The 144179-nt window shown below is 37.4% G+C and overlaps 6 protein-coding genes across 11 annotated transcripts in view; 3 read left to right on the plus strand and 3 right to left on the minus strand.

Annotated features, from left to right (window-relative positions):
• Positions 1-4206: 4206 nt before the first annotated feature.
• chrna10a (cholinergic receptor, nicotinic, alpha 10a) lies at positions 4207-8944 on the minus strand. The gene is made up of 3 exons (XM_079886401.1): positions 8791-8944; positions 5027-5172; positions 4207-4532 (listed from the first exon to the last, which is right to left on the minus strand). The coding sequence occupies exons 1-3, from the start codon at positions 8855-8857 to the stop codon at positions 4374-4376; spliced, it is 372 nt and encodes a 123-aa protein (XP_079742527.1). The 5' UTR covers positions 8858-8944; the 3' UTR covers positions 4207-4373.
• Positions 8945-11330: 2386 nt separating this feature from the next.
• On the minus strand, positions 11331-17921 carry rhoga (ras homolog family member Ga). The gene is made up of 2 exons (XM_079886399.1): positions 17791-17921; positions 11331-12732 (listed from the first exon to the last, which is right to left on the minus strand). Exon 2 carries the CDS (start codon positions 12703-12705, stop codon positions 12130-12132), a length of 576 nt encoding a protein of 191 aa, XP_079742525.1. The 5' UTR covers positions 12706-12732; positions 17791-17921; the 3' UTR covers positions 11331-12129.
• Positions 17922-20978: 3057 nt separating this feature from the next.
• stim1a (stromal interaction molecule 1a) lies at positions 20979-69943 on the plus strand. Of its 3 annotated transcripts, XM_079886362.1 has the most exons (14): positions 20995-21301; positions 23089-23219; positions 32306-32436; positions 39434-39548; positions 43447-43558; positions 45854-45969; positions 52744-52921; positions 61127-61304; positions 63267-63434; positions 63835-63935; positions 64041-64270; positions 65096-65176; positions 66145-66529; positions 67500-69943. In XM_079886362.1, the coding sequence occupies exons 2-14, from the start codon at positions 23099-23101 to the stop codon at positions 68011-68013; spliced, it is 2430 nt and encodes an 809-aa protein (XP_079742488.1). In that variant the 5' UTR covers positions 20995-21301; positions 23089-23098; the 3' UTR covers positions 68014-69943. The 3 variants fall into 3 exon arrangements, with proteins under 3 accessions (XP_079742487.1, XP_079742488.1, XP_079742486.1); XM_079886361.1 differs by lacking the exon at positions 65096-65176 and having other exon boundaries at positions 20979-21301; positions 66145-66208; XM_079886360.1 differs by lacking the exon at positions 65096-65176 and having other exon boundaries at positions 20997-21301.
• Positions 69944-71282: 1339 nt separating this feature from the next.
• On the plus strand, positions 71283-87410 carry LOC307167708 (protein sel-1 homolog 3). Its single transcript, XM_079886978.1, has 23 exons — positions 71283-71458; positions 71554-72049; positions 72299-72425; positions 72524-72645; positions 72730-72845; positions 73061-73125; positions 73210-73342; positions 73551-73680; positions 73773-73916; positions 77438-77637; positions 77790-77969; positions 79650-79769; positions 79847-79987; positions 80195-80257; positions 80658-80831; positions 80933-81060; positions 81393-81476; positions 81635-81725; positions 81811-81895; positions 82830-82939; positions 85397-85524; positions 85912-86014; positions 86586-87410. The coding sequence occupies exons 1-23, from the start codon at positions 71408-71410 to the stop codon at positions 86718-86720; spliced, it is 3126 nt and encodes a 1041-aa protein (XP_079743104.1). The 5' UTR covers positions 71283-71407; the 3' UTR covers positions 86721-87410.
• A 2519-nt stretch (positions 87411-89929) lies between these two features.
• On the minus strand, positions 89930-99467 carry trpc2a (transient receptor potential cation channel subfamily C member 2a; the record flags this gene model as incomplete). The annotated part of the gene is made up of 13 exons (XM_079886080.1): positions 89930-90292; positions 92332-92464; positions 92553-92622; positions 92752-92879; positions 93422-93614; positions 93701-93793; positions 93887-94049; positions 94635-94835; positions 95093-95267; positions 95391-95555; positions 97217-97426; positions 97913-98605; positions 99453-99467. The coding sequence occupies 13 exons, from the start codon at positions 99465-99467 to the stop codon at positions 89943-89945; spliced, it is 2589 nt and encodes an 862-aa protein (XP_079742206.1). The 3' UTR covers positions 89930-89942.
• Positions 99468-105984: 6517 nt separating this feature from the next.
• Positions 105985-144179, plus strand: part of robo2 (roundabout, axon guidance receptor, homolog 2) — a 452373-nt gene continuing 414178 nt past the window's right edge. For 2 of the 4 annotated variants that reach the window (XM_079886425.1, XM_079886426.1), the window contains exons 1-2: positions 105986-106114; positions 116485-116616. In XM_079886425.1, coding sequence (XP_079742551.1) covers positions 116499-116616 — 118 coding nt within the window. In that variant the 5' untranslated portion in view covers positions 105986-106114; positions 116485-116498. Of the gene's footprint in view, positions 106115-116484; positions 116617-144179 lie in introns of all 4 variants that reach the window. The other 2 variants (XM_079886421.1, XM_079886422.1) reach the window with 2 other exon arrangements.

A 144179-nucleotide genomic window follows, 5' to 3' on the forward strand; every position in this document is an offset into this window, starting at 1 on the left:
CTGTCGGTTTTGGTTCAGCTACCAAATATAGACATCAAGAGACTACATTGTACAGTCAGGACGTCTGAGAGGATTATTGGTTCCCCTTGCAAGATCTTTACACTTCCAGAGTGAGAAAAAGGGCTAAGAAAATCACTTTGGACCCCACACACCCAAACCCACTCTCTCTTTGAACTGTTGCATCAGAACAGCCATACTCGTTTACACTGGCTTTGCCTTTTTTACTAATTTCGCATTCAAACGTTGTATTTTCACAAACTCTAACCATAACTATAACTTGTCAAGCAGGTGTGATTCACCTATAAGAGGTACATTCTCCGAGGGAGGCATGATCTCAGCCACCAGCAGCTGAAACACGGTGAGCGCCAGCATCACAGTAACCCCCAGTGACACTTTCTCCCCAGAGTCTGCAGGCAGATAGAAGCCCAGCGGAGCCAAGAATGAGATCATCACGCAGGGAATGAGCAAGTTGAAGACGTAAAACGAGGCTCTTCTCTTCAGTTCCAGAGTGTATGTCACGTCCGGATAAGGATCTGCACAGCACCCATACAGAATGACGCTTCTCTTGGCTGGCATTCCCAGCACCTCCCATTCCACATTGTCGACCAAGTCGGCGAGATCCGCGCTCTCCATTGCGTTCAAAATGTCAAGCTGGTTGCCATTGTAAGTCCAAGACCCGTAGGTCAGTCGGCACTGCTGGGCGTCAAAGGGGAAGAATGAGACATCCACTTTACAGGAGCTTTTGGTAATGGCTGGAGCATCCCACATGATCTGGCCGTCATGGCGTATCACCACATTGGTGTCCATAGTGCTGGTGAAGTGATCATCAGCGCTACAAGAAACAGAATATGCTATTAGTGTAAACCAGAGGTCTTCAATCCTGCTCCTGGAGGGCCACTGTCCTGCAAAGTTTAGTTCCAACCCTAATCAAACACACCTGAATCAGCTCATCAAGCTCTTCAGAATCGCTTGAATATTCAAAGGCATGTGTGCTGAAGCAGGTTGGAACTAAACTCTGCAGGACAGTGGCCCTCCAGGAGCAGGATTGAAGACCTCTGGTGTAAACAGTTAAGTAATTGGGGTCATTATAAAAAAGGGCTTTTCACACTTGAAATAGTTAACCCTGCCTGGGTCATACTAAACCCTGAGTAATCCTGGGTTATCTTGCTTCCCGTTCGCATTGCTCATAATTTAGCCAGGGTTAACAATTAATCCTGGGTATTTACAAACTGACGTTTCACACTGCACTTTCCTAAACCCTGGGTTAACGTTCTTATTTACATATGTGCAGAGTCAGTGTCCCTGGATGAATGCAGCGCGTGACCCGTTTACATCTAACATTTCCATCCTCATATTCTACATCGCCGACTTAACTATCAAGTTCATCCTGAATGAAGGTAAGAATGAAACGGTTTCTTCTTCACTCCGGTTATAGCGCTTTCTGTCACCATTTAACATTTTCCCACTCAACCGCTGAAACAACTGTTTAGCCTAAACAACGCGCTGTGTTTGCATGACGGTCCAATGCACATAAATATGAGGAACAGGATTGGCTGTCTGGCCGTAACATTCTAACAATGTCGTTTTTACACTAGACATGTTTGGCATTCGCAATGCGGGATTAACACACGGCAAAAGCGAAACATTCAGGGCTAAAAGCGGTGCTGGAACGAGGATAACCCGGGTTTAAGCGCAGTTTGAAAAGCCCTAATAATGTCCACACACCCCTGTAAAAAATGTCTGATCTTTTTCCACTTTTAATGCAATATTAAAACCAATAAAATTCTAATAACAATCTACTTTTAAAGAAAAACCAGGCCCGGAGTGGGTAATCGGGAGAATCGGGAGAAATCCCGGTGGGCCGCTTCACTTTTGGGCCGGTCGAGGAATTTTTTTTTTTTTTTCCACATTTCAATGTCACGTTAGTTAGGCTACATTACACGTTCCGCATTCTGACACCGCAGCGCGCAGCCTCTGCATGGGTTGTACCATGTGAGGGAGTTCTCCCCTCCCCTCCTATAGAGTTGGTTGGGTCCATAGCCCGTCTTTTCCAAAACGTTTTCTCAGGTACATATTGGGCTACCGCGGCACCGCCGGCGCCTAACGTAACTGTACGCGTCAGGGAGGATGGATGGGAGGAAGAGGCCAGGAGGTATGGAAGCTTGTTTCCGCCACAGAATAAAACATTTTAAAAGATAATTGCGACTTTTTATCTCACAATTGCGATTTTACAGAATTCTTTCTCAGAATTGCGAGATATAAAGTCAGAATTGCGTGAAATAAAGTCTCAATTGCGTGTTATAAAGTCAGAATTGCCTGAAATAAAGTTGCAATTGCGTGTTATAAAGTCAGCATTGCGAGATATGGTCAGAATTGCGTGATATAAAGTCGCAATTGCTTCTTATAGTCAGAAATTGCAAGATATAAAGTCAGAACTGCGTGAAATAAAGTTGCAATTGCTTCTTTTAAAGTCAGAATTGCGAGATAGTCAGAATTGTGTGACATAAAGTCGCAATTGCGTGTTATAAAGTCAGAATTGCGACATAAAAAGTCAGAATTGTGTGAAATAAAGTCGCAATTGCTTCTTATAGTCAGAAATTGCAAGATATAAAGTCAGAACTGCGTGAAATAAAGTTGCAATTGCTTCTTTTAAAGTCAGAATTGCAAGATAGTCAGAATTGTGTGATATAAAGTCGCAATTGCGTGTTATAAAGTCAGAATTGCGAAATATAAAGTCAGAATTGTGTGAAACAAAGTCGCAATTGCTTCTTATAAAGTCTAAGTGAATTATTATTTAACCTTTACATTATTTGTTGAACCATTACAAACTACACAATAGTAAGAGCTGAACTGTTACTTCATTCATCCAATTTGGAAAAAGTGCTAATTTGGAATTCCACCATGGAAAAAGTGGGCTGGTCTTGGGCCTGAAACTCCCGGGCTGAAAAGTGGCCCCACTCCGGCCCTGAGAAAAACTAATATATATATATATATATATATATATATATATATATATAGCCTGGTTGCACAAGTGCACGAGTACTTCGTTGAAACATATTTTGCTTTTAATACATTCTTTTTTAATAGTATATCAACAACTTCCAATCTTAATTTGTCAATTTTTCCAAGTCCTTATTTATTATTTGATTTTGGATTGGATTTAAGACGGGCCATTTTAAAACCTTCTCATTCTCCTTTGTTGACTTAGATTTGTGTTTGAGGTTCTTATCATGAAGAATTATTTTTATTATTAATAATAATAAACATCCTACTCATCTTCAGATTTTAATGGTTATTTCCAAAGAACATCTATGAATTTACTTGGATTAAATTTTACATCAAAAAATCTGCCGTCTTAACAGGTGTGTGTGGAGTTTTTATAGCCACTGTAGAGTCATTAGGTTTCCCTAAAATGGCAAATAAAAGTGGTCAAGAAAGAATCTGAAGGCACAAGATTAGAGTAATTTTTTCTGTGTTTTATGTTTTTTTTTTCTATAACACATTAACCTTTAAGAAACTTTCTGTCAATATGTATTCATCCTGTTGTTCCAGACCTGTTTGGCTTTCTCTCTTCCATGAAAAACAAAATAAACTCTTTCATACAATTACTATGAATATAGCTAAGATTTAAAGCTTTACAAAGAATGCAAAAGCATCATAATAGCGGTTCATACAACTCATGCACTATAGGCTAAGTCACCTGAAGCCATATGTTAGCTTTGTGTGAAGAATTTCCTGAAAATTCATGTGGAAATAAAAAATGTTGCAGTGTTTATGAACAAATCCGTCTTTCGAGTTGGATATTTTCAATGAATCAGTTGATTTTGTTCACCAAACTGATTTGGTTAATGAATGAATCATTCAGACCAGTTTGGTGACCAGAATTAATTGATTCATTGAAAATGGTCAACTGGTCAATGGTCAAATGGTCAACAATGGTTAAATGTGAGTCTGTTTGTGAGTTAATTCATTTTTGGGTGAACTGTTCTTGTTTCGGTTTGTTCAGGGGTGAGTATCTTTGAAATAGATGCCACAAAAAAGAACAACCATTGGAAAAAATGGTGCTGTAGTCTATAAGGCTAAGACTATACTGCAATATTGACCAATACATTCAAGTTAGAGGTGCTCCAAATTCACTACAGGAGCAGCTGTATCATACTTGAATATTAATGTTTGCTCCATTTTTTTTTTTTTTTCTTCAAATTTGGAATAAATTATTTGCCTATCAATATACCATAGAGCCATAAAAAACAGAAACAGAAGATTTCCTAAACACTTAACCATAAATGCATTTATTAAGTGTTCAGCTTGTGCCTCCATGTGGAGAAAGAAGAAAGAGTAAAAAAAACCCTCAAACCCGATACCAATCCGACCTACTTGTTATATAGGACTATATCAGGTCTCCATACATAACTACCAGGTATACGGATGGTATCAAGTCCGTCATAGTTATCTTTATTCCAGGTGAGATACTTGTCAACCCACACCTGCCGTATCCACAAATACGCCGTCAGAATCTGGTTACGCTCGTCCTGGAACAGAAGCGTATCAGTCATGCAGTGATTTTAGTCCAGTGAAACATTACAAATCATTCAAAATGCTATTTCTTGCCTTAGAGAAAATAAAACATCATAAGTGAATAATGTGTTTCAAAGTCAATTTATGGGCAAATAAAATTCCCTAAAGCTTTTGTTTGGCCAGTTTACAATCTAAATTCAATGGCAGGCATCCTATACAGCATAGATGTTATTTAAAATCTTCACTTCACTAGTTGATTTAATAAACTCGGCATCCCTAACTCAACAAATGGGCTACTAAACTTAAAAAAAAAATATTGCAATATATTCATAATTCCAAATATCATATCAAATATACAGTATTTTGGCATTATTTTGGAAATTATAATTCCTTTATTTCCTTGCTGAATAACTTATTGCTCAGCATTCATGACGCTTATGTTTGCAGCTACATGTTCTCTACAGTGCCCTCATGTTCTGTCAGGCTGTGGTTTTATGGGGCAGATTACCATGTCAATGATTTGAGAGAGGGTGATCTGAAGCGTGACATTAAGGATGTCTTCTGTGTCCTCCACTGGCCTCAGCGCACTCGTGTAGTTGCTAAATAAATCACTGAGCAGTTTCTGGGCGTATATCCCACTGGCACTCCAGCAAACTGGAATGAAAGAAAGACATTTCTTTTACAGATTCAGTGATGACATACTACCAGTTAAAAGTTAGGAATCATTAAGATTTTTAAATGTTTTTTGAAAGAAATCTCTTATGCTCAGTAAGGCTGCATTTATTTGATCAAAAATGCAGTAAAAGCAGTAATATTGTGAAATATTGGTACAATTTAAAAGAACTGTCTACTATTCAAATATATTTTTAAAATGTAATTTATGTGATGGCAAAGCTGAATACATTTGTTCAACAAGGATGCATTAAATTGATCAAACGTAACATTTATAATGTGTTACTAAAGATATATATTTAAAAAAAAAAAAAAAAAATATATATATATATATGAAATGCTGCTATTTTGAACTCTTTTGATTAATCAAAAAATGATGAATATTAAGCAGCACAACTGTTTTCAACAATGATGATAATAAATGTTTCTGAAAGATCATGTGACACTGAAGACTGGAGTAATAATGCTGAAAATACAGCTTTATCATCACAGGAATAAAGTACATTTTAAAATATATAAAAATAGAAAGCAGTTATTTTAAAAATATTTTACAATATTACTTATTTTTATAATTTATTTTTACTGTATTTTATGGTCAAATAAATGCAGCCTTAGCAGTGTTGGGAAAAGTTATTTTTAAAAGTAATGCATTACAATATTGCGTTATTCCCTAAAAAAGTAACGTTTGCTTTACTTTTTTCTCATCTGGGCTGGACTTGCTTGTTTGTTTTTAATTAACAAAATATTTCTATTTCACGCCTGTACAGTAGAGGTCGCAGCTCAAACAAACCTTTCAGCTGTGCTGCCATTCTGCATTGAAGAAAAATAAAATTTAGGAGAAAGAAGTTCAACTCTCTTTAGATTATACATAAAGTATATTTGTGTAATCTAACATGTAATTATTGCAGGTAGGTGTAATATTCTGAGTTTGCATCTGACTGTTTTTATTGATTTTGAAGAATACTGAATGTGTTTTTGTGCAAGTGAGTAAATGAGTAAATGCATCACATTTTAAATCACATTTAGTCCAGAATATATATATATATATATATATATATATATATATATATATATATATATATATATATATATATATATATATATATATATATATATATATATATATATAATTGTATACATGCATAATTCTAAATCGAGTCTAAATGTTATGTAGCAAGTTTGTTTACAGTGCATTTATTCAGTTGAATGCTTATAGGAGAAGAGAAAACGATTAATTGTAAGGTAAACCAAATTATAATCAGTTTTATCACATATTTGACATGGTTTTGTACTGTTGAACAGGAATAAATCAGAGCCACATGACAGCAGTTGTGTGACGGATAACACATGTCCACATGACAGATGGCTTAATCAGGAGGAGTGGAGCGAAGAGATCTCCCGCTAGATTACCCATCTGAAACTATACAACATCAGAAGAGATTGAGTAAATCTGCCATTAAGCAGTTGGTCTATACTATTGAATATTTACGCCGTTATTTGCCAGGGAAAAAAAGTGTATAGTTCATGAAACACACTTTGACCCTCTGTGACAACATGCCCCATAAGCATACAGTGGTGGTCAGAATTGATGGCACCCCTGGTAAATATGAACAAAAATGGTTGTAAAAAAATAAATCTGCATTGTTTATCCTTTTGATCTTTCCTTCAAAAAATTCACAAAAATCTAACCTTTCATTGAAGTAAAAGAATTGAAATTGGGGGGTAAATCACATTATGAAATAAATGTTTTTCTCCACGTCGGCCACAATTATTGGCACCCCTAGAATTTTTTATGAGAAAAATATCTCTGAAGTATTTTCCCATTAATATTTACCTTTTTAAGCACACCAGGGTGACTAGGAACATGAAATTGTCCAGCTATGACTTCTTGTTTCACAGGAGTTTAAATATGAGGAAACACAAAGGCCAAATTCCCTTAATCATCTATCACAATGAGTAAAACCACAGAATACAGTTCTGATGCGTAGCAAAAGATTGTTGAGCATCATAAAACAGAAAGTGGCTGTAAGAAAATAGCTAAAGAATTGAAAATCCCTATTTTGACCATCAGGGCAAAAATTAAGAAGTCATAATCAACTAAAGATGTTACGAATCTGCCAGGAAGAGGACGTGTGTCTATATTGTCTTAATGGACGGTGAGGAGGATGGTTTGAGTGGCCAAAGACTCTCCAAGGATCACAGATGGAGAATTGCAGAGATTAGTTGAGTCTTGGGGGTCAGAAAGCCTAAAAAAAATTATCAAACAACCCCTACATCCCCACATGTTGTTTGGGAGGGTTTCAAGAAAAATCCTCCTCGCTCCTCCAAAAACAAACTCCAGCATATTCAGTTGTCAGACACGGCTGGATCTTCAAAAGGGACCGGATTCTGTGGTCAGATGAAACAAAAAAAGGGCTTTTTGGCAGCAAACCCACCAGATGTGTTTGGTGCAAACAGGGATAAAAAGTCCCCCATGCCTACGGTTAAATATACTGCTGAATCTTATATGTTGTGGGCCTATTTATTTGCTGGAGGTCCTGGACATCTTGTTCAGATACATGGTATTATGGATTCTAGAAAATACCAACAGATAAAAAATCAAAACCTGACGGCCTCTGCTAGAAATCTTATAATGGGCCGTGGTTGGATCTTCCATCAGGACAACAGTCTAAAACAAACATCAAAATCAACACAAAAATGGGTAACTGAGCACAAAATTAAGCTTCTGCCATGACCGTCCCAGTCCCCTAAACTGAACACTATAGAAAATGAGTGGGCTGAACTGAAGAGGAGAAGCACCAACATGAACTTGTGAATCTGAAGGATCTGGAGAGATCCTGTATGGAGGAATGGTCTCTGATCTCTTGTCAGGTGTTCTCCAAACTCATCAGGCATTATTAGGAGAAAACTCAGAGCTGTTATCTTGGCAAAAGGAGGTTGCAAAAAGTATTTAATAACAGGGTGCCAACAATTATGGCCAGCGTGTTTTGGAGAAAACCATTTATTTTATAATGTGATTTACCCCCCACTTTCAATTATTTTACTTCAATGAAAGGTTAGATTTTTGTGAATTTTTTGAATGAAAGATCAAAAGGATAAACAACGCAGATTTATTTTTTACAGCCATTTTTTATCATATTTATCAGGGGTGCCATCAATTCTGACCACCACTGTATAACATGGTCTCTCACTATAATGCAGTGTTAAATTCCTTAAAGAGTTAGTGAAACCATGAGAACATTAGACACACACAGATATGGACTTTGCCAGATGTTTGCAACTGCTTTGTCATTTCAATAAAGCTCTAAAAGAGATTTACAGAAAGGATTATCATGTTGGACTGACAATGAGTTGAAAAACACACAGAAATAGATATATAAAAATCATTAGGTGTCGGGAAGCAATACATACAGTAAATGGAAAATGATGCATCAGCCTTTTGACCAAACATCAGACACATAGACGCCTATTTGAACTAAAAAATGAATTTGCTTATAATTTTAAGAAGATTTAAGACCTAATGGCTAAAAATGCCACAACAGATGTGAACAGAAACTGACAACAGAAAAAACGACAGATTGATATGTAAGAATGTATTACCTGGTGTGAGCATCAAGCAGAAGACAAACAAGGCAAAACATTGAACATTCTTGACAGTCATCTTCATTGGCTATCGGCCATAAAATGACAGGCGAATAGATATCTGATTCATTGAAGATCTAGTCCTGTCAACTTCAGAGGACAGCTGCTGTATGAAAGTCTATAAAACACAGACGCTAAACCGTTTAATCCTCCAAACAGAGCACATGTGTAATCCAGGCTCTGTGCATCTCTGTGTTTGATACCGTATACAGTATAAAGTATATACCCACTTTTTGCTGAAATTGAGTTATATATATAAATACAAATATATATATATATATATATATATATATATATATATATATATATATATATATATATATATACTGCAGAAGACAATATTGTTATTATTCAGCTAAAATAGCCATTGCTTCAGAACCCTAACTATAGATAAATAAAATATTTCTAACTTTTTTGAGATGGTCTCACAACAGCTCACTAATTTTACGGTTTATTTTGATTGTAGATTTGTGAGGGCCAGACTTGAATAAAACAAGCTGTTATATCAAGCAGTTTAAGCAGGTTTGGGCTGCATGAGGTGTTTTTCCAAATATATCCACGGGATGGCAGTATGTGCTCATATTTAAACTGGAGAACCTTGTATTACCACAACAAACTAAAGCTTTTTTATCATCGTGTCGTGTTTACGTTAGAAGGAAGGAAGCGTATTTTACCCGATCAGATATATTTGAACAAATGTAGGCTATTTGTAAATGGTCGAATTGGAAATCGTATTTGTATTAATCAAAAAAAAAAAAAAAAAGTCACAGCACAATGTCCAAACAAAGACAGGCGTGTTTTTTGTGTTTGCCGGGGGCCATAACACTAATTTCACTGTCAAATTCACTGGCTTGTGGTCAGGATTTAAGTGAATGAAGAGCAGTGTTGGCTTGAGAGTAAAACTGTAGAAGTCTCGTACGAGTCTAGTTCATTTTACTTTCAAATCACACTGAGGCAAATGCAATACCATGTAACTCTGAGATATGGAGGATCAGAGCTGTTCCTCTCTCTCACACACACACAGAGAGAGAGAGAGAGAGACTTGACAGTTTTTGTTGTTGTTCTTGTTTCTGATCTGCAAACCTAAGATTTTATTTCATTTAATTTATTGTTTTATTTATTTTATTTTATTCATTTTATTCTTTCTTTTTTCTTTTATTATTATTTTTCCAGCTAGAAAGTTTCTGATCTGACCTAAGATTTAATTTTATTTAATTTTATTTCTTTCATTTCATTTTCTTTATGTTGTTTTATTTTATTTTGTTTTATTTGTTTAATTTATTTCTTTATTTCTTTGTTTGTTTTATTTTTTATTGTATTTTTTACAGCTAGAAAGTTTCTGGTCTGCAACCCTGAGATTTCATTTAATTGTATTTTCATTATTTTCGCCGTTTCGTTCTCCTGTCAAGATGTCTCTCCAGACATTTACAACAACATCGAAACTGCTGCTAACTGTGCCTGAAATAGCTGAGGATTTACAGGAGGGAAGTGAACATTTCTCGTTTCTCCTGCTCTCACTAACAAGAGAATGGAAAATCAGCACAAAAGAAAGTAAATGGAAAGAATGAAAATCGCTTCATAAGCAGCCAGAAACTCATCTCCCAAACGTGCAAAAAGAAAAGAAAAAAAGAACCTGAAACTAATGAGTTTCATGTTTTGTAATCGTGAGGTAAGTGTATAAAGCACAGGTTTGCATAAACGGTTCCTCATTTTATTAATGTGTGTCGAAAAGTACCACAGTCAGCATTTTATGTAAAATCTTTAATATTGAGGCAGTGTATGTGAAATTGATCTGAAGTGACAGAGAATGTCTTTCATGTGTTTAACTTCAACATAGGCCTATATGATTTAAACACTAAATTCTGCAGTGAGGTTGCAACTGCAAGCAAGTCTCAAGATTAAATATGCAAATTAACATCCAAATAAAAAGCAGGCTTTGTTGGACTGAACAGTCTAAGATCTTTATATATGTCATGCTGTGCTTTCTTGATCCAGAATATTTGGATTGTTTATCATGAATGGACTGATTCACAAACTGATTAATCAATATAGTTTGAATCATTGGCAACTTACATTTGTTGGTTATTTTACCTTTGAGTAACAAAGAAAAAACAATTAAAGTCCTCTTGTAGTCAGTAATTTTAACACTTAAAACTCATCTTTGATCACCAAAATTACACATTTAAACGTTTTTTTTTTTTTTTCCTTAAAAATTATTGCCTTAAAATAGCTTGAATGTAGCTCTACACCCTTACCTCATTTAGTAAACGCGGTTCTATGAATATGCAAATTAGCCCCGCCTCCACTCACTCGCACCAGCTCAGAGATCCACTCGTTGACGATCATGCATTGACGTGATTGGTTATAAGGTAGTTTGTGACGTCAGAAACACCAGCGATTTCAAACTGCGTTTTTGAGACTGTCTTTGCTTTGCACATGGTTAGTCTTAAGCATATTAAAAACACCAAATAGACATATTAACAACTTTAAAAGCTTGATTTTCACCACAGGGGGACTTTAAATAAGTAAGAAGTAGGGAACATTTAAAGGAGAAGTTCACTTTTAAAATGAAAATTCTGTCATCATATACTCACCCTCATGTTGTTTCAAAGCTGTATGAATTTCTTTCTTCTGCTGAACAGAAAGGAAGATATTTAGAAGAATATCAGTAACCAGACAGTTTTTGGGTCCCAATGACTTCCATAGTATATTTTTTTCCTACTATGGAAGTCATTGGGACCCAAAAACTGTCTGGTTACTGATATTCTTCTAAATATCTTCCTTTCTGTTCAGCAGAAGAAAGAAATTCATACAGCTTTGAAACAACATGAGGGTGAGTATATGATGACAGAATTTTCATTTTAAAAGTGAACTTCTCCTTTAAAGATAGAGACACAGAAAGCGATTTGAAACTGAAAGCAAATGGTCAACATTATCCATTTTGCATTGAACACTGAATCAAATATTTACATTTATTGTAACAAATTTATTTTAAAAAAGGTAAGTTCATTATGTAGGCCAAACAAAATATAAAACTAACATCTGAAAAAAAAGGAAAATAAAAATAATTAAGAAACAATGCTTGAACTTGTTCCAATAGGTTTTCCACTCAGACTGTGTCCAAATACTGTACTTATTAATTTTATTATTTTGCATAGTATTTTTTATTATTTGAAACCTAACTTTCATATTAATATTCTTCAATATTAATTTTGAAAGTGTGATTATCATTTACAGTACATGTTATAAAGCAAATACCCCATGAAACAATATACATATGTTTAGGTCCCATCAGCTTTATAGCAGCACGCACGATTTCTTGGAGGCCTGTGCCTTGGGGTGGAGGAAGGCGCGAACCGCTTCTGTAAACACCTCCTTCACCCCGTCCTGGTTGAGCGCTGAGCACTCCATGTATTTACTGGCCTGGATTTGTTTGGCCAGAGCCGCCCCCTGCTGCTGGGACACCGCGGACAGGTTCTTCTCTTTCAGCTTCTTCAGCACCTCTGCATCATCTCTCAGATCTTTTTTAGTCCCCACCAGCAGGATGGGCACGTGAGGACAGTGTTCTGACACCTCGGGGTACCACTTTAGCTTGACGTTCTCGTAGGACGAGGGGCTGGTGACGCAAAAGCAGATGACGAAGACGTTGGTCTGTGGGTAAGAGAGGGTCCGGAGACGGTCGTATTCCTCCTGTCCCGCGGTATCCCACAGGTTCAGACTGATGACTTTAGAGTCTACCGCCAGCTGTGCGCTGTAGTTGTCAAATACAGTGGGAATGTATTCTTTGGGAAAGGCGTTGGTGGTGAAGGAAATCAGGAGGCAGGTTTTCCCAACGGCACCGTCTCCCACCACGACACACTTGATGTTCTGCATTGTTGTTCTGCCTTCAGCTTCCAATAACTGAAATGCACACAAGGACTAGTTTACCATTTGCCACATTGTTCCAAACGTTCTCTGATTTGGAAGCTCCCACATAAATCATGCTTTAGTAAATCTTAATTATGACATAAGTCATGATTATGACATATCATGCCAAGTCATAGCTATGGCAGACTAAATCATATTAAAAAGGAGAAATTTTTACATATAAAGTCAAAAATCTTACTTAAAAAGTTATAATTACAACATTAAAAAATCTAAATTATGACATAAAAAGTCAAAATTATGACACTCAAAATCATAACATAAAACGTCAATATTTTGAAGGAAAAGTCAAAATTATGACATACTAAGTGGAAATTATTACTTAAAAAGTCAACATATTTACATGAACAGTAATAATTATGAGATAAAAAAGTCTTATAAAAAGTCAAAGTTAGGAGATTGGGTGAAATTATGACAAAGTCAAAACACGCTAAGTTTAAATGATTACTTCTAAAAGTCATTATTACGACATTTAAAAGTAAAAGGTAAGACATAAAAAGTCATGATTATGAGATAAAAGGTCTAAATAATGACATATTGGGCTCTATCTTATACCCGGCACAATGCAGCGCCAAGTGCGATGCTAGTGTTTTTGCTAGCTTCAGCCCGACGCAGTTATCATTTTCACGTCCTGCGCCACGTTGTTTAAATATCAAATGCATTTGCACCCATTTGTGCGCACATGGGCGTGCTGGTGTGAAAACGAGGTGTGTTCAGGTGCATTGCTATTTTTAGGCAACAGACTGCGCAATTTTTTTCTGTTATTTAAAGAGCATGTTAGTAATGTGTGCCTATAGGCGGGTCCACAACGCGCGTACACTCTGCTTATTAAACACACAGGGACGCACAGCAGCACACAAACATGCCAAATATTAAAAATAAAAGGATTACAATGTAAAAGATTATTATTGTGTACATAAAGATATGGTTTACCCGTAGATGGTCTGCTTGCGCACTTTTACCTCGCACACGAGCAGTTCCGTTTGTGCTCTGGAGACGCGTTCGGTCTTTCCACTATCAAATTCCGTCATGTAAATAGCGAATCTGCCATGGCATGAGCGCAACTGGCATTTAAAGGGAATGGGAGATGAGACTGGTTTAACGCACGTAAATCCCAAAACACACTCATTACTCATTAAGAGAATTGGGACAACCCTTTTAGGCCATTTTTCCCATCGTTAAACTAGCATAAGTGGATTCGGACACGCCCTAAGTGAACTTGCGCCCTGCGCTTTAGACTATGCGCTTAGATCGTTAAAATAGGGCTCATTAAGTCATTATGTAAAAAAAAAAGAAAGAAAAAGAAAAGGTGAAATTATGATTTAAAAGCGCAGTAAACTATTTTTGAAAAACGCTTATGAAAGTGGATCAGACTGAGTACCACAACACACTAATAGCCAATCAGCAACAGGGGGCGTGTCGACTCATTATGCGGGAGTAGAGAGAGTGAGAAAGAGGGAGATTTGAAGAAAGACTGTAGAAAGAGAGATGTCTAGGAGATATTACAAAAGAAAAAAGGTCAGAGGAATATCACTGGAAAAAGAAGGGTTATGATCAAAAGCTTTAGGACCCGTGTTATAAAAGATTTCCAGAGCTGGAGAGATCCAAGCGGGAAGGCCTGAAAATGGACACCGGGGTTTCATTGTTTCTCCTCCATACATGTAGCCTAGAAATCTAGACGCACCCTAGCGGCAGCAAAATGTATTTTGCAGCCAGGGCAGTCTAGCTGCAAAAACCTAAATTGGGTCAGGCCAATCACATCGTGTATAGAGTAGGCGGGGCGGGCTTAACATAATGACGACAGAGTTGCGACGGTTCCCTGCTACTTGAAAACAAAGAATGGCGGCTGCTGGAGAACAGTCTTTCGAATCGGCTTTGGCTGCGACTCTGGAGGACTTGGAGTTAAGTTTTTCTTTGAGAAAAGAGCAAAGAACGGCATGAAAGTCATTCTTAAAAAAGGAAGATGTGTTCGTAGTTTTACAGGTGTTGTACCGAAATCCGACTCCCCGGACAAATCGCACTCACCTTCGCGTGCACGCGCAAGCGAGTTTAAATGCACTTCCTTTGCCATATATCCGTTTATCGATCGATTTTTCACACAACAAGCACCCAGATCCTGCATGGAAGCTTTGTCTACAGTTAAATAAATTAGGAGTTAAGTTTTTCTTTGAGAAAAGAGCATAGAATGGCACTTAAGTCATTCTTAAAAAAAGGAAGATGTGTTCGTAGTTTTGCCGGCCAGATATGGCAAAAGTTGAATCTATCAACTAGCTCCGCTGTTGGGAAAACGCTCTGGTTGGTTGAAGCGCTGTCCTATTGCGTGCCGAGGGAGTTTGAAAGACAGCCGTTTATCCGCCCCTCAGATTGAGCCGTGTCTATGGTGAGTTGCCAGACCCAATATCTTGATGTAGGTCTGGCTTGCCAGGCTACCATACATGAGTATCATTGGCGACTTACAATGAACTATTGCTTACTATACTCATGTGTACTGTATGTTAATTTTTTATACTTCCTTGTCGTTTGTTCATCATCTTTGCTTTTTTTTGTGAATATTTTTTCTTACTTCTGCTATGATTAAAGAGACACTCTTGCATTGCGTGTTCATGCATTTTGGGGGTGGAGCAATGAAGGGAGGGGTGTGCTTGTTTGGGTTGATTTCAAATGCCAACACTGTTTCAACAACGATTTAGAAAAATTGCACACTGCACCTTTAATGTCACAACAATCTCAATTTAGTATGTCATAATTTTGACTTTTATGTAATAATAATTATATTTTAAGTCAGAATGTCTCTTTTTAAGTCATAATTTTGACTCAGTTTTTCATAATTTCATCTTTAAATGTCATAACTATGACTTTTTCAGTCTTACTATTGACTTTCCATGTCATAATAATGATTTAGGATGTCAAAATTTCGAAAATTTCAAAAACTTTTTATGTCATAGAAATTTAGAAACTGCAATGTTGTGTTCCATGCGGGATTTGAAAAAACATACAGAACTGTGAATATATCAAACTTGAGTCGTCAGTAATAGAAAAAAACAGTCATACCCATGCTAGAAGACCATCATGGTTGTGTAAATTATGCTTGAGTCAGATTATCACGTGCATTTGAGGTCAAATGACCTCCCTTAATACCCAGTACCCACAAAACATTACATTGTTGTCAATGACCTTTATTTATATCTTTCTGAGAAGAACAGTTGCGCAGAGCTGATGGGGAAGTAATTCATCTCACAATGGTGCCTGTTAGCCTCTTCAGAAACAGTACAGTAAGGTAATAATCTTGCAATATTCATCATAACATAGATGTGCATTCTCATTAGCTTGAAAAAAATGTATAATACCACAGAGTAACCATTTTAGTTTCCTCAAAAGTGGAGTGGTTGAGTAGTGAGTTTGACGTGATTAAACTCGAGGTTCTGTGGGGTTCGGACTGGATGGATCCCATTCCTAGAGCTTCCGAACAAATGGGTTTTTGGGGTGCGGACTGATGAGGCAGTGAACCCGAGGTTACTCCGTGAGTCAGTCCTAGAGCTCCTCCTGTCTGATTTTAGGGTAAAATCGGGTCCATCGGAGACATTCAATAGATTTCTTAGTCACAGACACAGTGTAATCACCATGGGAAAATCTCAGAGTAAAACTGGGAGTTGTTAAAAATATGACACACTGATGTTTTGCATGTATGTATCATCTTTTTACTCTTTTAATTAATTAACTGTTTAATTTTTCTTTCTTTTATTTTGTGATTATTTTAATTCCTTTCTGTAAAGCACTTTGAATTGCCATAGTGTATGAAATGTGCTATATAAATAAACTTTCCTTGCCTTGCCAAATAACTTTTCATTGAATAGTTCTTAAAAGAACCATTTTTTCCTAGTATGAAGAACATTTTAATGTAATGTTGTATGGGTATCAAGGGAGGTCTTGGAATGTCAGTTTATGGCTTTTTACTGTAAATTATAAGATGATTTTGTATTTTTTTTTTTTTTTACATTTAACAGTATTTTACTGTAAAATTGCACAAAATGTAAGGTTACAGTTTTTATCTGTATATAGTACAGAAACAGGTTTTTACTGTCGCATTGTTACAGTAAAAATTACCGTAATTTTTTAGAGTAGGCCTATATATCATATAACAGGTTTAGGGGTCTGAAATAACTTTGCTGCCAAGAAGACAGTTCCTTTTTTAAAGAAACTAGACGAACTTAAAACTGTACTGCTCACTGTTGTAGGGGTCACGGACCGCCCACAGTCCATTCACCTATCGTTTGATTCAGACTGCACAACTGGAAAGCGTTAGTGTGAAAATCTTAGCTCAAATCAAATCGACTGCAATGCAAATTCCGGGAGTCGGAGTGCATTTGTTTCATAATTAGTCAAATTGGAAGTTTTCCAGATGCATGTTCAACTTTTTTTTGATATTCACTCCATATACCAGTATAGGCCTGAATTCTTTGAGTCAGTGTATGAGGCACTTTATAGCAATCATAATAGCTATTCACAAAGATATTCGCTGAATGCCACATAGAAAGAAACTGTGGTCATCGACTCATCGCTTTACAGTCTCTGTCTAAGAATAAACTGCAAAGTGTTTCAATGTGCCACAGTCATCTTATATCGTCGGATCTTATATTGTAATTTATTATCTAATAAATAAAATAATGTCTGTTTGTTTATACAAATGCTACTGTATCTACACTGTAGGCTTCACATAATGTAGCTTATAGTAGCACAAGTAATGTGTGTGATTTCATTAAAGTTTTCTTTTATTATTAATTGCATTTAAAACATATAAAATGTGAAATACCATTACATAAATATTATTCGGTCAGAAAACTCTATTTTAAAACCGCACTGAGCGCCATTTGAATATAGCAGAACAAAAAAGACCTAACTGTTTCCAAATGACATCATTGCATTCTTATCACTTATCAAATGTTCAAAGCAGAGATTAAATCTGGTCCCTTAAGAATGAAGGTTGACAGTAAGTTTGGGACAGATCATCAAGGGCAAATACGAAATAAAACTCACCGTTCATCATCCAACAGAGCGTCCAGTAAACTGTCTATAGTAGTCTGAATGAAACTGTCCCTAAAAACAGTGGCACGGGGACTATAGGAGGAAGTGAGTATAGCCTAGTGCACTGAGAGGAAGTCAGTGACACAAAAAGGCAAAGAGCCAGTGGAGAAGTTCAGAGATGATGTAGGCCATAAATTAATGGGGTGTGTTTAAAAAAGACACTTGTACACTGTAAAAAAAAAAAAAAAAATACAACTTAAAATGTAGTGTTTTTTTGTTGAGATAACTCAAATATCCAATTTGAAGGCAACACAAATATTTTAAGTTGAAACAACACATTATTAGTTATTCTAACGTTGAATTTGAAATGTTACAACTAATTGCAATTGCAGCAGTATTTTGTTACAAAAATTTACAAAATATCTTCATGGAACATGATCTTTACTCAATATCTTAATGATTTTTGGCATAAAAGAAAAATCGATAATTTTGACCCATACAATGTATTGTTGGCTATTGCCACAAATATACCCGTGCAACATGTGACTGGTTTTGTGGTCCAGGGTCACATATATATATACAGTGTATACAGTATATATATATATATATATATATAGAGAGAGAGAGAGAGAGAGAGAGAGAGAGAGAGAGAGAGATGTCAAACTGAAACTGTAAAATGTGAACACCCATTAGAATAACATTTTGCAGTGTCATTAAAAGGTCACTAGGGGACAGTGTAATCTTTTTTACAGACACAAACACACTGCAGTCCCTTTACACAAAGAGGAGAGTAGAAAAAAGAAAAGTGTCAGGAAAGCACAATCACAGCAGATGTCGATGTTCAACCAAACAGTCAGTGCACTTATTTCTTTGGCAGCAGTCAAAGGACCGCTTCCATATGTCCTTCTGTGCACTACTGAAAAATGTATTCAAGCTGTGTAATTATTGACTATTTATTGTTGATGATTAGGCAGAGTGATAGTGACTAGGCAGATTGTTATATGGTGATTATTAAAGGGCCACTGAAGTGCCTTGAAAAGCGAAACCCCTATCACCTATATAGTGCACCATGTGCCATTCACCATGTAGATAATAGTAAATGTGTGAATAAGAGACTAATTTCAGCCGCAGCTTCAGCGTCTATGTATGTAGGGGGCGTGACGCTTCATTTTCTAGAGAGCATTTGATTGGACAGAAAATTTATTTTATTTTATTGCATAACAGAACAATAACAACATACACATACAGAGGATCAAAATGTATTCAACTATTATCTATTACATTCATAATAGCGATTGCACAGAAAATCTGATCAGAAACTGAAGTGCAGTTATGTCATCAATTGCTTATATCATCGAAATGCAAATTTTGTCACTGTTTTGGGGCACACTAGCTAATTTATAAGGCTAACATATTCATACTAAAAGCCAAAAAAATGGGTACTTTCATGGGTACTTTAACGTTAATCAAAGAAGAAAAGACAAAGAGAAAATCGCTCATTGCAAGTAGATTTATTAGTAATAGGCCTATATTCAATTTATACAGTGAAGGATTTTTGAGGCCGGAATATTCCATTCCCTCTCTCTATAGAGGTGATTATACAACTTTGAGCTTTTTTAAATAAATAATAAATATTAAAAAACAGAACTTTATCAACTGAAAGCAATTCGATGTAAAACATAGTCTTCACTGTATAATATAAATATAGATTAATTATATTAAATCTGCTAAAGAGCAATTAGTGAATTTCTCTTTTTTCTTTTCTTGTTTGATTAACAAGTCCCCATGAAATCAAAATGGAAGTTTTTTTGGCTGCTAGTGTCTGTGGAATTTTTTTTTTTTTTTTTTTTTTTTTTCCCTGTACTGAGTTTGTGGGAAATCTGCAGATTACAGTTATTGAAACAAACTGAATCAACTCTAAACTGACTTCATCTGAATGTTGACACTATTGTCTTTTTAGAGCTGCTTTGCATCACTGAATCATTATTTCCCTGTTTAACCCTGCAAGCTACTTTGCAACAATCCGTATTGTATAAAGCGCTAAATAAATAAAGGCGACTTGACTTGACTTTATGCAGAAATCAGTGTAAAAAATGCAAGCCCCCATAAAAGAAGGTTATAATGAGGTTAGCAAATGATTTTCTATGATTTAGTTATTAGCACAAACAGCAGAACACCAACACCAAGGTCATGGTTTGAATCCCAGGGAACGCAGCAACTGATAAAATGCATAATTTGTAAGTTGCTTTGGATGAAATTGTCTCTTAATGCATTAACTCTTAGAAGAATAGTAAATAAAAAGTTAGCACATGCAGTTTTTAAAGAAAAATATTTGATATTAATAAAACAAATATGCCTAATATTAATAAATGTAGCCTATTTTTGATAAAAAAAATAAGTTATATAGTCTCATATTAAAAGTATTAAAATATTAACTAAATTAGACCATTATATCATCAGCTTGCACCAACGCTATATTTTCTAAATGTCATGATCATTTGTTAACAAACAAGTATTCATTACTTCAATGAGCTCATTATATATGCATTAAATTATTACATTGTTTAAATTAATAAAGTTTTAGCTAACTGTGACTTTGTATTTACATTTCTGAAATACTTAACTAAGACAGTTACAGATTACTCTAAATTGTAATGTGGACTCATGCACTTTCTGTAAAGCTGCTTTGAAATTAGCGCTATACAAATAAACGTGAATTGAATATCATAATACTAATAAATGTATAATGCATGTGCAAATATTTGATAAAAATGTTATACAGACTAGTCTCATATTAAAAATATTAAAATATTATAACTAAATTAGACCATTATATAATTAAAACTATAAAAATAATTTATATATATATATATATATATATATATATATATATATATATATATATATATATATATATATATATATATATATAATAACAAATATATGTAACAACCTCCACAGTAGATTGTGGTAAATGGCTAAATAAACATACTAAATAATGAAAAATATCTACTTAATGAAAAACTACAATAACTTTAATAAACAACAAAGTTTACATGGTCAGGAGATACAAAATATAATGAACTACATTATAATATAACTAGCTACATATAATATAATACATAATATAAAAACAATAGAAGTCAATGTAAAGTCGACACCATTAAATAAGCGTGTGTGTGTGTGTGTGTGATTATGATAGTGAGGTGGCAGGCAGAGTGTGATTAGCAGGGAGTGAGTGAGTGACTGCGCATGCGCCGCGCCGCAGATCGTGAGCCCGGCTTGAAACGAAGAGGAAGCGCAGCTCTTTCGGCCTCTCTCTGCTTCTGTCACTGACAGAGGACGAGCAAACCTCCCTCCACCTGCCGTATTCTCTCACCGGCGGGACGGGGAACCGTGCAGAACCGTGTGGTCGTGTGTTTTTGGAGTGTTTCAATACAAAGCCTCCATGGAGTCTGATGGGAGGAGAGAGCAACTGAAGACGAACCTCAAACACTAGGACGGTCTAGCACGAGGACCCGAGGTAACACAGCTCATTTTAAACGCTTTAACATTATGGATTTCCTGTGTTTTACATTAAATATTTTTTTCAGCAATTGACTTGGGTGTTTATAAAGGGGGAAATGTGGGTGTCAGTGGCCTCGTGCCGCTACGAAGCCAGCTGCGCAATTCAGCCGCATGAAAATAAAGATAATACAGTGTGCCGTTGGTTATGAATCAGCTATTTATGACTGATTTTGTTAAGCAAATGTAGGTAATGCAACTCATACTAGTTCAGATCTGCTTCCATTTAAACCCATACCTGGCTATGTACTAGCCTACATGGGTTAATGTGTTAATTATTCAGATTATTATTGTGTTAGGTTTATGCTAACCTTAATATTGTGCATATAAAGCTATACATTCAGACCTTTCAGATGTACAGTATAGTCAAGGAAGGGTTGGTTTACATAGTTTCAACTTATAAGTGTTTACTAGTTGGCAGGTGAGTTGATGAGTAACTTGATGACATTTATTACATGTCATTGTGAAAAAGCATTGCATGCCTTAGCCTATGTCTGTGGAGTCCCCAGATGAAAACATGAATACAATAATAATAAATTTTTTGTTTGGTGTCTATTTTGATTTGTGTTTTTGTTTTACTGTGGATCAAATTAACCCTAAACCAAAAGAGCAATACTAAATCAGCATGTAGCCTAAGTTATACATTAAGATCAGTAGGTCAGAAGAATGTGATAATTTGAAGGCAATATCACTTTTCAGGTTACAGAAAGTGACTTATAACAAAGTATCTCAACTAATTGCCTCAAATGACTTGCGTCATTGATTTAATACTTTCAACACTCTTTCTTACCCGTTTTCACCTTTATATTGTTCTAATTCTGTTACCTGTCAGAAATGTGTTTAAAGCAAAAGTTTAGGTGGGGCCAGCCTACATTATTAATATATTACAATATATTAATATACTTTTATTATACATTATAGAGATAAAAATTTATAGGCACCATAGTTGAATACTGAGCAATAAAAAATAGGGACTTTTATCAGTATCTAAAGAACTCTACTGAGCGTGTGCAGAATAAGTGTCATAACTAGTGATTGAAGAGGAATAAGGTGCATCCCAATTTGCATACTTATGCACTTTTCTATGCTGCTTTTTAGTATCAATCAAAAGTGCAAGTTGTGTGTTCACACTGAAAAGTCAGAAAAGTGCACTTAAAACTACGTGTGCGCTCAACTGTCACAGCTTTCTTTACATAGCGGAGGAGAAGAGGCTTTTAGTCTCTAACTTTGAATGACAAAATAACCTTATAAATGAGAATTCATACTCCGTGTACAGGCCTTATTCAGAGCAGCGGTATGACAGGTATGAAAGAGAGGCTGTGAGGGATAGACTTGCTGTGTTTTCAGTGGCATCCGCTGTAAAAAAGCTGTATAAAGCTCTTAGATCACTTATAATTTTCCACTGCTCATGGCTCTCTGGGTTTTTTCGTGTACTGAAATTTCTCTGAAAGATATGTTTTCGTCAGCAGAACAATCCAGAAACACTGTAAAAAGCAGTACAACCCACTGAAGAGATGTAGCCTATGTCTATCCCTCACAGCCTTGATTCCCGATGGCGCTGCTGTGAATAAGGTCTAAAGTGCGTCATTTTTGGACAACACTGTGTAAACCGTGTGTTCCAGTTGCTAGCATTCTCCTCTATATTATCTCAGGGTTAGGTTAATACTTGACTTGACATGCAGGGTTGGATTGTTGATTTGGTGTGTTGGAGTTGACAAGATTTCTCTCTCTCTTATCTAAAACCAGCTCTCCCACTATGGAGCTCAGCAGACTGGTGACGTACTGGACTGTATGCATATGCTTCTTGTTGGAATGTCGAGCGGACAAACCCAGTCAAGTAATCCCAGACCCTTTACCAGCGGACAACGGTGTCTCCGGTGAGTATATCCGGGAATTACGCTCTTATATTGGGGAAAAGTAGCTGTGTCATCATAGATGAGAGCTGACGGCCATTTCTACAAACAAGATACACTTCAAAAGGTTCTGTGCTTTGCAGCCCCCTTTGCCAGTGCCGTATAGACTTATTTAGAAATTGTATGGGGGTCTAAATGTGGCCCGGCTGAGAATAGGAAGGGAATGCATTCTCTGTTAAGCGCTGTGCTCACTTGAGCTGTGTCAAATAAAGGTGCCTAGAGCATCATAGCGTGTACAATTTCTTCCGTAATGTGTTTTAGGCCCTAAAAAGGTAGTCCTTCCTTAAAAGTTCCATCTGGGTTTAACTTGAGAGAAGATTGGGATCTGTTGCTTCTTGCCCGGATGCCTGATCTATGAAACAAACCAGTGAAGAACTAACGACATTTCTCATAGCTTTCCTGTTATAATTGAACTGTGTTCTGATTTTAGCGTGACGTTTATGTTAAATCATGGATAACCAGGAAACCAGTCTTTTTTTAATTGTGTTTTTTTAGGCCTTTACAATCATGAAATAGTGAAAATATTTACTCGCAGCTTCTAGATAGATAGATAGATAGATAGATAATGTATAGATGTGTGTGTATACACACGCACACACACACACACATATATAATATATATATATGTGTGTGTGTGTATATGCAGGGCTTGACGTTAACACTTGTCTGGACAAGTGGATTTCTTTTTTAAGGGGCAAGTGAAAGAGAATTTTACTTGCCCAACCTGACAAGTAGCCTGAATAAAAGTCAACAACCACAAAAACTAGGGAACCACCAAAAATGCGAGAATGATTCTGATTTTATTTCATTTATTGTTAGTGGCGACTGAAAGTAAATAAGTATAATGTACTGACGGTAACAAAGTTGCGCTGTTGAGGCTTGCGCAGCCTCTCAAGGAGCAATCAAAACAAATGAGCGCAGCACAAAGAAACTCGGTTAACATACTGCGGTAAATTAAGTCACTTACATTTTAGACGCAGTATTGATTGTTTTTGTTCTGTTTCAGCAGTGAAAGTAGTTCCAAACAAAGATCACAGCAGAAGACCATAGCACATCTCACAGCAGCACACCATGTTTCATTACTGAATGATTCAACGTTTTGAACGAATAGGTTGAGTCAAAGATTCAGTGACCCATTCATAAACAACTGCCTCTTGCTTCTGAATGAATCAGCCGTTTGAACAAACATGACTCGCTCATTTAGACAGTCGGTCACCTGCCGTCACCTGCCAGCAGTTTAGTTTCTTCATGTTTAAAAGTATCATTTCCAACATTTCTTATTTTTATATTTAAAAAATATTTCAAACCATCTCATAACCTTATTTAATGCATTTGTGTTTTTTCAGTGTAATTGATTTAATTTGATTGATAACAGCCCTATAGTGTCTTATTATTCTAATTGAATTTATTGATCAAATTGAAGAATTTAAAATGAAAGATGAAGCGTACATTTAATAAGATTAAGAAAAAAAAATCCATTTATGAAGGTAAAAAAAAAAAAAAAAGCCCTTGGGATAAACATCACGAATATGCAGATTTAAATATGTGGAAAATATGTTGATTTCTGAAGGGTCCCGAAACTAAAGTTTTTGGATGTCTTTGTGTGAGGTCCCCTGAGACAGCATGCACATGTTTGGGGCTAACTCAACATTGCCAAATATTATTGGTAATTTGGTATGCATTAAGAAATGTCAGGGAAGTAGCGAATCACTGGATCGGTTAAAATAATGAGCAGCATAAAATATTATTTGAGTTGAAAGTGGGCTTAATGAGTACACATACAACAAGTAGCGCTGTCCCACTTTTGGTGCGTTTAAGGTTTCTCATACGCAACAGAAATGGCAGCTTATAAATCATCAAATTATCACACACAGTTTACTGTGCTGTCACCTTGTGTTGACATTGTGAAACTGCATGATTTGTAAAATATTTGTGGCATGACACATAATATATTTTAATGCCCGTGGGCCTAACTTTGGACACCCCTGTTTTATAGAACAACACAAATGTTAAGTGGACAATTTTCTTAATGCAGTTACTGTTTACATAGCTAGTATTATTACATGTGAACCTGCTGATGTTAGCGTTGGGTTTGTGTATTATCAGTCATGTTCTGGCTGAATGGCTCTTGCGTAATTCAACTTGAAGATGTAAAAGTTGTGCTTTACAATGAATAGCGATAGCCTTCTGGTGGTCTTGCTTTTTCCGTGTTATGTTAACGAATCAAACCATCTGATCTTGATGGCAGCATAATGACATAAGAGCCCTTTTGGAAAACTGCCTAAAGTCCACAGTGTGTTTCAAAGCTTTTGTTGAGCTGGAATAGATCCCAGTCATGAGGTGATACTACACCATTCGGCTACTGGCTGAACGAGTTGTACTGTATGTGCTCACTCTTTTTCACACTAAATTTTGTGCTGAATTGACCTGTAGAGAGTTGCATGTAACTTTGCAAAGTAGTTTCTAGGGCTGTCCTTACTAATTTTGGTAGTTGAGTAATCGGGCGATTATTTTGGCGATTAATCGAGTTATCAGATTTTTTTTTGTAGTAATAAAAACAGACCTAAGCAAACAATAGCCTTTAACATTACTTAAATACATAAATAAATAATAACATTGAGGCAATAATAAGTGTTTCAAATAAAATATCAAAATCAAGTAATTATATTATAGTTTTATAGAAAACACTGTTAAAATACATAATATAACATACATAATATAGACAATCAACTTATGTGCATTAGGCTATGTATTATAACAAATGCCTGCAGAAGGGGGCCAACATTCTGGTGAACACTTTACAGTAGATCAAATCCTGGTTTAATATTGGCCAAACGATATTTAATTCAAATGTTAACTAAAATCTTTAATATTTGGCAACTTCTTTAAAATAGAAATGCTACAGCCACTGTCATTTTCTTTTTAATAAGAAAATGTGGACATAAAAACATGCAATCTCAGAGCGAGGGTTTAGACTTTTATTTTGAAATCGCATTGAACAGTTTGCATATTTAGAAACATGATGTATTCTCTTGGGTTTAAAAATTCACCTTACAAATCTGGTGAAATGGCGCACATTGCGTTCCCAGATGAACGTTATTAAGCAATCCAAACTCAGCATATGCAGAGAGGGAGTTTAAGACGCGCTCCACGCACGTAAATGATGTGAACGGAGCCGCTCTTGAGACGCATGTAAATAATTAAACCACTTAATTGCATTATCTATGCTGTAGTATGTTTTAAAAATGGTTTTAATACATGTGCAGCCTTAGAAAATGGTCTAATAATGCGGTTCATGGATTCTCGTCAATGGAATCAGCACCTTCCGGTATTTTGCCGGTTACTCGACACGGGTAAATTGCAATCGAGGATTTTTTTTAAAATTGAGTATTCGAATTTAATCGTGATTAATTCCCGTGATTAATATCAAATTAATTCCATGTGGTGTCTTGAGATTGTTATTTTGTATCTTTTAATACATTTTTGTGTTATCATACTTAAGTGATAAAGATATTTAAAATTGCAGTTGGTGTTACTTCCACTTCATTCATCACACTGGGAATGAAAGTTCAAGTCGAGTGCATTGCATTGTGGGATAGAGTTACTTGCACTCACAGTGTGCACTGTTCTATACTGCACAATCTGGTAAAGGTAGTAGATAATCTGGGTATCCCATACAGAGAATTTGCATACTTTGCACACAGTTAGAGTAGCAAATTTGCATGTTTTTTCAAATTCGAACATAGCCCTGTTCTGTGTCCAGTCCAATCGGGGTAAAGTACTTCACATGAAACTGGTTAATGTAAATATTTCATAAGGGTAAGAAGTTTGCAAAGCAAATTATCATGTACGCAGTGAGTCTCCTTCCTGGCGGTTTATAATGTATATTTTGTGGTTATGGCATATTAAAGGTGAACTATGCATAATTTCAGTCACTCTGAGTAAAAACGTGTGTTGGTTAGATCTGTCCGATTACATTTTTTTTGTTTAAAATAGTTCACAATTCTTAATAGACAACGAAACAAAATAACATAACATGTTCTGACTAAATGTTAATTGCTGCAGTCTATTTAAAAATATTTAAATTGATCTGAAATCAAATAAAAAAAATTGGTTTGAATGCATGATTCTGTGACTCACTCATAAATAATTTTACTTAAGTCAGCATTTTTGAATGAATCCTTTGAATGATTGATTCAATGATGAATACATTTAAATCACTTGTCGCCACCTACTGGTGTAACTATGTAATTGACAGTCTTTTGAAGCAAATACAGTTATTTATAGCAAAAGGTGATTTACTCTATTTTGATCTACTGTAGACATCAGTGTTTATATCCGAGCTATAAACTTTTATCCCGGTACTTCTGTGATATGAATTATTCTAAGCCAGAAATAACAATACTGTGTGGTTTAAAAGACTGTTTGTGAATCTGTTTCATACATATACAGCACACATATACACAGTAATTGTTAATCAAATGAATGCTGAAATATTATTTGGGGTGATTTTCGACTGACCTCAGAATCATGTATGGGTGTTTTACAATGCTTTAATAGCTGTATTCATTAAGATGTTGTTACTGTTTTTCTTATTCTTTGCATCAGGAACATTTTATTTGTCACTGAGTATTTAAAAATTTTCAAGCACGCTGAATTTGACCGCATTAAAATACCAGGCCGAGTTGCATGATCATTTAGAAAGATTTTTTTTTTTTTTTTTGAGTGGCTATTATACTAGACAGGAAGAAGACATAAGTATTAAGAAGTAACTGAAATTAGCCTTAGATAATAGTGTTGTTCTAGCTTTCCCAGCATTTAATAGGCACATGGGAAATGTGGCAACTTTGCCCTTTTTCAAATTTGTTCACAAGCGTTTTAGGAAGTTTGGGGTTGCAAGATTTCCTGTTCTTTTTTTCCTCTCACCATAATGTGGCTTCAGACTCATGACAAAATTAACATAAATTCATGAACAACCATTTGAATTGTAATCTACTGACACCATCAATTATATCTGGAAGAAGCCATACATTGTGTTGTCTATGAGCAAAATGTTTGGGCAGCAGGTTTTGTTTAAAAATAAATAAATAAATAAATTCTGCAAGTGATCAAAAGTGGTAAATATATTTATAATATGCTACAAAAATGTTCTATTTCAAATAATGTAATGTAAATAGTAAATGTAATCCCATCAAAGAATTCAGAAATGTATCAGTTTGCACAAAAACATTAAGCAGTTTCAACATTAATAAGAAATTCTTGAGCATCGTTCTTGAGTAATGATGCTGAAAAATCAGCTTTGCCATCACAGGAATAAAAATAGCATTTTAAAATAAATTGAAATAGAAACAGTTACAATGAAGTGTAATAATATTTCACAATATTACTGATATTTTTGCTCAAATAGATGCAGCCTTGGTGAGCATAAGAATTCTTTAAAAAACATATTAGCCTCAAACTTTCATACAGTTGTGTATTTCCTAAAACTGCAGCCCTTATCCAGCCCTTATTAAACATCCTCCCTATGACCAAAAACTCAAGGTTCAGCAGAGAGCACCTGTACCCGCCACGCCTCGATCACGGGCCTTGATCTTTGGAACGCCCTGTCTGTGTCAGGTCTGATAGAACCGCACCGCTAGAGCTCAGTGTCTCCTGAGGCTGCTGGTCGCGCTCCACAGAGCAAACAACACTGATGCCACTGGCCTGCTTTTGTTTGCAGCCCTGTTGGAGAAGACAATGTACCATTTGGTGCACTAGTTGTCATACTCCCCCCAAAGGTCTGTTATATAACAGCAGATTGACAGAAAATAACTTGTGGTTTGCTGTCCTCTCTCTTTCTTTCTTTTAGAGATGCATACGTTTAGGTAATCTGTTATATGAAGTTTGTGATGCAGGTTTATAATGACTATCCATTCTGTAATAAAGGGGACTGAAGCATTACATAACACTGTATTCACTGAACCCTGATTTGATAGAGCGAGCCATGTTTCATACAAAGGCGCTGTCTATGGCTTTGACCAGTGCTTTTGATATAAAGCACACTTTATATAGCTAGGACATCAGATTGTAACCAAAAGCCAGGAAGATGCTCTACACAACAGTATGCAAACGCATTGCAAGTGCTCTGTCCCATTGTATGTTCTTGACAAGCATTCTTATGATGCTGTGTGACTTTACTCAGGGAGGCGATAGTTACCTGGCTGTTATTCTGGTAGCTAGCTATAAACATGTCAACACTTTATAAACTGTTGCTCGCCATGACTGTATTAGACCTAAAATGCAGAACTGACAATTTCCACTATTTTCTGTTGTGGCAATTTGGCGAATGCAATGCATACTTCCTATGATTTGCGTTGATGATGTATCATGATGGAATGCAATCAAGCTTTTGATTTCTTTTACTAGTGTAGAGTATGATTTGGACCTAAAACTTAAAATGATATAGTGATGATAATCATTTGTATTAGCTGTAAACTTGTCATTTATTTCAATTTCTGCATCAGCCGATCAGTGTTTCTGTTTGGAAGAGGGGATTTTATTTTGATAGCGCTGAGAACACCAGCACCTGAACACACAGCACTGTTTAACAGTTCGGTCGGTCGGTCGGTCTGTGCTTATTAACTGCAGAGAGGAGAGTTCTGCTGTCACTGAACGTGCACAGTTGACAAACTTTAAAGGTGCAGTGAGCGATTTCTGAGAATCATTGTTGAACACTGTTGATATTTGTAATCCCCCAAACACACCCCTCCCCTTCATTGCTCCGCCCCCAAAATGCATGAAATGCAAGAGTGGATGTCTCTTTATAATAGCAGAAGCAAAGCAAATAAAGGAACATAGGCTATAAGGAACACAAAATGAACGTACAGTACACAATGTTACTCGCGTATGGAGCAGAAACAATGCAACCTCTACGTCCATTTTCTTGCCTTCCATAAGAAAAACTTTTCTAATATTAATGCGGGTCCTAAAGCTTTTGTCTGATCATAGCACTTATTTTCCCACTGATATTCCTCTGACCTTTTCTCTTTTTGTAATGTCTCTCAACCATCCCTCTTTCTACAGTATTTCTTCAAATCTCCCTCTTGCTCACTCTCTCTCCTTCCGCATCATGAGTCGACACGCCCCCTGTTGCTGATTGGCTATTAGTGTGTTTTGGTACTCAGTCTGATCCACTTTCAACAGCGTTTTTCAGAAATCACTTACTACTCCTTTAAACCCTTGATTTCAAACTATACTGCACTAAATCCGGTTGGCCACTGTCATATTCATGTCATTTTCACAATGTGCTGTACGTAAAATCAGTGTTACCTGGTCTTCATTTACAAAAAAAATATGATTCCCAGTGTGCACAAACTTACCAGATTACTGGTAACAGAGTGCTCTGTTGGTGACAGTGCTTACATCCTTTTTATTCACTTTTTTTTTTTTTATACAAATTTCTTTATATGTGAAAAATACTGTAATTGAATTGCAGAATCAAGTTGCCATAATCTATTTATTTCTAGTTTATTAAATACCAAGTAAACAAAATGCCATCATGGGAATAAATCACATTTTAAAATGTATATTTGACAATATTACTGTTTTTACTGTATTTTTACTCTATTCAAATAAACGAAGCCTTGGTGAACTTAAGAAGCTTCTTTCAAAAATGTGTAAAAAAATAAATAAAAATGATCAACTCCATTTTGTTTTGCAATTGTTAAAAGCAATTGAGAAATGTATAGGTATTGCTCAGTTTCTTATAGTTTGCTCAATTTTTGTTGAGTAAAGCATGTTATAGCCTATAAGATGATGCATTTAATATCCTCAAAGGTTCTAGTTCATTATACTTGATAAGTGATACATTTCAGAAACCAGATATGATTCTCTTCATGTCCCTTTACCATCTACCAAGCCTTCAAGGTGACTTTGATAGACTTTATCTTGCCCAGTCCCAATTCTCTGTCTTACCCCTTCCCCTTAGTTTTGCACGTTCATGTGAATAGCCCTTACTCTCACGTGAACGTGCAAAACTAAGGGGAAGTGGGAAGTGGGAAGGGGAAGGGGTAAGAGAGAGAATTGGGATTGAGCCTTAGACTTCTCTGTGTTTTTGGAGCGCTTTAAGAGAAGTCTTCTCTTAGGTTTCGAAATGGCATGCTTGTGTTATGAAAAGACAAACGCCAAGGTTTATTTTTGGAGCTCATGGGTCTCTTGGACAGGTGCCTTTGAGTTATAATCCTCTGATATACACAAACACAACCGGATATATCACAGCCTACATCAGACTCCCTAGTACCACACACTCTGATCTGATGAAGTTCCCACTTGTGAATGTTCACACAAACTACTTCAGGTTCTCTCACTGCTTTGTGCAGCACACACCATAGCTTTCTTAGCCCTCAGAACCTCGAGTGTGGTAACACAACAGCTGTACAGATTTGTATCCTAAAAATAGTTGCTTGCTAGTTTTAGTTAATACCACAGCCAGGTCTATTTTTAGCCCCCCCTCAAAGTTTGAGCTGGAAACCTCTGCGGACACAGTGGGATTTTAGGACAGCTGTTTGGAAGCACCTCTGAATTCTAAAATTGGATCTGGTGCTATCATTTTGAACACAGACAGTCTTCATTAGCACACAATGTTCTCATTAAAGAGTGCTTTGTGACCCCTGGACAGTTAAATTAACTATCACTACAGCAACAGTTCATATTGGGTCTTTATCTCACCTTTATTTCCAAAGATTGCTTTCTCTGTTTAATGTGATCCTCGATTTGAATGCGCTAGTCCTCAATTTAACGCCAATAAAGCCTCTAGGATTGTGTGATGGCCAACTGATTGTTGGTTTGACCACTAAAAACAATGACTAAATAGCTAGTGGTTATCATTATCCAATAGCCTGCATGGCCTTGGTTACATCATAGGAAAGGACGTTGCTTCAAAGAAAGAGTAAATGATTATAGTTTGATTAAAGATCACGAAGATCAGGAACATGCGTTATAAGAATAAATGAGGTGTTTATATCCTGGTTTGTTTTAGTATTTTGCTAACTGTGACTGTTTCTTTTCTTCAGAGCTTTGCCGCATCGACGAGCTGCTATGCCTGGACGAGATCGCCATCCTCAGTTTTGAGGCCATCCGCAGCATTCACAAGCAAATGGATGACGATGCCAATGGAAATGTGGATGTTTCTGAGACTGATGGGGTCAGTGAATTACTTTTAAAGCTGATTCTTAAGTGGCTAACATTTGGTTAACTAGGCAGTTGATATACCTTTGTTCTCTTTTAAAGTCAAGTGTTTGATTAATTTTCCTCATAGCATTAACATTCAAGTCAGCATGACGGTAAATGAGTAATCTGCAGCAGGTTAATAGAACTCTAATACTTGTCACCGCTTGTGACTTGTGTGTCATTTTACATGTTGTCTGTTCATTTACCCTAGAGGCTGCAAGAGTGACTGCCTTGATTTTGGAAGTATTTTTAAAATATATTTTCTCCATAGGCATTCAAGTCATGAACCAAGACAACTATCACTGAGATTAATCAGAAAATTACAAACTTTGTTTTAAAGCATAAATATATATATAATATAGCTTAGCGCTGCACGATTAATCATAGCGCAATCGCAATGTCAAGCCAATGCGATTATATGACGCAAAATGCTGCGATTTTATTAAATTAATAAATGCATGTGTGGACATGACAACCCATTCTTTCTGAGAGCTGTTTGCCCATTTTCTACACCACTAATAAAAAGAAGACCAGTCAGTTTCAGTTTAGGCAGTGGCACGTGTGGCGCGTATGGTCACGTCATGACTTTTTCCGGTGTGCAGCGCGGAGAATGGGTGATGCCGAGCAGATGGACACTGAACTAGTGGCCAGAAAAAATTCTACCTGTTATATAGCGATATTTTGGCTATAAGATAACCGACACTGAGCAGAGAGAGCAGGGCTGCCAACTCTCACTCATTCAGCGTGAGACTCGCGCAATTGACACTTTTCACACGCTCTCACGCCACTCATCCATTTTCTCACGCAGAGAAAAATCGCGAAGCAAAGAGGACACCGACAGACTAGACAGAGCAGGTTACTTATGATAGGAAACAAATTCTCAGCTCTTAGATTCTGTCAATTTTATTACAAAATTCAAACAATAGCGTTTTGGCGCTTGTATGTGATGTGACAGATCGTGGTTGTGAACTGAACATTTCTTACTCTAGTTAATAGTAAATAAACACGAATGAATAGGTGTGTTGAAAGATGCAGTACAACTTACCGAAATGTTTATGCCTCATACAAAATATCGATCAATCAGTGTTTTTCAACCGCGGAAAGAGGTCAATAAAAAAGCTGGAGACATAATGTTACATTTACCTCAGGAAAGCCATTTGATTGCATGTTAGTTGGCTAGACAAATTATATAGAGAGAGTATTTTGCTAAATATGTGCACTATATTAAATATTTATTATATATGTACTTATCATTAAAATATTGGAATGTTGTTATTATAGCCTAGTAAAAACCACATTATATTTAATTTGAGTTGTTATTTCTAACCTTTAATAATAACACCAGCTGACAGGGTTCTCTGTATGTTTACAGCATTAGGCGAAATATATTTTTTTTCTTGAGAAAAAAGAACATGTATCTACTGTTAGGCTACCTAATATTTATCCGAATGAATCGATATTGAATCAAGATCGGAATCAAATCACAAGATTTGAATTGAAATCGTGAAATTTGTGTCAAGCAATAATAAAAACGGTAGCCAACAAGTCATTGTACCATGTAAACATTGTAACATGTTGTCAATAAACTTAACAAAATTCTGTTTTAGTTACCAAATGTTTTTGACAATCAGACAATACACTTACACCAAAAATGCTCCACAGACTGAGTTTAGACAAAGCATATATGTTACATCCTGCTTTGACAGAATGTTCAAAATAACTTATTTTCATGAGCATACAAATGTTCTTATTTATTGTTCTATTTATTTTTGTACTATTGAGACAATAACAAGTTTGCAGAAATGCAAAGATGTCATTATTTAATTTTGTAAAAAAAATAGTATTTTAATTTAATTAAAAATGTTGCTAGTTTGAGTTGAGAAATACACATTTCAGCATTATCACTAATCTGTGTGTGCATTTTCCTTGAGAACCAAGCAAGTTGACTCATGAAACCATTTGTTTATTTTATTGTAATCGCATATCGCAATTGCAATATTGACCTCAATAATCGCAATGACATTTTCCCCAAATCGTGCAGCCCTAATATAGCTGTATAAAATATAAAAACTATATATATATATATATATATGAATAAACTGATTTTTTATTTTTATTAGGGAATTAAATACCCCATGATGTATTGCGTAATGTAAAGGAGAGTACAATAATACTATTGTCTTGAATTGTTTATTTTTACTCTTATAATGACGATTATAGATTTATTATCTAAGCTCTCGGCCCACCCTGCTTCATACCACTGTAACGTTAATAAAACTTGAATACATTAGCTCATCCATGAACACGATTTCTTTTAAAAAATGATTTTACATATAGAAAATAAATGGGATTTTTAGAGCAAACAGTCATAGCCTCAAACAATCTCTCTTGCACGACACTATTTCCCAATCAAACTATGACGAAACAAACAAAGGTGACGAGAAACGCAATCAATCAGGATGAAAGTGAAGCACAATGGCATAAAGCACGAAGTCAACGAGGCACGAAGGCAGTGGATGAGTGTTTGGGGTGGTCCTTATATAGCAGATTAGCAGAGGTAACGCCCATCTGGAACACATGAGGATAGTTGTATAAACACGAAATATCTCATGGTCTTAGCACAAGAGTATCGTGCTCAAGTCAACTGCATCCTTCCTTCCTCCTCTAAGGATGTCTGTAAATAATAAGATTTGGCTAATTCATCCTGTCTAATGCTCTTTCCAATGGTCTGGGCTTGTTAAAGCATTAGTACACGATGGGTTTTATCAGCCTGTGTGACATAGTTCAGCAATGTGTGTCATGGTTGGTGTTATCTTGCTATTTGTGCTGCAAGATGCAGGAAACCAGAAACTCACTATGGTATTCTGAATCAGGTGGTCTGAAGAGGCCAAAACCGCTAGTGTAGACCCATGTGGAGGTGTCTCGCAGAAATAATGCTCACAGAGGCAGCCTAACCTGTTACTAAATAAAACCACTGATTATAAGGGATAAAAAGAGAGGAATTTCTAGTCAAATCTACACTTGTGCAAGCTTAGAAAATCGTCATGTTTTTATCCCTCATCTTAAAGAACTTTGCCCGACTGGTTCTGAGGTAATGCAGTTGTAAGCATTCTACCGCCTAAGGAGATGACTTGCAGAATAGTCTTATGACTGGACATAATTGTGCTACTAATTTTCTTTACAGTTATCCTCAGTCACATCTCAGATGTCATTGATCCATTCCCAGGAGGCTTTCAGTAACAAATAAATGTGAAGCAGTGGTTTCACAACTATTTAGGAGAAATAATAAGTCAGGATGGTTATGATACTAGTCCAAGAACCAAATTATCGATTCGTTTATTTAGATGTTTTCTTGCAATAGTTTAGATGCATTCATTTAGCTTGCTATGTAATTTCTATTGGACCATTTGCATCGTATTCACATTATTTTTACCATAAAAATGGGGGCAACCATTTTTAACTTGAATGTGCAAGGCTTCCATTATCAGCTGGTACTTTATTTCAGCTCTGCTGCTTGATGCTGCAAACCTGTATTTATGTTTCAATCCTTTATCATAATCGTAATCGCACGGGTTTATAGTTTTACTGTTTACTTCCACTTGTAATTCTTCTTGTTATTTACCTAATGAATTGAAAAACCCTGTCAGCATATTTGTTTTATTTAAATTTCTTTTGAAGCGACATTTTTTATAATTGTTAAATTACATTGCATCTTGTGATGTTTTTGAGCATCGTGCCATTAGCACTTTAAAGCCTACTGTATCATATTTGAGCCATGAAATTAAGGCCTCTAAATTATGCACATGATCAAAACTTTGCTGAAATATTTGTTGTACACAATCTTCTACATGCCTTCTGGCCCCTTATTGATATGTCATACTTAGTCAGTAAAATGCCTTTTAATAAACTAAATGAATAACTTTTATATTTTTAGTAAGGCTGCTCTTTTATTTTAAAAATCATAATCATGATTATTTTGGTCAATATTGAAATCAAGCTAATTTAACACGATTATTGGTGGGAGATATGATCTAAGTCATGACATGATATGAGTATTTCATGATATGAGTAATTTAGATATCAGTAAAATTTCACAATTATCGATAGGCTTTTTCAGTGATAATTAATTGGCACAATAATCGTTTTGCTTCTATTGTCTAGTTTTCATAATCTTTGGAAGCCAAAATTTAAATCGAAAATCAATTACGATTAATCGCACAGCCCTAATAGTTAGTTATATTTCAAGATTAACATTTACTGGACTGAAGCAATTTAGGTTTACGTGATTATCCATACATTACTTTTTAACAAGATTTTTCAAAATAAAATGTCAAATATGATACAACGAGCTTTTGAGAAGCATTTATTTGTACATCTCGTAATCATTATTGTATTGCATTGCATTGCATTATATGTTTAGCGCCCCACCCCATAATTAAAACTACAGAGCTTTGTTAAACTCAGCATCTAAATGTCTCAATAATGATATTTATATATGTATTGAGACATTTATATATGTATTTTAATTACATAAAATACATATATAAATGTCTCAATAATGATATTTATATATGTATTTTATGTAATTATTTTATGCTGTTTTAAAAAGATCATTGATTTACAAGTTATCAGAATTTAATCTTACTTTCTGGCCATATAAATAAAATCTGCACCAAATTGAATATTTTTATTTTTACTCCATATTTTACTATCATAGCCTACTATATGAGCTGTAAAAGCCTGATGTATCAAATATGATACAAACATAAAATACGTATGTACTTTAACAAAAAGGTTAAATATTTTGTCTAAAGGTTAAATAAACGGCACCATCTCAAATTAGATTATTTCATATGTTAGTCTTTACAGGGTTAAGTTTGTCAGGTACCATTTGTTTATTATAATTTTTTTTTTTCAATTATGTTTCACCCACATCGAGTTAGCTTAGCCACTACAAATTTGAATTACCCCACCAGTTAATGTTGAGCAACATTAGCCAGCTCAAAACCGCAAAGAAATTCCCAACAGACCAGGCCTGTTCATTCTCGCAGCAATAAACTCACACATTTGCCTTTTGTACCATCTCTCTTTTATGAATGATGTCCAACATGATACTGCTTGTGATTGTGAACCGGTGGCTGTTTGCCCAAGGAAAGCCAGTCACCGTGTTCGTTGGGTGTCGTTTTGGAAGCATACGCAGCGGAGCAGAGCCTGCCCCTTCCTGGCATCCTTTCAGTCGAGCGATATGTTGTGTAGGCGTTCTGTCCTGCCGCCTCCAACCTTCCCGAAGCAGCATCAAGGCAAATCTGATGGAATGGCAACCACAGATTTGCAAAGATCCTGGTATTCTTGTGAGAGTCCATAATTTTAAAACTATGATTTGATGGCATACGATGCAGTTTGCAATCGCAGAATTAAACCGTTAGATTAGGTTGCGCTACTTGCTGTGTTTGTTTCCACACCGCATAGACTGATATGAGTGCTCGACACTTGTCTTTGAGTGGGCATGTCGAGGAATATCTTGGCCTGTGTCTGAAAACCATGACTCATTTGCATTTATAAAGGCATGGGAAAGTGACAGCGTTTTCAGTGATATTATGTCAATAATTATTGCTGCTGTGACGTGTTGTGGGGGGAAAAAAGCCAGTCGTCTGTACATGTCTTGATGTGTCAGTTGTAACAATGCGGTTGACAAATTTGATTTCTAGAAAGCAGGTGTGATTGGTCTCCATCTAAATATTTACACATTTATGACAAATCTCTCGCAGTGGTTGCAGTTTAACCACAGTTTGAAGCTCTTTACCATCTTAAATATCCCTTGAACTGCTCTCTAACCTTCTGTTGCGTTATGTTGTGTAATCAATGTTGCCATCTGCTGTGTCTGAGCAAACTGAGCCTTTGCTCCGCTAGATGTTCACAGCACTCGACGGCATTAATACACCCAGAATATCTTAAAACATTACGTCTATAAGATAGACTTTGGTTTGGCTCTTAAATGTTCCCTAGGGTAAACAGTTTATTGTCATTTGAATTAAGTTCTGGTCATTTGCTCATAATGGGCAAACAAACTGTCATTTTCAGTCCAGTGAGTTTTGGGTAGGGCTTTCCGCCATGGAAACCAAGTGACCGATAAAGTGCAGAATTGCTTGTAATAGCCGGTTACGATCTTGGTCCATAACTAATGTCTGTTAAGGCTGTAAAGGCTTTCTATCATTCATTAGCAAAAACATGTTTTTTTTTCTTTTTATTTATATTTTTTTTTATAAATTTATAAATTTTATACATTTTTATTTTAGTATTTATTTTATTCATTGTGTGTGTGGATGGATGGATGGATGGATGGATGGATGGATGGATGGATGGATGGATGGATGGATGGATGGATGGATGGATGGATTGACGGATGGACGGATGGACGGATGGATGGATGGATGGACGGACGGATTGACAGAACAATATATATATTTTCATTTATTATTTTTTTATTTTGAATTGTATATTTTTATTTTTGTATTTATTTTATTCAATTACTTAATACAAAATACATGGATGGATGGATGGATGGATGGACAGAACGATGGATAGACACGTGTGTGTGTGTGTGTGTGTGTGTATATGTATGTATATACTGTATGTATGTGTGTGTATAATATATAATAAATTAATATAAATATAGTTTATAAAATATATAGTTTATAAAATATATAAAAAATCTTTTTTTGTCATTTTGTATTTTATTTGTTATTGTTTCATTAATTATCATTTTTTAGATTTTTACTTTTTATATATATATATATATATATATACACACTTTATTTGACTTTAAAAAAAAATAAAAAATAAATGTCTGCTTTATCAGCTAGTGGAGAATATAGTGATTGCATTCAAAATCTTCATTTTCTCCTGAATTCTCTGGGATCCTTGAGCTGCTAATTGGAATAGATTTCCTTTTGTTCCCTGTTATCTGACAGTTTTTAAGAGAGGACCTCAACTACCATGACCCCAAAGCCAAGCACAACAGTTTCCACGGTGACGACCAGCTCATCAGCGTGGAGGACCTGTGGAACGCCTGGAAGAGTTCAGAAGGTGAGCGCGACTGTTTCATAATGAGCCATTAGCACAAAAAGCCGTGAGTCATGGTTTTCTCACATGCACAGTGGAATATGTTGTAGCTTTTAATGAAAAACGGCTCATTGGTTGACCTTTGCTAATGCAGACTTACATTCTTACAAGGTTTTGCTGACTTTAACATCAGGGACAGATTTTTTTTTTTATGTCAAGTTTTTTTAGTTGACTGCACAATGTGCCTCAGACTATCCAGCTGGATGAAATACTGCATAAAAAATTGGTTAATTATTTAAAATCTATCCCAAATTCATGATGATACCACACACTTTTGCCAGGGCATTTTTGGACATCATAGTAAGAATATATTTTCCTTTTAAGTAACCTCAGTACCATGATAATACGAAGGTAAATGCATATAGAAAATAATTATATATTTGACAATTCTGAAAAAATACTTTTTTCACAGTTATTTTCCAGTTAAATAAATAATAATAATAATGAATCAGTCAGTCGTCAATCATTTAAAGTAACATGGTATAATCATAATACTAGTACATTGTACTTTTTGTAGGGCATGTGTTGTGTTAAGTGGTATCTTAAATGGGCCTCTTAACAGCGGAAGTGTGTGAACACTTAGGGAGGCGATTTCACGGTTTTCAACACCTCCTCTAAATCCAGATAATGTCCAGATCCGCTCCAGAACACTCAACCTTCTACGTCCTGCTCATGAATGTACAGCTGTGAATGAGATCTCGGTAAAACGAATGCCATGTTCAGAAGGGAATATAAGTGTACTGCCTACTGCAATGTATAGCCTATACTGCTGCACACGGTGTATTATGCAGCGATTCTGGTGGATTGTGGGCCAAAATGTGTTTCAGGTTTGTTTCTGAACAAACAATGCTATATGCAATCAATAAGTTACCATATATTAGTGTCATTTTGGACAGCAAAAAAAATTACAGTTAAATTATATTTATATAGCACATAACAGCCACTAGGCTGTTAAACAACAAGATTAAAAGAAGAAAAACATGCACAACAAAAAATAAAAGCAACATAGCTAAGAGTAACCATAAAACAGGAGTAGCAAAACAGTATCAGACTCAAATATAAATTAGTAAAACCAACTGAGGAAAATAATCAATACACTAAAGAAAACCGGTAGGTTTTAGCCTATCATTAGCCTATCATGTTCTAAAAGGAAGGATAAAACGCTTCCCAAAGCTTTTGTTGATAAGGTCAGCACAAATTTGTATCAGCCCTCATCCTCAAATCATGAACAAAAGTATACAAGGTAAAAGAAAATATACTAGTTATTCAGCAACTAGTCAGTTTATCGATTTCATCTTTGTCAATACAGGAAGCGAGTGGCATATTGTATTGTTTCCTCCCATTATAATCAATGATGCAATGATAATTTAGTGCAATAAAAAAATATTTATACTACCATTCAAAAGTTCAGGGTCAGAGATAAAAAAATAACAAAAACACTCTTAGTCAGCAATGATGCATTGAATTAATCAAAGTGACAGGAAAGACATTTATAATGTTACAAAATATTTTTTTTTATTTGAAATAAATGCTGTTCTTTTGAACTTTCTATTAATCAAAGAATCCTGAAAAAAATATCCCAAACTTTTGAACAGTAGTGCAGGTTATAGTTATTTAGCCTATTTATATGTTAAAGCTGTTAGTTGTATTTTTTAGTTCTAAAATATATTTTAAAAATGGGTTTGCGTGAACAACTAGTTTAACACAAATGAATGAGAAGTTAAAGTCACACTTATTACTTGCACTTCATTCATCTGGAAATAAAAGGTCAAGTCAAGCACATTGCATCATGCATATGCTCTGAGTGTGCACTGCACATTTTGGCAAATATTTATTATATTCTTGGATCTGACCATAATGGTCAGATGACCGAACAATGTCTGTCTTGGGTTTACTCCTCATTTTCTCCTTTCGCTCTTTGGTCAGTTTTATTCTGCATTGCAGCTCTTCCTCAAAGCACAGCTGAACAGCCAAGGTTATGAAAGCTGATCTGTCCCAGCCAAGACACACACACACACACGCACAGAGAACAGTTTTGTGCCAGGGTCAGGCCAGAGATATACCCTTACAGTGTTTTCTTTGAGAGCTGGCAGCGTCTGCTTTTTCAAAGGTGGTGTGACAGTGAATATGTTATTTATGCCAGTGTAATATTTATACTCCAGTAAAATTTGATGTCTATATTGGATTGTTATGATGCCAGCTAATTCAAATGCCGGTTAATTCAAATATCAATGGCAAATGTATTTAGGTCATGTTTTTGATGTCTGAGACAAATTTTAGTAATCATTTTAGATTTCTCACATCATGGCCAGTTTTGATCGCTTGGTATGTCATTCTCAATGACAGCTGATTAATTGCGATGATCCAGTATCTGCTATTTACTTGAAGTATCTCCTGAGATTTTACATTAATATTTCAATAATTTAACAACACACTTGCTTGTTCACTGTTCTCTGATATCGGTTAATAGTCATGTGCCTTGCAGGTAAACAAATAAAATATTTCATCCTTTTATTAAGAGTTATATCTTGCCAACCCCCTGCAGTTGCTCCATGAAAACCAGTTTGAGAAACCTTGTTCTAAGTAGGGATGTGCCAATCAAGTTTTTTTTTGTGCCTCCGATCAGAGTTATTGAATATTGATCCAATACTTGTAGTTTCCTTGTGCTTGGTGCATACTTCAAGTGGATTACAGTTATTCAAATCAATCCAATGTATACAGGGATATGCAGAGTTTCTCAGGGGCTCAAAAAAGGGGGGTAGCCTATATCACTACAGAGTAATTCCAATATAACAATTACTACAGTAATAATATTTATAGGCCTGTGTGTGTGTATACAGTTGTAATTGGAATTATTCAACCCCCATTGCAAATCAGGTTTATTGGCAAAAATGACAGACTTTAGTTTAATTTGTTCATTGCAAACAGCTGAAAGTAATTGAAATAGCTCAACACACCAAATGTTTCAATTCGTTTCCCCAAATTCAACTGAAAATGCAACTTTTAATGACTTCTGCAGAGACTTCTGAATAGAATCCCTCACAACAGCACAACTCAAACACAACTGCAGATCAGGTGTTGTCAAGCACACCTGATGCAACAAATCAAGGGCTTCATTACTTGCACCAGGTGTGCTTGAGCTAGAACACATGCAATGTCTGCTGTTATATACTACTGATATAAAATTGTATTTTATATGTACATGAGCAGAATAATTGCAACAAAAAGAAAATGCCATTATGCCAGTCTGTCAGTCAAGGCCGAAGCAAGACACAACTTATAACAGTGTGTTATGGCACTGACATCTCAGATAGACTGACAGCAGATACAAATAAAACAGGAAATAAATTACTTTTGAGTGATTTGTCACAAACGTGTGCATCAAATGTACTAAACATGGATGCTCAAATGTACGTGTTACACTAGAACAGACCTCGTTGATTCTGGCGCATCATGCACGCACATTTGAGCTTCTTTTCTGGCATTCTTTAATGGCAGTTGGCAAATCCACTTAAAGCTGCATACCATCACCTACTGCATGACACCTGCGTGACAGCTGACGTCAAATAAAGGATTGGGCCGATACTGATCAGTTAAAAAATAAAAAAAACTTTAAAAAAACAAATACTGACACTTTTAGTCACACTGCCCTTTTCCCAGCAGACCTCTGATGATTTGTTTTTTAAAAACAGTCACGATTCTTACTAAATGAAAAACTCCATTAGTATACTCATTTTAAGTCAAAACCACCCACTTTTGGTCACTCATTGTGTTATACAGTGTTTTATTAGCTTGTTTTGAAACATGTATTCTGATTCATGATGATGTTTATGAGGTTGGCCTTTGTGTTTCTGTTCCCCAGTGTACAACTGGACAGTGGATCAGGTTGTGGACTGGATTATCAACTACGTCGAGTTGCCACAATACGTGGAAGCCTTCCGGAAGATGAATTTCAATGGTACCGCCATGCCCCGGTGAGTAAGTTAATACACGCACGCACGCACGCACGCACGCCTGTTGAATAGGCAGGGCAACTATTTAACATAGCATATTCAACATCACTTAGGGTCTGTTTACACCTGGCCACTTCATGTGTTTTCTCAGATCGGATAGATATCTGATTTATCAAAACGATTCCATTTACACCTGGTCACATAAATCACACATACACTACACATAGAGTTCACGTCACCGAAAGCAACAGATATGAGCTGCATTTTATTGATCATCAGCTCATTTCAAAATCAAAGACCGCTATAAATGAGTGACAACAGCCCTGGTAAGATCATTTCCTTTTTTTTTATTTTAATGAAGCTGATTGTGTGTTAAGCGTCTGCGACTTACTTTCACTTTGCGATAGTTTGCACGGCTTGATGAATAGATGCTCATCTCTGGTGATGTGTGCTGCAGCGCCGTCATATCTGGCTATAAACATGACGTAAAATTGACATATTTACACTTGTCCAGCGTTGCGACGTTCGTCTGTTATAGGAGAACTTAGTTTGAATAAACGAGCAGACACTGATTAGCTATTTGATCACCTAAATGTAAAAAATATATATATATATATATATATATATATATTTGTGTAGTGTTCAATGTTGTTATCGATAGAGATATGCGGATGGGGTATTATTTCAACCGCAACCGCATCACAAAACTCATCATCCGCACCAACGTTTTTGGACCAAATTTCAAAGCCGCACCCGCCCGCCATCCGCCGATTGTTTTGCGGTCTATGGACGATGCAATGCACTGCTGATGCGAGCCGCAAGAAAGCCCTTGTCTGTTCTAGAAAGGATGCAGCAAAGATATTTAATGCTAATGTATGAGGCATAGGCCTACGCTGAGTTTCATTCATTTACGATGAGATGTGCTCTAGTTCACAATGCAATGCAAGTGAACGCGGCGCACCGGCGCCTCCATGTCATGGTTATTATATTGTCTGCTATATTTGTATTATTAAATGCATGCAATTGGTTGATGAAACATTTATTAAAATTAATATACAATTTATACAAAACGAAATTCGCTTTAAAGAAAGGCGTTCTACAAAGAAAAACTTAATGAAGTGGTAAAAATCATGTCTAACGATTTACAAAACAAAACTTGCGTTGGTACTTGGCAAAGAATCAAATACAGTTGGAAATGACGTAGACCATTAATGACACAGACTGTTAACAATTGTTTTTAATTAGTATTTAAACATTCTCTATAGGGATCGACCGATATGGATTTTGTTGTGCCGATACCGATTTTTAATAATACGGTTTTGGCGGTTATAGAGATCTAATGACGGTGTTCAACTATAACCGTCGGTCTCACGGTTATATACTAACCGTCACACCCCTACTGTTGACTACTATCAAGTTAACGACAAGTTAAGTGGCAAAAGCCAATGTGTGCTGCTTTTACATATATATATATATATATATATATATATATATATTTATATATATATTTATATATATATATATATATTTAATGATATCACACACACACATTAAGTCCTCGTAAACCACAAAAACAAACACACACACACACACACACACACACACACACACACACACACACACACACACACACACACACACACACAGACAGACGTTCCTGTAATTTATGGATGGATGGATGGATGGAATTTATTCCTGTGGTCAAAGCTGAATTTTCAGCATCATTGCTCTAGTCTTCAGTGTCACATGATCCTTCAGGAATCATTCTAATGATGATGATTTGATGCTCAAGAAACATTTCTAATTATCAATGTTGAAAACAGTCTTCTGCTTAATATTTTATATTTAAAACAGCATTTATTTGAAATTGAAATGTTTTGTAACTGTATATATCACTGTAACATTGTATATGATTTTCTGTCACTTTTGAGTTCTTTAAAAAAAACACTGACAGACATACTCCCAAATGGTGCATGTACCATTTGCTAGCTTGTGTTAAGTACATGTGAGACTGTGTGCTCTTAGCTTCTAACATACAGGTTAAATTAGTTTGGTCCTAGTGTGACCGGAAACACTTGACATTTGTCTTAACCAAGTATTTATTCCACTTTTGGTGAGACAAGAATCACTTGACCCTCAAAACTTGACCACTGTGAGCATCATCCTTGGATTAAAAACATGTTTATTATGGTCAAATGTTTAGCTCTGAAACTCATTTTTCCATTTGACTAGGTTGATGAAAACCTGGCCTCTTATTGAGTGCCCATCTGCTGCACTTTTGCTTTTATTTATTTATTTATTTATTTTTCCTTCTAGATTGGCAATGAAGAATGTCACTCTGACACAAACAGTTCTGAAGATTCTGGACCGGAGTCACGTTCAGAAACTACAGCTTAAAGCTCTGGATACGGTTCTGTTCGGAGCCCCTATGAGTGAGTGTGCTCTTGCATCATGCCTAGAACAAATGTCATAAATCTAACATTGTACTTAAATCTTTCATATTTGGATGTTTAAATATTTTCTAGATATGTTTTTAGAGATCTGTTCCACCTTATGCCTGCTTAGGTGGAGTTATGTTTCACAGATGTAATCTTATCTTCTCTTTTAAACACATTCGTAGTGTATTGTCTATTACATCAGATGATTGATAGTCCAACAATGCAAATAAGCTCAGAAGAACCTGCTTAACCTTTTGGTCTTCAGATGTCTTGTAGTGAACCATGACCAGTTGTTGCTTCATATGGGAGGAGCAGTAAAAAAAAAAAAAAACATGCCGTTTCCTCGGATTTGGGTTTGCCATCTGAGAAACAGCCAGCTGTTAGTTTTTGACTTCTCTGGAAACCTCTCTATCATCCAAGATGGCATTGCCATGGAGGATGTATCTCTGTTAAAAGCCTTTGTATGTGAGAAGGTCTAAGAAGGTCAAAAAGTTGTGGTTTTCACTAGGTAGAGACTGGGTAGCTGCAGTACCATTCAAAAGTATGTGGTCGGTAAGATTCTTACATTTTTTTTGAAAAGTCCCTTATGCTCACTAAGGCTGAATTTATTTGATAAGAAATAGATTAAAAACAGTAATCTTGTGAACTTTTTATTACAATTGGATTATACAATACAATTCAAATAACTATTTTTCTATTTGACTATATTTTGAAATGTAATTTATTATTTTTTTTATTTTTTTTTTAATAAATGTATTACTTATCCTGTGATCAAAGCTAAATTTTCAGCATCATTACATTACAAATATGTTGATATGATGCTCAAGAAACATTTCTTCTTATCAATGTTGAAAAGCTACATAATTTTTTTGGAAACCTCGATACATTTTTTTTTTTTTCAGGATTCTTTGATTAATAGAAAGTTAAAAGGAACAGCGTTTATTTGAAATAGAAATCTGTTGTAACATTATAAATGTCTTTTGATCAATAAAATGCATCCTTGTAGCCTAGAAATCTAGACGCACCCTAGTCGGCAGCAAAATGTATTTTGCAGCCAGGGCAGTCTAGCAACTCTCCATTGACGTTCGAGCTGCAAAAACCTAAACTGGGTCAGGCCAATCACATCGTGTATAGAGTAGGCGGGGCAGGCTTAACATAATGACGACAGAGTCGCGACGGTTCCCTGCTACTTGAAAACAAAGAATGGCGGCTGCTGGAGAACAGTCTTTCGAATCGGCTTTGGCCGCGACTCTGGAGGACTTGGAGTTTTTCTTTGAGAAAAGAGCATAGAACGGCACTTAAGTCATTCTTAAAAAAGGAAGATGTGTTCGTAGTTTTTCCAGCCAGATTCAAAAGTTGAGTCTATCATCTAATGTTAGCTCCACTGTTAGGAAAACGCTCTGGTTGGTTGAAGCGCTGTCCTATTGCGTGCCGAGGGAATTTGAAAGACAGCCATTTATCCCGCCCCTCGGATTGAGCCGTGTCTATGGTGAGTTGCCAGACCTAACATCTTGATGTAGGTCTGGCTTGCCAGGCTAGCATCCTTGATGAATAAATGTATTAAAGGGCCCTTAATAGGGCTGCTCGATTATGGGAAAAATCATAATCACGATTATTTTGGTCAATATTGAAATCACGATTATGTAACACGATTATTTCACATGACTGGGAACGTGTTGCATTTATTAAAGACACGGTAACACTTTACAATAATGTTAATTAGTTAACATTACTTAATGTATTAACTAACATGAACTAACAATGAGAAAAACATTTGTTACAGTATTTATTCATCTTTTTTAATGCTAGTTAATAAAAATACAGCTGTTCATTGTTTGTTCATGTTAGTTTACAGTGCATTAACTAATGTTAACAAATACAACCTTTCATTTTAATAACGTATTAGTAAATGGTGAAATTAATATTAACTAAGATGCTGTAGAATTATTGTTCATTATTAGTTAATCTTAACAAAGGTAAGTTAGTTATAATGCTAATTAATGAACCTTATTGTAAAGTGTTACCAAAGACACCTTTCAACAATTCTTAAAAATCGAAATGTGAACACTGATTGTACTTTTTGAACTATTAAAATAAATAATGTAACAGATAATACTTCAATGAGTAGGCTATTTTAATAATTCCCGCAGGTCTACCACTTATAATGCGGGAAATTCCCCCACAAACATTGATTCGCTTTAGCATGTAGATTGTATGAGTATCTTAAATGAATCCACACAGATTATAAAATCAAATCAATAATTTTAAAACTTTCTCCAAGACGCAATTTCACAAACCGCGTGAGTGTTCAGCGGCGCTTCGTCTTCTCTCTCTCTCTGTCTCTCAAAATGCGCTGGACAAAGCAAGCGTCGAAACTACACATTCGCGTTTAGGAGTCGGGACATGATGGAATTGTCACTTGTACAATCGGGCCAGCATTGCATCGTAACTAAAGTTTATCATTTTCACTTCTTTTTAAGTCTTATCAGTTTAAACATTCAAGCTGAGAGAGTTTACGGCATCGGGAAGGGCGGATGTGCGCATGCGCGTGCACGCGTCATTCAGAACACAAGACAAAATAAGAGCGTTCTTTCAAAACAGAAAATGGCAAAATAATCGTTTTTACTCGATTATACTCTTTTGGTGATCGTTGGGAGCAAAAATCGAAATTGAAATTGAAATTCAATTAATTGCACAGCCCTAGCCCTTAATATGCTTTTTCGAATATTAACTTTTAATGCAATATAAAGTGTAATGTAGCTGTTTGTGAATGTAAAAGGTCTGCAAAGTGTTAAAGATCAAAGTGCAAATAAAATTGTTTAAAAAAGAAAGAACCGATTGTGAACTGCCGAAATGAGTCATCAGTAATTCTACTGTTACTTCCTGCTCAAACCTATATAGGTTTTAGGTATGGTAATGGACATTTCTTTTCCGATGCGCATTGTAAGCAGTAGACCAATTACAACAGACTGGACCGTCTGAGCAATCAGAGTAGACTCGGAAAGGAGGGGTTTAGAGAGACCGAATCCTCGAAGGAACCGTTTTCAGAATCTTTCAGAATTTAGGTGATGTGCAATGTATATTATGAGAAAATACTTTTTTTGACCTTGAATGCATGTAAACCTATTGTAAGAGACAAAATTAGGAAGTTTTAAAGTTCCCCTATTATGCTATTACACATTTGAATGGTAGGATAGAGACCAATTTATTTTTATTAGTTTGGTCCAGCTGGTCCTAGACCAAAAATACCTCAAGACATTGGCAATTTTCTGCAATATTAATTAATGCAATTTCTTCCATTTTCTTCTTTTTACCGTGGTCCGTCTCCTCCTTTTTAGATGATCTCTGAAACCAATTAGCCAATATCCACAGGTCTTGAGGCTCGTAGTCATCTGCTGTAGGCCGAGGGGAAAGCTCCAGGGGTTGGACAGGGAGGGTGTAGACGGTTACTCTGTATTCTAAGCACACGTCTTTGGCGCACTGAAACGGATGCAGCCAGTGTCTACCCCTCCAATATGCTGGTGAACAGGTTCAGCGTGTTTAGAGATATTTGTAAAATGCGCAGGCTTTAAAGAGAGACTCTCTTTTTCTTTTTCTTTTTCTTTTTTTCATTGGCTTCCTTTTGTTTCATCAGTGCCTTTTTTGTATTTACCCAAACACATTTGCCCAGGAACACATTCTCAGACAAGCTGATGCATTCCTGGCAGCGTTATCTGAAGAATCTGCCTTGACCTGGAAACGGGTTCATTCTGTGATCCATCAATTTGTGTTGCATGCCTCAGCTCGTACAGTAACGCTGTGATTTGATTTACGCCCACATCCCAGAATACACCGGGGCTGACATAACCATGTGCTTCACATGCCTTTTGTTATGAGAGAGAAAGGTCCTAGAAGTTGTTTTTGCACTAGAATGAGGGTGTTTGACATTATGGACGTGATATAGCGCAGCACTAAATGCCTCGTTCAGAATGCTGTTCCAAATCTGTCCAAAGAGCTTGTTTTTATTAGCTATGTGACATGTCTTTCCTTCTTTTATTGGCATTGTTTATATTTATTATGAATTGGACGAAAAAAGCTGGGTCGACCTGTCAGAGATGTTGTGAACAGTGTGCGGCGTTCTGTTTTTATTTTATGTATATGTTTCTTATAAAAAAGCTTGCTCTTTTGAACTTCTAGTTTGTTGTATATTATGTAGACAACTCTTAACTCTCGCAATGTTAACCTAAGAAGTTTAAAATGTGTTACATCCCTAGCAAAAATGTCTCAGAAATTCTCATGGAGGTTAAAAGAAATGTGCAGTTTTTTAATGAAAAAAAATATAAAATTTGTATTCTGCAAGAATGTGTTAAATTGATCATTAGTGACAGTGAAGTATCATGTGACTCTGAAGTAATGGGGTAATGATGCTGAAAATTCAGCTTTGTCATCACAGGAATAAATATTAAAAGAAAATTTTAAAATATATTAAAACCCTTATTAGTTATTTTAAATAGTAAAATTATCAAATAAATGCAGCCTTGGTGAGCATTCGAGATCTCTTTAAAAAACACAACTTTTGAATTGTAGTGTGTTTTCATTGGATGTCTTTTTTTTTTTCTCTCACACCAAGGTTTTTTATTTGATTTTATTATTTTAATCTATGTATTTAAGACGTCTGTCTCTCTATTTGTCCGAGGATGGAAAACTTTCAAGTTTTCGGTGCAAGAGCCTGCACTAAAAAAAACTAAAATGCTACAAAATTACTTTAAACCCAGCAACCTTAATGTTTGTTGGCATTTGCATTTGACGTTCCCTACTCTGACTTCTAATAGAGAATGTTCTGCTGTCAGCCATTATTGAGACCATCTTCTCAGAGGTCCTAACGGGGAGTCAGGGACAGACTCGATCGATACTGTACAGTGTCTGTATGTGGCAGGTCTCAGTGTGTGAGCTGACTCTGAAGAGGTCTAGCTCCAGGAAACCAGGGAGAGGCTGCATGCTGCATGTGACAGCCCAACACCTCCCTACCGATCTACTGACACCGATTCCAGCTGCCCTGGTACCTCGGGACAATACCTCCATCAGAAACACGACTCTGTTTTTTGTTAAACCACTGACACGGTTGACAGGTTATAAAAGCTTACGCTTCAGTGGTTAACAACAACATTTGAATAATCTGTCTCCTAAGTGTTCCATCAAAGCCTTCTGCTTTTGAGATTTGTTTTTAATGTTAAAGCCATGGTGCAGCTGTTAGTGCACGTTCTAGATATTTAGCTTGTGGTTCGCATATTGGTGTTGCAGGTTTAATCAAGGTTTAACTTTGCAAAAAGTGTTTTAGGATGTGGCTTTTGGTTCTCAAAGCTTTCGATCTGATGCAGACCAACTTTTTGTCGTGCTCCCTAGAGGGTGAGGAGTTAAGAGTGTTATTTTCCATCTCTCAACGAAGACTTAATTATCTTTAATCATGGATATGTACAGATGGAGTAAGAAGTTGAGTCAGCTTGGGTCTGGACTGCGTGGTGTCCCCGGGGCAGTTGTTAGGTTAATTGTCTTACCCAATGGCACAGCAGTGGTAAGTATTGCAGGACTGTGACCGCAGAAGCCAATGCAACCCTACAGTTAGGGTTGTGAAACGACTGATTTCTGCAGTACCAGTAGTACGGAGTACCGGGTATATTTAATAGACGCTGCTTTCAAAACGCTCTCATTCATGTTTGTTTTTATAAGTGTTGTATAATCATATCTGCTGAAATTTTGTTACCGTGACAACTGTGCATTTTTTTTTTAGCTGAAATAAGCTGTTCTACCTCATTATGGGCTTTCGCACCGGGTAGTTCTAGGAACTAGCCACCAGGGTGGTTCCCAGAGAAATAATGGTTCCCCTAGGAACTTTTTCCTGGTTGCAGTCCTGTCTAATACGTTATTAGATATAGAACTGTTATACATAGATGGTAGACGGCATATGAAAAGGTATTAGCGTATGCCGTGTGGTTGATGTCGAGTGTTGCTAGCTGAGCAAAATTACATTATCATGTTTCTCTTGGTCCCCTCAATGTTGCGCTGGATTTTCTCCTCAACGTAGAGGTTAAGAGGCCCATCTATCACTGTTTTCCATGTCCGTAGAGTTAGTTTCTGGAGTAAATATATAGACTATAATCTCTGTTTACACATCTTTTTTTTTTAAATGGCTGTTGCTGGTGTTTTACGTGCTTTTGTACACTAACGTCACTTGTAGTTCCTAAACTAAACTAAAATCGTTCCTAGTTCCTGCACACCGCAGGAACACGCCAAAAAACACTACTTCCACCAATAGTTCTAGGAACTATAAAAGGTTCCTCCGGTGTGAAAGCCCCTATTGTGCAGAATGCAGATTGACATCTAGTACTACAATCGACAGCTCAAATTCACACTCTTAAACAGTACATGGGCTTTGTTCCGAAAGCTGTTGAACTGCCTACCTAGGTAGCATTTTAAAGCATCATAGACACACTCTTGATGTGAAGGCCTTTGCTGAAGGTATCCTTTGTAAATATCATTCAATCCTGAGAAGTATCAATTCCAAAAATATTGTCTAGTTTTCAAAGGCTATTGTACCAATTATTTGTGTGCTGTATTTTCATACTTTTTAGAGTTGTGTATCACTAACTTGGCAACATGCTATAACTGCTGACTCTTTGTATGTACATCTGCCTAAGTAGACCACTTACTAGGTTTTGGAATAGAGGCATTGTGCACTGATTCATTTTCTAAATGAGTACTGAAGTATGTACCGGTTTCTGTCTCTCACAGTGAACAGACATAACCATCTGAAGGACTTCATGCTGGTGGTGTCTATAGTCATCGGAATGGGAGGTTGCTGGTTCGCTTTCATCCAGAACCGGCACTCTAAAGACCACATGAAGAAGATGATGATAGACCTTGAGAGCCTCCATCGGGCAGAGCAGAGCCTTCACGACCTACAGCAGAAGTGAGAACCTGTTCTGCACTTTCTTTATTTTTAGATTCTTGAACAAGTGTGAGAAACTCTGTGGTGGCTTTAAAGCACTTGGCTCAGGTGTAAGGCGTTGTTTGGTCAGTTGACTTGGTCAATGCAATGTGTCTAATGCCATAACCACCACAGTTTCAAGTTGCATGATGTTAAACTAATTTTTTTTTTTACTTTTGGAAACTTGTGCAGCTTGCTTTGATATTTAAAATAACCAGTATATGAAGTAACCTAGACCTCCAGCTGAGCCTTGTACTCCTGTTTATGGTGGACAAAAATACTGAAATATGTATTATGCACAGGAGCTCATAAAGTGAGGATGGCATTGTGCATGATTTGTAGTCACTGTCTAAACTTAAGTGCCTATGAGCTTTGATGTCAGATAGATTTGTCACAGTTTTTACAGTGTTTAGTGAACCAGGCCTTCCCTTCTGAGGGAACAGGATATGGAGCCGCATGGGAATAATCTGCAGGAGAGAACATCTGTTTGAGAAAGAGAGAGAGGAATGGTTAGAAAAGGAGGAACTTTATAATTACAACACTTTCTTTCTGTTTAAGTTACATTTAAGATGCCAGTTTCTTGAAGCCTCTGATATAATTGTATACTTCTACCAAATGGATTTTGTTCCTGTCCATCCTTTTAAAAAAAAAATGTTTTTGTTCATTTGTGCATTTTCTCAATGCATTAAACATAGAACTAATGTCACTTTTTTTCCTTTACTTTTATCATGAGAGTGCCTTTTTGGCTGACCCTCACCCATTTTGTTTCTAGGGCCCTGTTTCCACCTGGTATTAAGATGCGTTTTGGTCGATCGGATCACAAGTAGACGCGGGAGACTCATACCCGTGTACACCTGGGGCCCTATCTTACACCCGGCGCGATGCTAGTGTTTTTTGCTAGTTTCAGTCTGACGCAGTTATCATTTTCACATTTTCAATGCATTTGCGCCCATTTGTGCACCCATGGGCGTGGTGGTCTGAAAACGAGGTGTGTTCAGGTGAATTGTTGGCGCATTGCTATTTTGAGGCAACAGAAATAGACTGCGCCATTGACCAACTGAAACCTGGTCTAAAGTCAATGGCGCAGTCTTTTTTTTTATATATTTAAAGAGCGTGTTAGTAATGTGCGCCTATAGGCGGGTCCACAACGCGCGTACACTCTGCTTATTAAACACACAGGGACGCACAGCAGCACACAAACATGACAAATATTAAAATTAAAATGATTACAATGTAAAAGATTATTATTGTGTACAGAAAGAGATGGTTTACCCGTAGATGGTCTGCTTGCGCACTTTTACCTCGCGCACGAGTAGTTCTGTTTGCGCTCTGGAGACGCGTTCGGTCTTTCCACTCTCAAATTCCATCATGTAAATAGCGAATCTGCAACGGCATGAGCGCAACTAGCATTTAAAGGGAATGGGAGATGAGACTCTGATTGGTTTAACACACGTAAATCCCAAAACACACCCATTACTCATTAAGAGAATTGGGACAACCCTTTTAGACCATGCGCCGGGTGTGCAGACCATTTTTCCCGTCGTTAAACTAGCAAAAGTGGAAGTGAACTTGCGCCCTGCGCTTTAGACCATGTGCTTAGATCATTAAAGTAGGGCCCCTGGTGTTTTAATTGGTCTCTTTTGTCCACTTTGGACCACTTCTGTCATGATTTCTTCAAAGGGAGGCTCACGGCATTTACATATGATCGCCAAAGGAGACGTCGGAAAAACATGCGAAAAACTTTTGTTTATTTTGATAGTCGCCAGACCACAGCGAATGCTGTGAGTGCATGTTAGAAACAGGAAATCTTGGTACTTCAAACCAAACTTAGATCTTCATCCAACCAAGTTTAAATCCCGTCTGGCCAGCGTGCCTCCCATAATGTTTACGCATTAGGTCAGTAGGCCGAGAGGCGGTCATTTGAGGCTGTTCGAATGCATTCGACCACATGAGTGTTTCCACTACGAAAGCAATCCAGTCAAATGAGTTTTCAACTACCTCTGGAAGTGGTCAAAAGTGGCCAAGCTCAACCTTTAGACACCATTTACATGTGGTTAAACGTCTTTCTCTTATTGGCGCAAATGCTTCTTTACACCTGGTTATAAACAGGTCAAAGTTTCTTGCTATATTAGCAAATTAACTTTTTTTATTAAAATAAAATTGCTTATTTTAATTGATTATATTCTGAAAGACTTGAAGTTATGTTACCAAGCTCTGATGATTTTATAGTTTTGTATGGTAAACTGACAAATGAAAAGTGCATATTTGTTGAAATATTATATTTTGCACATTTGTAAACATTAAAGTATTACCTGTGGTACTTACATAATTATATCCCAACATATATACAAATATGTATTTTGATATGGCATTATGCAATTTATTAACACTAGTTGTTTGAAAGACGTCTTCCATTCCATAGAATGATCATTTGCTCTCTGTGAATATTTACCAGCAAATGTTGAGTACGTCAGATGGCTGTGTTTGCTAACCGTTACGCATACACTGAGGAATCTTTAGGAATGTGGGAACGCGGATAATGCTCTGATCCCTCAATGCCAACCGTCTTCCGCAAGCTTCCTGTTGAAGTCCTCATGCAGACTCATAGTCTGTCACCTTTAAGAGAATGACACAGGAGCCTGTGTGTCCGGAGGGGTCTGTGTATCCCTTAAACATGTGAATGAAGTGTGAGCGCGTGTGTGAAGGGGACAGGGCAGTGGAAACTATGCAGAGTGAGTTTGTTACAGTGGAGGACATCCAGCATGTTGTGTTTTGACAAAACCAGGCGAGTCACCGGGTCACGTCTCTGGTGATTGGTGGGTGAGAGGCCTACAGTGCTCCGGTCGCCCCTGAGGGAGGTGATTAACCCCTGGATACTTTGAATCATCTCAGCTTAAACTCAAGGATAAAAATAAAATAAATGCCAGTTATGTCACACATGAACGCAGGACCTTGTGGGCTGTCGTTTCATAAGTTCATTTTATTTGATGTAGGCTTGTTTTGGGAACATTTTGAGATGAAACGAAATGTCAGTTCGCCTTTTAAGGGAGCTTGGCCGTTTGTATAGGCATTTTTTTTTTCTCCATTTGAGACGTATTGTAAATGCTTATCAAGGCTGTGGCAGTTGAGTCAGGCTTTCCAACAGTTGAATGTGTAGGTGTACTGATGCATTTCGCCAACAGACAAACCTCTTCTCGAACGCTGCCAAATTATCACATGCGCAATCTCTGTCCATTCACTCTGAGTCATAAATTAGGCGTAATGTAATCTGCCCTTTCTACATGGCAGTTAACTATTCAATTTGATTAGAATCGCATGTTATAAAGCAGAAGTTTACATTTGCGGAAGAAAATCTGTGATGCTTGCCCAAACGCACCTTCAGTGTGAGTGGCATTGCTTTCCAGCCGCTTTAGTGCGTCACTGTTTAGTGAGGTTGTCAGGCCATTCTGGGTAGTTGCAATGGCATTGGTAGGTTTAGATCGTTATATTATTTATGGCCCAAGCCAAAAGTCTCGGGCGTTTATACACCATTGTTTTCAACTAAAAATGGAAACATTTTATGTTTTGGCCGTTCATTTAGATGAAAACAGTGTTTTGGTGGCCTGAAAATGCAAAGTTTTGAAAACTGTTTCAAAGTGCAAGTTTTTGAAAACAATACTGTTATTGTCTCTGTGTAAACTACAAAAATGCGAATTTGTGAAAACGGTAACATCATGTGCATGTGTATTATGTGTTCAGTTTATAGGCATGTAGTGTTTCTTTACATAGAGTCAACTAGGGATGCATGATTTATCAGCCGATATATGTTCATTTTTAATGTTATCGTTATGGACCCGATAAGAGAATTTTCAGTTGTGCATTCATGTAACTTTGTGCAGATACAAGTTGTCACATGATCTGATTAATCTCATAGGTTTCTTTGAGTTAATTAACCGGCTAACAAAGATTCCCAGTGTTCATTCAGCTCATTAATTTTAGATGTTTCTTTTTCCAAAACATTGATGCATTATTAATAATAACTAGCACTTTTATTCTCATATTATTTTAATTAACACTATGGTTTTATTAAAATAATTTCATTATTGTCCTTGCGGAGGCTATTCCAGTTTATTAATGCTACATGCATTTTGATTCTTTTTACACAAGTAAAGTTGTCCAATGACTTGTTTGCATTATTTAGGCAGTATTTTATTTCATTCTAAAGCAATAGGTTTTATTTATTTATTTATTTGATAAAGAAAGTTGGCCATAGGAGCGTAAAATTAATTTTAAAAGTTAAGGAATCTTACACCGGCTCAAACTAGGCTACTGTATGTTTGATATATGTTAAAGGAGAACTCCGGTCAATTTTAACATTGAGCTCATTTTTTTGTACATTTGGAGTGCTGTCAATACAGAGAACAACGACAAAAATCGGTGTTGCCTACACCGAGTTATTCTATTTTTAAAATTTGCACCCTGTTGACTTCAATGGGGCAAGTTTTAAACCTGCTTTTAGCCTCTTAACATCCCTGATGTGTCATTACAAGTGCACAGAAAATGTGAGTGATTCCTTCTGAGTGAACACGAGTGAGTCTGACTGCAGTAGATGTGAAAGAAATGTATAAAAATGATGTTATTTAAGCCAGCGCAAATACCTTTGTTTACATCCTGTTTTTCGGTTGAAGTCCAAAGTAGTCGATTGCCGAGTTCACTTCACGCGCGTGATCTATGCGTGTGAACTCTGCAATCGATTACTTTGGACTTCAACCGAAAAACAGGATGTAAACAAAGGTATTTGCGCTGGCTTAAATAACATCATTTTTATACATTTCTTTCACATCTACTGTAGTCAGACTCACTCGTGTTCACTCAGAAGGAATCATTCACATTTTCTGTGCACTTGTAATGACACATCAGGGATGTTAAGAGGCTAAAAGCAGGTTTAGTACTTGCCCCATTGAAGTCAACAGGGTGCAAATTTTTAAAAATAGAATAACTCGGTGTAGGCAACACCGATTTTTATCGTTGTTCTCTGTATTGACAGCACTCCAAATGTACAAAAAAATGAGCTCAATGTTAAAATTGACCGGAGTTCTCCTTTAAAGTGCTTGGGACATGGCTTTTAATGGTGAGACTTTGTTTTTGTATTAAGGCTCTCAAAAAATGTCAATTTGAATTTAAATTTATTGGTCAATATATATCGGTTATCGGCTTTCAAATATAACGGATTATCGTTTATTGGTATCGGCCAAAATCCCTATAACTAACTACTGGCTTGGTATGCATAAAAAAAAACTTAATCTGTTTTAGTATGTTGTTGTGTAAATGTCCTCAGATTATGCATATTCTGTTTTCACATTTTTACTTAATTGAGTAAATAGTATTTCTGTAAACAAAGAGCTGAATAGAAAAGTACTGTCTTCATTTCTGTCTTTACTGTGACTGGTACTCTCTTGACAAATTACTAACTGACGTTTATTACTTAGTTTTAGGGCTTTTTTTTTTAATGGTATTGAGAATGTAAGACAAGCGCACATGACTCTCATTCTTAGAGACCATCTCGTGTTCTCTGCCACATCTCTCACTTGCTTGTTTTACTCTCGTAAAATCAGACGTGAGAGAAAATGTTCTTCTCATGCACCCGACAGTTACGGTAACCGTGCCTATCTGAGGCTGCAGGTGCACGTTTGTAGGAGAGGAAGAAAAGTTGAATTAATCATTGCATGCATAGTCTAGTCTATTGTTTGTATTGTCTTTTTGTTTTTGTAGTCATACTTTCACCAGCACAAAGGAATGTGTTTTTTGAATGCGCGAGTTCAACAAATAAATGGTGAGTCAGACGAAATGTTTTGAATATGTAAAAGCTGGTGAATTGAAAAACAATTAAAACTTTAGATCTCCGACTATACAATCATAAAGAGCCTTGCTAGATATTTGTTGTTGGCTTGTAGGGCTGAGGTTCCATTACTTATTTTGGAGGATGGTGAATGGCAGAGGTCAGGTTTGGGGGTATTAGATTTCCCATCTTAGCTGTAACTTCAGATCACCTTACATTAGTACTTCACTCAATGAAAAACTTCTCCCCCAATCCACCTGTTTCTCTTTCCGTCAGGCCTCCGAATCCTTCTATCTGCCATCTTCTGGATGCCAACACAACTGCAGGAGCCATTCAACAAGCCTATCTATTCTTTTCTAGTCAGTAGGGTTCAAAGAAGTAAAAAATCCCATTCATTTTCTCCATAGACAAATTGATTTTTAACAATAACATAAGATTTTCAAAACAGAGCTGCCATGAGTTCAAACAGCAGGTGTGATGTATGCTTTTGTAAGTCATGCAAGTCAATTTGATTTAAACTTGGTACCCATAATCCTGGAGGGACACATATCACGTCTTCTGAGTCAGGCCAGTGTCCCCTAACCCGTTGTCATTTGATATGCTTCAAGCGAAGCCCTCAGACAGATAAAGCCTCTTCCTTTAAGTGAAGATTGATCTGGGGGTTATACAGACATGACTGATTGAATCGGGGCCCCGTGTTTCCTCTCTCTTTCGCCAGGAAAAATCGTTAATCCTGTCGTAGCTCAGGAAAGCCTAGAGTAGACTTTGGTTGCAGTTATTTTTCCGCTCCCCCTTCCTGCTTGTTACATCATCATTATCTTTTTGATGACGCCTCTGTTTTGCAGTCAGACTTTCCTGTGAATGTAGTTTCCGGCTGAAGCTGCTGAAAATGCGTACGCACCAGGTGAACATAAAGGATTATCTTTAGTTCTTTTATCCTGCTAATGGGCTGTTTATAATGGATTGTTATGGTGTGACTCTTGCTCTTGAGTGTAATTACCAAAGTGGGTAATTGCAGTTATTTGATAGGCCAATATACTGTACAAGCCAGGCCTAATAGTCGGTCAATAGTTGATAAGATGATAAATAATAAACTTGCACTGGCTCCAGATTTATGCACATTTTATTTTCATATACATTTTTTTTTTTTTTTTTTTTATGTATCGTTTAGTGTCCCCCCCCCCCCCCCCCAGTTCGTTTCAGAATTATGCACATTCTGTCTCCATATGTTGTATTATTCTTCAAGTTATTCTGAATTGAGTAAATGTGTATTATTATTATTATTATTATTATTATTATTATTATTATTATTATCATCATCATCATCATCATCCCTTTTTTCAACTTTCAAAATCACTAACTTTAACTGTTTTTAAAACAAAACAGAAACAGATTCTGGACCCCATTGTATATGTAGCCTGTTCTCTATATATCGGCCATTAATAACCCGTATTGGTATGATATGGTTCAGTCCTTAATCAAATAAAGCTCTGTCCAGCTGACAGACTGCATCAGTGATGACTTTTAAATCTTTTTTTCTTTTTAAATATACTTATATAAAGCAGTCATATTTGTCTTTATTGTGTTTAAATCCTGCTTTTGAGTTTTGAACCTCTCTGAACCCTCAGTCATGACCCTGAAGCTAAAGAGAGCACAGCTGGGTTTAAAGTGTCCGCCGTGATTTAGTGTCATTTGTCTGACAGGAATTTTATCAAGCATGTCTTAGTTTCCCGTCATCAGTTATGTTTTATTTTAGCATCTTAATCCTTGCATCTCTGTTACTCGACTATCTGTTTGCTGAACTGTAGAGACAATTTAATTGGCACAAAAGGAGTGAGACATCATGTGATTTGCTAAGAGCTTAAATCTGCTCCGATTACTGATGCTGAAATCACGTAGTCACGTAGTTTAAAACTGAACTTTCTGTGTATGCGTGCTCTGGTGTATGTGTATACATTATATGTGTGTGTGAGAGAGAGAAAAGGGGGAAATTCGAGGCCCAAATTCAAACTTGCAATAAACAAGTTTTGTATTGTTGTTTATTTATAACAGTGTATTTACTAAAGTTCCCGAAGGGATCAGTAAAATCAAGGTCGTAAGAACATCCAAAACAGGGCTTTAAATAGTAACGGATATACTGAAATAGATTTTTAAAAAACGGTCAGAAATCACTCTAGAAGTCACGTTAGCTATTTGGTCATAAGTTTAATGATTAAGCCTTTGTTGTGTAAATTCAAGCTACACATTTTGTTAGTTAATGCATTCCCTGGGAATTCGAACCCATTACCCTGATGTAGCTGACATCATGCTCTACTGTGACTGTTCTGTGACTCATTTCTTTATTTTTTCTTTCATTTGTCTCCTCACAGGCTACAGATTGCTCAGGAGGAGCACCGTTCGGTGGAGGTGGAGAAGGTAAACCTGGAGCAGAAGCTGAGGGACGAGATCAACGCTGCCAAACAGGAGGCGCAGAGACTGAAGGAGCTCCGGGAGGGAACTGTGAACGAGCTGAGCCGACAGAAATACGCAGAGGAGGAGCTGGATCAGGTAAAATTCAATCCTCATTTATTTTATATAATGCTTTTCACAATACATATCGTTTCAAATCAGCTTTACAGAAAATGCATGCGTCTACATTACAATTTAGAGTGATCTGTTATCAGAGGTGATTGTGTCCAAGCAAGGGATTTCAGAAATGTACATAAACAAATCATGCAGTTAGCTAACAGTGTATTCATTTGAGCAATGTGTTCATTTAAGGCAGAAACAATGAGCTCATTGAAGTAATGCCGCTCATTAACAAAATTACTAGTGTATATATATATAGAAAATTTCGCATAGGTGTGAATTTAGCGTAGGTGAAAAGTCCCCTAATATAAATGCAAGATGTGTGAAGTGTGGTTAGATGTCACTGGTGTTAGTTGTCTAGATCTCTCAATATGCTGCCATATGTTGATTCTGATTGAGTGGGCATTCTTCACGAAATAACGGAAAGGAAGTGGGTGGAAATGGTTGTAAGATGATCTCAAACTTTGAAGGGATGTGACGTGAAGGCCAATACTCCGAATTTGTCCTCTGCATTTAACCCATCCAAGTTGGTGCACACACATTAGGAGCAGTGAGTAGAGAACACACACACACACACACACTGCGGCACCCGGGGAACAATTGGGGGTTGGGTACCTTGCTCAAGGGCACCTCAGATGTTTCCTACCAGTATTGAGAATCAAATGGGTTACAAGTCTTGACTCTCTAACCGTTACACCACGACTGCCCCCTCGGACTTCTACTGATAAAACTTTATCGAACTTCATCAGTACAGGAAAATCATGTTGTTGATGCCTTTGAGTATATTCCCAGCGGAGTGTCCAGAGCTGTGTACCGCCGTGCTGTTGCATAAGGGACAGATTAACACTTCAGATTTGAAAGGAGAAAAATCTTTGCAGAACCTGATCAGAGAATTGTAACAAGCTCTCATGTGTCAACGACAGCAAAGTGGGTTCCTTCTGTGACCATATTTGTTTTCAGTTTTTTTATATAATGTGTACGGAATCCACAAGTGGCATCTCTGGAGAAAAATAGACCTGAATTGGATTAATTGTTTTTTGTTTTTTTGCATATGTTGGCCTATTAAAACCCAGGCGCTAAGTGGGTATTCTGGGTCAGAGGGCGGCACAAATCTCTGTGGGTTTGAAGCTCATTAGCGCTGTTCCATAAGATATGGGGTCTTTCGGCTCTCCGACCCATCAGCCCACTCCCCAAGACCCTTGCTGGATGAGATGTGTGTATTCACCACAAATGGAGCTGTTGATTAATTGTGTTTATCTTAGTTAGGTTAGGTTGTTAAGCTTATTTGTGGCTAAATAATTAGCATCTCGTCGCAACGAAATGTTTCAGGCAGTGTAATTTATGCTGTTTATTCTCATTAGCTTGCTAAATTAGTCATTCATGAGTCATGTAAATTAGCTAATTGTCATAATCACACATGCAAATTAGAGGATAAATAGAAGAGGTTGAAAGGTTAAATGCTATCTTGCAATTTCAGTCCCCAAACATTTGGGTGGTTGTTATTTTCTAGTGTTTACAGATGTCATAGGGTTATATGTGAACTAAAATAGAATATAAATAAATAATTTTATTTCAGCTAGGTGCCAAAGAAAACATTTCTCATTTTTGTTTAGTTTAACTCAAAGTATTAAAGTAACTACAATTAAACCTGAAATAAATGAATAAAAACTCTTTAGACATAAAAACTAATACAAATGGCAAAAATGTACAACAAAATTAGCAAAAAATTAAGTGAAATTATAATGAAAACAAAATATAACAATTAAAACATTCAAAATATTAATAACAACTATAATAGTATATCAATGATCCTAAAATAGCACTGCTATGTGGACGGTGGACGTTTCTTTAATTGTCTGATTAAAAAGTGCTTCCATCCTTATGAGATTTGCTTTGTATCTGCTTTCTTGCTCTCTGACCTGTCTCTGGCGCCCCCTGCAGGTGCGAATGGCCCTGAAGAAAGCTGAGAAGGAGCTGGAGTCTCGCAGCAGCTGGTCTCCTCCTGGAGCCCTGCAGAAATGGCTGCAGCTCACTCATGAGGTGGAGGTGCAGTACTACAACATCAAGAAACAGAACGCAGAGAGACAGCTGCAGGTGGCCAAAGACGGGGTGAGCAGCATTTTGCAGTCGCTCGTTTAGCTAAGATGGAACAATGGTAAAAACATGATAGTACAACCTCAGAATGTGGTAACCAAGACTGTAAGATAGTTTTAGAAAGTTTTTAAAGGATAATGAAATGCTACTAATTGACAATTAAGTATATATTTTAATGTCAGAAAAAAAAATTCTATATATATATATATATATTATTAAATACAGTATGTTGTAAGGTTTGAAAAAAATCTTATGATTTGGTGAGACAAATCCTTTGTTAGATTTGTGATAGATCAATTGGTGGATTTAAAATGTAATATAAATTATATAGTACATTATTATAAAGTATACAATAATAGTAATAGATTTTTATTTTTTTTTAAGTTTCATTTAAAAATGTGACATGGTTTCTTAGGCAGAAAAGATTAAGAAGAAGAGAAATACTTTATTCGGGACGTTCCATGTTGCACACAGTTCTTCACTGGATGATGTCGATCACAAAATACTTGCAGCCAAGTACGTCACAAACATTTCTCCTGGCGAATTCCTAATTAAAAATAAATAAAGAATTATAATAATTGGAATGATAACCCTTTTAATTTTGTATCTCTTTCTCTCCAGGCAAGCTCTGGGTGAGGTAACCGCAGCTCTGAGAGAGAGACTCCATCGCTGGCAGCAGATTGAGATTTTGACAGGCTTCACGCTGGTAAATAACCCAGGCCTGCCCTCTCTGGCCTCCGCCCTCAACTTGGACCCCAGCTTCATGGGCGGCCGCAGCACACCCCAGCACTTCTTGTCCGACGACATGGATGACATGGACGAGGACATAGTGGCGCCTGGAACACTGCAATGTAAGGGCTTGCCGGACATCGATAGGGATAAGCCACGGTCAGCTAAAGGCCAGCAAAGACCTTGTGACCTTTTGAGCAAATCCAAAAATCCCTCGTTTTGAGCTATTTAGTTTGTCTATAAGCACTATCTGTCAGAAACGGTTGTATGCACTGAGTGTGTTTGCGCAATTCTTATTTACTCTTTTAGTTGGAGTGTCCCCCCCCCCCCCCCCCCCTCATCTACTGGTCTGTATTACACAGAGGGGAGTAAAGATCTTCACTACACATTGGTGTCATATGTTTTTGAAATAGCAGTTATGCACTCTTTGTACAGATCTTTTTTTTTTCTTTCTTCAGTTTATTGTATTAAATTTGATGGAGGGTTACGGAGTTGGCCAGAAGAAATGTGTGAGTTAATATTATCGGTCCAGTGGAAGTCTGAGGTTGATTGCTGTAATTGTAATGCTCCATCTGAATGTATGAAATAATGTTAAGGAAGCTCAAGGAAGCCCACAAATAGTTGTCTTCCCAGGTGCAAAGCATGAAATAAAATTGGTGTTTATTGGGTAAAGTGTATTCAACTTGATATTTGCATTGCTGATCACTCTTTCAACAATATGTCTGAATTGTTGTTGAAAAATTATTTTCGTAGCTATCAAGAACTCCAAGTTTTAAAGACTATTTGATCAAGGATTTACATCCTTCTAAATCCAGAGGTTGTTTTTTTTTTTCATTGAGCAAAAGTTTTGCCAGAAAAAAAAAATTGTGGATGTCTGTTCTGTAGCACTATGTTGGTTGTAAAATGATTAACAGTCGCACCCTACCCTTGCCCCTTACCCCCTCCAGATGCAGCGTGGCAAATGGGCCGTCGAGCAAGTGATCTCTGGTCTTTCAATTCGGATTGCCAGTCATTTTGGAAGTACTCTGGTGGGCTAAACTACCATGCCCTTTACCCCAACCACTCCTCTCACTTCCTCTTGTTTTCCTGAACCACTCTTAAAGCGTTATTCTTCCCATTACCCCAGGGGATAGGGAAACTGGACAGAAAGAACCATTCCCCGTCTACACCTCTCAATCTTGTTCTTGTCCACAGCTGTGAAATGGCTTACTTTGAAATAGTTTAGAGAACAAAACAGGCTAAAAAAAATCAGCTAGCACATCACAAAGAAATTTTTTTAGATTCTTACATGATACTGCTTTGATTTATGCAACTTAATGGAGTCAATATGACATAAAAAAAGACCCTTTTTTACTTCCTTAATACATATATTCCTGGTCTTATCATGGACAATTCATTAGTTAGCATTATTTAGAAGTTTAAAAATATCAGCAAAATGTAGTATCCGCCTCTGATATGACTTCAAGTCCTTTAATTTTTCACAATCCAATCAAATCCCGTTGAATAAAACAATCTTCTATGATACATTTTCTCACGGAATATTCTGCTTTGCTCTGAAATGTGTTATGGAAGAAAAATGGGTCATGGACAGCATTTCATGTTGACTTTAATTTTCCAAAAACATACATTGTTATTGGACAGTTTTTCTTTTTGCAAAGTTTAATAAATGCCTCAGCATAGCTAATACGGAAGCATTTGGATCTTTCAGTAACATTAGACGTTCATCGCCTTAAGCAATTTCAACAGAAACAGGAAATGCAACATGAAGAAATGAATGAATGGTTGGTTGGTTAGTGTCCAAGCTTGTCCGCAACTTCCCTTGTGTCTCTATTTCTGAGAAAAGCCATTGAACCTGTACACACCTGTACATTTTTCCTTCTTAGCACAAAGTTTCTTGCTTCACCTTCTCCAGCCTGCCACCCATCACGCATTATTTCAATGTCTGCATGCTCTGAATCGTTTCTCTGAGTGACCTTATTGTTATGTGCCCCTACAGCTCCCAGTATGATGTCACTCCGGCAACGCCACATTGACCCGCAGCTGGCCCTGGGTTCGCAGAGGTTGGTAGAGAGTTGTCTTGCACTTTGTGGGCAGGAAGGGGAGGGTAGCTCATACTTGTCCAGACCTAGGACATCGCTACGCCAGGCGCACAGCCAACCTTTCGGGCAGTTTGATTCTATGGGACTGCCTCCGCTTTCCTCAGCCATGTCTCATCCCTCTATCTACTCCGCCGCCTCATCCCACGGTCCCCACTCCTCTTCCGTCTCCAATGCCCCTCATGCATCCCACTATCACTCTTCATATTTCCAGCCCATGGACACCATCCCAGATCTCCCATATGATGCCAGCCCAGAGCGCCCACACCGTCGTGCCAGCTATGGGTATTGCTTCATTCTGTTGTGCTTGTTTTGTGCTTTTCACCTGGCATGATCCTGGGACTTCTTCCAAATCACTTAACAGAAGTCTTTTACCTCACACTTTACATTTTGTGGTGAATCACTACTTGTGGGGTTTGTTGCTGTAATGGGCTATACTCACTACAGTTCATGACACTGCAGCTTAGAACTTGGCTGTGTTACTTCCTTTGACATTCTACCTGGTTGCTTAATCTGTTCTTACACTATTTGCACCTTATTTTGAACCATTCTCACACATGCATGCCCTGGTCTCTTTAACTGCAGTCTTGGAAGGCCGGTGTCCTGCAGACTTTAGTTCCAACCCTAATTAGACACAATTGCCTCTAAATTGCAAGTAAATCTGAACACTGACTGCAATAAGCTTGTGTTGGGTTGGGGTTGGAACATCGGTCCTCTAGGACTGGAGTTGGTTTAGCTCCAACGTGCCACAACACACCTGCCTGGATGTTTCTACGAATCCTAAAAGCCTTGATTATCTGTTTCAGGTGTGCTGATTTGGGGTTGGTGCTAAACTCTTCAGTACCCTGGCCCTCCAGGAGCAGAATTGGACACCCTTGATGTTGGGTGTCTCTATGTCCAATCTTGTTCCTAGAGGACCACATTCCTGCAGAGTTTAGATCCAGCCTGCACCAACACATCTTGCTGGAAGTTTCTAGTTATCTGGAAGACCATAATTGGCTGGTTAAGGTGTGTCTACTTAGAGTTGCAGCTAAACTCTGGACACCCCTGCTCTGTGTGTGTGTGTGTAGCTTGCACTTCTTTAGCTCTGGGTAGTTGAGTCTTGGCATGTTGTGCTTCAGTTTGGACAACTTTTGAGCTTGAAAATGTTGACTTGTTTGCCTGCTTAACTCTCTGAGGGTTTTACAACTCACAGATTTTGGACTGGTCTGATATCTCACTTTTCCCAATGCTAATTTCATCGTTTCCTTCACAGGGACTTGAATCGCTCCGACTCCGATTCCTCTTTGTGTATATCCCAGACCGGCGAACAGCTACGCTTGTCCTACAGTTCCAAAAACTTCCCTGTGAAGCCCACTTCACTCTATGGCCCCCACTCGCGCTCTGAAGAGGGAGCCCACTCTCACAGCCACAATGGAGGCAACAGAGTTCACGACGGGGGCGTATCTCTCGACGGAGGCTCTGATAGTCCCATATTAATGAAGAAGGTGTATGGCATTGAGAAATCTGCCAGTATGAGTGAGATCCTTAGCTCTCAGGCGGTGATGTCTATGTCAGAATCCTCACGCTCCTTAAGCCCAAACTCCACTGAACCCGACACGCCGTCCCCCACTGGACTGACGGAGGTGAAGGCTGGAAACCGCATACCCCAGATCTCCTCGAAAAAGAGCCCCCCAGAAGAGGACAGCGGCTCTACAGGTGAAGACACTGACTCTGCTGCCAGTCGCAAGAAACACACCTTCAAGATCTTCAAAAAACAGAAGAAATAAGACAACTGGACAACCGTTTCACTTTTCCATTTCATTTATTTTTGTCATTTTGTTGATATAAATGTTTTGATTTATTTCCCCCCCCTTCCGGTCAGAAGTTACGGCACAACCAAACACCTTTCCAAGGTCTTTATTGTAATGTTTGCTTTTTCAGAGGAACACTTAGGAACAAGCATGATTTTGGGGGCGGGTGTGAAACACCAGTGGAAACGGGGTGGACTATTTTTGGGGGAATGTAACTTATTTATTCAGCAGGAGAAAGTGCCAGACTTTCAAAGGAATCTTCACTCTAATGGAATTCTTTCCTTGTATAATCCATATCAGTTTGCATGTATTCGCCTTTGTTTGATTGAACTTTGAATGCTCCTAGATGTTTGCTTGGTTCTTGTTCTCCTTTGCTTAAAAACGCAAAATAGCCTGATTATTTCGTTTCAATAAGCACACTCATTTGTCTTTTGAAGTTAAAACAAATTGTCAGCTGAATGTTTAACGGTACTTCTTTGGTCAGTGTTTGTCGATGGTCAGAGAAACTGTAAAAGGGCTGAACTATCAGTGTGAAACTCCCCTCAAATATTTTGCACTATTTCTAAATGTTGATTTGTCGGTTTTGTAAAGATAATTAAGAATATGCTGGAAAACGCACTAAAACGTTTACACAAATCAAGACACTGAACGTATCTCCAAGGCTTCAGGGATTTCTGGGATGTACAATAATTAAGCGATTCGATTATTTGATCTTTGTGGATCATTCCAAATCATTTGGCAAATACAAGGTGGCTTATCAATAAAGGTGGCACATTAATGCTTTTTGAGCTTTTACAAGTAACCTTGCCCTTGTCTGCTGACTGTTTCTGGTGGCATCCTCCAAGATCCCAAGAGATCACAAGGTGAATGCACACCTCACTTTGTTCAAATTACATCAAGTCAAGAGATCTCGTCGTCTTGTATTCAAAGTGCCAAACTAAAGCCGCTGTCCAGGAAATGTATACACTTCCCGAAGGTCAAATTTCACTTTTGCAATAAGGTGCATATTATCCAAATTGTGGTGGGGTGGTGGGAGTTACTACTTCTGACATGTTTGAGAGAGAGCTTGGATATGTTATGTTCCTTTTATTAGGTCATAAAACTCCCCTGAAACTTTTTGAAGCAGGCTGGACCACAAGCATTTGCTGTTGTAATAGAGTGACTTGCCTTTAAACAGAGAGATGTTCAGGCAGACTGATTTTACCACTGTGCATTTTCAGAGGAAGTGGAGACCACTCTCTGTTCTTCTTGTGGTTTACATGAGGTTCACTTTAAGATAAACGTTGTTTTTATCCCAGAGCACTGAAAATTACAAGCACACTTTCTGAAAAGAGAGGGGGTTAAGAATAAAAAAGACTTGGTGAGGGATGTCACTATGCATTTTATTAGTTTTTACCCACAGGCTTCGAAGGTCCAATGTATCCACTAACCTGGAGGCAAACCAAAGCAGTGCTGCACAAAACTTCTTCGGCATTTCTTTTGTGAAAGATGGTACAAGACCACATTCTAATGTATATCAACCAGTCAGTCCTTAACAGGTATTAAAACCATGCAGATGTATCGGTTTCATCTGTGCCTCTTTTGCACGAAGAAGCTCTTTTGTCAGTGTGTATGTCAGTGCGCACGCGTCAGTCCGGTCCAGTAAACTGCACTTCACTGTGTTGATGCATGTTCTCAACATCAGTTCTCAAACACGGAGAGGGAGGAGACAGGAGCTGTTTTAGACTTTGTTCCTATTTAGATATCCCTGTTCACTTCTCCGTTTGAGCTATTTATGCCTATACTGTACAGAGCGAGGTGAAACAAAGGAAAAAGGATAATTTTGCATCTTCTGTAATGTTCAAAACTGTAGTCTTCAAATTTTATGGCACTCCTGCATGTAAGCAATAAAAAGTTTTTAAAATTAGTGAGATCTCCATTATTCATTTTATTGTATTCTATCTGTCTGTGTCTGTCTGTTGAAACTTTGAATAATTTTCTTAAAGGGATAGTTCACCCAAAAATGAAAATGGTCATCATTCACTCACCCTCATGTTGTTCCAAACCTGTAGTTTCTTTGTCCTGTTGAACACAAAAGGTATTTTAAAGAATGTTGGTAACCAGACAGTTGACGGAAGCCATTGACTTCCATAGTATTTTTTTCCCCTACTATGAAAGTCAATGGGTGCTGTCAATTGTCTGGGTACTAGCATTAAGAAAGAAACTCATGCAGGTTTGGAACCACTTGAGGGTAAGTAATGACAGAATTGGGTGAACTATCCTGTTAATACAGCCTTGTTTGAAAATTTACATGCAAAATTATCTGTCGTCACATGAAAATAATACTTTATTTAGACTTGTATAAACAGATGGACAAGGGTGGTAAAACACTTCATTTCCCAGAATGCCATTATCATCTGAATTTCTCTGAATTTGTTTTTAATCTCACAACAGATGTTCAGAACAAAAGAAAAAAATAATAATACAATAAAATAAAATGCCTCATCAGTTCTTTTTTATACACAGCATGGTAAACTATATTATAAAAATGCTTACATTGTTCACATTCAGATGGATTTTAAGTCTTTGACGTTGCCGGAAGTTGAAATAATATTTCATATCTTTACAACAAAAAAAAAAAAAAAAAAGAATAAATAGGCGCTTCATAGACAAAAAAGCTAGAAAAGTAATTTATTAGAAAATACTTTTTAAAAAATGTGTCAAATTCTAAATGCCAAATAAAACATCCTTAGACAACAAATAAAAACTCAGAGATGTGTAGGCTACAAACAAACATTTTTTTCTCCCAAAAGTAGCTAAATGGCCACAATCCCCAAAAAGAAAGGTGGGAGACGGACTCATCTATCACTCTGAATTGTAATTCAGTAAATTCCACTTTCTTCTTTTTCTTTTTCAACTTCCGGTAGATTGTGGTCAATTTAATTAAAATAACAACTCTTTAATTAAACGGTGCTAATTCTGAAATTTGCAACATTCAAATGAGCATATCTGCATAGGTCACAGTCGCAGCATCATTTTAAGATTGCATTGGGAGTTCATTCTCGGTTTACACTATACATACATTCTAATTCTAATTACAGAAAGGCCAGAAACATCAGCGCTTAATCACGAGAATTATTCATGAGTAGCCTACGCTAGATTTGCATTAGAGGGTGGAACTGTCCCTTATGTTTGCTTAAATTCTTCCACCTGCAGCTCAAACAGGATGTTATCCCGGGATCGGGTACCTGCTTTGGCATTTGATCACGTGAAATCCTGCACTTCAACGGTTATAGACGCGGATATGGAAACCAGCCGTCTGTGTTCGTTTTAATTAAATTATTTCGTTTAATCCAAATCTTCTGATAGCTGCTGGTTTTTTTGAAGACGAATGATGGGAGATTTGAGTTTTTATTGGTTGTGTTTACATGTCATTGTTTCTGTAAGTAGCCTACAGTACTACATTTCAAATGCAAATTAGAGGTAGACCACTAGTTTACATCCATAATTAAAAGTGTTTTATTTGTTTATAACCAGGTGCCTTTAACTGTCTGTCTGAGCCGATCCAGCACAGGTGTTGTGGCTTTCCTCGACGCACCTGATGCGCCAGTCTCCAGTTGTCCTTTACGCGTTCAGTACACCTGTTATGAGTCGTCCGAAGTGCACGTTCAGGTTCTGGTTTCGTTCGACTCTGGATCTACCTCAATTGTTTTTCACAAATACTGGACCTGCGAGCCCGGTCGTGGCAGAACCCGAGTGGTGGTCGTGAGTTTTCCTGACTGGCTTGTGTACCGGCCCGATTGGATAACACCCACTTCTGACTGGGTTCTCAGCTGTTTATTGCGAGGTTGGATCGGCCCTGATGAATCCACCGGACCGGGCAGGCTTTTTAGAGCCAGTGTCACGGTTCCCCTCGATGTTCACTCACCACTGAGTCGACCCTTCAAACAACACCTGCTTTGTGCCAACTGGGACACAGATCTGCTCTGGAGAGTCAGGGGAGATGGCATGCCACAGTGCGCGGAACAAAATGGTATTAAAGTATGGTACTATCATAGGACATGTACCTGGACATTTTAGTAATAGCATTATTGTGGTACTATTTTAAGTACCTTGAGGTTTCATGGAAGGATATATTAATAATTCTGTATCATTGTGCACAGTTGACCCAAATAGTATTTGGACACTTAAGCAACAATAAATGCATCAATGGCACAATAATATCCTTTTTTTGTGTTTTTCTTTGCAAGCTTGTTTTCACACTCTTTTCTTTTCCTTTAAGAGGTGACATCTCTTCTTTCCACATTGTATGCCTCTACTGGTGAGCGTTATGGCATCACCAAAACCCTCCAGCCATTCAGAAATGAAGTTTTGGAAGGCCTGAGAATCAAATCTATCTATTACCCCTGGTGAGAGCTTGTGCATTTCTACTTATTTGCCAACCAGGCTTAAGTTTAGTAACTTAATACACAGAATAACTGAGTTATTGTTGATTCTGACTCTTTAGGTGTGCCATATCTCTCTGGGTTTTGCTGACAAATCCTTGCCGTGACCGTTTATGTGGACTTCTGCACCACATTGACGTGAAAAATAATTATGCCACCCCTACCTTGTTCCTCACTGACACTGGTAAGGCTGTGACGGTCTCGGACCACTCTCACTCATTTCTGGTTTTGATAAATTACAGAATTTACCTTTGTCCGATTCGTTCAGGTAAGATTCACGTCCAGGTGCATGGAGATGTGGGGCGCTCATCAGCGTTCCTTTCGTCGTTTAAGGTTCCTCTTCATCAGTGGTGTCGTATCAACCTGGAGATTCTGGGACGAATGGTGAGCTTGTGATTGGATGTGTGTGTGTGTGATAAAATGTGTGATAAGCACACAGTACTGAATGATCTCAGTTGGTGGCACAAAAGGGGCCAGTTATATAATGGTCAATTACAATAACATTTGTACACCTCTCTACTGTGGTTTGGCTCACTGTTCTAGTGCAAAATGCTCCTGTTCTTTCATATTTGAAACTCATCATGTTTCTTCTATTGTAGGCACAAATTTCTATTGCATGTACCAATGGACAGCAAAAAACTGATATGAAAGCTGATGAGCACATGTAAGATTCTTCATTTAAAGCAGTAATATTGAAGTTTCACAGTTATAAGCCATTGCTATAAGAAGGATCTGGTGTTTTGTGCAGATTTGGCATGAACATCATGTTGGATGACACGCATGGCTATTTTGTGATTGGTGGAGGTAAATTCATACAGGGGATTGAAGGATATTACGGACCGACTACATTCTATCGCATACAGGGGCTCCCTGCTGACCAGGTAGAATATTATCTTTTTTTATGTTTTTATATTATATAAAGATTATTTTATCCAAAGGGACTTACATTACATTCACAGTATACAATTTTAACAGTTGATGCGTTCCCTGAAAATTGAACCCAGGGTTTTTGCATTGCTCTAGCGACTTTTTGAGTATATACTGTATTTTATTACCCTGGCCTAAGCATGATATTTTTCATCTTCACAGGCTGAGATTCACCTTCCTCATATAATATCAAAGGTTAATATCACTGGATGGTTCCAGTCTTGTCAAAATTTCAAATCAGAGCTGTTCCTCTCTGTACCAAGTCACTCGCTCACTTTAAAGAGACTGTCAGGTAAGTACCACAGATGTCCACTAGTCTGCGCTAGAGATCAAAATATGTATTTTTGTCATTGTCTACAATTATGCATGTATGTTCACATCCAGACAGCTGTTTGGACACATACACAGAACTGCTGCTGAATCACAGTCCACGAAACTCAACAGAGCAATGCATGTTCTTTGAATCTCAGACAAATCCTTACAGACGCCAAGTTGCACAGTTGACCAAACTACTGTCACAGAAATATGGTAAGATTATATTTAAACAGTTTATTGATGGAAGATCAAGTGTTCATATTATGTACACACACTACCATTCAAAAGTTTGGGGTCGGTAAGAGTTTTTTTTTTTCTTTTTTTTTCTTTTTTTTTCTAGAAATGACTAATTTTATTCAGCAAGAATGCATTAAATTGATCAAAACTGAAGATTTATAATGCTACAAAATATTTCTGTTTCAAATAAATGTTTTGAACTTTCTATTCATCAAAGAATCCTGAAAAAAAAAAAAGTCTGTTTCCTCTAAAATATTCAGCAGCATGTTTTCAACATTGATAATTATAATAAGAAATGTTTCTTTCTTATTCACATATTAGAGTGATTTCTGAAGGATCATGTGACACTGAAGACTTGGAGTAATGATGCTGAAAATTCATCTTTGCCATCACATGGATAAATTACATTTTAAAATGTATATTATGATAGAAAACAGTTGTTTTAAAGCGTAATAATGCTTTACAATATTAGGCCTACTGTTTTTACTGTATTTTTGATCAAAGAAAATCATGAGCATAAAATGCTTTTTTTCAAAAGCATTAAAACATTTTACTGACCTCAAATATTTTAAAGGTAGCCCACTATATCATTAGTGTTGATAAATTTACAATGAAGGAACCCAAGCAATATCTAGAAATTAGAATATCATCCCTGGTGAAAAAAAAAAAAAAAAAAAACCTTGAAGGTCTAAGGTTGTTTGAAATGGATTTAGTTGTTTTTTCCTAGCCAAAATCTCCTCTAAAACCAGTCTACAGACCAGCTGGAACTGCAAAACCACCTTAGACTCATCTAAGATGTTTTTTCGGCAGGCACACAGACTCAGATCCCCTTAGAAACTGCATAGCACTGATACATACACAGAACACCTTAGCAATCTTATAGCAATATTCTGGCAACCACCAGAGCATCGACTGCACTGATTGGAGTGTTTTGAAGATGGAGCCACTGATTTCAGATGAGCTTACTGATACTGTGAAATCAGTTTCTGTGAGGACATGTGCATTCCCACCAGGACTAACTCAACATATGACAATGATAAACCATCACTGTAAAAATCAAACTGCTTCACCAATTCAAAGAAGATGCCTATAGAAGTGGGGGCAGAGTCTTGTATAAACGGGCCAAAAACACTGACAAAGGACATAAGTAGCCAAGAGAAGCTACTCTGAGAAGTTGAAAATAGGTTCCAGCAAACGATCCTGCATCAGTGTGGAAAGGCCTGAAAGACGTCGCAAGACACCACCTAAATCTGCTGGGAATCAACAACTGGCTGAAGGCCTGAATAAGTTATATTGTCGTTTTGATAGGATGTCCATCAACACCTCCTGCCAACCCCGTCTCTGCGCTCCTACTACACAACCTGCACTTAGAATCTGTGTAGAGAATGTATGTTGGCTCTCCCGAAAACAGAAGATCAGGAGAGCACCAGGCCCAGACATCTCACCCACCTGCCTAAAAGTCTTTGCAGACCAGATGTCATCCATCTTCACCCAGATTTCTGGAGCGATGCAAAGTTCCTTCATGCTTCAAATGAAGAGTTCAGATGCAAAAGCCTCTAAGTGCCATCTGAAATTTTCTTCTAGAATGATCATTTTTGTCAAGCTTGTATATTTAAGTTAAGTAATTTCACTTAAATGGCAATGCAAATTACCTATACCGTATATTAAATATACGAGCTTGATAAAAATGATCATTCTAGAAGAAATTTTCAGATGGCACTTAGAGGCTTTTGCATCTGAACTCTTCAAATGCTCCACTGAAAGAAAGAAAGTGTCTCCATCCCAAAGAAACCCAAGATCACAGGAATGAATGACTACAAATCTGTTGCTTTAATGTCTGTGGTCATGAAGTCATTTGAGAGACTGTGTTGGACCACCTGAAGGACATCACTAGACCCTTGCTAGACCCCCTTCAGTTTACTTATCGGGCAAACAGGTCCTCGGATGACACCGTCAGCATGGGACGGCACTACATCCTGCAAAATCTAGACAAACCAGGGACTTTGGACAGGAGGAGGTTTGGGATGATGGTGTTGAAGGCCAAGCTGAAGTCTACAAACTGGATCCTTGCATGATTAACTCGGCTCTCTGTGCCAACCTTCATCTGTCAGCGGATCACCAACTACTACTTTTTTTTTTTTGCCCACCTCCACCCCCCCTCTTTGGAGGACAATATATTTAAGTACATACAATATGTTACATTCAAATTACATTTATATTCAGTGCATTTAACTCTTGTCCTACCATTGGATCACCAACTTCTTGACAGAGAGGCAGCATCCCTAGAAGATGGGGAAAATTTACATCCAACACCCGCACACTGTGTGTTTTCTCTCTCCACTGCTCTTCTCCCTCTACATGACTGCACTGCCAAAGACCCCTCTGTTAACCTCCTAAAGTGCACAGATGATGCCACAGTCATCGGCCTCATCCGAGATTGTGATGAGTCATAGAAGAGCGGATGAACAGCTGGCTGTCTGGTGTGGGTCACAACAACCTGGAGCTGAACACGCTCAAAACTGGCCCATATGGAACCCTAAGCCCTCACAATCTTCCTCCTAGTCCACACTTCCGTGACGTATTTCCACTTTGACGGTTGGGTAGAAGTCTGCTGCGGAGCTCGCGGGCTTGCGGGATCGAAAGTGCGCGTCAAGGCCGCAAAGGGGGCACACGTGAGCACCCCTCTGAAACCTAAAATGACAAATGGGACACCTTACGGTCTTGTGGACTTAACAGACATGCGCAACCAGCGGCCATTGTAAGTACACATACTGCAAGTGCACATGAAGTGTGCCATTTGGGACAGGGCCAGTGATGATAGTGGACTTCAGGAGGACGACCCCAGCACTCCTCTCCTTTCCATCATGAACACTCCTGGGCTCTACCATCTCTCAGGACTTAAAGTAGGACACTCATATAGACTCCATTGTGAAAAAGGCCCAGCAGAGGTTGTAATTCTTTCACCAACTGAGGAAGTTCAACATCCCACAGAAGCTGCTGACACATTTCTACTCGGCTGTCACTGAGTCTGTCCTCTGCACTTCAACTGTCTGGTTCAGCTCAGCTACCAAATCAGACCTCGGAAGGCTACAACGGACAGTCTGGACTGCTGAGGGAATAAACCCTTCCCACTCTACAAGAACTGTACTCATCCAGAGTGAGGAAAAGGGCTCAAATCACGCTGGACCCTTCACACCCAGACCACGTCCTCTTTTGAACTGTTGCCATCTGGTCAGCGCATCAGAGCACTAGAACAGCCAGACACAAGAAAAGTTTCTTTACCCAGGCCATATTTTTTTATTTTGTGTCTTGTCATTCTGTCATTCTCTCTGTGCACTGGAGCTTCTGTCACCAAGACAAATTCCTTGCGTTTAAGCATACTTGGCAATAAATCTCAGTCTGATTCTGATCTTCGAAACGTGCCCGTCTGTGCAAAAGCCGCTGCCACGCCCACAATGATATGTACTTTTGAGCTTTTATTGTTTCCTCTATTGTAGGCAGGGTGAATGCTACAGCAGTGGGAAGGGTGCTGTATGCTCTAGTCCTCCGTAAAATCAGTGCAGCTCACAGTGTGGAGGTTCTAACCAGGATGATGCCTTTCCTGCTGCAGTCTGGCTGCTTGGGAGACTATAGAGCACTGCATCTGTCCTCTGTGCTCTACAGCAGTGGAATCGGAGTCAAGAGACAGCCATACAAGGTGTGTATTTTGGGGTAATGTGGTGATCAGGTCCCTCCGGCATTAAACTTGCGTGTGTAATTGTAATATGATCTCAAGCATGGCTGTATAATCCAACAAAAAGTGAATGAGAATTAGCCGATTAAGATGTAACCTGATCTGTGGCACTGCAGGCTTGGCTGTTGTCTCTGTTGGCAGCTCAGAAGGACTGGAGATTGGCACTACTGCGTTTAGGGCACATGCACCATGTTGGTGACCTGGAGATGACCCCTGACCATGACCTTTCCTATGCTTATTACATTAATATTGCGAGACAAACCAGCATTGATCAGAAGAAACCCACCCCACAGCAAGTAAGAGGCGTTTTTTTTGTTGCCTTTGCTTTGTAAAGCCCAATTCCAAACTTTTATCTATAACAAGTCCCAAATTTCTATGGAGGGACTTGATGGTAAAAATAAACTTAAAAAAAGATGGGATTGAAATTCTTTTGCAAAACATTTGCATTCCCTGAGAGATTCTGTTGTATTGCAAAACTTGAGAGAACAGAAAGTTTCTCAGGGGAACGCAATTGTTTTGCTGAAATGAAAATACTTTTTCCAGAGAATGCAATGTTTCTCGGTGGAACGCAATACTTTTGCGAGGGAATGCAGTGTTTCTTGTGGAATGGAAATTGTTTTGTGAGAGAATGCAATGTCTCTCAGTGGAACGCAAATGTTCCTCAAGAGAACGCAATGTTTCTTGGTGGAACGCTGCTTTCTGTTTTGTATACTTTTTGCGATAGAACACAATAGTTGTTGTCCTAAATGACGCACTATACACTATGCACTTATACAGTCTGTACTTATTTTGTTATTCAACATTGAAGTTTGATAGCCCCTTCCCCTCCGCTACGTAATTAAAACTGCGTCACTTGAGTGCGCGCATGTCCAATATTCTACACTTTTGTTTTTTAGGCTAATTATGTAGCCTGGCTAACGTCAGACCTCTTCTCATTGAGACGCGGTCTGGGAACCACATGTTCATTTTCTCGTATTTTGAGGCGTGGTTTACGAATGCCCAGAGCCGTTTATTGGGCGCTACGAATGTCTATCAAATGCGCCTGTACGTAGCTCATAGCCAATCGTTTCAATTATACCAGATGACGTATGTAGAGCGACAGAAATTCGACGAGGAAGAAGACGAAATAAACTTGCGTTCTAAACTACTTAGAACACTATCTAAGGCTGCATCGAAAGGTAACTTCGTGTCTGATGCCATGTTGGATCCATAGATATAAACAAACTGCTTCGGTGTGTCGCATAGACGTCGTCATCGTCTTGCTGCTCCCTCCCCGTTCTGTGATTGGTTCCCTTTTTGAGGGGAAAATCTGGTCCATGGTGTCCAGGCCGCCTAGCAGCGGGAATAAAATCGCGCTGCGCGCAAGGCAGCATGGGGAAACCCAGGCTACTAATTATGTGTATCATCTGGGTATTTATTGGCCTTTTTCTTCTCTGAATTTTCAGTGTGAACGTACTCACACCATTCATACTACAAAACGGCATAGAATAGTGCATAAGTACGCAAATTGGGACACATCTAATGTTTTTCAGTGGAATGCAATACTTTTCCGAGAGAAACAGTTTTCTTTTTTTCAAACACCATGTTCCTTTAATTTCTCCATAAATTTCATCCAGTATTATGGGTGGATAAATTAAGTTGTCTCCTGTATTAAAATTGAATTTAACAGATAAAAATAAGGCTGTGAGGCACAACAAAACATTGAAAATGTCTTATCCAGTAGAAATTTGTATAAAGACTTTAGACTGAATGGATGTGCTTAATTTCATTGATGCATTTTTTTGCCATTGCATTTTAAAATAACATCTTCTGTAAAGGGTTAGTTCACCCAAAGATAAAAAGTCTGTCATTCATAAAATTGAGGTTAATCCACTGGAGTCACATGGATTACTATTATTATTCTTTTTACTACCTTTCTGGTAGTTGTGCAAGGCAGTTTCAATGGCTTTCTAAATAACATTTCATCTCCTCTGTAGACTTTTGTTGAGTTGATCCGTTTAAATGATGAAGAGACCCTGAAGGCCCAAACCAATGAAAACGACGATCTATTTCACTGGCTAAAGCTGCAGGCACGAAGTGGAGTGGCTGAGGCTGAGGTACTGCAATTCACATCCAACAACAAATCAAATGCACAGAATCTTAGCTGAAAAGGTTTGTTTGTTTTCTTCTTCAGCAAGCAATGGGTCGTATGTTATTCTGGGGTCAGCAAGGTGTGTCTCCAGACATTCAGACAGCAGTGAAGCACTATGAAAGAGGAGCCACCAAACTTAATGACCCTGTGTCCATGTACGATTACGCCATTGTGCTCCTCACGGTCAGTCACTTTTATATCTTTGTTATTTCTGATCTTATGTGCAATCCTGAATCATATATGTTCAGAATATGTTTCAGAATGTGATGGTTCATAAAGAATATCTGATTTGGCCAGCAGAGGGCAGTCTTGCAAAACATTTAAGGTGAATACTGCTGAAGAGAAAGCTAAACCAGGCATACTAAATATCATATTTTCTTGTACTAACAGGGTCAAGGAGTTCCAAAAGATGTTCAGAAAGGCGTTAAATTCCTGAAGAAAGCAATAGAACAGGTATGTCTTGCCGGTGTCGTACATCTAAATTTGTTTAGACTGGGGCTTGGTGCATAAACTTAGTTACTATGTTAAGACTGCGTCTTAAGATCTACCCTAGTGAAAAAAACCAAAACAATACTAAAATGTATTTTAAATACATTTGTCACTTAGTTAGTTAGTTAGTTAAGAGATAATCAGCCTTACTTTTCCAATTCAAATTAGACCAATTTACCTTTTAATTGTCATATCTTGAACTATTTTGGCTTTTAAAAAATAAACAGTTTGATTAGTTTATGCACGCTGTTTATTTATGTTGCTGAATGTAATAGATGCTCTTGTATTTCTTTAGTTTTTTATTGACATATTGACTGTATGTCACTCAATAGAGACACCCTTTAAGTGATGTGCCATCCCGCAGGGGTCTGTTCCCGCTCTCACAGCTCTGGGCTGGTACTTTGAGCAGTACGAGAAGGATTACGAGAAGGCGGTACATCTGTGGGAACAGGCTGATGCTAAAGGTCACCCCGATGCTGCCATGAATCTGGGAGTTTTCTACTCTCAGGGCCTTTATCCCGGAGAACCTGCCGACCAGGTAAATCCTCACACGGCGATGTGCTTTTAAACCTATATTATTAATCAAATACAGACTTGTGATATTGTTTTTCTTTAACTATGCTTTTGCCTTTTCATCAGTTTAAGGCATATAAGTACTACTTGAAGTCAGCTCAAAGAGGACTCTTAAGTGGTGGCATTGAATTGGCTGACATTTGGATTCATGGGATCCCAGGCCAAGTTGTTCAACGCCCAGCAGACGCCGTTCTGTATGTAACTCAAAATAATATTATATAACATTTTTATTGTAGATATAGACCCAAGCTTTATCAACCCTTCATGCAACTTAACATAATTGGCTGAGTGTGCACGTTTGAATGGCCATGATGCCTCTGCTACCCATAATCCCCTAGTGGCATTCTTTCTTAGTATTACTAGTTGGATTGAGATTTTTTGCTTTGGATTGAGAACTCTGTTTGCGTCATTGAATAATTTTTTTGTCCTCTTGATCACTGCTTTGAAACAATCTGTATTGTATAAAGCGCTATAAGGATTTATTTACATAATTTTTCTCTCTCTCTCTTTGGACTTTGGACTTTAGTTGGGTTAAATGGGCATCTGAACAGAATGGATATCTGGGAACAGTCTTGAGGAACGGGCTGAATGCCTATTTCAAAGGAGACTGGTAAACCTTTTTGTTTGAGTGCAGATATTAATGTATAATTATCATAATATTAAATTACAATAAGAGAATCCTTTTAGATTTAATTTACATTAGAAAAGGAAGTTGCAAAGGCCACTTTCTATTGTTTACCCCCCTCTCTCTCTCTCGTATTGTTGCAGGATCATGTCTTTGATTTATTACCTCAGTGCGGCAGAGAGTGGATTTGAAGCCGCTCAGTTTAATGTGGCGTACCTTTGTGAACTCAACTCAGTGAGTCCGTTCTAAACACTTGCTTTAGATTCAGATGAACATATTCACTCGATTGGCTTTGATAGATGTTTTATATCTTTTATAGGGCTCTTTGGATCCAGCACTGGTGACTCACTGCATGTTAAGATATTACAACATGTCGATACAGAATCAAGTTCCAGCTCCTTATGGTAATTTAAACAAATTTATGATTAATATACTAATACATTGTTTCATTTTATGTGTATACACATGAGAGAGAGTGTGTGTGTGTATATATATAAGTGTGTGTGTGTGTGTGTGTGTGTGTGTGTGTATATATGTATATGTATGTGTATGAAATTAAAGGATTAAAAAAGTGATTTAAGGAATAAAAAATACGGTAACATGAGTTCTAGGTGTAGCCTAGCTGTAAAGTAATCCATTTAAACTTTTTGCAAATTATATTTTATTTAAGAAAATATGCACAAAATCACTCTTATTTGTATGTCTTATGTCAAAAACACCAAACGAATGAATGACATGAATCATGTAAATGATAGATATTTTTTTAATGCAAAATTTCAAAATAAAAGTTTGCACTGTATATTACTGTCGGTCGTTGAACATATCTATCGTAAAACATTTGTCAAATATTAAATGTGTAGTTACTTGCATCTTATACACTCTTTTCACTGTAAAAACTAAAGTGTCGCGTTGGAATTCTCACTCGTTGTCAGTGAACAATAAGCCCCGCCTTCTTTAATCTGATTGGCCGTCTCAATAATTTTGACATTGACGAGCACTGCAAGACTGCTGTGGTTGACCAGCCTTAAATGTACATTTTTAAACCGTTTTTGTCATCCTAACAAACAGAGTGGTGTGTAATGGAGTGCAGCAGAGCAGCATCAAAAATATCAAATATTGGGAGGGGCAATTTAGGCATTTTTAATTATTAATACGAATACATACCTGCAGTATAATATAAAAAGACGAATCAGGGTGGCAGTCATGTGTCTTCACAGTGAACTGAAGTGCTCCTCTTGAAGGGCAGCTGAGGTTGGATGGCGTGTGCTCTTTCTCATGCTCCCTGTGGCTTAAGCTTCAGTGACTGCATGTGGTGATGAGTGTCTGTTTTCCTCTCAGCTTTGATCAGAATGGGAGATCTGTTCTACGGTGAACAGGCTTTGGGCAGAAAAGAGGTTTCTGATGCCGCAGAGATGTACAAGCAAGCAGCTCTCAAAAACGAACCACAGGTACCAGTGTCAGCTAGTGCTCTAACCTTGAATGATCAGGAAATGTAGTTATTTAATAACCGACAAATCAGAAGTCATTAGTTGGGGAAAAGATAAGCTCACTCACACCTTATATATTTGTTTGTTTGTTTGTTCTAACACATTTAATATTTTTGTTTATTTATTCATATTTATTATTCTTTTATTTTTAATAAATATATTCTAACAAGCTTTATCTTAACAGAAGTATTTTTTTTTATTCTAACAAGCTTTATTTATATTACAAAAAAAAAGTTTTAACAAGCTATATTTCTCCTAACATAAATGTTTATTGTTTTATTCTACCAAGCTATATTTGTTTGTTCTAAAAAACTTGATTTACTCTAACATAAATATTTATTTTATGTAGTCTAACAGCTCTATTTGTTTTGTTTTTAACAAGCTATATTATTTTATTCAAAAAAGTATTCGTTTTAAATTGACAGAAATGTTTTGTTTATTATAACAAGCTATATTTGTTCTAACAGGCTAGAGTTTTTTTTATTAGTTTGTTTTAAGATATGTTTGGTTTAACAAGCTATATTTAATTATTATAACAGAAATATATATATTTTTTATTCTAACAAGCTGTTTATTTGTATTTATTATTTTAATAAGCCATATTTGTTTGTTTGTTCTAACAAGCTATATTTATTTCTTCTATCAAGCTATATTATTTTTAGGATTTAGTCATATCCAGGATTTCGTTATTTTCAGTTTACTTTAAAAAAAATATACAGTGAGGAAAATAAGTATTTGAACACCCTGCTATTTTGCTAATTCTCCCACTTAGAAATCATGGAGGAGTCTGAAATTGTCATCGTAGGTGCATGTCCACTGTGAGAGACATAATCTAAAAAAAAAATCCAGAAATCACAATGTATGATTTTTTAACTATTTATTTGTATGATACAGCTGCAAATAAGTATTTGAACACCTGAGAAAATCAATGTTAATATTTGGTACAGTAGCCTTTGTTTGCAATTACAGAGGTCAAACGTTTCCTGTAGTTTTTCACCAGGTTTGCACACACTGCAGGAGGGATTTTGGCCCACTCCTCCACACAGATCTTCTCTAGATCAGTCAGGTTTCTGGGCTGTCGCTGAGAAACACAGAGTTTGAGCTCCCTCCAAAGATTCTCTATTGGGTTTAGGTCTGGAGACTAGCTAGGCCACGCCAGAACCTTGATATGCTTCTTACAGAGCCACTCCTTGGTTATCCTGGCTGTGTGCTTCGGGTCATTGTCATGTTGGAAGACCCAGCCTCGACCCATCTTCAATGCTCTAACTGAGGGAAGGAGGTTGTTCCCCAAAATCTCGCAATACATGGCCCATCCTCTCCTTAATACAGTGCAGTCGCCCTGTCCCATGTGCAGAAAAACACCCCCAAAGCATGATGCTACCACCCCCATGCTTCACAGTAGGGATGGTGTTCTTGGGATGGTACTCATCATTCTTCTTCCTCCAAACACGTTTAGTGGAATTATGACCAAAAAGTTATATTTTGGTCTCATCTGACCACATGACTTTCTCCCATGACTCCTCTGGATCATCCAAATGGTCGTTGGCAAACTTAAGACGGGCCTTGACATGTGCTGGTTTAAGCAGGGGAACCTTCCGTGCCATGCATGATTTCAAACCATGACGTCTTAGTGTATTACCAACAGTAACCTTGGAAACGGTGGTCCCAGCTCTTTTCAGGTCATTGACCAGCTCCTCCCGTGTAGTTCTGGGCTGATTTCTCACCTTTCTTAGGATCATTGAGACCCCACGAGGTGAGATCTTGCATGGAGCCCCAGTCCGAGGGAGATTGACAGTCATGTTTAGCTTCTTCCATTTTCTAATGATTGCTCCAACAGTGGACCTTTTTTCACCAAGCTGCTTGGCAATTTCCCCGTAGCCCTTTCCAGCCTTGTGGAGGTGTACAATTTTGTCTCTAGTGTCTTTGGACAGCTCTTTGGTCTTGGCCATGTTAGTAGTTGGATTCTTACTGATTGTATGGGGTGGACAGGTGTCTTTATGCAGCTAACGACCTCAAACAGGTGCATCTAATTTAGGATAGTAAATGGAGTGGAGGTGGACATTTTAAAAGCAGACTAACAGGTCTTTGAGGGTCAGAATTCTAGCTGATAGACAGGTGTTCAAATACTTATTTGCAGCTGTATCAAACAAATAAATAGTTAAAAAATCATACATTGTGATTTCTGGATTTTTTTTTTAGATTATGTCTCTCACAGTGGACATGCACCTACGATGACAATTTCAGACCCCTCCATGATTTCCAAGTGGGAGAACTATATATATACTTTTTTGTTTAGGGTTGTTTTCTCTTTGGTCCCCCTCCCCCTCCCCCTCCCCCTCCCCCTCCCCCTCCCCCTCAATTCATTAATTTCATATTTGATATGTTCATATTTTAATATTCAGATTTCTGTCTCCTCAGGGTTGGTATAATCTTGGCCTGCTTGTCCAAAACGGAGAGTCTCTGCCGTTCAGTGTTCTCTCTGAACTTAATTTGCTCCACCTTCACTTAACAGACAGACAGAAGCTTCTCAGCACCCTGTACCAAAGGCAAGACAACATCTCAATCACCCTAAAACATTCAGACTGCCATTATACACTTCAGACAACTCCATTATACTGTTCTCAAAAGCTATAGAGCGGTGCAGGTACAGTGTGACGTCAGAACCTGGAAGTCTAATTGGCCGCTGGTTCCTTCGAGATTTTCCATTGGTCTTTTATAATGGGGTTTTTCGATTTATGGGTAAAATAAATGAGTATCATCACGTTATGTTTACCACAGGCTTTATTTTACTCATAAATCAAAAAAACCCATTATAAAACCCCATAGGAAAATCTGGAAGGAACGAGCGGCGAATTAGTCTTCCTGGTTCTGACGTCATACCGGCTCATACAACTCTATTACAGTGTGTCTTATTCTCCATGTTTTTTCCGTAGATGTAGAGAGACCAATAGCACCGATGCATACCTGCCATGCACACTGGCACTGATCAGCGCACACCTACGATCTTTCCAAGTTCATCAAGATACTGCTATAAGGGTCTGTGTATTTTTTGTCGTTAAAGGAATAGTTCACCCAAAAATTGAAAATGGTCTTACTTACTCACCCTCATGTTGTTGCAAACCTGTATGAGTTTCTTTGTCCTGTTGAACACAAAAGAAGATATTTTGAAGAATGCTGGTAACCAGACAGTTGATGGACCCCATTGACTTCCATAACAAATATTCTTCAAAATATCATCTTTTGTGTTCAACAGAAAAGAGAAACTCATACAGGTTTGCAACCACAACGAGGGCGATTAAGTAATGACAAAATGTTCATTTTTGGGTGAACTATCCTTTTAAAGTACAAATGTTGACTGAATGTGTGTCTAAAAGCATACTGTATCATGGATAATTTAATGCAATTATAACACGAGTCAGTCAGTCAACAACAAAAAAGAAAAGAAAGAAATAGCCTGGATGAGCTCCTTGTTGTTTAATTTGTTTAATAGTGTATAATTGCATGATCGCCGTGTTAAGATCATGATGATTCATCTCTTCATGTCTAATGATGAGGGACTCATATTTCCACAAGTAGATGTTTACTCTAGCCGTCTCTGTTCCTGTAGCTCATTGCCACAGTTTCAGCAGCAGCAATAGGAACCCTGTCTTTTGCATTCGGACTCTTTAAATGGAGGACAACACCACTCCACCAATCATCTGCTTCCAGCCAATCCCATGAGGAGGAAGAGGAGGAATCCTGACGGAAACTACTAGATCACTTTTAATATTCTTCTATTATACCCAGTGGTTTTCCTCCACACAAAGCACTTGTTAACCTTTGCTTTTTAATAGGAATAATTAGTAACACTTTACTTTTAAGCCTTTATATATAGTGCATTAAAAGTATTTTTACACCTTTAGAAAGTACAATGCATTAAAATGCATGAAAACCAATTTTAGATGTAACAAGGAATCTGTAAATAAAATGCATTTTAATTTAGGTTACAATTATTTATGAAAAGATGCATTTAGAATACCTTTTATATAAAGGCTTCAAGTAATTTTTTTTTAATCCTCGTTTTTTGTCATTGAGAGATAACAAAATTAATGCTGCCAAATCAATTATATATTTACAAACTTACGTTAGATGTGATTAATCGATTTGACAGCACTAAAAGCAGGATAATTTGACATTTCTTTATAAAAGAAGCACATTTAACGGCGTAATGCTGTTTAAAATGCAGCGATCTCTATTCGGGTAGACTTCAAACTTTAAGAGCAAACAACAGACTTATTTATAAACTAGTGGATATAATATGAATTTTTGTTGGACAAGTGCTTTTTTTGAAAAAAGTTACATTTTCTGCCTCATTTTTGTCACTTAAATCATAAGTAAAAAAAAAAGTAAAATAATTATTCTCAATAAAGTAATATTTTTAAGTTTAATTCCCATTGAACTTGTTGGCTTCTTGTTTCTGACACGTAATTTAATCTGACTGTACCACTTTGGTGTCTCAAACTCTCAAGGCAAACTCCTTGTACCCCCTCTTGGAGGTACGGTGTCCCAGCAGGGGCCACTCTGCCTGAGAGCGAGGACTCCCCAGGCTTCTGATGCAAACAGCAGGTGTGTAGCAAGCTGCGATGTGATGTGCCCACGGCCACACACACACCGAAGCTCATGGTTAATTAAAAACAACACCAAAAGCTGACTGATCCCCAGTGACAGGGAGTGTCAAGTGCTGAATCATCAGGGGACCGGAATCTCACTGCGTTCACCTGAAAATAATCTCAGGCTTTCTGTGGGAGACCCTCATTCTGGAAGCATGGGTCTCCTCATAATGTATGCATTTCGTGGGCTAATTCACAGTATACATAATGTGAAGATATTTTATTAAATGGGCTTTTATAAAGTGCTCAGGGAATATGTTTTTCTGCACACGGTTCAATCAATGTAATAGCTAAAGAAACAAGTTTTAAAGCCCTCAATCATTGTGAAAAATTGCCTCTGCGCTCTTTGTCCCTTGCTGGCTTTTATATATAATTGCTGAACTTTAGATGATGTTTTTGACTTTGACTTTAAAAGGCACTAAAGGAGCAAGTCATATTTGGCACTTTCCACAAATGGGGTACAAAATGGTGCTTTCAACTCTAAATATTAGCTTTTTTGGTAAAATTTTACAAGTTAACTACTTTAGTTAACATGACCTAAGAATCCTTCTACAGCTTTTATTAATCTTAGTTAATGGTAATTTCACCATTTACTAATGCATTATTAAAATCAAAAGTTGTATTTGGTAACATAAGTTAATGCATTGTGAACCAACATGAACAAACAATGAACAGCTGTAATTTGTAACTAACATTAACAAAGATTAACAAACAGGCTACAGTAACAAATGTATTGCTCATGGTTAGTTTATATATTTATTACATGGCTTGGTTGAATTGCAATGTAGAATGCGGTCTGTTATTTCTTGATAACAGACCGCTGCGAAGTATAACAGACCGTTGCCATGAAAGACAGCGCGTTGCTATGGACGCGGAACGGACTATTTTCTTTGGCGGAAGCAATACAATCGTTTTTAAATCAATAAACTCCTTTTTAAATCAATAATTCGTGGCAAATTATTTATTTATTTTGTAGGTAGTGTAATAAGCGGGATAATGTATAGAGAGGCGGTCGTTATAGCGAATAACAACCCCTTCAGGCTGATTCAACCTGTCGGGGTTGTTATTCGCTATAACGACCGCCTCTCTATACATTATCCTTACATATCAGTACTAATGTTAACAAACGAGACCTTGTAAAGTGTTACTGCTTTTTATTATATTTTGTATTGCCAACTGTTGCTTTGCACGCTGTAAAGTTATATTTTCCCAAAAGTAAGAAAAAAAGTAACACTTTACAGTAAGGTTTCATTTGTTAACTACACTATAAACCTGAACTAACAATGTTTCTACAGCATCTGTTAATCTTAGTAAATGTTAATTTCAGCATTTAAAATCAAAAGTTGTATCTGGTAACATTATGCACTGTAAACTTGAACAACATAACTTAAAGTTGTCATAAACAATGCATTTTTTTTTTTAACTAACATTATCAAGGGTTAATGAATGCTACAAGAATATTGCTCACTGTTAGTCATTATAGTCAATGCATTAACATTTACGAATGGGACCTTGTCACTTTATTCATCACTTATTTTTTAACCATTAACTTTGAATTGGAACAAAATAACAAACGCTTAAAAATATTTTAATTTCAAATAAATATTGTTCTTTTAAACTTTCTCAAAAAATGTTATCATGGTTTCCACAAAAATATTAACTCTTTTTAACATTGATAATCAGAAATGTTCCTTGAGCATCACATTAGAATGATTTCTGAAGGATCATGTGACACTGAAGACTGGAGTAATGATGCTGAAAATTCAGCTTTGACCACAGGAATAAATTACACTTTACATACATATTTCACAATGTTACTGCTTTTACTGTATTTTTGACCAAATAAATGCAGCATTTGTGAGCAGAAGAGACTTCTTTCAAAAACATTCAAAAATATGACTTAATTTGTATCTTTTTTTTGTGGAAAGTGCTTTTTTTTGTCATTGATGATCGTAATATAACACAGTGTGGTCATCTATCAACATGAAAATAGTATGTGCTTTTATTTTTGGAATATAAGTTGTATTCATTTTTGGTGATTTTCGTTTAAGGTTATCAAGGTACTTATGTAAGTAAACAGAGCACTCAGCAAATGTATTTATCATATATTGTTGGCATCATCTAAACCTCATTAATCTTATAAAAAAGATTGATCTGTCTAGGCGTATTAATTCAAATATCAGTAACGATACAAATTACATATTAAACCTGACTACAGTATGTCAAATTTGATCAGTAATGTGAAGTGTTTTGAATGTATCTAGAAACTTCTCACTAGATATTTTGCCAGGGAACGGCAGTGCAGTGTTTGTTTCTCACACATCAGGAGTGCTAGCAGTCTCAAAAGCAGTTTGTTCTCCTGGGACGGGCTCCACGGGGCCCTCGGACTCGGACTCCTCCCTCTCTGAGACGATCTCTCCTTTCTTCTCGTCCTCTTCCTCTGTGAGCTGCGTACTGATGTGCAGACTTGTATTTTCACACCCCATGGCCTCATTCCTATCAAAGTCACGGAAATTGTTTCTTGCCCCCATGATGTATTTGCCCAGAATGTTGGCCTGGTCTGGCTCGCTTTTGCGCCGCCACTGCAGCTTCTGGTGGAAGTCCTTCATCTCGGTGTGCAGCCGGCCCACAACTTTATTCAGCTCGGTGATTCTGTTCCCCACATCTGAGCATCACAACAACACAAAGACAATGGCAAGGTTCATAATAGCATTGTACTTGCTGCATGAATAACACACATTTTGCATGCATGAAATTCCTGGATGATAAACTGCACAGTGTTGCCAAAGTGTTTTTCCTCTACGCTTTCTTGCCTCATTTCATTAGACTGGGAGGTTTGAGATTTTTTTTTACACAAAATTGGATTAAAAATATGAAATAACCACTTATTTCTGAGATACACTAGCATTTAAAAAAAAAAAAAAAAAACATATCTCCTATGCTTGGCTGCATTTACTAGACCAAAAATGCAGTAAAATAGTAATGTTGTAAAATATTTTTACGAATTAAAATAACTTGAGTAAAATTAAAAAAGGAACCATCGCACAATTCACAATTTTTTTCCTTTCAATTGCAAAAAGAAAAAAGTATCCCACCATTCAGACTTTTATTCTCTGAACTGTAAGATAGAAACTCTTTGCGAGAAAAAAATGCAATGGAAACCAGCTTCCATAATTTTAATATAGACCTATATTTAAAATGTGATTTATACTTAGAATGGACATTTTTTTTCAGGATTCTTTGAAGAATAGAATTTTCAAAAGAACAGTTTATTTGAAATATAAATCTTTGAAATATCTAAATATTTACAAATGTCTTTACGGTCACTTATTGTGTGTTAACTTATGTGACTAAAAGCCTAAATTCAGTCTTTTCATCATATAAAGTGATCGTGTCTCTTCAGAAAATTTTGGACAAAACCGCTCAATTCATATGGATTAGTTTTATGAACTTCTTGAAGCATCAAAGTGGTAGTTGCGTGGACAGTCAATGGAGGGACAGAAATCTCTCAGATTTCATCAAAAAAGCTTACAGACCCACCATTAAATCATTCATTCAGATCAATTTGTTCAGAAACGTTGATTCATTCAAGAACTAAACGTTGCTCACAGACGTGAAACATTTCTGATGTGGCTTTGTCTGGAACTATTTTCTTTGAAGGAGCAAAAACAGATAGGATTGACAAAAAAGCATTTTTGTATGTAATTACTGTACGTTACTTAATATTAACTTCTTGTTTGATATGTTCTGTAAAATCAATTTCACATTTGCAATATGCTGTTCGGGGGAAAACTGCACTATAAAAAAAGTTGCTGCCTTAAATGATTAAGTAAACTCACCTTGGTTAAGTCATTTCAACTTAAATTACGTTAAACTGACCTAAAAAATGAGTTGAATCTTGTATTGATGTGTTAAAACATGTCATAATTTATTGATTATATAATTTTTTACTGTGCACTCTTGTTTGTGTGATATTGCTTAAATATAGTTATAAATACAAAATGAAAACTTCATTGAGGCTTGTTTTTGCCCACATAACTTTAGTTTGGAGGCATTTTTGTCATTTTTTGTTAGCATTTTTGCCACTAGCCCCCGTTAATTTCAGATCCTGGTGTGCGTCAATCAAAAGAATAATAGACTATTCCAGTTTCAAGAAAGTAAACTGTGTAAAATTAAAATCTACTTATAACACTTGTAGCCCACTTAAACTGTAATTAAATTCCTTACTGAAGGTTTACTGATTTAAAATGTATTATTTTTCTTGATAAAACAAATGCGTTTATACACCCGTGAAATCAGCGCCCCTACTTCATGCGCCCTGGCTCTAGTATGCACTACAGTGATACTGTATGCATTCCAAGTGTTGATCCCAGATGATCAGAAGTAGCCTAACTGTCTTAAAACAAATATTAAATAATCAGACACTTTTATCCATTTTGTATTCTAGTCCACTTATTCCATTCTTTAATTACAGAGACAGTTCCTCTGGAGAAACTTGAGGTGAAGTCTTTCTGAAGGATCCCCTTCTGGGGTTTGAACCCACAACCTTGTGTTTACTAGAACATATCTTTGACAACTAGGCCACAGCACCCTGAAAATGTCATTTTTAGGTACTCTAATGCTGTATGTGTCACTCTTGTGGCTTTTCCTGAAATACTGCATGCTTTTGGATGATTACCCAGAGATGCCGAAAATATGTCCTACCTTTACGCTTGCTCTCTTCAAACTCTCTGCGTGCAGCTTCAATATAGCGGTGCACTAGAGCCTTGGTGACCTGCAGGCGGTATGGCACTCTGCCCTCACCTTGACCTCCGCTGTTATTCAGGGTATTGCTAGACTACAAAAAAAGTATGAAAAACACCTCATCAGCCAAATTTAACCAAGAATTAAAGAGGATCCAGTGATAAAACCTCTCGGATACTCACCAAAGATGTGATGGGAGGATATTCTGGGGCTTTCTTTGTACAGCAACAGCAAATCTTTTGGAAGATCCCTCTACACAAAACAGCGAGGAACATGAAGGTTACATCTGGTCCTGAAGGTGAAGAACCTCATAGACGTTCACATACTCTGGGAGATCATGCAGTCACTATACAAGGTTTGACATGGCTTAAGTTTTCCTACCTTAAGACATAGAAGAGAGCCTTTGGAGATGGGATGATATTAAAGGGAACTGGCATAGTTAGACCCTCCCTAAAGTAACTGAGGTAGAGTTTAGAGCGAGCAAACTTCCACTCGACATCTGCATCATCCTGTGAGGAAGAGACGTTTTGAACAAGAGATACGTAAATCTATATTTGGAGCAAATGCGCCGTTCCTCCGGGTCCTAAAGTCATTTCTCTTCAGTATGTATTCAGATACACATGTAGACATAAAATAATTATTTTTTTGGTAAAGTTTTAGCCTATTTTAGTTTGAATTTTGAGAATTTTTAGGTTTTTCTGTGTGTACTGAAGCATTCCTCGCATTCCAATCATTCCGATGGGGGTCAATTTGAACCACGAGGGAAGGATTTGTTACTTTTTTTAAATTCGAATCCATAATTTTTATTTATTTTTTAGTGTATTCCTGGTTCAAGTGCAACAAAAGTCATGGGGTCTTGGACCCCTCCGATGAACACTCAATTTAAAAAAAAAAAAAAAAAAAAATCCGGGTCAGGTTAAAATGGTCGTCTTTTGTTTTCCGCAGGTTTGAAACGACATGAACTGTAAATAAATGCAATTTTCATTTTTGAGTGCTAAAACTACAGTGTTTCCTACCAAATCATTTAAAATCATTCTTCATACTAGCTCACCTCAATCCTCTGAAATGAGTTTGAGATCATGGCAATAAGCATGTTCAGGAGCACTATTACGATGAGCAGTGTGAATATCCCGTAGAAGATCCTTCCCACAAACTCAGCCAGAGCGTAATCATGCATGTCTACATATTCTTGGTTTGCCATTCCAAACATGGTCCAGAAGAGGAAGTTAAATGTCTCATTAAATCTTAAAAGGAATACAAAAGACAAACACATTTATTATTCATCTCCAACCAAACACGTGAAATTACATGCAAACAAGTTATTAATCACCTTCCAAGATGTGCAGACACAACATATGGGACGTATATGTTATTTATTCCGCACAAAAATGCTGTTCCTATAATCATGAGGATGAACATGAACCTGTAGAGGAAGAAAAACATTTGATGAAAGCCACTCTTCCTCTTGTAAGCGTATCGGACGTGCGATCGCGAAGATCAAACCCCGAGATCTGACCTCATCATGTCATCGATCATTCTTCCCATGGATATCTGCAGGGTTCCCAGGGATTCGTGGGCCGGCAGAATGTAGGCGAGACGTGTGAAACTCAACATGCTGGTCACGGCAAAGAGAGTCTCTGCAATCAGCTGAGGATCCTCCTGTTTCCAGTCCTCTCGTACTGTTCGGATACATGATCAAAATATATGCTTCAATAATAATAATCGTAGTAGTTTTAAATGAACTTTTTTACATTATTATTATTATTTTCATTTTAAATTTATTTTTAAAGGCATAAATATTATTATTATTATTATTATTTTAAATGTATTTATTAAATACCAATAAATAATAATGCTAAAATTATGACAATTATACTACTACTATAAATACTACTTATAAGAATGCTTGTTATTGTAATAATAATTAACAATAATACTATTATTTAAATTAAATTACAATAATTATTATTTGAGTATCATTTAACATTATTATTATTATTATTATTATCTTTTAAATATAATAATAATAGTTTGTAAGATTATTTAAAATGTAAAAATAATAATAATCATTTAAAATGTAATTGTGTATGAATGTGAGAGTGTGTGTGTGTGTGTGTATATATATATATATATATATATATGTATTTTTTTTTTTTTTTTTTTTTTTACTTTTAGTAATATACATTATTATATATTAATTCAGTATAGCAGCAAGAATATATGGTGTGTTAAAGACATTTTTTTTTTCTTTTGTGAGATGTCACCTGTGTTGGTGAAATAGTCACACAGCTCTTGTGTGCTGGAGTCCTGACAGAGGAAATGTCCCTTTAGCACGATAAGAATGCGCAGTGTGAAGGATGCCAGATACATGCTCAGCACCATCATATCCAGAATGTTCCATAAATCCAAGAAGTAACTCTTCAAACCCTCGAGCCAAACTTCCTTACACTCAAACCAGAAGAAACCTACCAATATAGAAAAATGAAAATGTCCATTTTAGATAATAATCACTCTCTCTCTCTCTCTCTCTCTCTCTCTCTCTCTCTCTCTCTCTCTCTCTCTCTCTCTCTCTCTCTCTCTCTCATTCTTCCATCCATCCACACACACACACACATGCTGTTGTTTAGTACTTCTAAAGCACGTGTAAATGCCTTATTCTGCATGACCATCTCAAAGACAAATAGATTTAAGTGACTTTAAATGATTTGTCAACATGACCTACCTGCAACCCATATCATGTGAAGAGAGTTATGGAGAATGTTCTGCTTCCGGGAGGCGAAATCGCTACGGTAGATCTCCATGAAAATCGACTCCGTCAAAAGAGTGATGAGGAACCACATGTATGATGCAGAGTGTAACAGGAACTTAATCACGGGAACCTTCAGCAATTTACCCAGCTGGTAGAACAAAAATAAATCATTGAAACCTGTATGAATGCTGTTTACATCAGCCGTGGCATTTGATTTCTTGATTATTATGATGTTATTGAACTATTATCATTCACCACGGACTCAATTTACCTTGGACTTTGGGGCGATCCAGTAGACAAGGCACAGAACTGGCATGGTAATGAAAATGCCCAAAGACACCAGCAGTTTCCAAGCAGTTCGACTTCCCCTCCAACCTGACAGGCTCCCGCACCAAATGGAGGAGAGCACTTGCTGGCAGATGGGATGAGTCACAAACTAGACAAGGAAAACAAACAGTCAGGCCTCCCAGCCAACTGTCAATCAATCAGGCATCCCATACGGCATCAACGCAGGGGTCAAATGACTGTGAGCTTTTGAAAGATGAGATTCACATGCCCTGTGTTTCTCCTCAAATACACCAGTCTGTGTGGGCAGTGTGTTACCTGAACCAGGGTTACTATAGTTTACTAAAACTAAAACCATAAAAAAATAATAATAATAATTGTCACGACTTGAAATGAAATAAACTATATATATATATATATATATATATATAAGTGTATTGTAAATGATTTATCCGTGCACGTTGTTTTTTTATTTTTTTTATTCATGTGTCTTCTTCCCCTCCCTCTTGCAGCGACATCTCTTCTCTTCTGTATTTACTGAGAACTTGTTACTCACATGAGATCGACCAATAGCAAACCACAAACATCCAACCATCCAATCAATTGCCCTTGGACAAAATCAAGTCCCTCCCTGCGTTTTTTCTTGTTCAAAAAGCCGTTTCACTCTGATATACGTCACAATAAGGAAGAAAAGACTATCTCAACTTCCATTTTATGCCAACTTTAACTTGATGTGCTAAAACTAAAATGCAAAAAAAAAGAAAAAAAAAAAAGAGATTATTTTTAAACATATTTAAATGTGTAAAACATTGTTTTTGTTTCTCAGAACCAAGATATGCTGTTGTAATGTTAGCTAGTAACAGGACAGTCTGTTACTATTGTCTGGATGCTATACTGCTGGCGACTAACAACCAACTCTTGCTTGTATACTCTTGTGTAGCTACTGTTTGTAATGGAGGCCAACCAGTAAGAGCTTGGCGAGTAAACCTCACTCCCCTGGCCTCAAGAGGCACGCTAGCGACTCGTTAGCCCGCCCACCTCCCATGCCAGAGACGCCTGTTAGAATCCCGCTCGGAGTGGGTCGAGTAGGACCGGTTATATCACTAAACTGCTCCGAGACACGGCCGTGAGATCCAAATGCAGCTTTATTTTAAGGCGTAATCCAGAATCATAATCAAACACAAGCAGAGGGTCAAGCACAGGCAGTCCAAACAAACAAACATACAAACAAACAAACAGGCAGGGGTCAGAGGCAAAAGAGTAATCCAGGGAACAGGCCAAGAAATCCAAAAACCAAGAGACATGAAACCAGGGAGAATGCTTGGAATTGCAGTGTGACACTAAAACAAAACTTCGCAGTGAGTGAACATGGAATAAATAGGCTGAGACTAACAGGGTAATGAGACACAGGTGAATGCAATCAGTGATGAGTCCGGGCAGTGAGTTCTGGGAAATGTAGTTTGTGAGAGTGACAATAGTCTGGTGTGGAGTGCCCTCTGGTGGCTCTCAAGGGCACTCCAGCTGGTGACCGTTACAGGTTACGTGTATGTTAATTTTTTTGTTTTCCTTTGACGTCATTTTTTGTGCTGCATTACTTTGCTCTGCTTCAGCTATGATAAGGAGACAATCCACTGCGTGTTCATGCATTTTGTGGGCGGAGCAATGAAGGGAGGGGTGTGTTTCTTTGGGTTGAATTTAAATATCAACAGTGTTTCTCAGAAATCTCTTACTGCACCTTTAATGTAAATTGTTAAATTGTTGTTTATATCACCTTTTTCAGTTATCTGCTGCAATTAAACCAAGATGATTTACCTGTTTTTGATTGTAGTTGACCGCCTGGCGAAGACGAGCGAGGTTGGGGATGCCTTCCTCAAATGTCTGTTCATCTAGGCCTAGTTCTTCATCCTCGCTGTCCCCCTCAGCACTGTTGAGGATGGTGGAGACCTCGCTCTGGTTCCGGCACATTCCCAGAAGCTCCACAGCAAACTCCTGACACAGCTGTTCCAAAGCCAGGTACTGAGGCTAAACATCAATAAAGAGATTTGAGAAAGAAATGCTAACAATCAATTAAAGTGCAAGAGATTTGAAATGGAGTTTTCACTGGCATGATTTCAAAGCACAAACAGACATGCTCACAAAGGTTTATCTGGCGGTAATGGCAAAAATCAACAGATTTATTTGCTTAAAATGTTTTTACCTGATGAAATAACACCATTAAATAATTTAAATTAATTTATAGTGTATGTTAACAAATTATGAAGCATAATCTGCGAAAGGACATGCATGTAAAAACAAGAAGTCAGTTACTGGTAGCAGATTGGTTCATGAAAAACAGCCCAGACAGCAACATAGTGTTGGCCCAGATTCGGCCCACATCTGGGCCGTGTGGAATCCACGTGTACCAGATGTGGGCCGGATCTGGGCCGACACTATGTTGACGATTTGTCTTTTGAATTTGTTATTTATGATGGTTTCAGATAATGAATGACCATTTTTTTCTGAGCTCACCTTAAATTCTGGTTCTTTCTTAGACAGTTTGCGCAGTTCTCGGCTGTGGTGGAAAGCGCTGAGCATGGCGTCTTCCGAGGTGATCGACAAATACGCGCGGCTGGCAATGCCTCTGTACGTATTTATACGGGACAGCGAGAACTTGAGCAAGTCGTATTGCCGTCCGTTACGGCACTCCAAGCACGCGCACGAGATTGAGTGAGGCATGGGAATATCATGGCCTCTCTGGGTCAGCATAGTTACGATCTCATACAGGTCCTTCTGGCAGGCCAGCGTTAGTGGCGTCACTCCCGGTGCAAACTGAGAATCGTCGATCGAGTGGTCGAAGATGGCCATGCTAAAGGAACGAACGTCCATCTTATTGCCTTTTTCCTGATCCAGGCGGTCCAGGAGGTGTTTGACGTATCGTGGCTGGTTGGTGTCGACAGCCACCAGTAGAGCTTCATGGATCTGACGGAAGTCAAACTTGACGCCCAAAAGAAGGGAAGTCATGATGTCTTCGGCGCCCAGTCGGATGGAGAGGTTCAACGCTTCCCTCCATAACCGATCCTCAGACTCTTCCAGTTGACGGATGATCCCATCACCAAGGGAGAGGAGACTGTCCACCCAGGCCATGTTGCCCTCTTGGATTGCAGGGATCAGCTCCGGTGGAAAGTGAAGCTTTTTGTTCACAATCTCCCTCCAATTGTCTGTCTGCTCAAAGAGACGGGACACAGGAGATGTTAAAAACACCCACCAAACCATCATTAGATGGTGAAACCTCAAGAAGCAAACCCAAAAACTTAATATTTGATATTTAGATGTATTATTCTCATGTTAATGATACTGGTGACTTTTTTTGGTGTATTTTCACCATTATAACTTACAATGCCATTAATTCTGAAAAAAATGTCTCAGCTTCCACAATATTAAGCAATCTGTCATCATTTACTCACCCTCAAGTTCTTCTAAATCTGTATGAGTTTATTTTTTCTGCTGGACACAAAAGAAGACATTTTGAAGAATGTTGGTAACCAAACAGTTTCTAGTCCAGATTGACTTCCATATATTTTTTTTTATATACTATGGAAGTCAATGGGGTCCATCAACTGTTTGCTTAACCATATTCTTCAAAATATCTGCTTTTGTGTTCAACAGAAGGTTTGGAACAACTTGAGTAAATAATGACTGAATTTTCATTTTTGGGTAAACTATCCCTTTAATGTGTCAAGTTTCTATGCGGCTTGGAAACCATAAATGGACTACAGTTCGCCTAATAAACTACTCAGCAGAGTTGTTTATAAACTACTTTCAGAATGATTTCAAAATGTAACTGTTATTAAACAGTGCTATATTTTACCATATTGCCACAGTTAAAACCAATAAGCCACTCAAATCCATCACAGTTACAGTGATTTTACGACTTTTAGGCCCTCCACTTTGCGATGTGCCTACAAACACCCTTTATTTGTGATAAAAAATGTCCCTTTTGGAGCTTATTGCATTTAATTTAATTGCATTTAATAATTGATTCATTCAAATCTAACCATCTGAAACTCACCGTAAGGTTTTCCATATTCTTTATAGGAGCACCTCAAATCAGTCAACTTCTGTTGAGAAAGACGTCAGACCAAAATAGCGAGCAGCTCTCTCATGTCAGCTTGAAAGGTGAATCCAGAAAGGAACAATGTAGTTGTGTAAGACCCGTTTAGTGATTTTGTGCCTCTGTACCAGCCTTGTTTTCGTTTACTGATGTATCATCTTGTTCTGGGAATAAGCCTGTACCACCCACTCAGCACCAATAACAGAAATGCTCCCCAAGGAGAACACTCATTAGCACACAGTACTGTTGCATTTCATTTGGTTAATTACAGTTCAAGTTCTGCCTTTACAGTGTGACTCTAATAATGTTTAATGATTCAAACTATACCTTGAAATCTTGGGGGAAAATGGGGAACATTACTTTGAAAAGTGATGTTACAATTAGTGCTGTCAAATTGATTAATCGAGATTAATCGCATCTAACATAAATGATTGTGTTTATATATATATATATAAACACAATGATATGGTGTATATATATATATAATATATATACACCATATCATTTTTGATATTTTGATGTTAGGACACTATAGTTAATTTATGTAAATAATAGTCTATTATTAGACTAGAGTGAGGTAAACTGTGACATATTACACCCAAAAATTCTTCATACAGTGGACTACCAGTAGAATTTATAAAAATTTGGGACCAAAAATTATTCAGACACTTTGACCTGACCATGTTTTGCTTAAGTGTTTTTTCTTTAATTGCTAATGCGACCTTTTTATACCACAGACTAAACAAAATTAAGCATTGCTTGGTAATTGGTTGACCTATATTGGTATTATCTAATTGTGTACTTAAATTTAACAGCTGACAGATATATATATATATATATATATATATATATATATATATATATATATATATATATATATATATATATATATATATATATATATATATATATACACACAGACACACACACACACACACACACACACACATATATATTATATAAACACAAACCTTTATGTCAGATGTGATTAATTGTGATTAATCGATTTGACAGCACTAGTTATAGGTGTTACTCCCTAAAAAGAAACTAATCAAATTACTTTTATGGAAAATAATGTTATTTTTTTGTTGTTTTTTACTGATAAGCTCTTTTTTGCAAGTGTTCAACACAGTAATGCATTCAACAACACAGTCTATATAACATACACTGTCATTTTCTTTTAAAAACACATTTAGAATATTATCATATTCTGAACACATTTCATGACCCTAGAGTATATTTATATAGCGCTTTTCACAATACAGATTGTATCAAAGCAGCTTCACAGTATTAAATTAAAAATTAAATTAGAGCTATGAATGCCATACAAAAAAAAAATGTACCTCCTGTACAAAACTTGTTCTATTGAAAGTGGAAAGTAATGTGTTTGCACGAATGAGTACTTAGGACTACAAGTGTCTACATTATGGAGAAGAGAGAGTATTTTCAAAATATTGAAAAGTAATGTGCACTACTTTTTTTTTTTTTTTTTTTTTAAGTAACTAAAATTTGAATGTGTAAATTTATAAAGTAATGAGTTAATTTACTTGTTACATCAAAAAAGTACTACATAAAGGACATTAAGGACTACATAATCGGACTACATGCAATGCATTACCCCAACACTGACCATCAATATATAGTACAAGACAGCATATTAGGTTCTCTGCTACCACAATACATGTGCTGGCATTGCTTTGCAGCTTGTCAAACTTGGTTTAAGCTAAACTTATCTGGACTTGATTAGCATTGGAAGGGTTTCTCTGAAAGCTCACAAACAAAAGCATTAATCATTAAAGAGCCATGTTGCCTCCATCTCAGTCGTCATGATAATCAATTGATTATGACCCTTTGCCACTTCTCTTACCGGCCTAATTTCGAGAAGTACACCCTACGTCCTTTAGAATGTGGCAAATTAATTACCCCGATGGAGTCTGGTGGCCCTGTCAAACCCTGTCTGGAGCCACGCTCCGCTGCGGCAGCTGACAGCCTTTGCAATTCTAATGAGTGGTCATTCATCAGCCTCTGACGGCTGGACAATCCACTAGATGTTTAAATCTGCTGATAATATCAAAAACATGCACTTGCCGTAATCCGCAAATTATTACTTAACTGTCGATCACATTAGTTTGAATGTAAACAAGATTTATAGGGCTACTCTGCACAGTTTTTATGCATTTATTTAAAAAAAAAAAAATCTTCCACAGAGATTTTACAGAGATTCTTCAAGTGGTTAACGGTTCATTTTAGAGCAGTTCTAGTGGTTTTCGCTTTAGGACACAATGCTTTAATGCAATTTCTGCTGTTATTAATTGGTTTGCATTTACTTGCATTGCACTACCATCAGTCTCGCTCGGAAGGTAATGATGACAAATGCATCGGCTTGTACAGTATGAGACGTGTAAACCATGACTTTGTTTTTTCATAGTCGTGTTTCAATCTCTCATGTTGGAGAGATTGATTAAGGAGTTGTTGATGAATTGGGGATAATTGCTTTGTTTCTGATTAACATTGCAACTCAAGGAAGGCAAAGTGGAGAATGGAATAATGTGGTGCCCTTATTATGCTATTTTAAAGGCTCATAATGTCGTTTTGGAGTCTCCTATAACAGGTTTACGTGCATTAAAGTAAAAAAAACAGTTTAATTTTCTCATAATATACATTGCACATCACCACATTTTTCAATGATTCTCAAATGACTCGATGGATGAATCAGTCTCTCTAAATCCCTCCTTTCCGAGAACCTGCTCTTCTCTGATTGGCCAGATGGCCCAGTCTGTTGTAATTGGTCTACCACGTCCACCATAGACAGTAACAGAAATGGACACAGCGACCCCATTGGATTCAACGGAGAAAAGTGAAGTCAATTAGAAGCACTCACTTCCTGATGGTCGAGCGTACTGCGCAGACTCAAACTGAGCTTGACGACGTAGATGTGATGTGAGCAACCTGTCTGTCTTCTAGTGGCTGTGCCAAGATCAATCTGAATCATTCCCTTCCGAAACTTGCAGAGACGGAGAGTGAGAGTAGGAGGTGTCCATGAGCTAGGAGCAGGAGCAACTTTTGCTAAGTATTCTGATTAATTATTTTGTCATTTTGCCTCCACGTCCCCCCGATTGCCCGCGAGCTTCTCCTCCTGTCCATACGGTAATTTCTCTAGTGTGCGACAGAGAGTCGCGTGGTTACAGTATGATGCAATCGTTAGCCTGTTTTTACAAAAACGGCTTCTACGGGGCCATAACGTAAGATACAAGGTAATGGAGCCTTTTATACATTTTCGTGTTTCTTTAGTAAGAAATAATGGACAAATGGAGTCTTTAAACGCCTCAGATGTAAAGTTATTCGCTGTCAAAGTGACGCCAAAATGAATGGGAGTCAATGGAATGCTAACAGCAGGTGGGGGTCCGCTAATCAATGGCGGCGCCCAGGGAAGGCAATGTTGTATGAAACATTGGCCCCCTGGCCCATTCCCATAACTGAACATCAGCTCTTTCCAGAGGCAATTGTACCAGAGCCCGTCTACGGAGAGCCTGCCCACTCCCTATTAAGTCCTATTGTACCGAATTTTGGTTGTAGTACCACCAGAGTTCCACTGGGGCCGATCGCCCATGAGTGCAAAATGAATGGGAGTCTATGGAGCTAGACGGCTAAATTTGTCTCTTTCACCCGATCGCCGTTGAGAAATCTCAGATCTGATTGTAGGTTTTGCAAGTTCAACATGGGTTATAGGTCGAAAGTTGAATGAACGAGTACTTATGTCCTTTTGATTTCTTACAGGTTGAGTTGCTGTTGCCCATAACACGCTAGCATTCTGCTAATGAACGCTGATTGGTCAGTGAAGGACTGATTACGACCAGAGATACCACTTGATGGCATCGTGGCATCCGAAGCGGGACCAGAAACAAACAAAACAAAAACTCTTCTAGCCTCGAGAGAAAAGAAAGTGCAGAGCGCGAACGCACCAGAGTGACTGAAGGATTGCCATAAAGCAGTATCTCTGGTCGTACGATGTGTATGACGTCAGTGACACTTTAAAAGACTTTTTAAAGCAAATAAGTGACTCTAAAAAATCTAACACCCAGCAATGTGTAATTTCTTTGCATCTCCTTTCGAATACAACATTCAAATTACTAGACAAAAAATTATATCCTGAGAAAAGTGGATTTTGATGGGTATAGCGACATAGACCTCCATTCATTCTGCACTCGTCCTGTGAGCGCCCTCATGTGGAATCACAGTGGAACTGCAACCAGTTCAGAAGCCGGAAGTGTACTGAGAGTGGAAGTTCTCCCCTTATACATTCTCTGATTGTACACACTTTAAAGACAGTAACGATGATGTCGAGTTTACAATATCAATCTGAGTGCGAGTCTGATGATGAAACATTGGAAGAACAAGTTATTCAACCCGAACCTCCATCGCAAGGACGGCTCGAGCAGGACTCAGTGTTTCTCAGTGATACACTACTCAGTTTGAGAGGCACATTATGAGATGTTGCAACTGTAATTCCTCACCATCAGCATTAACAAGTGTATGTCCATCAACAAACCCATGTGTATTTTTCTCATTTATTGCAGTGCATATGCGGGAACCGTATCAATAACTGTATCAATAAGGGTGGTTTGCCCAGCACTAACGTGAATGACTGATGTAACAAACGTTTGTAAAACAAATCTTGCTCCATCCTTTATCTTTACTCATAGTAAGAACAAAAGACAATCTGCATTAATAGACAGTTTTAGGTAATAGTGGCCCACAGCTGATTAGCAGAAGTATTTCAGTAAGACAGTGATAACATGAATTAGCAGGTTAGCTGGAAACTTACACAATATAAAACGCTAGAATTATTTTGAACACCCGGTAGAAAATATATACGTCAATAATTATTCATACTTACAGGTTGTGATTCTGAGGAGCAAGCTGGTCCTGCGTAGGCCTACTGACCCATCTTTCAAGAGTAAGAGGTTTGTGAATCCCACGTTGAACTTTGAGAAGCAGTCGTCAGTAAAATGACATTTGAGGGCTGGTCATGTTGTTCACGAGTGGACAACGCGTACAACATAGACGGGCGTTATGCAAATTAATCTTATAGTGACGTATAACCGACCATAAATCAGTTGGATTCGAATGAAAAACGACTTGTATTGGCGGTTCAGAGTCGATTCTTTCTTTTGGGATACAATAACTGTATTTATCGTGCACTTTCAACTTTACAACTTTGCAGAACGTTTACATTTATAAACAGCTATATTACACACTGCATGAACGGGAATATTTGAAAAACCATAGGGGCACTTTCATTTTTTTTTTATGATATATTTTATGTTTCATTTTAATTTTACCATTCAGAAATATTTGTATATGTTCGTATTATATATCCGGTGCAAGACGTGTGGTTTAAAGTGCTAAATTATATATTGGCAACAAGACATGTAGCATGAATGACAACAGAGAGTAGTTATTATGCTAAAACCTGTAGGCTACCTTTAAAATCTTTTGGTCAGCTTTTCCAATCGAAGGATATTTCTTGATAAATTTGTTTTATATATATATTCTGTTACAGTTTTTAAAGGCCTTATTTTATTTGAGTTATATTTATTTATTTATTTTAGCTCTTTATTTTATATAGGCTCATTTATATAATATGAACTTGTTTTTGTAATGCTTATTCAAAGTTCCAGATATTAGTGATGAAAGCACTTTTATGTTATGTAGGCTTATTTACATAATAATAACAAATTATTTGAATGCATCTCTTTTTAAATATGGCCTTATATAATTGTGGTGCTATACACTTTTTTTTTGGCCAGGTATAAAATGTAACAGTTTTTATTTTGAAAACCATATGTACCAGGTCTCTGCTCCATCTCTTTATTCATCAATAGTTCATTTGCCTGAAAAATGTTGAATACCCCCATTTTAAGATCTTACAAGGTTACTGATGTCATATTTTCTGTCAACATTATAGGCAAAGCTACATAGGTAAACATTTCCCCCAGAGAATCAAACCCATGACCTTGATGTTGCTAGCCCCATTCTGTAACAGTTGAGCTTCACTTCACTCAAAGAATAGCAGTTTCAATTGAATGGCTCCCCTCCACCGAACCGTTCCAAGCAGGAATCGTGTAAGTATTCAAGCCAAACATTAAATACATTTAAAGGCAAGTTAATTTGAGAGTGAGACAGGCCGGCACAAATCCGAAACAATGAGTCTGAAGGAAGCTGTGCAGATGCAGGGCCACCTAATCAAATTGCTTTCATTAAGTCTGTTGAAATGACAGAAGCTTTTACTTCACTTCTATTGGATTACCAGGAATGCAGCTCTCTTATGACAATCTGCATTATCGAAACGATGTCTCTCCTCCTCCTTCACTCTCTTTTGCCTCATCCTCTCTCTCTCTCTCTCTCTCTCTCTCTCTCTCTCTCACTCTCTTGCGAGCTCCATCTCTCTCCCTCGCTTTGCAGATGGGATGAGCCTGGGAGGAAGGCAGAGTGCTTTGCCAGTTGTGTGTGAGAGAGGGCAGGAATTCCAACCGTGCGCAAACTATTCCGAGAGCACGGGGAATAATACATCGCAAATGCGTTTTCAAGCTATGCTTTGAAGACACCTGCTGATAGAGGTAAGCTAGGCGAGAGGAACTTCATCTATGTCTGTGCATGTGGGTTAGTGTGTTTGTCACATGGCGTGTTGATGGAAGTCAGTCACAGTGCTCTCACATTAGTCTTACATTACTGTTGAGTGCACTTTAGTGTGTATATTATGTGTTATTCAATATCATTCATACAGTACGTAATGTGGCAGTTTTTTGCTTTGGTACATATCAACTTTCACTGTTGGACTTTATGCAAATCCATCGTCAGTCTCTGTAGGGTGAATTCAGGTTGAATGGGACACAACCTAAATTCCTATGAAGACAAAGCATCTTGACAGATCTGGTGTGTTAAAGAACCAACTGGTTTCTTGAATTTCAAGAGTCTTGGCCAGATTCTTCCCACCTCTGTGGTTATACTAAGAGATTTGCTAGTTGTTTTTTTTTTCTTTCTTTATAAAACTCTCGCATAGGGCCAAGAATTGCAAAGGTTCTAGAATCAGTATATAATTTTATACTTTATTTGTCCCTTTTAAGGGAAATTTGTTTTGGGCAAAAACAAGATACCCACACCAATAGCAATCACACAGTCAAACAGTTTCGCTAGAGTTTAACAGCCAAAGGAACAAAATCCTTTTTACAGTGGCTTTATCTAAACCTTGGGGTACAAAAACGTCGACCAGATGGAAGTGGTTCGAATTCTGGATTGAGCCCACGAGAAGGGTCCAGAGTCATTTGCCTTGCCTGTTTAAAAGTACTTTTGTTGAATATAGACTGTAAACCCCCAGACCAACCATCTTCATTGCCGCACGCACCAAACGGTTCAAATGTCAGATTACCAAACCAGGCCGCTATACTCAGTGAGATGGATTCGATACAGGCATGATAAAACAGCAACATGACCCTCTGAGCAACTCCAAAAAGTCTGAGCACAGATGCACCTCCCATGAAAGTTAATTATCAATAAGTAAACCTAAGTATGTGAATGAAGCAACCTGTCTAATGGGCTCATTGTTGATCACGAGATGGTTTTCTACAATCATTTCCTCTGTTTTTCTAACGTCAATTACAAGACTGTGTTCTTTACTCCATGTAACAAAGTCTGCAATCTGCAGTATAATTTTGAATGTCCTTATCCTTATACAGAAGACCAAGAATGGCAGTATCATATGAAAATTTGACAACTGTATTCAAAGGATGGTGACTCCTAAACGTATTGGCGTACAGTGTAAATAAGAGTGGACCTACATTCAGAAAGAGTCTGCTTGACTATAACTTGTTGAGTCCTAGTAAGAAATGCATGGAGCCATTTGATGCCATATGGATTGACAGCAAAACAATTTAGTTTGGAGAGCATAAGGTGTGGCGGCGCGGTATTAAAAGCAGAGCTCAGATCAAGAAAAATATGCATGGTTACAGAACAGTTTGTTGCTTGGATACACGCAAGCCTTGTCGATTTAGCTTCTTTTGGGACTATTTTCCTTGGTGGAGGGAGAAAAAAAGGTTGCTGATACTCACTCTCACTGATACTGCATAACATGGCTTGTCTGGCTTCTGATCTGGCTTCAATATAGTTATGACACAAAACATCTGTTCACCATATGCAGTGATTCATATTGTGTGTATTTGTTGGTGCATGGTCATTTTCTTATGTCAGAGACTCTTCAAGTGGAAGGAGACCTCTTGATTAATTTGCTTAAAGTAACATTTGAAATCATTTTAATTCTGTAACAGGTTTTAAAGGCCATATTTTTTTAGCTCATTTATATAATATTGGCTTGTTTTTAAAATATATCTATTTTTAATGTGGGCTGTTTAAGATATTAGTGATTAATGCATTTTATTGTATTATGTAGGTGTATTTATATATATTAACCTATTTTTTAAATGTATCTTTTTCATCACACATATCGGATATTAATGATAAATGCTTTTTATTTTATTATATGATTATTTATATAATATTAGCTTATTTTTTTTAATGTATCTCTTTTTAAATGGGTACATATTTAACATCCCAGATATTAGCGATTAATGCATTTTATTATTTAGGTTTATTTATATAAAATGATTTAAATTATAGGCTTTTTCAACATCCCATATATTAGTAATGAATGCATTTTGCATGAATGCATTTTGGTTTTGTTCTGTTTTGATTTGTAGTTTTATTTATATAATATTAGCTTATTTTTAATGAATCCCTTTTTAAATGTGGGCTTATTCAACATCCCATATATTAGTGATGAATGCATTTTATTTTATTTTTATTTTACTTTATTTTATTTTCATTTTTTGTTTGTTTTGTAAGTGACATTTGCTCATTTTTACATCTCTTTTTAAATGTGGGCTCATTTTGCTAAATTGATCAAAAGTGACAGTAAAGACTTAATTAGATACTGTTCTTTTTAACTGTTTATTCATCAATGAATCCTGAAAAAAGTATCACGGGTAAAAAATATTAGAATGATTTCTGAAAAATCATGTGACACTGTTGAAAATCCAGCTTTGCATCACAGAATTTTTTTTTTTTTTTTTTTTTTTAAAGTATATTAAAACAGAAAAACATTATTTTAAATTGTAATAATATTTTTCTGTATTTTTGATCAAATAAACACAGGCTTGATGCGCATAAGAAACTTATAAAAAAATAAATAAAATTAAAGCTGCAAGCAGCATTTATCAGGGTTCAAGGCCTTAAAGCACAAAAGCATCAAAAGTTATTAAGTTTTATTTAGCAAGCATGTAACCACTGACATAATAGATGGAAAAGACCATTTACAGCCAATACAGGCAATGTACCAAAAACATGGTTTTAAAGCTGTTTAACAGTTATAGCGCCACCTATAGTCCGATCTCCATCAAATTTTGCATGCTTGTTAATGATGTTATGTTACATATGCTCACCAATTTTTGTGAAGTTCTGAGTTTTCATTTAGGATTTATAGGCTTTTTAGTGTATTTTGCCACGCCCATTTTCTAAATGACTCTGTTACAGCCACCCAAATGCCAAAGTTCAACTATTTTTTTGATAATTATTGATCTAGAGAGTCCAGAGAATTGTCCTAGACTGGTTTGGTTCCGACCGGGAGAAAAACCAGGGACTAGTTTGCAAAAGTAGGTTTTGGACAAAATTCGACATAACAGAAAATTTTTCCTGCCTAAATCAAAATCGGATATAGCCATTTTGTCCGCCTTGAGCCAAGGAACGATATAAGACACTTGATCCTGGGACAAACGGTCTAAGAGTTATGAGCAATTTTTAACTTTTGGTTGCTGTAGCGCCACCTATGGGCCATTCGGGGTCATACTCTGATAGGTTGTCCCCAAATTGAGGCCTACCATCTGGCCAGGTTTCAAGTCTCTAGGCCTTACGGTTTGGCCTGCACGATGCGTTTTACAAATCCTTACAATTACAATAGGGTTTCAGCATTTCATGCTTGAACCCCTAAAAAAAAAACATAGTAATGTGTCCAAATTTTTGACCAGTGGTAGGCTACTGTACTATTAAACTATTGCTGCATTAACAAAAATGTTAAAGTCCTTTCACGTCACCATTTCGCGTGTTGTTGTCCGCCTACACTTCACATAATAGGCCTGTAGGTGGCGCCTGATGAGCTTTATTTAACCTGATAGTTTGATCAAGGTTAACGGTGTATCAATATAGATAAAGTGACTTTAATACTACCATCAATGCGACTTTTGGTGCTAGTTTTGTGCAGTGCTTTGTAGTCAGTTAACATCCATTGTTTAAACGACGCAGATTCAGATCGCTTCATAAATGTAAATTAGTCTGTCCATCTAATTTTCAAACGATTTATGAATGACTGGAAAAGTACTGCTCCACTTCACATTGTCCACTGAAATTTGAACTTGTTGTGCCAGATAACGATTGGTCGGTGTATTATATGACAAACAGGCTTCAATGAATTATGTAATATTTTGAAATATCATGTGATATTGAATCGACACACCTTTTATTATTGAAGAAAAAAAAAAAAAGTTTAAAAATTGTTTGCTTAATTTCTTCCTGCCGCGGTCGAGCCATATACTCACTGAAATAACTAGGCTATATTTCGGCTCGAGAGCATCGGTTCCCGAGCAGACTGTGGAATACCTACGATGACACTAGTGCATTTTCAACGCATAACTTTTGCTACGGTTACGCCTGCCGTCCACACACACTACAAGACACACGCAACTTGACGCAAGTGGCGCAACCCATAGCAACGCGTTGTGGCAACGACACCGACCTCAGATTGACAGAAACGTAAAAATAAACGTGAATTTAGGCTACTTTATTTTTGTACACATCGTCATGTTAATTATAATCAAATGCGTTTTATTTTATTGACCACAATATTATCATTGATATTTGTTTGAGAGGGGCCACTTTTGAATAATTTTGAAAAAGGGCAGGGGCTCGAGCACCCAAAGCCGATCACAGCATGTCAAGCTTACAGCAGAGGAGAATTTAATTGGTTTGTGTCAACATCACCATTGAAGATCTCCTCTCTGCTGAGCGAGGCGCCTAACGGTTTTGTGATTTGGCAGAGGCCTGCCACGCTCAGGGGAGTTTGCTGAAATGTTTGCCGAAATCCACGGTGGCACACTTGCCCTCCAAGACCTCAACTGTGTTTTTTTTTTTTTTTCGTTTTTTTTTCTTTCTTTCTGTCTTGGCACTCCGAGGCTCCCACATAATTACATTCTGACAGGCCGATGGACAGCACGTCTTCTGCGTCCACACCTCCACAGCGTGAACCGATCCAACAGCATTCAGAACCACGGACAGCTCCTTAAACATATCCTGACGAGACAAGATAAAAGCCATGTAATTGTGGATGCCTGTAAGGATGTCGTTATGCAGAGCAGCCCATCCGATGGCTAATCTCAAACAGGTTGTTGTGTTTGAGAGCCGTGGCGCATGTTGATCTAGCAGACAGAAGGAGGAGGAGGGGGAGAGGATGACAGGAATCCAGGCGCCTGGCTGTAGCCGTCCCACTCTTCACCAATCTGTCTCTCCTGGGCCTGTGTCCAGCACTGCCCCGGACCTCTGAGCAAGAGTCATTGACCACTGCCATCCACGCTGAACTCCAGCCCAACGTGGAAGTAGATATTGATCAGGGGGAATTAGTCTTCTCTGTGGCGCCTACTTTTGTCAGTGCAGATGCAGGTTTGAAACTGAATGGCTCTTGTGATGTCGACTATACTAGGGCAGAGTTTTAAAGGGTCAGTTCACTAAAAAATGTAAAATGATTCTTCAAAATCAAGTTGTTTGTGTAGCACTTTTCACAATACCCGTTTCAAAGCAGCTTTACGGGAAATCATAATGTTAATGTTTGTTATATCTTAATATCTTATAGTTCTTTAGCAGATAATATTGTTTACATTTTAAAACAATAGCCTACATGTAATCAGGCAGTTGAGATATGTAAAATAGTATATATCGCTCTATGCAAGTATACTGTCAGGGTTTTGCCCAGACAGTCTTGTCAGTCTTGTCTCCGTTCAATGTTTCTTTGTGTGTCTTGTGCCTTTGTCTTTGTTTGTGTTGGCCATTTGCTCCTCTTGTCCCGCCCCCTTGTTTAGTCCTTGTCTGGTCCTTGTTTCACTAATTATGCTCACCTGATCCTTATGTGCTCTGGTCCCTTTATATTGTGCTCCTTTCCCTCATGTCTCTGCTGGTTTGTTGCATGTGGTGGATGAGATTCTTGCTTGTCTACTGATCTTTTAGACAGTGTGTCCTGGCAGTTCTAGTGTTTGCACCTTGTTCTTTTGAGTTTGCTTTAGGCTAGTTCCAGTCTTTTGCTCTAGGTTTCTCAAGCCTTATTTGTTGGTTTCTATTTTGATTTGGCCTTTCTCTGTTTGTAGCTTCAGTTATTTATTCTTAGTATTCATTTTTGTTTAATTTTTATTATTTTCAGTTAAATTAGTTTTTCTTTTCTGTAGTCGCTATACTGAGTCAGTTTTTATTTCTGTTTTCTTGTTGTTCTCTCTTGTTGTCTTGTGTTTGTTCCTGTCCTCCATCCTGGCTGCTGCTTTCAAGACCAGGCAGTGTGACTGATACAGCTTTGGTTGCAGCTCAAAGTTTTCAGCCTCTAGTTCCTCAAGCTACCGCCTGATCTCCAGACGTTATCTGGTGCTTCTCCATCGCCTCGATTCTCCAGCATAGCCTTGCCTGGGTTGGCTCTCGTCTGTCTTCCCTTTCCCCTGTTGGCTGCCCTGTCCTACTGTTTGGATCATCCTCACTCTTAACCATCCCTATTGTGCCTTGTCAATAAAATTCTATCGCTTGGTCATTCTGCATCTGGGTTGTCTTTCTCCATATGACTGCTGTGACAACCTGACACTGTCAGGCTGACACACATCCATCTAGCTGGATGGTAGACTAATGTGCTTAATTTTTTTTTTTTGTGAAAAATCAGGTATGTTGAGATTTGCTGTCTAGTATGTTGCTTTATGTGAGTATACTGTATGGAAGTCAAAATGAGTCCAACTTTATATTTACTTTTTTTTAGCGTTTAAGATAGATATGAATGGATATACTTGTTATATAGGCATATTTGTTATTAATTTTATTAACTGGAGTTATTAATTTATTGTGACCATACTGAGAATTATGAAACGTGTGTGGTTTTATTTTTTATTTTTTTTTATAAATTTGGTGTAGTCATGACAAGCTAATTACTATTTGGTGATCTGTGTTAGAAATGTGATGGTCTTTACTTTTCATACAGTTACAATGAAAGAAATAAAGCACATTAATCAGTGCTGGTTTTTTATACTGAATACTCGATTCTGATTGCCTCCAGGGAGTGAAATAAAACGAGTAGTTCCAAGTCAGTTCTATCACCGTTCTGTATTAATGCGCTGCTTTAATAGCGCACGCGCGGGTACATCACTGCACGCAGAGTTCAGAAGCAACAGAAACTTCTTGTCAACGCTGTCCTGCGACTTTTATTAAGAGATTAAATTCACTACTGAATCGCTACATTATATTACTCAGCAAGGGGGTTGTAACATTTCCTTTTTAAAAGAATTAAACACAACTTCAGCGGCGGACACGTCATTGCTAGTCGAAAGACGCTGCACTGTGCACAGACACAGGTAATTCTCTCTCTCTCTCTCTCTCTCTCTCTCTCTCTCTCTCTCTCTCTCTCTCTCTCTCTCTCTCTCTCTCTCTCTCTCTCTCAATAGGCAAATTAATTCCAAAACATTTTATAATATAATCAAATAAATTTAACCTTACCGCACTACTTTATCTCTGTGTCAGTAGTTTGACTTAAGTTGTCTATGATAGCAAATGACCATGGTATAGAATAAATCCACTGCTAGCTGAATGCACTCCGTTTTGCATCGGGTGGTTATTTGCCTCGATACTGCCTCGATGCATTTTCCTTTATTTATTTATTTAATTTTATTTTTGCTCTGGCCAATTTTACAGTGGTAAAACCTATGGGTAAAACACACCTAGCAGTGTGAATCTGATCTATAAAAGCCATAGCCTAATTGCCGGTTATGATGTCACAGTCATGCGCAATTTGCAGTCAACCATGAAAGATTAATTCTGTGACTGCAACTGTCCTGTTAATTAGAGGTTATAGAGATAGAAAATACAGTATTATGCTGGTCACGTGATCTCAACAGCAGCTCCCATGAGGCGAACTGCTTTATATAAAATCCAGAAACTTTTATTAAACTACTAAAAGATATACTGCATTTAGACAGTCTTTTTAGACATATTTTTACAAGCACCATTATTATTATTATTTATAATATGAATGGTGTTATGTTTAATGCGCATTCTGTCACGTTCTAACTGTAAAAATAGTCTCTTTCCTTTCTTCATTCTCAGTAATGCTCAGTCTTGACTTGTGTATGCAAATGCCTGTGCTTTAATTCCAGCCAAGGAGCTATTGATGGAGAAATAAATTAAATAGTTGTGATGTGAAATGGAGGCTTATTGATTTTATTTACCCTTTGCTACAAGGCAAGCATGTCGAGAAGTGTAAGGGTGAGCGATGGCAAAGTGAACCAAGTCAGGCATGATACATCACTGGTCTGACTGACCCAGACTGAGTATCTGTGAAAGAGAGAATATCTGAACAGACTGACAGGCATATCAGACAGCTAGTGGAGAGAAATCAATAAAATCCATAAATGGATTTGTGTTGCATTACGGTATGCTATTGCTTCTTTCATTTGCATTGCATTAATTGCAATCATTTGAGCATGTTAGGGACTGTGTCACTGCCACAGCCGACAATGAGGGATGTCTCATACATAACGTGTAGTAACCTCCATTTCATATTGTACTGAGTAATAATTGTGAGCTGCAACTTCTGCCAGTTTTTCACTTAAACCGCACTCCATGTCAGCTGGGCATGTTTTAGTTATTGGCATCATAAAGACATGATACTTCATTAAGTGTAATGGTAACTTCATAAATTTAGGCCTGAATGCGCCTCTACAAACATATCGTTAAAATTTGATGAATTGTTGGTTCATAAAAGCTTTGTGTTTAATGAGTGGGACATTCCAGACCGCAAGTTATATTTCATAGCAGTCGTCTTACTCTCAGTGAATTAAAAAAGAAAGCTTGGCTACGTCTTGCATGGCGGGAATGTCGCCTCTGATAAATTGTGCGCGGCTTTCTTTCAGAATTAGTCCTTGGATATTGAAGTAATCACATATTGGACTTGTCTTACTAAATAAATGTTTTGTAATATCAGAACATGTCTTGACTTTCAGATATCCTTTGAGATATTAAGAAAAATGGGAATTTATCTTGTAAAGATTCTCGGTTACATTCATAAACTTGTGGTTTTTACATTTTTAACCACTGACACAATGTTCCCACAACACAAAAAAAGAACTGTACTCTGTTTTATTTAGTACTTGAAATATGAACTTTATGATTGTCAGGGCAGGGTAGTGCTGAGGGTACCAGTTTTGGGGAAAGTAACTTTTATAAGTAATGCATTACAATATTGCGTTACTCCCTAAAAAGTAACTAATTGCATTACTTAGTTACTTTTGTGTTACTTTTTCTCATCTGGATTGGGCTTGCTTGTTTATTTTTTAAAGTCGGCATGAAATCAAATTTGACAAATCTTCTTTTTATATGTAATATTGTAGTGTTTATTATAAATTATTTATCTGTGCACTTCATTATTTTATTAAAATTCATGTACTCTTATAATCTTTAATCAAATACATTACCCTTCCCTCCCCCCTCGAAACTACCCCTCTTCTCTTTCGATCAGGTGCCATGGCGAAAGGGTGCGGCTATCGGTGTCTGTCTCGTTTCTGCACCGCCTCTCAGAGAAACCTGAAAATTTAGCTGCTCGTCCTCATTCTCGTCGCCGGGCTCCTCAATAAAAAATCCTTCATGGGAGGGTAACGGTGGGGAGTCCGGTGGAGAGAAATCCTCCACAACAGAATGTAAACTGGCATTCAAATCTGCCTCCATTTTGTTTGCAAAGCCCAACCTCCAACGATCCAATCAATTCCCGAAGGACGAAATCAAGCCCCGCCCTACATTTTTTCTAATTTCAGAAGCCGTTTCACTCGGATATACGTCACAGCAAGGAAAAAATGACAATCTCAACTTCCGTTTCATGCAGACTTTAACAACAATAACAATAAATACAACAAAAAAAGTTATATTTTTGCCAAATGTAAAGGCCCTTTCAAACCCAAAGTGAAATAAATAATTTTTAGGCTAAAGGAAATGCAAATTCACACCTGTACAGTAGAGAGCACAGCTCAAACAAACCTTTAAAAACCCAACAACAACACACGTGTGTACCTAAAGTAATTTTTGCTTATTCGTATGGTTTAATTTGATCATCAAAGGCAGCAAAGACATAGGTTAATCAAGTGAGATTAAAAAATAAATAGTGTATTTGTGTTATTTAACATATTTAATCACTGGAAGTTTGCATAATATTCTGAATTTGCATTCCACAGTTTTTTATTAATTTAGATGAATACTGAAATCTGTTTTAGTGCGAGTGAGTAAATGAGTAAATGTATGTTCACATTTAGTCTAGATCTACAATAATCATCATGTTCACACACAGCACACACAACGTCTCTGCGCTCACTCATGATTTCTTTCAACATGAGGACAGGAGAGCTGTCAGTCAATACATGAGAAAACAAAGTAACTTATTGTAAATTTTAAAGTAATGTGTTACTTTACTCGTTAAGTAATCTGATTACATTACTCTTTAGTTACTTGTGATGCATTGACCCTAATGCTGCTGCTGACAGTAGAATACTGTTTTTTTTTTATTTTTCTTAATTTATTTATTGAATAAAAGACTGAATTAATTATTTTCAAATTACGATACAAATATGCACTTGACAAAAATCTTTCAATCTTTCCTCTCTGGCAGTAACCAATGGTGTCATGGCCGCCAACCCAGACCGAGCGAGGTGTGCTGGTGTCCTAGCTGGACCTCCTCTCCTCCTCATTACCTGTGTCCTGTGGATCCTGTGCACAGACTCAGTGGATGCTCAAGGGCAAGGTAAGAATGAATATTTCTTTATCATTCACGGATGCTTGTTCCTCGAATGTTACAAGCACAAATGCCAATGTGAATGCGGCAAGAGTATGCCACTGCTTTTGTGAAAGTTTGGCCAGGTTGACTAAAATGACTGGTCTTGTGTAGTGATGATACTCGAGTGTCTTTAAGAATGATTTTATTCAATATTCTTAAGCTGAAGGTTGAAGGTCATGTAAAAGACTTTTGTTGTGAGTGAATAGATAAAAAAGTGCAAAACGTAGATTTTTGCTACCTTAGCTATAAAAGAAAATGTGAATTAGACATGCACAAAACCTTTCATTTGTTTTCACCCCAGATTTCTTTTTATATTGTCATCAGATTTTGGTTGTATGTCATACTGTATGTCAATTTGTTTCTTATGATACAGCAGCAGGAACAAAGTATATGAACACTTTTTACCGTACTTTTGAATGTCCTGGCAATCATTTATGGTGAACTAAAACATACTTGAATGTCATTTCTATTGAAACTTGTATTTAAATATATTTTAATATTAGGAAAATATTAGTAATTTACTAATATATTTGTAATATTAGGACAATATTAGTTTGTATTATTAAAATATATTATCTTTAAATGCAATATCAGATTGTAATCATGTATTTTACATGTGCTTTAGTATGTTAGCCAACACATCGAAATAAGTGTACTTTAAAACATGACAAAAAACATGATTTAAAATGCACTTTAAAGTCAAACTTTTAATGTGATATTATTCGTTAGTCAACACATCACAATAAGTGTACTTTTAAAGCATGACAACATATTAAGTCAGTTATTTCAAATGCACTTTAAAGTAAAACTTTTAATTTGACATTAAAGTGTACATAAGTGTGTTAAGAAACATAACCATGAAAGTGTACTCTATTTAAGATTTACTTTTAAGATTTGAAGTACATAAGTGCACATTCAATACATTTAAATGCACTTCTTTTAAACCCATTTTAATACCTTAGAGCAGTAATATGTACTCTACTATAAACTATTATGGGTAAATAATAGCTCAAACAGTAGAGCGTTGGCGCTCGCAATGCCAAGGTCATGGGTTCGATTCCAAGGAAAAGCAAGAACTGATAAGAATGTAAAAGTTTACCTTGAAATGCAATGTAAGTCGCTTTGGATAAAAGCGTCTGCCAAATGCGTAAATGTAAATAGGGTACAAAGATGTCCCTTTAAGGTCATCCCTTATAGGGAAAACTGACAGAACAGCAGTTTCTTTCAGATTATTTCTGCTCCGTTTGGCCTAAAACACTGTGTTCCTAGTCATCCAGTTTGAAATGTTGACTAGAAACATAGAGGTTTTTCAGATTTTACGTCATGGCATCTCTCCATAATTACGATTCTTTGCAGCTTTTATCCACTGCCTACAACGCACTGGATCTTTCACTGGAAACCGAAAGTACAATACAAGCCAACTAAACCATTATGACTAAAAGTTTGCTAAGAAGTATTTCCAACTACAACAAGGCAGTGTTTGACTCTGGTCAAGCGTATCCATAGCAAACTGATGGGAATTGCCTTGGACGGCAACATGCCCAGTGCATTATGGTTGTTGAAGTTGTCCTACCTATATGGCAAAAGGGAAAACAACAGCCTTTTTTCAATGTTTTCTCTATTCAGGAAGCAGTGATTTCAACAACTGTTTTGCCTTTCTACTGTATTGGCAGACGAGTTTTATTGAAAGCCCATTTTGCCAGCGGTGAAGTTGAATTACATTTACTTCTCATGTCATTGAATGAAATACTGTATAGACTACAGAACAACTCTATAAAACTCTATATACAACAATACTGGATTTAACATCAAAATGTAACATCTCATGTTAAAATATATGTTTTTAATGTAACCTTCTAAATGGACCTTTAAATATTTTGGCCAGTTCAAGAATCATTTATGCAATTTTATATTATTTATTTAAAACAATAAAAGAGCAGTTTCATGTCTATATCCTTTTATTATTCAGCTGGTCGAGGTTGAAATGGGATTTAGAAAGTAATTATTAATAAGTAATGCAATACTTTTTAGAGAGAGTAACATAACACACTATTGAAAATGTATTTAGTAGCTAGAAATTAATGACTTTTTTAGAGTAACTTACCCAACATTAGGAGCAAGTTATTCTTTACTCTTCAGCAGTGCGTCGCTTTTCCTTGTTAGCACATCAGATAGCCTGTATTAGCAAATACTCAGTGTCATTTGTAGCTGATCATCAGCAATGGGATGTCTGCCATCCCAGAAGATTTTAACTCTGTATTTTGACGCCACACAAGCTGCGTGTTAGCGATTTCTCAAAGTGAAACTCCTTAAATGACTGGCTGACATCTTGCAGCGCCGTTACTTCGAATCTGCTCCTTGCCAAAACTCATTTCTCATTCTCTCAAGTAGTTTGCACACTTTGGGTTTGGGTCCAGTTTTAATTGGCGTCTCCCAGTGAGACAAGGCCGTGTTGCCCTCTACTGTCAGTTCCTCTGCAGACTTCCACCTCTCCAGCAGCCAGGCTTATTTATAGCGAAGCCTGGAACCGCCACACACACACACGCGCACACACGCACACACACAGACCCGTTCGCTCATGCAGCTCAGGGCTGGAAACAATTTGAGAAGTTCTCCTTTTCCCTTCATTGCCAAGTACCGTGGATGCGTGAACCGTCTCCATCTACAAGGTTAATGCCGGGCCTGTTTTTTTTTTTTGTAGCTTTGATGGTTTAACATTCAGCTCTCATACGAGCAGGGACTGATTAATGGAACTCAACTGTGGCATATGCCAAAGTAAAATATGCAGGAGGGCGATAGAGACAGGCTTGAATGAATGAGTGAGTGAGAGCGAAAAGAAGAACAAGTCGAACATAACGCATAACAAATCCTCTGGGATGTGGTGAAGCTTCACTGGGCAGAATTATTTGACAAAGCCGACATCAGGTTGCGCTGGTAGTTTGTGATGCGTGGCTGAGGGTTTATTTTTAGTGTGAGGCGACTCGTAGAAGAACTCATCTGCCATGTAATAATTTTTCTTTTCTGCTTCTCCCATGAGCTCGAATATCTTGCCTGTGCAACTTTGATATCATTGAACGGAGATGTTCAATTCAATGGCTTGGGAAATTCATAATTATTCAAAAGCAAAACATTTTTCCTTGAATTTTGTTATCCATGCTCTTCAGCTGTGACAGGTGTTGATTTTTTTTTCACCCCATTTTCATATTTGTCCTTTTGAAAATGTTTACAGTTATATAGTAATCCACAATATAGTAATTCGGTCTTTAAAGCTGCCTTGCAATGATTTAGAATTTTGAAAAGAGCTATAAAAAAATAAACCTTGATTTTGCCACTTTTCAGACTTTCTTCCTTTTTCTTCCTGTAAAATATGAAAATAAATAATAGCCATACATTTTTTTAACAACCATCTAAATAAAGAGTGAAATAAACATACAATTGAAATATTTTATGTGTAAAAATAATGTACACTACCATTCAAAATTTGTGAGATATTTACAGGGTTCCCACGGGTCATGGAATTTCTGTAATGTCATGGAATTTTAAAAGGTCTATTCCAGACATTGAAAGTCAGGGAATTTTATATATTTTTTGTCCAAGTCACGGAATATCAGGGAATTTAGTTTGTTGCTTTAAATTTTAGTTTCCATTTATCAAAATGTAATTTTTCTATACCGATTTTTTTATCGCGCTGTTTCACACATCTTTCTATGGAGCCCCTGAGGGGACCTTTGCAAAAAAATAATAATACGGACTTTCACGTGCGCACTCGAAACTATTGCGTGCGCACGAGAAAGTTTCGCGTGCGCACGCATTACAATTTCCGGTTTGGTTATAGTGTCATTACTACAAATGTGGGAAAAGGGATGAGATGAGAGTGTGCTTGGAGCATGCCTCCAGAGATTTGTCTTATTATAGGGAGGTTGTTTGTGGACTGTGCTTTACTGTAAGAAAAAAAGCATGAATATCACATAAATGAATATCAGGTCCCACATCATGGATTACATAATCAGAGAGTAGCCTATTTCTTTTCGTTTTGAATTGTTTAGTTTAAAGACATTCCAAGCTATCTTCAGATGTATTTCTCATGTATGTGAGGCATACACCTAGTTTCGGTTAATTTTTGATGAGATGCGCTCCATTTCACGTGCAATGCAAGTGACCGCGCCGGCGCCTCCATGATTATATTGTCTATATATTTGCTTCTCATTTATTAAATACAGGCAATTGGTTGATGAAAAATGTATTAAAATTAAGATACAATTTATGCAAAACGAAATTCACTTTAAAGAAAGGCTTTCTACAAAACAAAACAGCTCGGTGCTCCGCAAAACAGCAGCCTGTTTTGCCGTTCATTATAGGTCATGGAAATTCATCTTTTTAGTCAGTGAAAGTCATGGAAAAGTCAGGGAATTTGACATTTGGTTTAGAGTGGGAACCCTGTATTTATACTTTTATTCAGCAAGGACACATTAAATTGATCTAAAGTGACCGTACAGACTTTTAAAATGTTTCAAAATGTTTCTCTTGCTAATAAATGTTGTTATTTTAACCTCAATTTATCATAGAATCCTGGAAAAAAAATCACGGTTTCTACAAAAATGTCAAGAAGCACAATTCTTTTCAACATTGATAATAACAAGTCATTTTTCTTGAGCATCAAATCATCATATTACAATGATTTCTGAAGGATCATGTGACACTGAAGACTGGAGTAATGATGCTGACAATGTGCCCTTGCCATTACATGAATAAATTGCATTTTACAATATATGAAAACAGAAAACAGTTATTTTAAATTGTAATAATATTTCACAATTGTACAGTTTTTTTTTATGGTGCTTGGTGATCATTAGAAACTTCTTTGAACGGTAGTGTATATCACAAGTGAGAAAAGTGTTTCTAAAAGTCTACAGGCCAGAAATTCTAATTTAAACACCACAAAAACACAGACTGATGACTGTCAGTACAGTTCAGGGTTACGAGGGACAAACAGTGCTTTGCTGTAGTGCCACTGAAGTTTACCTTTCCCAAAGAAACTCAATTATAGGTGGAGGGAGAGTAAATCACATTTTTGGCTTTTTGGAAATGACTTCCTAAATCGAATTATTGCTCCATTATCCCAGAAAACAATGTTTCCAGCTTTGTTGATACCCTTTGAGGACGTCAGCAATCAGTTTGAGGCAAATCTCCTATTTGTAGTTGCTGGGGAGTTTTATGTTGGGATGTTCAGCTACGAGCGGATTCCTTTCTCCGCAGCAGCCGCAGGATAACTGCATTACAGGACATCCATCTTCGTTACCTGGGCTCTCTGGCTCCACTGTGGCTCTGTGTCAGGTTGCAGCTCTTTACCGGAGGAGAGAATGTAACGCCCCTCATGTTTGATCTTGGGTCAGTGGAGATGTTTTCCGCTTGTGATCGTCAGCGTGGATAACGTGCTGAGGGTTTTGAGCGTGTGTTTTCCTATACTGTAGATGACGGTTGGATGTATTGCATGTGTAGCAAGGCGTTTAGTTTGCTCGAGCACAATTAAAGCTGCCAAAGAGCAACCAAACCTTTTTACTATAGTGGATTATACAGTATGTTTGTACTTTGTCTTTTATTTATGATGCATCCCTATGAACACTGTTTCATGAAGACATGCACTTACCACTGCACCAAAACTCAGAAAATGTGGATATTTCAGCTAATGAATAACAATTTGATTTGTACACAAAATAAACAGCCACTTAAGTGTGACTAAGGTTTGCATGCTTAGTTTTTGAAAAGCACATTGCAAACATGATGATTTACCAATTTTCCCCACTGATTAAGCCGTCTTTGAAGTTTAAATTGGATTGAGACCTTTAAAACTCACACTAATCCTCAAAGCTAATCATACGCTAAGATTTTAATCCTTACTAAAAAACAGTTTCTCAGCCAAGGCAACTAGATTTACAGAGAAGAAATCATTTAATACAATTATTTAAGATTTCGTTCATGTCTGTAGCACAAATAATGAGGCTTTAGGTGTTTGTATACTGTAAATCTCTCGACCACTCTTAGAAGAATTGGTTCTACATAGAATCTTAAATGGTTCTGTCAGGAACTTCATAGATGGAATCATTTTATGGATTTAAGTTTAATTTATTAATTTTGTTTAAATTTCCTGTTTTGAAAAATGTAAATAACCTGTTAAACATGAAAGTGTTATGCAATTGACGATATTTCTCCTTATTGAACCTTTTTGGCGTTTTTTTTAAAAAGAACCCTAGAGTTCTTTATAGAAACCCATTGAACTTAGTATAGGCAATAGTAATGATAGTTCTGATCTAGAAATATTACGCATGGATTTCTGAACGATTCAATTTCGTAAAACATTAACTGTTTAAATGTATTCATTTAGAGACAAATTTGTTTCACGCAGTTGTCACCGTCAAGTCGGACACATTTAGACAGTTGTAGCTGTGTTGTTTGGATAGGGTCATTGATTATTCAGCATTCATTGACAGTGCCTGAGCACCTGCACTCACAGGTATGTTGGTGCGCTTTCTGCAATGCTGTAAAGTCTGTGATTTATCATTCTTCACCGCCGTCAGTATACTCTTGTACGCAGCTAACAGCTGTTCTACCAGATGTGTTCTCTCCCCAGGGACTCTCCACATCTCTCTCTCTCTCTCTCTCTCTCTCTCTCTCTCTGTCTCTCTGTCACTCTCTCTCTCTCTCTCTCTCTCTCACACTCTCTCTTACACTCACACACACACACACATGTTCATATATGTCCACACCTAAGCGCATGTACACAATTTTTCCCGTTCTCTATTTTATCATATCTCTTTTTCTTTTCGTTCCACTTTGTGCTCAGGTAGCCAGCTGCTCCTGGCATTTACAACACCTTGATAAGCCAGTTGTTGTTCATATATGTATACAAGACCATCTGTATCCCTGTCAGCCTTCTTTTACTGCCTGGATGAGCTAGTGGTCCAGAGAGAGGGACCTCCAACAGAATCAGGGCACTGCTGTGTGCCAGCTTTCTTAGCAGTAACTAATGCTATATCAAGGTTTTCAGAACAGAGACACCTTGGCAAGGGAGCAGTGTTATTTTAGCATTATTTGTATACTACAATAGAATATTTTTAAAGGTTCAATTCGCATTTAATTTTAAGCCAAAGACACACCAAGCCGACGGTCGGCCGTTGGGCAACGTCATGCCAATTTTGAGCGTCAGCCAACCTAGTTTAAAAAAAATAAAATAATAATAATTCTCAGAATTGCATGTTTATATCTCGCAATTCTGACTTTATAACACGCAATTGCCAGTTTATGTCTTGCAATTCTGAAATAAAGTCAAAATTGCGAGATGTAAACTTGCAATTGTGAGATAAAAAGTCGCAAGTTATCTTTTAAAATGTTTTGTTCTGTGGCGGAAACAAGCTTCCATAGTTGGCTCTAGTCGGACGGTGTTATTTTTTGTAGAATCGGCGTCGGTGAGCGAGAGAACTCTGATTGGCTGTTCATTTTAGCGAACGAGTCGGTGCTCGAGAATAAGAGCAAAAGTGATGAAAGCGAGCACAGAAGTCGTGACAGACAGAAGGCTGCTCTAATTTTACGTCATCTTAACGAAGCGCTCCACTGCGCAAATATTTTCATAATAACATGAGCGGAGTGGAATAAAGAACATGATCAGCATGATTGATATTCAAAACAGTAGGCCTAAGCAAGCGCTGCTTTGGTTATGGTTGTATACCTGCAGTCTTAGTTTCGCTTTCCCTGGACGAATATAGACAAATATATCTTCAGAAATAGATAGACATCTCCTTTACACGCAGGCGCAGAACACTCGTTGACAGTCGATGTGCTCAAGCACAGATTTTTTCCCCCGGCGCGAGGCAACCACACAGTCGGCTTTCATCAGCGCCAGTTCTTTGGCGTCGTTTTGTTGTCCCTACCTTTATGTTTTCAGTTTAATTTTAGTTATATTACTTTATATATAGTTATATATAGTTTAGTTAATTACATTTAGTCATGTTAGTACTTAAACTTCAACTGTTCAGCTTGACAGACCATGGTCACCATCCACTTTCATTTAATGGACGAGAGCAGCATGAACGTTCTTCAAAATCTGCTGGTGGTTTTGGAACAGGGTGAGTAAATGATGACAGAATACATTTTTTTGTGTGAACTTTCCCTTTGTCATATGCGTTTTCCTCAGTTGAGCTTCGACAATAACTAAATTCCACCATGCATGAGACTGCAAATGACTTTACTCTTGTTAAACATTGCATCTGGGCTTTATTTACGCTTGATTTGCTGAATACAATTTTATAGATTTCCACGTGGGCTACACCGTCTTTTTCTTCAGTGTAAGCAGACGTGTAAAAGGAGCCAGTGAACTGTAATACGCCTGAATGCAGAGGAGCAGTAGAGGTGACAGCACCTCTGTGCACATGACACTGTTCCATCTGTTTATCAGCCCCTGTGGTTTAGCCCAGACACTCACTTCTGCGATACAACTGCCCGTCAAGGTGAGCTATCTGCTAATTTTAGCCTGACACAATAACCTTTAGCACAAGACAACTCCTTCAGAAGCTGTTTCATAATCACAAACTTAAAATTATGACATGACATCTCTTTAAGATTTGGCATTTGGGTCAGCTTGTTGGATTTTATGTCCCAATGAAACAATACTGAATATTTTACATAAGATGTTAATCAACTTTCATGCCGCATGGTTTCCCATGCATTGATTTACCCCAGTTAACACAAATTCATAATGATTAGTACCTGAGAGGAATGAGAATAGTCTACCCTGTTACATTGGTGCTATTTTCCCTAGGAAATCTTGTTCATTTGCATTGAAGCAATAGCGAAGATTAAAAAGCATTTGGTAATCAGAAAAGACATTGCTATTTTCCAACATTCACAATTTTTTTGCTGGTCTTTGTACTGTATTGATCTGTCCACCTAAATCAGGATTTTGTTTGAATAAGAAATGAATGTATGAAATCCAAATGTATATACTGTATACACTCACCTAAAGGATTATTAGGAACACCATACTAATACTGTGTTTGACTCCCTTTCGCCTTCAGAACTGCCTTAATTCTACATGGCATTGATTCAACAAGGTGCTGAAAGCATTCTTTAGAAATGTTGGCCCATATTGATAGGATAGCATCTTGCAGTTGATGGAGATTTGTGGGATGCACATCCAGGGCACGAAGCTCCCGTTCCACCACATCCCAAAGATGCTCTATTGGGTTGAGATCTGGTGACTGTGGGGGCCATTTTAGTACAGTGAACTCATTGTCATGTTCAAGAAACCAATTTGAAATGATTCGAGCTTTGTGACATGGTGCATTATCCTGCTGGAAGTAGCCATCAGAGGATGGGTACATGGTGGTCATAAAGGGATGGACATGGTCAGAAACAATGCTCAGGTAGGCCGTGGCATTTAAACGATGCCCAATTGGCACTAAGGGGCCTAAAGTGTGCCAAGAAAACATCCCCCACACCATTACACCACCACCACCAGCCTGCACAGTGGTAACAAGGCATGATGGATCCATGTTCTCATTCTGTTTACGCCAAATTCTGACTCTACCATCTGAATGTCTCAACAGAAATCGAGACTCATCAGACCAGGCAACATTTTTCCAGTCTTCAACTGTCCAATTTTGGTGAGTTCGTGCAAATTGTAGCCTCTTTTTCCTATTTGTAGTGGAGATGAGTGGTACCTGGTGGGGTCTTCTGCTGTTGTAGCCCATCCGCCTCAAGGTTGTGCGTGTTGTGGCTTCACAAATGCTTTGCTGCATACCTCGGTTGTAACGAGTGGTTATTTCAGTCAAAGTTGCTCTTCTATCAGCTTGAATCAGTCGGCCCATTCTCCTCTGACCTCTAGCATCAACAAGGCATTTTCGCCCACAGGACTGCCGCATACTGGATGTTTTTCCCTTTTCACACCATTCTTTGTAAACCCTAGAAATGGTTGTGTGTGAAAATCCCAGTAACTGAGCAGATTGTGAAATACTCAGACCGGCCCGTCTGGCACCAACAACCATGCCACGCTCAAAATTGCTTAAATCACCTTTCTTTCCCATTCTGACATTCAGTTTGGAGTTCAGGAGATTGTCTTGACCAGGACCACACCCCTAAATGCATTGAAGCAACTGCAATGTGATTGGTTGATTAGATAATTGCATTAATAAGAAATTGAACAGGTGTTCCTAATGATCCTTTAGGTGAGTGTATATAAGCTGTGACATAGTTAATCTGGTTTCTTTCTTCTTCTTGTTTTTTTTTTTTTTTTGGCTAGTAGAAGTTCTGAATGGGTGGTAACTTAATTTAGTTGCCAAATTGGCTGGTGAGTGAAAAAGTTAATTTCAAACCCTGCTTAGAAGGCTTATCTGGCATAAAACATAACATGTCCACGCTGTTGTGTCACTTTATACTGCACATGAAAGTGTTTATTTTTCTTCCTAAATGTTAATCTTTTGCTAGCATGTTGTTCTGGCTTTATTAGCTTAAACCATCCAACCCTTTACACATTGCATTGTAGAAATGTCATGTAACAGACAAATTTCCTATAATGTTAATGTGAAATATTTTGGTCAGGATTATTAGGTGAGACTAGCCTGAGCTTGACCAGTGTGTTTTTAGGATAGACAGACATTTTCTCCCTCTGACAAAATAAAACAATTATTGAATTTTAAAAATGTTTTCAACAAACCGACTCAGTCCAAAATCCACTAAACTGTATGACTCATTTGTCCCTTTTAAAGGCACACTATGCAAGATTTGTACCTTAAAGGAGAACTCCGGTCAGTTTTAACATTGAGCTAATTTTTTTTGTAAATTTGGAGTGCTGTCAGTACAGAGAACAACGACAAAAATCGGTGTTGCCTACACCGTGTTATCCTCTTTTTAAAATTTGCACCCTGTTGACTTCAATGGGGCAAGTTTTAAACCTGCTTTTAGCCTCTTAACATCCTTGATGTGTCATTACAAGTGCCCAGCCATGTGAGTGATTCCTTCAGAGTGAACACGGTGAGTCTGACTGCAGTAGATGTGAAAGATATGATTAAAAATTAAGTTAATTCAGCCAGCGCTCATACCTGTGTTTATTTCCTGTTTTCGGTTCGAAGTCCACAGTAATCGAATGTCGAGTTCGCGCAGTTAGTTAGTTACCTATGATCACGCACGTGAACTCGACAATCGATTACTGTGGACTTCGACTGAAAACAGGAAGAAAATACAGGTATGAGCGCTGGCTAAATTAACTTTTTTTTTTCATGTCTTCACTCACATGGCTGGGCACTTGTAATGACACATCAAGGATGTTAAGAGGCTAAAAGCAGGTTTAAAACTTGCCCCATTTAAGTCAAAAAGGTGCACATTTTAAAAAGAGGATAACACGGTGTAGGCAACACTGATTTTTGTCGTTGTTCTCTGTACAGACAGCACTCCAAATTTACAAAAAAATGAGCTCAATGTTAAAATTGGCCGGAGTTCTCCTTTAATATAACAGCTTTGAAATCATTTCGATGGTAAACAAACTCATAGTAGGGCGAATCATCCCGAATGCAGGTTTGAGAGGTGGTGCCCCGACAAATCTCGCAAGAATCACGACTTGCTTTACGGCACGACGTCACATACATCAACAACATATGAAGCAGCCTCTGTGGAAGACACTAGCACGCATTAATGGCCAAAATGCCTTTTTGAATTTGAGAAAAAACAAGGCAAACAAACGCTATAATATAACATAATTACCCAAATATATAATTGTGAGAGAATGCAAAAACAATGAAATATATTTTTTCCTCCTTTCCCATATTTTTTTCCATCACCATGTCCCTGTAGAGGCTCTGTTGAATGCATAATTTCCTTTCCGAACAGTAATATTTGGCTTCGGGCACATCCCTACTGACAGGTATTCTTGATTTTTCTGATCCTAACTTGGAGTTTCGAGTGATAAAGAGTTCACATGGTTAAAAATAGATCTTTAAGAATCAACATTGTCTGCTATAGCAGAAAAAAAAAAAAAAAAGAGGGGTGCTGAAATAGATTTTTTTTTTTTTTTTTGTGGTATGGATGTCCTAATTTCCAGCACTTTTTGACAGATCTGGGATCAGCGTGACATAAAGTGTTGCTGCTCGAAGCAGTGGAAAGTGGGATAAGAATGTGAATGAAACTATCATTCAGAAAAACTGCATTGATGTTTTAAAATATACAGAACATTTTGAACTCATGTTTTAAACTCTCAAAATAGAATGAGAGCCTTATACAATGGTTGCTGCATAAAATATTAAAGGGATAGTTATATACAGTAGATAGAATATTATGCCATCATTACTCACCCTCATGTCGTCTTGCATGACCTTTTTTATTCTGCAAAACAGATACTATACAGATATTATAAACAGATTGTTTTTTCCCAATACACTGAAAGTCTAATGGGGTCCAATGTAACATTGCTGGAAAAGTAGGGTTCTATATAGAATTCTAGGGTCCTTGACTCCATTTTAGAACCAAAAAGATTCTATATAAAGATAAAGATCTTTAATGATTGCATTATACTTTCATGTTTAACAGGTTATTTACATTTTTTTTCTATTGATAAAGTATGTTTACAAGCTGCTTAAATCATAACATTTTATTAAAATGAAAAATCAATTTAAACTAAATGGGAACTCCTAAAAGCAGAGCTTAATTTGCAAATCGGAAGGTGCCGGAACGCAAAGGTAACACTATTTTACAGTGTCTTTGTTACATGTTACATGTAGTTGCTATAGTAATTACTATAAATTATGAATAATTGCATGCAACTAACCCTAAACCACACCCTGATCCTAACCCTAACCTTATAGTACGTATACGTATGTAGTTAATTATTATTACTCGGTAGTTAAATGTATAATTACACTGTAACATGGACACCTTAAAATAAAGTGTCACCGAAAAACATTTAAATGATTGTACAAAATCGTTTTTTGATTGCATTTGTGGGCAGTTATCATAATAAGTGCCTTCCCTAAACTGCACTTGACTGCAATCAAAAAACACAAACCCTTGCAAATTCTCCTCAAGGAAAGTAAATGGAGTACTTCGTATTCATTACGTTTCTCCACCATACAGCATATTGTTCTATATTGGCATGAGGTATGTGTCAAAAATTGCTGTTTCTGCCACAAAGCAAAACCTCTAAGCAGACTTTTACTCATCTTTGGATGATTTTGAGAATTCATCACTGAAATGGCTCACAGTCAGCCATTAGACGGTGGCCCGTGCCATTTTTCCGAGATAAATGGAAGGGTGATGGATTTCAGAGCGAGGAACTGCTGAGCAATAGCAATTCAAAACAATCCGGAGTGAAAAACTCCGGACCCACGTTTGTCGTTCTGCACGGGTCAATTTGTAAAGTGTAGTGCTCTAGAGATATTAATGCCAGACAGAGACATGCCTCCGTGTGTCTGCTATACTGATGGCTTTGCAATGCCAATACGTCTCAACTTAAAAATCTTTCTCTCACAATAGAAGGATAAAGGCTGGAAGAATGTCTGTTTATCATCACAAATGGCTATTTGTTTTTCTCTGAGCTTAGATCCGTTTTGTTCCCCATGGGCCGCGAGTCATATTAACTCAACACATGAGAAATCTCTTGGAGATTTTCAGATAACTGGCCATCTGTAGTATGAATATGAGCCACTGAATTCAGCTCGATCCCAAACATAACCCAACAATAAGCAGACAGTCATTGAGTCTCAAGCAAGCAACACACATCAAGGAAGAGGATACTTGTGTAGTTTAATGTGTTATTTTGCCGCGTGAATATTCAAAATAGCTCTTTTCAACAGTAAAAAAACAGAAGACTGCAAATTTCAATAAACAAAAGTTTAATTATTTACATTTTTAAAATGCCATCCATCCATAATGTAGGCTATTATTAGAAAAAAATAGATAGATGGATGGATGGATGGATAGATGGACTGATAGATGGATAGACGGATGAATGGATAGATAGATAGATAGATAGATAGATAGATGATAGAACAATAGATAGACAGATAATGTAGATAGATACAGTAGATAGATGGATAGATAGATAATACAATGCTTTTAATAGAAGTGAGATCATAAAATTTAAGGAAAAGTTATTGAACTTAAGCATATAAGTTGTGCGGACTATTATGATGCTTTTATTTGGACTTTTTAATATTCTTATTATTTAAAAAAAATGTGTTCTGCATAAAAAATAACAGCACATGGGTTTGGAACAACATGAGTAAATAATTAATAATAGTAAATTATGTAAATGATGGCAGAAGTTTTAAATATGATATTCCTATAATTAACTCTATAAAAGGTAACAAGCATGTGTGTTTATCCACTCTGGAAGTTTCCTCAAGCATGTAACTCTCACTGCCCAGCGGTTACGAGCCACTGCCTGCTACCTCACTAATAGTGTTTGTGTTTTGGTAATTGCTGAGAATAAATGGATGGAAAGGCCTGGAGAACAAGTAGCCTACATCTTGGCAAAGGGCAGGCAATGTTTTTAAGCTCCTGCGTCAGAGAGTGCGGGTTGTCGTCTAGATTGATTCTAATAGCTGCTGTGTTTTTCATACTCTCGGTGGGCAGGTGTCAAGACACGACTGGAAGAGACAATGAAGAGGAATCGTTCCACCGGCATTGGAGTGTCATTCAGTATTCACCTCATGTTGTTTTTGCTTTCCAGCCAGGCTATGTTCTCTTGCACCTATAGGCTATTCTATGAATGAATTTAAAGCATGCATTTAAGATGATCTTAAAATCTTAAAAATATCAAATGCATGGTTGCAAGAAATTCAACGCATTGTGCTTAGTTCCGTTTGTACAATGGTGCAACAAAAAGTTCATTGAAAAGGATTTTTTGTCATTTTAAAGGCAACTATGCACTTATAAATGTATTCTGTTTTGTTGAATTTCTTTTTGAATAGACAGTAATTTCCAGGTATGAAACTCTTGAAGCTTAAGTGAAGGAAGTCTAAGTAACTGAGGCCCTCTAGTGGCAATTCATGGAAACAAATGGGCAACTGGCATGTATATAATGGGCAAATTTATTCCATCATCATTCTTATCATTGTGATATAGTGAGTCTTACTCATGAATGAGCAGATTTGCTCATTCTGTGGCATTATTGGATAGCAAAGTTTCCAGAGGATGCACACTTGAGAAATGGATGCAGTATAGAATTGTATATTGTATAGGCTACTTTGATTTGTCCAATCCCCATATCTCTTACTTGTTTAACATAGGCTACTACTTTTGTATCTGCATTTGTAAGGAACACAGGGTGGTACTGTAGTTATTCTCACTTCTGTAAAGCCATAATAAATTAATAATTCTTGTATTTTAAACAATACAAGAAGCTTTCAAATTCAGAAACCTTCTGTTATTTTAACTGCGCCTGTATTGTTTAGCTATTTGTTTTGATGACATTGGCACTTACTAAGTTACCACTGATTTATTTTATCAGCAATAACTGTACAAACTCATATTGTTTGCAGAAAATGTGATTATAATGCATGTTACATTTTTGTGCGTGAGGTCAGTTATTTGTGAAGCTCCGCCTATTAAAATGAAGTTACCTCAGAACAACACGATATCGATTATAGCGGGAACGTGCGGTAAGAGCGATATTGGTGGCTATAATTACTGTAGCGATTACAGTATATTCATGATGCAAACGCAATATTTCGAGTTTGGTTCTGTGTAGGCTAGACCTGACAAGATTACCTCAGAGAGAATAAGGCACGTTATAACAGTTTAAAGCGGTATGGATGTTATTTCGAGCAGGTAGGTCAGGCCCTACAAACGTTTACCATAGTTTTCACCAAAAAAAAGTCACAACAATTATATTTACTAAAGTAATACAGTAGTAAATGTTTGATGTGGAAGTTAAAATCAATCAAACTAGTAGAACTATGAAAGCTTTTTGAAAGAGATATTGCTAATGTTTTTACGGTAGTAACAATTGTATTTGAGAGGTAAACTTTTTTAATCCATATGTTTTATAAAAGTGCCAACAGAAACACACTGTATACATTAAGCAGTGTGTTTCTCCTCTTTAACACTAAGTGGCGCTATTGACATCTTTCTTGCTCGAAACACACAGCAGCTCCCGAGACAAAGCACTGACAGCTGAAAGAAACACAACCATAAAACTCACACACACAAAAAAGTGCTTTGCTTTACTTTTCACTTTTGGTTTTCTTGTTCTTTATGTTTGTAAACTAATACCTTCTATGATAAATGCATACAGATAAATGCATACAGATTTATTTATTTATTTATTTCAATTCTTTTTTTCCACCTCTCACTTGAAATTTGGCTCCTTCTGAAATTGCTTCTGCGCTCAAGCTACCATATGATGTATGGTTCAGTGCGTAACGGGTCTTGTCTGTCATTGCCAGACTTCATAAAGCAGACATACTGCGAGAAACATAACCCAGAGCAGCCACAAATGACTTTACGGCCACGTTTACGAGGTACTGTTTGGGCCAGTCGTTGAAGATGTCCGCCTTCATTCCTCCACAGGGACGACCTTGTCGTTGTACGGTGTCATGCTTGTCACTTCCTGGGCTCATGAAACATTATTGAAGCTTGCATCTTTTCATAGCCCTGTGCAGAGCAACCAAGCATAATTTTGCATCATGCTGCAAGCCCCATTGACTCCTTCCCTTTCGTGTCTAATGCCAGGCTTGTCTTCAATAGGAATGGTGATGATCTCCATTTCCATATAAATGAAGAGAATTGAGTGTATGCTCACTTAAAAGGAATATCTGTTGGTTGGAAAATACTTATTTTTGATGACCTTGAGAAAAACAAGATGTCTGATAGTTAATGTGCACCTTTCACTTCAACACAGACAATTCAGCATCGCATTGTATTATTTTTGTAATTTCGCTCTTGAGGATCTTGCTTTGCACCCCTGTGGCCATGCAATTTTCCCACTTTCTTGTAATTTGATGGCTCATTCGTTGGAGATGCAATTGCTTTTTGAAACCGAAATGGGGCGAGTTCCAAATGGAATTTTACTCCTGATGAAAGAGTGGCTTCCCTCTTGACCCAAAACGTGCTGGTTAAATCTAATAGGGGTTCTTCGATTAGAGCTCACGTCCTTTGTTGCAAATAAACACACAAAAGTATGATGGAGCAGGCCGTTGTTGATGTGACTCGTCCTCTGGGAGATGTTACAATTATACAAGAAAAGCGCCCATGTGACCTTTGGCCTTTGGAGTGTGCGTCTGAATGCTGCCCTGTCCTTCCCTTGAGATGCCTGAACTCCATGGGGACCATGTGCGAAACGTCTCCCGCCCCGCCATTCAGCGCTTCTGGAGCACCCTACAGGCTAATGACTCTCTTCCTCAAGATTACAGGCGATGTAGCTGCTATTATCGTGAAATATCTGACCTTTCACTTTGATTCATGATCATAAATGAGCTTTTTGTCAGGTCAGGCGGCAAGACGGATGAAAGCGGTGACAATCAAGCAAACAGAATTTGTTTCACACTGTAATGTACCGTAAAAGATTGCATGGATCAACTCAGCGCGCACAAGTAAGAAAGTTGACCTGTATTTTTGTGCCTGTCTGTTACACAAAGCTTAAATAAACTATTAATACTAATACCTTGAAATGCTGATTTGCCACTTAACTCACTGATTCTGCTTCTGATTCATACAGCACAGATCCTCTCAGGAAGCCGCGACTCGTTCAGGGTGACATTGGAACGGAACTGTTTTCCCCATGCATCACTCTCTCATCAAGAGTAGCGGTGGCTGTAGATTAATGAGCCTGAGAACTGATTATGCCGGGCTGTACATCATGTCTGTCTTCCTGCTGCTCGGCCTGTCAATACCCCACCCTCCCGTGTCTGCCTTTAGCCTTGTGCTAGACCAAAACCACTGGACCTCAACTGCTGGTGTGCCTCATTCACTGAGGTTTGTGTACTGAAGAGCTCCAGGACTGTCATAGATGCAGCTGAACATGAGTAACATGAAGGTGATGTAATTTTTATATATATATCTCTAAACAAACATCTTTGACCTTTTACAATTTAAAATAGCCCTTAAAGTTCTTGTAACAATTTCTCTGAATGATAATAATCAGATCCTCTGACTTTTAATAGTGCCTTATAAAACTTTTACTGCATCATTTAATCCTGTGAATCATTAATCTTTTATTGGACAAACTGGGAAAATAAGTGTACATTGATGCATTTGGAATATGCTTTTATCCGAAAATAAGTATAGAGCAGCAGCTAAAGTTCAATTTGTATGTTTACGGATATCTGAAACAAGTATAGCTTAAATAATCACTTTTAGTCAATAATTCATTGCCTGGTTTTGCACTTTGTGTTCATTTTACTACTTTTTTTTCTTGTGTTGCAGAAGAAAGACCCTCTCTACATGTCTCACAGCCAGCCAGTTATAAATGGAGTGAGAAACAGGTGAAAAATGAAGAAAAGTGTCGAGCTATGAGCCACTTCCTACACACCTGGATGTTTGCGCTTAAAAAAACACCCAAGGAAAAAAAGCCTTTTTTTTTTTTTTTTTTTTTTTGAAGATTCTAGTGTTTCTGTTGTTGTCACACTTTGGTGTTTTGCTACGGTGCTGCCCTAAAGCTTGCATTTTTATCTCATTTATCAGTACCTACACAGGTCTCATAAATCTGCCAGCTTGTTTGCCATTCTGCCCAGCCGTAAGCCCCGGGGTGATCCAAGCCTCTCGTAGGCGTCAGTGAGAACAACCGATCAGTGTCTGCCTGTAGCTTTAGGAGGCGCAGGGAATGCACAGCAGAATTTATGACATGTTATTAATGCTGTTTAGTCCGGACTCTGGGTTGTTCTGCTTGAAAAGGCTGAGCACGTCACCAGTCACCAGGGCACTGTTTCTGCCCGGTTTTGGAAAATTTGATACTCACATACACTGTTTATACCTACATATTGCCATATATATGTAAATATATTGCTTATTACTTTGCAACCCAATTACAAGGCGCAGTGCACTGTTTAGCAATGCAGTCCTGCTAAATAACCTGAGCAAATAAAAACTAATAGCCTCAGACCGACGCATTCTATTGGCTACTTTGGAATGGGGGCAGTTGTATCGTGCGGTTGATCAGATTAAAATGCAATTGTATTGGGTGCATCTGCTCCAGCGCTCAGTCCAGCTATGCTCATGGGAGCAATGTGTCCCGAAAGTTAGAGATTAAGTTAAGTTCAATTTACCGCTCTCCTAGTTCAGTGGCCAGCTGTGGCCCCCAGAACAGAACATTTGCAGATTTTTTTACACAGACCTTGAGCAGCACTGCCATGCATAAGCCACAGCCGTTGATGTACAATGGTGAGCTTTCATTTTGAAAAGCTTAAGCACTAATTAAATGAATTGAAACAACTAAAATGGCTCTTTTTACAGCCTGAACTGCCGTGTTGTGCTAGCTGTGTGCATTAATTGCCTCACTCTTAAATAGAGTGTGCGTGTTCGTTACATTTGCGAGTTTGTGTGTATATGTTTTGATGGATTAATCTTTCCGGCACATTATTGAATGTGTTCTCTGGATGCAGAGCGGGCGATAAAATTGTGAGCACCACAATGGCCCTGCACCTGCTTGCTGCGGCCTTGGAAATATCTAACAAAGCTTCATGTTTATACTCATAGTGCTCACGAGTCGTAAAAATATAGATGTATGAAACATGAAGCAAAGGAGAGTGACAGAGGTGAAGGAAATCTATCTATCTATCTGTCTGTCTGTCTGTCTATCTATCTATTAGGGGTGGGTGTAACGGTTCACAAAATTCACGGTTCGGTTCGATACGATACACTTGTGTCACGGTTCGGTTCGGTACGGTTCGATACGTTTTCGATGCAGCAAAAAGAAAGAAAAAAGAAGTTTTTAAATTAAAACTAACATCATAAAGTATGATGTTTTTTTACTTTGAGCAATTCTGGAGCTATAATTGACTCTTCTTAGGAGCATATAAAATGAAACAGCTCCTTGGAAAAAATGAAATTTAATATTGTAGTAGTTATTAACAAATGTATATTTTAGTTCAGATTAACATTTGAGGGCAGCAGTAGTATTCATAATGTCAAAATAAAACCGACGTAATGTTACTTGAAGGCATTATAGCCTACTATTCCTGCCAAACTTCCATGGTTGCAGTTAGTGTTACTACAGTAAATCCATGGTGAATGTTGCAGATCTGTGGACACTGGATAGTTCATTCATGGCGCAATGTTTGATCCGTTAATAACCATAGACAGTATATAAACCTTTAATAACGGAGCAATGTGAATGTTTCTCACTAGATCTCGCAGCGATGTTAATACTTCTGTGGCGAATTAAAATGCTTTCTTTACTGGATCTCTTATTAGCGCTGTGTAGTAACAGTGTCGCTTGATCAAGATCGGCTCGCGCTGCTTTGGTCCAAAATAGATAGATAGATCTATCTATCTATCTATAAGCCAAATGCATAGTCATTTCCAGATGCATTTTGGAAAAGTTCACATGGTCGTTCTTCAGTGGCGCAGTGTAGGAAAAATGGCCCTGTTGACCTTTTCATGTGTGACTGGTAAATTTAATACAACTGGAGCATCTGTATTGTGAAGCTGCAATGATCTCCGTAGGGCCAGTGAATGGGCGTCTCTGTCTTAATGGCTTTCTTGTTTTATCCGTGGCAGTAGAATCAATGACTAAACAGTCCACTGAACTGAATTAGTCGGCCGCCTCTGTCTGATACGTTTTAACAAGCCCCCTACACCACCCGCAACATGAATATTTTGCCCGTTTGACAGCAAAACAGCAAAATCAATGACCACTTTTTACGCCTCGCCCGCGTTTGTGCACAAAACTGCGGCCTGGCTTGCGGCACGGTTTAAAAAACATAGTAATTATTCTTTGTGCCATAGTCAAAAGGGAACCCGCTCTTCTGCTCATATCGGTAAACGTTATGTGATAATTGCAGGGTTTGTGGGAGTGTTGATACCTTTCTCTAACTTTTCAATTTCTCTCTCACTCTCTCTATGCTCGTAATTGCACGTTTAAACCATTTAGCCCCCAGGGTTGTTGCAGACGTGTTAAGTAACAGTTCACATCACATTTAGTTTTTATATTGATGCTGCCCATTTGATTGCACATAACATTTCCATAAACCAACAACAGTGTACAGTAGCTGCCCGTTCATAGTACCTAGAGAAACCATTTTTATGTCTCATCAGCAGGGGGAGCTTTTACCCTTGAAATAGCCTCAGTTGTGTACACCATCATACCACTTTTGGCCGTCTGTCACACACACTCCTCGCCCCCATCTTTAGTTTCATTCCCTCCTCTCCTTTTCTTTTGTCTCTTGTTTCCTCATCTGTCCTTCATAATCTGTCAATTCCCTCTTTTCACTCTCCAATTATTTTTATGTGGATTTAACACTCACTCTCACAGCCTGCTGAAGTGATTGAAATTGGAAAATGGCTTTGTATCATCCTAATGACCACAACAAGGTAATCCGGAAGCGTTATTAAAAAAAAAGCCCTAATGATTGTTCGTCCGAATTGGACAAGCACGTCATTCAACATGTTGTCATCACCATCATCCAAACATCTGTGCCGCTCGGCGTCCTTTCATCCTCTCCTTCACACTCCTCTATCTCCCTCACTGCTTCAGTTAGTCACTTCGTATCCTGCTATCATTCATTCAGGCTCTTGCCTTTCTCTCGTTCCTCTCGTTTCTTCCACTTCATCTGTACTCTGTCAGTCCCCTTCTCTCTTTCTCGGGGGTGAGAAGCTGACTCCTATAATTACCCAAGTGTCTGTGAAATGAATCATTGGGTGGGTGATTGAGCTGCATGATGGGAAACATCCATCCTGAGCCGAGCGAACGAGTGAGCTGTTCCTCCACCACACCTCTCGATCTGCTTCTCTCTTTCTCGTTCCCTCTCTGTGGCTGTTTAATACCACCGCCGCTGCTGGTACATAACAGGGTGTGGCAAAGCGCAGGCCATTTGCTCCCGAACTCCCATAAAATTTCACTCCCGCATGTCTATAGCGGACCTTTCGCGGGGGCTCGGCTTATTTTTCCATCGGACCGGCCATCCAAATCTGTTGTCAGATGATTGGTGAGATGGCATGTAAAACATACATCTGTCACAGGGTGCTGGTTGACAAATGTTTCTGGATATCGTGTGCTTGGCTAAGCATGTGAGCTAAGCATTTCCTGCTAAGGGGCAGGAAAGCCTCTCTGACAATGACTGATCCTCGGGCTCTGGTTCTCCAGGATGGTGTTTTCATCCATAGCACGTTTTTTGGTGTATTCAAGACTAACAGATCGATTGACACAAATGGAAATTCTTTGTAAGACTCTGAGCGATGGTCATGTTCACATGCTATTAGACCGTAACCCCACCCTCAATACATTCTTATTTGCTCTGTACTAAGCAAAACTACTCTGTTTTTTTATGTTTGTATGTTTTTTTTTTTTTTTCATTTTTAAAGTTTTATTTTTGCTGTCTGTACTTCCATTTGTCCGTTATATGGGTTCAGGTGTCATTAAATTTAATTTCCTACCTTACCTTAGGACTGAAATGATAATTATCCTTGGTTTTGTGCCTTACAGGCAGCACATTTGTTGGGGAGCTGTTGTTTTTATCAGACTTCTCAAAATGTTTGCCATAAGGATGGATACTTGAATACAATCCTGTAATAATGATACACAAAATTTAAAATGAGGACAAAAATGTGAGTCATTTTAAATCTTGTGATTGGTTATTCTTATTCGTATTTTATAGTCCAATTTTACAGACCACAGTTTGTTTTTACATTGTACTGTACATGGTGACTTTCAGCCTTCACAGCAACACAGCACAAAATTAAAGACCAATTTCCTAAAAAAATTGTATTTTTTTTAGAATTATGAGAGATCAGGCCTGATTTACTAACAGCTTGCGCCAGCACAAACCCTCTTTTGGCGTTGAAAAACTACTGTCAGGATTTACTAAAGACATGCAGTGAAAAATTAGCGCCTATAAGGCGTGGACAGTTATTTTTGCGAGAGTATTTAAATGAATTATGCAAGGTGATTTACTAAGGTTAGCATCAATTTACTGGTATTTGCGCAATCTTTTACCACCTAAAAAGCATGTCTTAAACCAGATGCTAATTTGCACTACTCTTTGTAGATTGCGTTGGTCATTATGAAAATTATCCGTTTGCATCTGTGTTTTTTAATTTGCACGTCGCAAGTTGATCACGTGCAAAACTTTCTAATTCTGTTTGCCCTGTTTAGTAAATCTAGCCCATGAAGTCACAATTGTGAAAGATGAAGTTGCAATTATAATAACTAGGGCTGGAACGATGCTCTAACGTATCCGATTACGCTGTTTTACGCTATTTATGTTTATCCCTAATCCCCTGCTCACACAAAACAAAACTCTAGCAGATGCTAATGGCTAGTATGGCAGTGCCGCTTAATACGGTTGCGTTCATACAGCATTATGTTTTTTGCGCACACGCACATTTTCAGGACTCACTGCCGCATTATCTACAAACCCAAGCTGGATGAACGGAACCACACTTGACAAATAGTTGTCTGCCACGTCATATAATGTGAGAACCACCGTGAACTGTATAATCATGACTGGTTTAGTTTACTCACAGAGACAGAGAAATGATTTGCGTTCATCCGCAGATCCACCGGAGATGGATCCGCGAAGTACTCTGCACTCGGTTGCTAAACATTTAAAGTCCTTGTTGGTTGTTTAAAATATCTGATGGACAAAACTCACGACTCGATTGGACTTGGATTTATTGATAAACCTTCCCAATGTTATGGACATTGATGTTTATTATACTGTCGCTGAGTCCTGAAAATGTGCAGGCTCGTATTAAGCGGCAATGCCTTACTAGCCATTAGCATCTACCCTAGAGTTTTTTTATTTGTTTTTTTTTTTTGTGTGAAGCATGACAGGGGATTAGGATTAAGTCACAATAAGAAAGAAAGTCGCAATTACCTTTTTATTCTATTTCTACTCGCATGGAATTGGGCTTCCTTCCAAAAAAAAAAAAAAAAAAACTTGATGGTTTCTGTAGAATAGAACATTTTATGCTATTGTAGAGCGCCATTCAAACTTAAAAAAAAAAAAAAAATAATAAAAAAATAATATACATTTATTCGTGGTTCGTTTTTCCCATCATGCTCCTCTGTAATGTGTATCCAGAAATGTGCTTACCTGTGGTAACTTGAAGTCAGAGACAAAGACTCATTCAAAGTTGTCCCCAGTAACTGCCTACACACAGCATCCATTTCAAGTTTACGGGCGACACATTTTTCATCTAGTTTTAACACGTCTTTGAGGCTGCATTTCACAATCCACAGCCCCCCATCAGAGCTGATAGCGCGCTGTGTCTGTGAAGCCAAACGGTAAATTACTGTGAAGCTGGCTCTCTTAGTCAGACACTCTCAAGGCTTCCTGCTTTGATGTTGCTGCTTTTTCTCCTTTTGTGGAGATGGGCAGAGGGAAGGCGCAGGGGTTTATGGGTAAAGCCTCTCTGAATCCGGAGCCTGGAGAGTTGCTTTGTGGTGGAGACCAAGATGACTGGCATGACAAAGTCAGCGGGACAGCAGACGCAGGGCTCAAAGGGATGACCGTACAATGATTGTTTAATTAGCCTTTCTTTGACGCTCAACCAAAACACAACTCAGTACACTTTGTTATGATTGAACATTCATGCAGACACGCACTGTCTTGCGGGCTATGTTCAGAGGAGCACACTAGCTTGCAGAACACTGTGCAGTATTCACTGTATACTGTGTATTGTTAGATAAAAATAGTAAGTGAAATAAGCATTTATCCAATGTTTCTGTTGATCAAACAGTAGAGCAGCGCTAGCAACACCAAGGTCATGGGGTTTGAATCCTAGTCAATCCATGAACTGATAAAACTTGTACATTAAATGTAATGTTAGTGTCTTGTTGGTGGCTAGTTATTATCCTGGAAATAAAATTATTTATTTTGCTTTTCTTTTTTATTTAAAATATCTTAAAGACACACTATGTTTTGAATAAGCGACCTCTAGTGGCAAAAAATTACAAAGGCGTAGCTTGATGTCGCCTTGATTTCACGGAATCATGGGAGTTGTCGTCTTCACCTCTACAGCCGGTGGAGAATACGACATGACTCGAGCAGAAATCATATTCATGGATGACCGGTAATATATTAAAAGATTTATTAACGTTCCGAAAGGCGCTGGAGCGATTGCTAATGAGAGATGAGCACGACACAGCTTTTATTACGCCGCAGACGCCACTTCCACTTCTTCCGGTCATGCGTGTGTGGGGTAATGCAGCGCTGTTTTATCATATTAGATACATTTGAGTGTGATGAAGTTCGGCTACTATACAAGACACTTGTTGCACACTGCAGTGAGCTAGATTGATATTAGGCATGGTAAATATGGTACTCGCCGTAAATCAAGAAAACGAGATTTAAACAAAAAGACTAACCGTGTTGAGCTGTATAACAATGATTAGTTTCCTGTCGATGAATTTATCCAAACAGTTGCTCACCTGTCTAATAAAACACAATGGTTTTTAAAACCATATATAAAATAATAAAAATGGAAATGGTGTTTCCATTGTTTCTACAAAATATAACCGGAAATCGAGGGTAACGCGGGTATGACCATTGATAGGCGACACACGGACATGATCCGTGTCCTGGTTAAAACTGCTTTATTTATCTGGATTTAAACATTCTTAGAAACATTTGGGATAATGTAAGTACACAAATCAAAAAAAATATATAACATTGTTCTAGTGGTTTTTGGATATTTTGATCCAAAATATTACATACTGTAGTGTGCCTTTAATATTTAGAACATATTATGCCTACAATGGTAATCTAATCTAGGTATTTCAAGAATATAGAAACAAAATATGTGTACTGTAATACTGCAGGAACAGTAACTACACTGTTAAAAATGTATTGTAATTTTACAGGAAATTCCTGGCAACTAATTGCAGTAAATTTACAGCAAGTAATATACAGGATTATTACTGTTTACTTTTACAATAAAGTACTGTATTTATACAGCAGTTGTACTGTGATTATAGTAGCATTATTACAGTAAAATGCTGTAATTTATTTCAATTTACTGTATATTTACTGCAACTCAGTTGCCAGGAATTTCCTGTAATTTCACAGGACAGAATTACAATTTAATATTGTAATTCAATATACTGTATCCTGTTATTTGTAAATATTACAATACAATGCTGCCTGTAATTATCCGTATTAGGCAATTAAAAACACAACAATGATATCTTTTTAATCTTTTATTAAAAACTGTTTTCTTAGGAGGGTGTAAACAGGTGCGTTGAGCCCGTATCTCTTCTCTGCTTTGCAGCCCGTCTGGGAGTTGATTCCACAAAAAGTTCTGAAAACCGAGAGAGAGGAAAAAAAGTTTTAAGTTTTCATATCTGTTAAATAATGACAAATACTGTGTAAAAAACAAAAGTATTGCTACTTGCTCATAAACAAAAATTATTTTGATGTATTTATTTAATATTAACAACTTTGGTTATTAGTTCACCCAAAAATGAAAATTATGTCATTAATGACTCACCCTCATGTCGTTCCAAGCCCGTAAGACCTCCGTTCATCTTCAGAACACAGTTTAAGATATTTTAGATTTAGTCCGAGAGCTTTCTGTCCCTCCATTGAAAATGTATGTACGGTATACTGTCCATGTCCAGAAAGGTAATAAAGACATCATCAAAGTAGTCCATGTGGCATCAGTGGGTTAGTTAGAATGTTTTGAAGCATCGAAAATACATTTTGGTCCAAAAATAACAAAAACTACAACTTTATTCAGCATTGTATTCTCTTCTGGGTCTGTTGTCAATCCGGGTTCACGACTCCGCAGTGACGCTGCTGACGTGTTATCTGGTGCGCCCGAGCTTCGTTTACAGTCTTCGTTTACAGACGCACGCTGTAAACAAAACAATCTTCGCAAACATGTCTAAGGATTTCGACACAGAGGAACAATGTAAAATAGCTTGAATACAGCGTCTTACGTCAGCAGCGTCACTGCGGAGTCGTGAACCCGGATTGACAACAGACCCAGAAGAGAATACAATGCTGAATAAAGTTGTAGTTTTTGTTATTTTTGGACCAAAATGTATTTTCGATGCTTCAAAACATTCTAACTAACCCACTGATGCCACATGGACTACTTTGATGATGTCTTTATTAGCTTTCTGGACATGGACAGTATACCGTACATACATTTTCAATGGAGGGACAGAAAGCTCTCGGACTAAATCTAAAATATCTTAAATTGTGTTCCGAAGATGAACGGAGGTCTTACGGGCTTGGAACGACATGAGGGTGAGTCATTAATGACATAATTTTCATTTTTGAGTGAACTAACCCTTTAACATTTAGAATTACATTGGCTTTTACATTGTTTTTTTGTAAATATATAACGTCATTGCATGCATGTATGCACTGTATATCGAATGAATT

Source organism: Squalius cephalus (genome assembly GCF_949319135.1).
Source record: "Squalius cephalus genome assembly, chromosome: 11".
Classification (NCBI taxonomy): domain Eukaryota; kingdom Metazoa; phylum Chordata; class Actinopteri; order Cypriniformes; family Leuciscidae; genus Squalius; species Squalius cephalus.

What these genes read in the sequence shown, in the direction of transcription:
- chrna10a (XM_079886401.1), bottom strand. Translation starts at nt 8,857, where the DNA reads ATGAAGATGACTGTCAAGAATGTTCAATGTTTTGCCTTGTTTGTCTTC. An exon ending in CTGCTTGATGCTCACACCAG is followed by an intron (nt 5,173 to 8,790) that starts GTAATACATTCT and finishes CTTTCATTCCAG; the next exon opens with TTTGCTGGAGTGCCAGTGGG. An exon ending in TCTCTCAAATCATTGACATG is followed by an intron (nt 4,533 to 5,026) that starts GTAATCTGCCCC and finishes CTTCTGTTCCAG; the next exon opens with GACGAGCGTAACCAGATTCT.
- rhoga (XM_079886399.1), bottom strand. Translation starts at nt 12,705, where the DNA reads ATGCAGAACATCAAGTGTGTCGTGGTGGGAGACGGTGCCGTTGGGAAA.
- stim1a (XM_079886362.1), top strand. Translation starts at nt 23,099, where the DNA reads ATGGAGCTCAGCAGACTGGTGACGTACTGGACTGTATGCATATGCTTC. An exon ending in ATGTTTCTGAGACTGATGGG is followed by an intron (nt 32,437 to 39,433) that starts GTCAGTGAATTA and finishes GTTATCTGACAG; the next exon opens with TTTTTAAGAGAGGACCTCAA. An exon ending in GGCGCCTGGAACACTGCAAT is followed by an intron (nt 64,271 to 65,095) that starts GTAAGGGCTTGC and finishes TACCCCCTCCAG; the next exon opens with ATGCAGCGTGGCAAATGGGC.
- LOC307167708 (XM_079886978.1), top strand. Translation starts at nt 71,408, where the DNA reads ATGATGGGAGATTTGAGTTTTTATTGGTTGTGTTTACATGTCATTGTT. An exon ending in AAATCTATCTATTACCCCTG is followed by an intron (nt 72,426 to 72,523) that starts GTGAGAGCTTGT and finishes CTGACTCTTTAG; the next exon opens with GTGTGCCATATCTCTCTGGG. An exon ending in CTCAGCACCCTGTACCAAAG is followed by an intron (nt 85,525 to 85,911) that starts GCAAGACAACAT and finishes TTTTTTCCGTAG; the next exon opens with ATGTAGAGAGACCAATAGCA.